Source organism: Homo sapiens, chromosome 2 (genome assembly GCF_000001405.40).
Source record: "Homo sapiens chromosome 2, GRCh38.p14 Primary Assembly".
NCBI lineage: Eukaryota > Metazoa > Chordata > Mammalia > Primates > Hominidae > Homo > Homo sapiens.
Window position 1 is genome coordinate 6,776,673 of NC_000002.12, and position 121,896 is coordinate 6,898,568.

Sequence of the window (121,896 nt, forward strand, 5' to 3'; positions counted from 1 at the left end):
AGGTGAGTGGCAGGCGAGTGAGTATTACTACCCGAGGTCTGCCTTCTGTCAGATCAGCAGCACCACTGGATCCTCATAGTAGCACAAACCCTATTGTGAACTGCATATGCAAGGGATCTAGGCTGCACACTCCTTATGAGAATCTAATGCCTGATGATCTGAGGAGGAACAGTTTCATCCCAAAACCACTACCACCCCAACCCTGTCCTTGGAAAAATTGTCTTCCACGAAACCAGTCCCTGGTGCCAAAAAGGATCACTGCTTTACAAAACAAAAGGGAAAAACAAACGAACAAAAACAAAAAAACAAAAAGAAAAAAACACCTTAAAGGATGAGTTAAGGGAAAATGAATAAGGTTTTAAATCAATTTTTAATTTTTGCTTATCACTAAAAATACAAACCTCTGTGCTTTAATGAAGAAATATTTTATCAATAATAATTTTAATGAGAAAATATGATTTTTTATGTTGCTTTGACACTTTGGGATATAATAAAGGTGAAGCTGTAAATTCAGTTCATTTTTTGTACTAAATCATAGTTGAAAAGTGCATATGACAAAAGTACATAAATCCAAACAGAAGGGCATTATCAACTGTGCCTTTTACATTTTGGTATCACATTTCAATTCCATTCAACAATTATACCTAGACCTGTTGCTGTTACTAAAATACACCTACTGAATTTTCTTTTTCATCAATGTAAGTGAGTTGTTCTTGCAAGTGAATTAAGAAATTAGTGCACTTTTTAAATTTTATCAAATGGATTCAAAACACTATAACTCATTTTAGAAAATTTAAAATAGGTTAAAGATGTTTTTGTACATTTTCACAATGTACAGATTTGAGAGTTTCGTTGTCATTGCTGAGATATGTTTTGATGATAAATTCACATTATCATAGAATCACTTCCAGACATCTAATTTCGAATTGCCCATTTACTCTCCACAGCGTACGTTTATCTCAAAAAAGCAGTCACTTTCTCATTTGTTGTTTATAAATCACCTATGAGTTGACGTTATATACTTTAGGTAATTATTTTTGTATGTGTGAATTTATTTATATTTAATTTAGTAATTTAAAAAATACCTGGTTGGTAGCATCTGCGGTTAACTAGCACTCAGCACCTGTGTCCCCCATGGATCACTTGCATTCAAATAATAATAATTTTCATAACTCTTTTCTAAATTTGACAGCTCTTCTGAGTACTTTGCCATGTGATCTGCAGCAAACGTATGTGTGCTATGAAATATTTTCATATGTATTTCCCTTGTCTTTAAAAGATATTGCAACATTTTAATTGACACTTTATCAGGAATAACCCTGTGAATGACTGATACCTGACCGGATCTTGTTGTATTATAACTGTTGTTGTTAATTGCACAAAGCATCACCGATTACCCTTCTATAATTTTTTCCATGCAATATTATTTCATTAAATGAATGCTTTGCTGTTCAGAATGGAGCTTGTTTCTGACAGGTCTTTCTTTTGTAGATCACAAAGAAGTTGTTCTTTGTGTATTTCATTATTGAAACTGAACTTTGCAAGTATCAGAATGTTGGGCATGTTAGAAACATCTGTACTTTAACTCAGCTGTGTAGAAAACCCCTCAAACTGAATAATTTATTCACACATTGGTGCCCTTCAATCTTCAGTAATATTTTTGTTCATCTTCCAAAAGTGTTTGAAGGCGAAGGGCACGATTTTGTACGTGCCACCTTGTTTTGTGAATTATTTCAGCAAAGTAGGAAGGAAAGGTGTTTTAAATTGATATTGCTCCTTGTTCTTTTCTATTAAGAAAGAAAACTCAAAGGGGGCATCTAGAGAATTCCCATTGAGTGAGCGGAATTTTGCAACGTATAGGACTGAATCATGTAAAAATTTTAGCATTTCCAAAAATATGATACATGTTTGTCTTCATATTCGGATACTGGGGTTTTAAAGGTCTTACTAATTGTGTTGGATTTGTACTTTCTTAGCTAATACCTCAAGGTCCTATGCACAAACAGAGTAAATTAATAATAGTGGATGAAAATATTGTTTCAAATAATTTCACATAATGTTAAACTTTGTTTGTGCTCTTGTCAAATCTTATGAGATGACTTTTGTTTTAACCCGGTTATAACTAGTTGATAACTTGCTTCAGAAGGAAAACGTACACCAGCTGTTTTATTTGTGTTCACTTATGTTTGCAATATTATTGTTTATTGTTATTATTATTAACCTCAATCCATTGCTTACTGCAAGGATACTTCTAAGGTATCTATCCATTTTGGAGGGCTGACAGAGTTAAAAATAAAGTAATGTATAAATGCACCTTGCCAGAGACAAGTAAACTGCAGTAGCTCATGACACTGAACACACAGAAGTGCATGGGCCACCACCATCAACCACCTGCCCCAGGGTCAGTTCTGTCTTCCCCGGGAAGATCATCTGCCCCAGTGGAGGGAGAGCACCAGGGCACACCGGTGCAGGTGGTTCTGCTCCAATGTTGATTTCACATTCACATTTGTTGCAACGAGGTTGATATTAGGGAACAATTTGACAATAAGGCAAATTTTGTGTTTGTGTATGTGTGATTTCATTTGCAAGAAATGCCAGGTGAACACAGAACTGCACGCAGCTGATCTGAGACTAGGAACGCACAAGTGCATGCACACACACCCCAGCATTTTCCAACCTCCAGTTCACCTCACGTGTTAGAAGCCTCACCACCCACCTCTGGGGCTACAACTTTCCCTCCCAATCCAGATCACCCACTGTTTAAATCCATTTAGGCTGTTGTAACAAAATATCTTAGACTGGGTAATTTATAAACAAGATTAATTTATTGCTCACAGTTCTGGAGACTGGGAAGTCCAAGATCAAAGCACCAGCAGATTTGATGTCTGGAAGGGTCTGTTCCTCATAGATGCCACCCTCCTATGTGACCTCACATAGGGGGAGGAGCAGACAAACTCCCTCAGGCCTCTTTTATAAATGCAACCATCCCATTCATGAGGGTGGCATCTTCATGAAATCTTCATGACCTAATCACCTCCCAAAGACCTCACCCCCTAATACCACGACATTGGGGGTTAGGGTTTTAATATATGAAGTTTGGAGGGACACACATTCAGATCATAGCCTCCTACTCCCCCCATTTCACCACAGTGCACAAGCTGCAACCCCAGTACCCACACTCTCAAGCAAGCTTCAGGCCTTTTTCAAGGTTAAGCACCATAGTTTCTGTAGTATTTATGCATATGTTAATCATTTAGCCTGTGTAAAACTATACTACTGTTTTTATTAGGTCACTATTCTTTATGTCATGGACAAAAATTTAGAATGATGTGTCGCTAGTCCCATTTATCCCCAACAACCCTGTGGTTTCTATTATCCAGTGTTGCATAGGATGGGGATTTTTAGACGCATTTGCATCCTGTTACAGTGGAACTGACTGTAAAATATAACTTTCTTCTTTCTCATCAATATAACTTTCTTCTTTCTCATCTCTTCCATCACTTGTAACCAAAAGCATTCCAAACTCTCCAGGAACCTAAATTAGACTTGGGAGCCAGGAAAAGTTTATTGGAGAAGGATGGGAAGGAAAACGACTTCTGGCCAAGAAGGCAGTAAATCTCTCAATGTTGCATCAGGTGCTTTGGATGCATTATTTCAAATACTCCTCACAACAATCCCATGAGCAAGGCATTAGGGCCTTTATTTTATACACATGAAATGGAGGTCTGGCGGCATCGAGGACTTCACTGAAGGTCAGGCAGCTTTTGCAGCCATTGAAACACCAACACTGAGAATCTTTCCACTCCATCATGTGTGGCTGGAAGGGCTCACTACCAGAGTGTCCTGGTCTGCACTCCACCAGAGGCCCTAATAAAAATCCAGGGTCCCACTCCTCAGAAAGACATACATTGAAAGACTAGTGAGCTCTTGCCTCCTCTAAGGAGAGAAACATCCACTAGCAAAGCCCAACAAGATGGTGGGATAGAGGCCTCTGAGCCATGGGTCTAAGCACTCCATCCCCTACCTTGAAGTGACACATGGTGGCTCTAAGGGGCACATTTTATCCAAAGTTCATGGAAGGGGCAGCTCCTGTGGAATCCACTCCTAAGTGGCGCTCACTCGGTGGTTCCACTGGCAGTGCTCCAAGTACCAGTTCCTCCTGCTGCATGCACCACGGGGCCATTGCCAAGGGTGGCTTCCATCAGAAGCAGCTGTGTGCATTGCTCCAAGGAAGGCAACAACGCCTGGAAACAGCTGCTTCCAGTACCTGGCTCTTACGGGGGCTCTCACGGCATCCCAGCATTTCCTGTCTATTAAAACAGATGTTCTCTCTCTGGCTGCCAGCCAGATTGGCATCATCTTTCCACATGGTAGCAGGCACCGGCTGTGTATATGTGAGGAAGTTACTTTGACTTTCTTAGTTTCAGTTTCCTCTTACATAAAATAGAATGAATGCCTCTCAACATTGTCATAGAGATTAATTGTGATAAAATATGTACAGAGTATGACTGTAAAAAGCAATCAATACATCCCCCATCCTGTGTGCGTGTGTGTGTGTGTTTCCTCTCTCCTTTGGACAACAGTTTCATGAGAAGGTTCCAGACGAGTTACTTTGCTATGACACAGCTCACTCAGTATTAGCCGCTTTTTAGAACGGAGAAACAAAGGCTGCTAAAGAAGGGATACTAGAAGAAAGAAAAAGAGTATGATGAAAAGAGTGTAAAATGTGAAATCTAAGTGACTGAGTGTGCATCCTCACTCCATCGTGCACTCGACTTATGATAGCAGGCATTGCCTCGGGAGCCGCAGGGTCCTCTCTAGCCCAGTGGGGAGAGCCCGGCCCTGTGGGCCCAGATTACTTAGCAGTGGCTGAGCAGGATGGGTGCATTGTCTGGAGGGCTGCCCTGAGCTCAGACCCCCATAGCAAGGGGAGAGGCGAGGGAGGAGCAGGTTCTGGAGCAGCCTGAACCCCTTTTCACCAAAGGTCGCCAGTTACAGAATACTCCAGCAAAGCTGGGCTCCCTACCCACAGACACCCTGGGTCAGACCCTTCCCTGTTAACTCCAAGCATCTCAGTCCTCCTTATACTTGCACCTGGGGATAGGGCAGTGGAGAGCGGCCCCTTCCTTGGCAAGCACACATGTGCACACCAACATATACACACAATACACACACACACTCTCTACACAACAATATACACACATACCCAATATACACACTATACACACATACACAATTTATACACTATATATATGCACATGCACACATATACACACATATATGTACATCCGTACACACACATATGCAATACATACACACCACACACATATGCACACATATACCACATATACGTACATACAACACATGCACACAATACACACACAAACACACAATACACACATACCACACACGCTGCACATGCCGTAGAGTCCGGGCCAGCATACTGCTGTAAGGTGGGAGCCCAGGGGGTGTCACACCCCCTCTTCTTGCTAACCCTTGGGTTACCCATTTCCCCAGTTAACACACGCCTGTCAAACACGTGCTGTATGGAAACTGATCTGAGTCCGGTTGACCAACAGCACAGCAGGGATAACAATTCTTAACTTGTGGGATTGGAGTTAGTGCTGAATAAATTACCACGTGTCAGTACCAAGCCCACAGTCGGCCCCTAGGAGACCCATATAAAGGACTGATTTTACTTCCCACAGCACTGAGACCGGGCGAGAACCCAGGCCTGGTAACCCCGTCCGTCCTTATTCCTTCCACTTACTTGTCTAGAATCAATGGAAATGTGGACCTCGGGAAATGTGGTCTTTCCCAGCTCCTCCCTGGGAGACAAGCATCAGCATCACATTTAGGACTGGGAAGCAGGGCTGTCTCCTGGAGATGCATCCAGTTCCCTGATAGGGTGGCTTTACGATTCATGTTTGCGGAGTATTTCAGGAGATTTTAGGGAAGAAAGAACAATTTTTTCTGGGACCTTTGTGCTTTTTCTGTTTTCTCAAAGTGGCACGTGAATAAATTCAGCTTCATCCAAAAAGAGGAACAGGTTGTCCTAAATTCTGTGCCCGCGAGTTACCATCAAATTTCACAACAACCACTTAGCAAAGTGGGTGCAGCAAAGGCCACTTTAGCCCTCCGGGCCGGATGCCCAGGTAAGCAGCCCGAGAATGCTGGCCAACCCCGTCCCTCGTGCTGTTGTACCAGGCTCTCACGCGGGCCTTGCTTCCTCCTCTCGGGGGCCAAGGTTGTTCTTTGGTTGTTAGTAGACCTGGCTTCTCTGACTGGATAGCGGGTATGTGCCAGCGTGCACCTGAGCACCTCCCCTCCTCCTTCCCATCAGGCTCCATCTGCACTCAGGCACTGCACCTCCTGCTCAGAAACCTCCGGAAATTAGCCTAGTTGGCCTATGACCCAGCCAGGAGCTCCAGTCACTCTCCAGGGAACTCTGGACAGAGAGAAATAGTAACCTTGCTGGTCTATTGCATTTTTTAGTCAAAATGTTCACTATAAATGCATTTTCCTGTGCACTTAGTTTGGCATACCTCTTAGAACATAATTAATGTCTTCCCATTTGAAAAAGAAAACAGAACAATTTATGGTACCTTCTCCTGCATACCAGAAGGAATCCCCATGGGGTTAAACATTTTACAAATATCATTCAGGAGGTGGCAGGTTTTTAGAATGAAAATCCCACTGTAAATCATTCCAATGAAAAGAGGATTCCTTGGGAGGCACACAGGCTTTTTATAGGGCACTTAGCTTCCCCTGGTTCCCTGACCAATGTGCTCTCTGACGCTAACTGAGATTCACTAAGCCTGTAGGAGATGAAAGAGCACCGCACCAAGAGTCAGAAGAGCCGACCTCACGTCCTGCGTGACCTTGAGGCATCCCTCATCTGGGCATCCACACTTGCAAAGGGAACGTCCTCACTCTGGCACTTCAGAAGGTGTTGCCAGGTACCGTAAGGAAGCAGATGCCAGGCACAGTGCAAACATAAACCCTCTGTTGAATGAAGAGTTCAATGAATAAGCAAAGAAATGAGTGCATTTGCAAATTATAAAATATTTAACAAATGTAATAAATCAGCATATCAATATAAGGAACTGGTATATCAGTGTAAGAACAGATTTTCTGGCTTTACACTTGAGTGAAATGGTAGATTAGTGCTTTATCATTATTCCTCAGCTATACAGAAACAAACTGATAAAAACCAGAGAGAAAAAGAGAGTGAGAAAGAGGAAGCATGAGGGCACACCAGTGAAGATGCAGGAGAAGGGAAGGGACCACGGTGTGCAGTGCTGGCTCAGTGTGTGTCAACCTGCGTGCATGGTTTCCATGTAGCCTCTCACTTGCTCTGCACTGCAATGCAAGGTGGTAAAATTGCTTTTGTTTTAATTTGACATACAAGGAAAGTGAAATTAAATCACCTATGTAAAGTCACACAGGAAAAAGCAGGGAAACAGATAAGCTTGGCCACGGATCTGTGGACCACCTTTTATACCTCCTTAAAATGTTGTGCTCCACTGCCTCATGCATCTTCCCAAGGGAAGATGTTAACACACTTGAAAAATTTAGAGTGCTATAGGAAGAAGAGGTGGTTTTCTCACAGGCTAAGTTACAAATATGACCCCAGGAGAGATAAAGAGAAGGGAGGAACCTCTCCTCCCTGTAAAAGCTCACAGTATAAACTCTAAAATGTCAAGAAGAGTTAGCTAAAATGGTGGCAAACAGCAGAAAAGGGACAATACAGCATTTGAGAAGAAAATTCAGGCAGTAAGGCTAAAACTTCCCGCCAAGGATTACCTCATTTACCAACAAAGATTATGAAATCATTGCTTGAGGCAATCTGGGCAAACATGATGAAGGCAATTAAGAGGACTTAATCCATACAGCTTGAACTTTGCATGTCAGTCAGGGTTCTCCAGAGAAACAGAAGCAATAAGAAAGATAGAGGATGATATGGTTTGGCTCTGTTTCCCCGCTCAAATCTCACCTTGAATTGTAATATTTCTCATGGGTTGTGGGAGAGACCCAGTGGAAGGTAACTGAATCATGGGGGTGGGTTTTTCCCAGGCTGTTCTCATGATAGTGAATAAGTCCCACGAGATCTGATGGTTTTATAAAAGGGAGCTCCCCTGCACATGCCCTCTTTCCTGCCACCACGTAAGATGAGATTTTTCTCCTCTTTGCCTTCCACCATGATTGTGAGACCTCCCCAGCTAATTAAAGTGTGAGTCAATTAAGCCTCTTTCCTTTATAAATTACCCAGTCTCAGGTATGTCTTTATAAGCAGCATGAGAACAGACTAATACAGATGATAGCTATATAGAGATAGATAGATAGATAGATAGATAGATAGATAGATAGATAGATAGATATAGATGGATGGATAGATAAATGTAGACAGACTGATTGATTATTAGAATGGACTCATGAGATCATGAGGTAATTCAGTCTGAGTTCAAAGGCCTGAGTACTGATAAATGGGTAGATGGTTGGGGGATGGGGCAATGGTGTAACTCTCAGTCGAGTCTGAAGGCCTGAGAATTGGGGGGACACTGGTGTAAGACTCTGAGTTCGAAGGCCCATGAACCAGGAGCTCCAATGCATAAGGACGACAGAGGATGGATGACTCAACTTAAGCAGAGAGAGGGAACTCACCCTACCTCTTCCTTTTTGCTCTAGCCAGGCCCTCAATGGATTGCCTGATGCCCATCCGCTTTGGTGAGGCTGGGTCTTCTTTACACAGTTCACCAATCTGAAGGTGAATCTCTTCTGGAAACACCCTCACAGACACACCCAGAAATACAGTTTTACCAGCTCTCTGGGCATCTCTTAGCCCCGTCAAGTTGATACACAAACTTAGCCATTATACTTGGCCAATACCCAGATAGACAGCATCTGTTCATGACTGTTCCTAGGGTTCTGTTTGGGATGAACATCTGCAGTGTATACGCAGCCCTGACGCATAGCCCTCCCCACAGTCCTGTGTGAAAGCACAGTGAGGAGGAAGCAGGGAGGCAGGATATGGGCCAAGTGGGAAGGGAAGGCCCAAGGAAAGGGCCAGGGACAGGGAGTTTGCATCTGCTGCAGCTGGCTCCACACAGGGGCCTTCTGAGCTCACATGGTGATATAGTTTGAATACATGTTCCCGCCAAATCTCATGTTGAATTTTAATCCCCAGTATTGGAGGTGGGGCCTGGTGGGAGGTGATTGGACCATGGAGATAGATTTATTGTAAATAGTTTAGCAGTATCCCCTTGGTCCTGTCCTCACAATAAGTCAGTGAGTTCTTGCGAGTGTGTGGCACCTCCCCCGTGCTCTCTTGCTCCTGCTATCGCCCTGTGATGCACCTGCTCCCCATTCAACTCCCTTCATGATTTTAAGCTTCTTGAGGCCTCCCCAGAAGCAATGCCAGTGCTATGTTTTCTATATACAGCCTATAGAATCATGAGCCAATTAAATCTCTTTTCTTTATAAATTACCCAGCCTCAGGTATTTCTATATAGCAGTGCAAAAGTGACCTAATACACACCGGCTGAGGACTAGACCTCCAAAGCCCATGTGTGAACATGACTGGTCCAGATGGCAGCAGCCCAGCCAGGGGAGGGCCAGCCCCTCCCTAGGAGCACAAGGCCACATGTTGAGGGGCCCTGACACCCTGACCATGCCAAGACTTATTTTTCGGAAAAATACGTACACAGCAGAAGCCCGGGAGCCTTGTCCCAGTGCCTCCTTCCATTGCAACTTGAACTTGGAATAAATTATCAAGTCCCATTGCTCTCTCAGTTTCCCATCACACATAAACACCCCTCACTCCCTTCATAATCTAAAGCCAAAGACCTAGGAGGATGGGTTATGTTTGCAGGAGATATGAAATCACGACACTGAGAGAGAAGCAAAGTAGAAAATAAGAAGGAAAAGAAAAGGTGCCTGCTCCCCTACTCTCTCCTCTCTCTTGCATCCCAAACCAGCACAGATGACTCCCACATCTTTGAAGGTCACTTTCACATCTCTGGGTTTTGCTAAAGGACCACCCTCAGCAAATCCCTGCAATCCCTGTCTCCTATTATCCCACTCCCTTTCTGCATCCCATATCTCCCCTTTTCCAAATCTGAAGGATCCTTCAAGGCCCTTTTCAAACACTGCCCCTACCCTGAAGTTGACTCAGCCTCTCTGATGAGAAACAGAAAGATGACATGGGCTTTGATTCCAACAGTTGCACTCATGGCTTGGAAACTCCTCAGACTGAAACTGCCTCTGCATAAGAAGATGATGACAGGACAGAGGTCTAGCATGGCTTACTCCCTCTCGCTTCTAGCCTTACAGGCTGGCTATCCGCACTCACTCCTGGGTATAGACCAAGCTAACCATGGGAGGAATTTAGTTGATCGTTTAACTTGGATGCAAGGAAAATAGTCCCTCCCTAAAACTAACCCCCTCCTTGCTCAGTGAGTGAAAACTAACAAAAGGCCATGAGATTAGGATTATGGGAGAGGCTTGAGTTCTTCTCAAGTGTAGGCATAGTTTCTACAATCCCTTACTGCTCAGGAGTCATATGGCCAGAGGTCACGAGATCTGTGACTTCCCCAATTGCTTCTACAGATAACATCACCATTGTAGAACCTAAGATTGGTATTTTGAGATATTGTTTAGATTTCTACATTCTAGCAATCAACTCCATGATTTTTGGTTCTAGTAATCAACTATGAACCTGTGACTCATGACTCAACCAGTCCTGTGGTCTCCACCCAGAAGCTGAGGACCTCAGCACATGAGGACCACTTTCCACGCCCCTATGACTGACTCCCAGCCAATCAGCAGCACTCCTGTCTACCAAATTGGCTATAAAAACCCAACCTCTGAGCTCTTGGAAAGGCTGATTTGAATAATGGACTCCAGTTCTTCCATGTGGCTGCCCTAGCATTAAACTCTTTCTTCACTTCAGTACCATGGTCTCAGTGAACTGGTTTTGTCTGTGCAGTGGGCAGGAAGAATGCATTGAGCAATGAGAACAACTCATGCAGGGATTACTATGTGCCTTAGTATTAAGTCAGTTAATTATTGTTGGAGCTCAGAAAGTGGTACCTCAGAAATGGCGCTTTCCCATGCTGAGAGGCCTGATATGCTGCTTCAGAATCAAGGTCCTTCTAACATTGCCTTATTCACCCACGACCCTAGCAAGCACATGGAGGGATGGAGAGACTCCTGGAATGTCCTTATCTGATCAAGAAAGCTTCTTTCCAAAAGAAACACAATTGCTTTTTTCTCCTTCCTGAAATCTCATTGTCTATCTGGGAAAAGAAGACTGAGGAACGCAAAAGCACCTGCTTTCCGTGTCTCTGGCTCATTGAAATTCCAAAAAAAAGAATCATTTACAAGTTAATTTCTGTCCATTTATTCTCCATAATAATTATTTGCTGCCCCTCAGAAAAAAGCCCCCAGTCCCCATCTCCTCCTCCCCTTATGCAAAGGGGAATATAAGCTTCTGTACCCGTTGGGTTGTTGGGCAACCATTCTGTTGTGATTCTCCATGCTATGCAATGAAAATTAAGTTTTGTATGCTTTTCTCCTATGAATCTGTCTTTTTAAAGTTGATGTTCAATGAACCTTTATAGGGCAAACCGGAAGTTTCCCCTTGGCCCTACATTATCTAAACAACACTAGGAGGAATTATCATAATAAGTATTATTTAGATTCTAGTTTTAAAGATGGGGATCCTGAGCCAGGGAGGTTAAGTAACTTGCCCAAGATCACACAGCTAGCACAACTGAGCCAGGATGCGCATGGCCCAGCCTCAAACTCCAGGCTCCTAATGCCTACACAACACCACCTTGAAGGCTGCTTGGAGTTTCAAGATATTTTTGGATCCCATGTTAAGAACCATTGGTCTAGCTTATTTGACCTAAGGTGCTATACCTATAATTTATGGCGTTTTGTAAGAATTGCAGGAAATCATGTAGGTGAAAATACTTTGTAAATTATAAAATATAAATTATTACTCTTGTGGATCATCACTCTTCCCATTGTACCTGGCCCTCATGGGACTCCTTTACATCAAGTACTCCTAAGGGAAGCTGCAGGGTTCCTCCATATCCTTGGTCATGAATCATAATCCCAGACTAGTTAAGGCATGTCAGACTGACATGGTTTGGCTCTGTGTCCTCACCCAAACCTCATCTGAAATTGCAATCCCCATGTGTTGAGGAAGGGAGGTGATTGAATTATGGGAGCAGTTTCCCCCATGCTTTTCTTGTGATAGTGAATTCTCACGAGACCAGATGACTTTATAAGGCAGTTTCCCCTTCTCGCTCACACACTCTCTCTCTCACCTGCCACCACGTAAGAGGTGTCTCTTCCCCTTTTCCCATGATTGTAAGTTTCCTGAGGCCTCCCCAGCTATGCAGAACTGTGAGTAATTAAACTTCTTTTCTTTATAAATTACCCAGTCTTGGGCAGTTCTCTGTAACAGTGTGAGAATGGACTAATACATAGTCCATCCTTATTCCAACCCTCTCATCTTCTATCCTTGATCCTTTTTCTTGCATATCCGTTCCTAGCTCTCCACCAAACCTTTCATGCAGCTCTAGCTCGCATGTTGGCTCCTCTTGACACCAGCTCTGGCTCTACCACCCAACAACACTGCTCCAGCCCCCACAGATCTACATACCCAGGTTCACGTACCCTCAAAACATTCACAGTGGGGCTCCCTTTGAGACACTTGTACAGGGGACACCTAGATGACCACCACAGCTTAGCACGGTGATTCACATGAAGTCATTTAGTATTGGTTGGATACAACTGTGGCCAAAAATGAGAGCCCTTAATAATTAGAGCAAGATGTTCTGCTGGAGTATGAATGCCTAGCTCATAATTTCTACTCACTAATAAAAATCTTGACAAATATCTCATATTGAATAGAGCACTGTGTTGTTATGATTTGGAAATGTCAATCTCCATTGAATGCATTTTACACCAGGAAGATCCCTGGAGTCTTATTCTTTGTAGCAGGATGAGCGTAATGAAGCCAGCCAGACTATGTCAGGAACAGGACATCCTAATGCATCATGAAGAGTGGATGGCCTCGCTGTAGCCTCTACTTCCCCTTCAGCATTGCTCTCTAGAGGGGCTGCATTGGTAGTAGCATCCTGCAGAAAAGTCAGCTCATCTAGCTGCACACGAACCAACCCGATACTCTTGCACATTAACTCAAGCCTGTAATTCCACGTTGAATTTCTCATGGCATTAGGAAAGCACTCAGGCATCTCTCCACGGAATTACAACCCTATTATGTACAATTGAGTATACATTACTCCTTATTTTCATGTCAATAGCTTGGATAAGGCTATTACTAAAGCACTGGAGTATATAAGAGTTACATACTTAGGGGCAGAAAAAGCTGAACTGGGAAATTAAGATGCAAAATATGAGTGAGTAAAAGCTATATTTTTGTGACACATTTATATCTCAACTGGAGTAATTAGACAAATATGAAATGAGACAAATTGTCATTTTATTTATTTCCATTTTTACTATCATCTAGTCAGCTTTTAATCTGTATTCACCTGCACAAAGTATGCATTTCAGTGGTCTTATCTCTGGGAAAGGCAGGCAAACTGATGCTGCCTCCTACAATATCTAGTTTCCTTTCAAGAAAGCAGAGGGGTTATTGTTTGCCAATTAAAAATAAAAGAACAAGCCTTAGGGGCCAGACTGGGAATAAAGTGGAGTTTTTCCCCAAAATTTTAACACTTTTTTAAAAGTGACAATAATAATAACTGCCAGTTACTGAACTATTTGGGATAATATTTCAGAAAATGAAATATGGAGCAAGGCTGGCAGTTAAAATAGAGTCAATAAGGTTCAAATCCCGCTCTGTCATTAATTATATCTCTCTTAGACTCACTTCTTCATCTGTCAAATGGGGTTTGACATGGGGTTTTTAAAGAATTAAATGAGACGATCTATATGAAAAACTTAACCCACTATATGGCACATAAGCACTTAAAGCTTGTTATTTTCAATTATTACCGAATTATTAATTTAGGCAAATCATAGTCTTTTTGAACCTCTATTTTCTTACCCACAAAATGGGAATAATAATACCTATGCCACAGTATTATTATGAGGACAGCAAATGGCAATGGTGGCAGTTGCTACTGTTAAGTGGGTTGAGAAGCCGGGCAGGGTGGCTCATACCTGTAATCCCAGCACTTTGGGATGCTGAAGCAGGAGGAATGCTTGAGTCTAGAAGTTTAAGACCAGCCGGGGAAACATGATGAGACCTCCATTTCTACAAAAAAATATAGAAATTAGCCAGGTGTGGTGGTGCGTTCCTATAGTCCCAGCTACTTGGGAGGCTGAGGCACGAGAATCACTTGAGCCTGGGAGGCAGAGGCTGCAGTGACTTGAGGTCACACCACTGCACTCCAGCCTGGGTGACAGAGAGAGATCCTGTCAAAAAAGAAAGAGACCCTGTCAAAAAAGAAAGAAAGAAACCATCCTGGCCAACATGGTGAAACCCCGTCTCTACTAAAAATACAAAAGTTAGCTGGTTGTGGTGGCGGGCACATGTAGTCCTGGCTACTCAGGAGGCTGAGGCAGGAGAATCACTTGAACCTGGGAGGCGGATGTTGCAGTGAGCTGAGATTGTGCCACTGCACTCCACCCTGGGCAACACAGTGAGGCTCTGAGGAAGAAAAAAAAAAAAAGCAAGAAAGCAAGCAAGAAAGAAAGAAAGAAAAAAGAAAGAAAGGGAGATAAGCGAAGGGAAGGGAAGAGAAAGAGAGGGGAGGTGAAGGAAGGAAAGAAAGAAAGGAAGGAAAGAAAGAAAGAGAGAGCGAAGAGAAAAAAAAAACTGAAGAAGAAAAAAAGTGGGTGGAGAGCTTAAGGCAAGCTTCCAGGAGGATGGAAGACTCTGGCGACTTCTTGAAGAAAGAGAAAGATACTGGGGTTCACCAAACAAGAGAGTGTGCATCCTGAAGAGTGCTCCAGATGCCTTCTCCAGCTATGATGACAGCACCTGAGGGTGGAAGGGAGGCCCTAGAAAGGGACCAGAGAGAACCGGGATGCCAAAATCATGGGACAGAGGGTGTGTCTGCAGCACAGCTTGGCAGGAGCAAAGAGATACAGTCAGAGAGGACTTGACCCACACTGGCCCACAGGTGGCAGCCTAGGGAGACCCGCTGCCCATGGAGAGGGAGCCGTCAGATGATCAAGTTTAAGTTGATGGCTGAAGGAAGGCAATTACTGGAAGCAAAGTGAGCCAGTCAGCTATCCTGGAGATTCTGCAAATAAAGTGCAGGGTGAGATGAGGACAACTGCCTCTGCGATTTGTCACAGCTGCCCTGGAAGCTCCTTCTGCTACATCATCCCAGTGCTTCTCATTTGGTGGCATTGGTGACACTTTAGTCCATAACCACCATTGTCCATGGAGTCATTGATCCATAGGTTATCCACAGAGCTATGTCCTCCTTGCTGGATAAATGCACAAACTGAAGAAACACATTGAGTCACTGCTAAGGGAATGCCTCAGCTGAGGTCACCAACACAGCATGGTGTGGTGAGAAGGACCAGCCGGCAGTGCCAGGCCAAGCATGTAGGCCAGGAGTGTTGCATGAGGTCAGGAGCCAGGGCAGTGGTGTGGATGGTCCTGCTATGGTTTCCAGAATAAAATGAGATTTTGTTCTTTGATTTTCCACAGTCTGAAATCAATTCTTCAGAACTTTTAGGGCCGAGGCCAAAATGAAAGATGAGATAAAATTACCATAGGCTTCAATTCTGAGTCACAGCTTCACCACCAAACTGGAAAACTGGTGGCTACGAGCATCACTGGAGATATCTCTGAAAGCCAAGAGCACACTTCCAGCTCTGCTGGTCAGTTGCTGCCTACCAAGGGCTGCACTGGGCTCATTAACATCCTGCTCAGAAATGCCACTTGGCTGCAAAGGGAGAAATTGCATCCTCAGAAAATACCTTATGAAAGAGAAGGTTTCTGCTTCTCTCCATTTCTCTGCTAACAGAGACAGTCTTGAAAGGCTACAGGGAGGAGGAAGGAGGAAAGACGGAAACACAGACAGGAAGAGAGACCGTGTTGTATTGACACACGTTTCCAGCAAAATTACCTGGTAATTTACCCTGGCAGTTAAAGAAAAGCATCTGTTTACTGTTGCCACATCAAAATTTCCCCATAAGATTTGTCCGAATAATTGTGGGAGATGAAAACAAGGATATACAGTGGAGGCCTCCATCAGCCGTCAGTGCTGTGCCATGTCTCACCCACTTTTACATCCTGTAATTAAATCAGCGAGCCATTCAGACTGTCTCTGTTTCTAAATTACACGAAATGAGGATCCTTCCAATCACGCCTCACATTCAATTTGTGCTGTCACTCTCTGACTTGAGGAATGGTGAAAGAAAAAATAAAGTCCATCTGGGAATTTTATTTAACCAGGGAATGCCAACCAATACAAGAGATACGGAGCTATAAACAAGTGTTTTAAATAGGGTCTCCCTAGTCTCAAGTCTTGCATAGATGAATGCAGGAAGAAAAGATTGAGGATCTGCACTTTGGAGCACATATTTTTAAAGAATGGACTCCTATTTCATTTTCCACATGGCAAGTATGTTATCCTCAGTAACAGACTAAGGTCTTTGCATGAATTATTAAAAATCCAGGGCAGAAAACTCTAGATAACTGCTTCAATTTGTCGATAGAGATGCAACTTGTGACCAGACCAAGAAGATTAGAGACAAAAATCAAGCAAAAAGAGATTCTATAGCACAGCTCTTAAAAACAACAGGCCCGTTGGCTACTTCAAACACTAACTCTCCCACCTATTAATTGCATCACCTTAAGCAAGCTTCTAAACTCTGCTCTGTGACGCAATTCCCTAGCCTGTGAAGTAGCACTGGTGTGGTCACTTATAAACCCTCCCTCCTGAGAGCATGACAAACTCCAGTATATACAGTAAGCACACAAGGCAAGGACTCTATAAATATTCTTTATTGTTAAAGCTCAATTACTTGTGAGGTAAGTAGGAGAGTTGTGTAGGATTGTGAAAGGGCTTTGATTTTTGGTGCAGACAGTCCAGAGTTTAAAAGTTGTTTCTCCCACTATCTGATCAGAGGCTCCGGAAAAATTAAAGCTTCTATACTTTAGTTTTCTAAATTAGTAAAAAGGTAAAATGCTGAGGATGAAGTCAACCTCCAAGGAGCAGTTTTAGTCGTTAAACAGACTGGTCAAAAGTTAAAGGATTAGTGCCTATTAGTGCCTTTCTCCTTTTCTCCTTCATCAAATAGTAAACTGGGAAGAGCTAAAGCAGAGATCCATAGATCTCAGAAGACGTGAGTGCATGCAGGAACGGTCTGCTTCTCATTCTTCATGTCAAATGAGAGACCAAGAACAGAGGAGGAGCTCATGCAGGCCCAGGCATGTTGCCCGGCACTACGCAGATATAATAACTCACCTTATTACAGGAGCCCTACAACACAACCCTCGTGAGATCACACAGAAGGTCTAAGTCATTTTGTTTGTCTCCTGCATGGTTCTGATGCCACAAATTATTAGGCAGTTCAACTGTAGATTTGCCAGCACTCCCCAGTCACACTCGTTGATGTGCCATGAACCTGCATGGAGAAGAGACATTCCTGAACTGTGATACAGAAGAACACAGGGCTGATTTGCAAGATCTTTTCTATCCACCGTATGCTTTCTTCGAGTCATATTTCTGTGGATTTGAACAAAGAGCTATGCACTGCCCTTGAACCCTTGATGGTGATCATCATCCGTGTCTTATTTATGTCTCTATTTCCAGGAAGAAACCCAGGGCCTGGCACATCACGGGTTTGCAATAGCTGCATGTCTGCCTGTCATTTTCCCTGAGCCTCCTCGGTTCTATATATATTTTTGCTGATTTTGTGCATATGTTGGAAAAACCCTAGAGAAGCAACAGAAAAGCACTGTTCAGCTTCTCGCTGATGTTCTGACCACGTGATCATGATCCTACACTGGGCCATGTGACTGAACTGGTTCTTTTACCTCAGCAAGTCTAATGGCAGCTGTTTGTTAAGTGCCTCCTCTCTGTCTAACGCACTTTACATGGGTTGCTCCATTTAACTGTCGCAGCCTTCTGAAGGAAGCGGTGATATAATCATCCCCATTTTACACATGAGCAAACCGTGGCTTGGGGCAGTGCATTTGCCCAAACTCACACAGTTAGCAAGTACCTGAGGCACCTGGACGAAGGAGCTGCCTTGTTTCCACTTTATTGCACAGGTTCCGTCATCTTATTTAATCTTCACAACAGCCCTATCAAGTCGCTGTTATTATCCTAGTCATAGATGGGGCAGTGAGGGAGGCTTATACACGATAGGCTGGAATTGGTACCCAGATCTTTTCACCTGAAAGCTTAGAATCTTCCATGCACCCCTCGTGGGCTGCTGTGATGAACTCCTGGCCAGGACACACGTGCCTCATGGCCTGAGAAGAGCTCACCACAGCCATCTCCACAAAATAGAATGAGAGAAGTTCAGCGCTGGAGGGAGCATAGGCGATCATACATTCAATCCCTTTGCATTAAAGATAAGGAAACAAATTTTTAAAAATGCCCAGTCTCCTGAAACCCACTTTCCATAAGGAGAAGAAAATAGAACTATATGAAGAAAGGCCAAAGATGGAACTTGTTGGTCTAAAATAGCAGTCAGAAAAGCCCAAAGCCTATCTTTGCTATGGCCCAAGTTAAAAATGGTTTTTATATTTGTAAAGGAATTAAAAACAAGCAATCAAAAAAGACGAAGAAGAAGAATAATCTATGACGGAGACCTGATGTGGCCCACAGAGTCGAAAATCTTCACTCTCTGGCCTTTCACGGAGAAAGGATGCCGACTCCCGATCTGAGCTATGGCTGCGTGTTAGAATGTCCTGGGGAATGTTTTCCAACAAGCCCATCCCCTTTTTAAAAAAATTAATAAAAAAATAAAAACAAAAGCAGAACAAACAAAATATATGCCTGTGCCCAAGTCCAGCTGGAACCAAGCAAATCAGCATCGCTAGAGATGGCAGCCCAGGTGGTGATGCCACTAAAAGTTCCCGGGTGACAGTAATGCACATCCAGGATGGAGAACAGTGGTCTAAGAAGAAAGACAAATGCCTCTTTAGGAAAAAGTTGCTGTTTTATTTAAGAAAAAGACCTCAGTGGGCCTGTGTGGCTGTGAATGTCAAGGTCCACTGGTTCAAAATGAGAAACGTTTAGAAAAAAAAAATGAACTCTTCTGATCGTAAACAACAGAAACTGTTGCCTGCTCTTGGTGGAGATATTAGACAAAGGAGAAAACACAGAGTGAGAGAAGAGAGGTTTTGAGAGAGAGAGTCGGCCAGGATGTGATGGGGTCAGGCAGGCTCAGGAGAGAGCAGCTCAGGCAGGATGGCCTGTGGTGGATTGGACTGGATTTCTAGTGGTCATTCATAAGTTGTTGCCTGTTCTCTGATGGGGCCACTGTATGGCTCCCAAATGTCAGCAAAGTCTGTTTCTCCAAAGCCTGCGTTGGTGGAGTTTAAAGAATGAGGGGAGCGAGGAGTAAAATGCTGGCTGTGGGCAGGGAACCAATGACGTGGGTGGGCAAGAATCCAGGGGCCCGAGCACCGGCCATGAGAATAAGGGCCTCCTCGGACAGAAGGGGACGCTCCCCTTAGGAAGTGGCTTCACGCTTCGGTCACTGCATGTAGATCTTAAAGAAAGGAAATCTCCAGAAGATCGGGGAATGTGGGAGTGGCAGACTCTGGGTTCATGCACAGTAAGCAAACAACTTTCCTTTTTCCTGCAGCTCCCTGTTCCACTTTCCCAACACGTTTCAGCTTCTAGAATCCCTGTCTTTGCTCATATCATTCCCCTGCCCAGGATAGCACCCTTCTCTCAAATGATCAAAAAGACCACTTTGCTTTAAAACCAGCTCAGGCTTCATCCTATGTGCAAGAGCCTTTCTAAGGCCATCTCTGTATTTTCTCAGAAACAAAGGATATATCACTGTTTTTAAGATGTGTTATGTTTATACTTTTATTGGTCTTAACTTACCTATCAATGACACAGGGGCCTTCTCTTATGCCTGGGTTCAAAAAGAGATGCTGAGACAACAAAGGAAGATGCTCGCACCCTCAGCATCCTCACCTGCCCCCTCCTGCAGGCAGGATTCTGCCTGATGGAATCCCAGGTTTGTGAGCCAACACACAATGTTTATGATCAAATCACCAAGAAAGAGGCAGAAGGAGAGAATGAAAGCGCAACCCAATGAGAGCAGCAAGTGCAGAAGGAAGAGAAAGTGTCCAGCCTCATCTGTCTGGGGAAGCTAGGTGTGCATGCAGGGTCAGTGCAAGCATATTTGTTAGTCCCCTGCCACTGAGATGGAGGCCAACAGTTTCTACTTCTCAGAGATTGGCTCCAAATTTCCTATGCAAGATGGCCTTGGAAGAGGCAAACTGGTTGGAAGAGGGGGTTTGACATTATCATGGGGCTCTCTGCAGAAGATGAGAAAATGTCTACAATTTATATCAGAGAAAAATAGAAACAGGTGAAGACTGCTGTGGCTCTCTGAGCCTTTCAAGCAAGGTGATGAGCAGCTGACTTCGTGTAGGGGTGAAGGCCAAAGACTGAGCTAAACAAGTACATGCAAATGTGTTATCAAAACAGGGTGCAGGAGAGACTCTCTTAAGCAGAGGGGCAGAACTGATAGGGTCCGAAAATCTCATCGCAGGGCAGGAACTGCAGATCAGAAGAGGGACAGGAATCCGACGGCAGCATTCTGAGCTGGTTTCTTACAGGCTTCTTCCATGTGTTTTTGTGGACAGCATATGCCCTTTTAAAGACACTAAGCACCAAGAAAGAAGAGCCACAAATACCCGACCTGGGATGGGGCCTTTCTGCACTTTAGCACCAAAATTTTTAAAAATGAGAAACCTGGGGAGAGCAGCTGACACTTGTCAAGGTCTTACACTGCCAGTCCCTCCAGAAGTGCTTTACCCATAATGTCCTTTAATTCTCACCACAGTCAAGTGCTGTGAGTCTTAGATGATCGACAAGACGTGAAAAGAAAGCAAAACAGAGGCCTGGCCTCGGTGGAGCCCAACATCAAAGGCCAGAGCAGAAAGAGTGGTCAAGGGTGCAGGTCAGAAACAGAGGTTGGGCCACAGCTGGCCAGACGTGGTGGGGAAGGCATAGCTTCCTCAGCCTGGAAGAGCACATTCACCCACAGAGTATCCTGAGGTTATCGAAATTCCACAGGAGGCCCAGCGTCCTCTCTCCAAAGACCAACCTCCACTGCTCTTATGATTCTGCACCTATACATCCTATAGGTCCAGAATTCTGAATTAAATGTTTTGCAGCTTCATGAGAAGAGCAGTGGAAAGAATGTGTTTCCTGCTCCCTCTAGCCAGCTTCAGCCTAATCCCGATTGTATTGCCATTCTCCCACGACGGTTCTCACGTCGTTGCGAGGTTGTATCAGCTGAATGACATTCAAACTGTTTGACATGTCATACTAAGGGAAAAAACCATGCCCATGATCCATTTTCCTGTCTGTTCTCACTCCCCAGGAAAAGCAAAATGAGGAGGGGAGGAAGGAGATTGATTAGGCTCACACAGCATCACCGTGGGAAAGAATCCGAGTGTGCGGCACATGCAGGCACATCGAGCTTTGCCAATCACGTTGCCATGCCGGGCCCTGCATTAGAACACTAATTAGAATCCTCAGTAAATATTAGCACTTGACTAGCTTTAGCTTACCGATGCCAAGACTAGTTTCCTAGTAAGGAGTCTTTAGACTTGTGTAATAATAGGACTCTAAGGAGGTGACTTCTGTAAAAACAGGAGTCTATAGGTGGAGAGGGGCACACGAATTACCCAATTGCCTATTAGTCAGCTCCTCATAGTCTCTTAGTTCTCAATTCGATTCTTAGACTTTAATTTTTCTCCTACCAGCAACCAATTTTGTTCATAGGGGATGAGATGAATTCAGCAAGGCAAAACATTTGCAATCGCACACCTGTGTGTGTGTAAGATGTTAACAGAGAATGTACAATTGAACAACCAGCCATTGCTTTCTCCCAATCAAGGCTACTCTGATTTTTCTTGTCCTCTCTCACACAACCTTACTACCAGTGTGCATGTGTGTACATGCACATGCACACACCCCCACACATAAACACACAACCACCAATCACAGTGAGCTTATTTTGTGTTTAGGTTTGGCTTAGACCTCATTTGTTTTTCTAAGGTTGTAGTTTATATGCCAGCCATCTGCAGGCACAAGTCCTCACTGTTAAACTTCTGTTTTTCCCTTCCTGAATTCCTCAGGGAATGCTGGTCAAGCCTGGATCAAGGGTACATGTAGAAGATATGTCAACTGTTTCTGCCAGATAAAGAAATGGAAATGTTTTGTAAATGCCAGAGCTAAAGCATGGTCCCAAACAATGGATACCATCAACATGAATCAAAGAGTAATGATTAAATTATATTTTATTCTCAAAAAAGGCATGATAATGAGCTTTGAATACTACAAACCAATGGGATGTATCTGAACAAATGCTAAATCGAAAGTTAATTGAGGATGTACAAAAATCATGCAAAATAACACACATCAAATTATTAAATGATTGAGCAAATAGTCTTCATGAAACTTTAAAATAGCCATGTGGAGTGGTCAGGAGATGCAATGTGGCTTGGACTCTCGAAGGTAAGAAGGCTTTCCAATTGCCCTCCATTTGCCCTTCGTCATTTTACAAAGGTAGAGGTAGGCTCTGCTGATTGTGCTGAATAACGGGTAGGGAAAGGGGATGTACATTTCAGTAAAAACACTTAGAGGATGGTGACCATGACCATCTAGTTAGATCCTTTCTCTCTTCCACAAATATGGATTAAGCAACTATAGTCCCTAAGGCACTACAGTAGCTGTGGAAACAGCTCCCTGGTAGAATAAGACTCCACCCAAGCCATGTCCCCATGGATAAGTGCTGTCTCATAGGCAGCAGAGGATGGACCTCTGTTGAAGGAAGCTGAGGATGGTATCCCCAAAGAGAAAGCATTTTTACCAGGCTAGGGGAATCATTTGTTAAAACTCTGAAACATGCCTTTTGTGAAAATCATAACCTTTTGGGGGAACAGAGAGAATTTTTTTAAAGCTACAAAGGAGCCAGAACGAAGGAAGAGGAGATGAGAAATGAGAAACAGATTACAGCAATGAGCACAGTGTGTGTGCACGTGCCTGTGCAGAGGTGTGGAGGTGTTGAATACATTACCTAAGAAGTTTGGGCTTCATTCTGGGTGCAATAGTGCATAAGAGATTAGGGGTCATAGCCTCTTTTGAGAAACTGATAAAACACTGATCTTTCTCCCAGGGGAAAAAATAGCATACAGACAACCTTGCAAAAATTCATAGACAAATTCACATTTTTCACAGTGTCTCTGAAGCCCATGTATGGACCACATATTTATAAAAATATGCAGTGCAGAGCATTAAGCAAAAAAGATTGCTAGCAGGAAATGGACACATCTTAAGATTAACACGATTTATTCATAACTGTGTGTGCAAAATTTCATTATTTATATACATTTACTAGAAAGCACTATAATATTTGGTATTATTATTCTACCCACTTAAAGTGAGATCTAAGGAATGATTCTATTCCCGATTACCTGAATTCAAGTTTAAAAAGTTTGATTCTCACCAAACCTTCTCTGCGACACGATTACAATTGCACAAAAATCAAGCATCCTGAAAATTGTAAGTTTTATATGAATATAAAGAACTTAAAATAGTTGTTATGTGAGGATAGTAAGATTACGGGGGATTAAAACATTTTCTTCATGGGGTTATGAATGTATTAATTACGTATATATTTTAAGAATTCTTCGGTGGCTCTGCTCTTCTTGATTAAAAAACGTGGAAGAAAAAACAGAGCACATCTCTTCATGTCTTGCTCATCATTGTCCTCTCATCTATGGAATGTGACTAGAAAAAAAAAATAGAGCATCTTAAAGATCAAAGTGACATTTGAGGTCATCTTATCCAAACGCACAGCCCACAATAGACTCATCTTAGAAACATCCAGCATAGAGATCTCTGCTGATAGGTCACCCAGTTCAAAAGCAAACTCTCCCTCGCTGAATGGAGACTGTGTTGAGCTGAAACTTTTGACCCTCAACTGTTGCATAAATTTGGCTTTATTCTTCCCATTGGAGCCACAGAGAACATGAGTATTTTCTGTATTGTTTTTTAAATAGTAATCTATCAGTTGTTTACAAATAGCTATTAAAATCACCTCTACCTAGGCATCTAAGGGCCTCCTATGCAATATGTATGCCAAAGTTAAATCAGAGGACTAGCCACCCTATTTCTCATTCTTGTCAGGCCCTCAGTTTCCACCATATTGATTTTACTATACTAATTATCAAAATGGGTGTATGGAGGCAGGTATATTCCCTAGGCAAAGGAGGCCATCTTATTTACAGCATGAAATTTCAAGAGAACCTCAGTACATTTGACAAACAGCAGTGTATGCTGATATAAATCAAAAGGACCAGTGGTTCTTTCAGTCCATGAGCAATTTTATTGGCATATTCTGAAATAGTTGGTCTTCTCTCCTTCTACTAGGCAGACTGCAAAAGCTAAAAGTCAGCATTTAAGGGGTCAGATTCAACGTGAGCCATTCATAACATCACAGGTTATGCTGGGGCAGTACATCTACAGGGGCATAGCGAGGACATCATTGTCTCAGCCACCTCCTAGGACACATGGAATACATGTGAGCCACATGGAATACAAGTGACTGATGAAACTGAAAACTGCAGCCAAGGTGGTTCACACTGTTTCCCAGTCACTGTCACCTCTGTCCTTCTCAGAGGGCTCCCCATGCTGACTGAGGTCCAGGAACAGAGACGTGCTTGGGCGATCAGCCCTTTCTCCTCTCACTTCATCGCCAAGTGCATCACTTCAGTGCTTCCAAGCATAGCTCTGGCTGCTTTCTATGTTTTTTTGTTTTCTAGATGCTTCTGGGAGGGATCCAACTTCACATTCAATGCCTCCTGAGACTGCAGGAGCCTCTCAGGGTGAGAATGCAAGTCGGCCTGGAGGCCACGATGGCTAATGACAGGTGGGCCTGGAGGCCACGATGGCTAATGACAGGTGGGCCTGGAGGCCACCATGGCTAATGACAGGCTTGGTTCCTGGAACCCAGGGCTGTGGCAACGGGAGCCAGAGGCATCCAGTGTGAGCCAGAACCTTCTTGCAGGTGGATAGGTGGATCTTTGAGACTTTGAGAGAGACCAGAAAAGGCGAATGTGTCCTCAGGTAAAAGGGTAAGACAGAGTTGAGGGAGAGGGTAAAGTACAAAACCCAAAACAGGGGACATCTGGACATCAAGATGAGAACCAAAGTTAAGAAAGAGGCACAAGGAGTCAGTAATGTTGCTGGGAGGAGGGCTGAGATATCTAAATGTTGTCCTTATTGGGTACAGACCACATGGTCCTGGGACAATGACCTGGACCATGAAAGGGATCCAGGCGGCCAGGACATGTCCTTCGCATGTGGCTATGTGACAAGCACCCCAGCTTTGTAACTTATCAAAACAGATCACATCAACACCCTATGTTGGCAGTGTGTCTTTGGGCAAATCACTTCACTGAGCTTCATATGAAGATGGTCCTAGCTCTGTGACAGTTTTACCAAGGTTGGTGTTAACATACACACAGTGCCTCCTACAGTATCTGGCATGTAGCTGATGACCATATGTTGTCAGCATGTCAACATCATTGGTGTTGTCTTAAGGCTCGCTGTGTCCAAACTCAGCCCATTCTCCAAGCATGCCTTAGCCTAGTTCCTTCCCTGGAGTAGTCAAGATTTTCAGCTGCATGAATCCAGTATTCAGAATTTTCTGGGAAACTCCTAATTACAAATACTCTACCTCATTGTCCCATAAATCAACTTATCTGTGCAGGTTTTCTGATTGCTTGTTCAGAAAACAACTTCTTCCTATTCAAGGAACTTTAAGGACTACCAATTTTTTGACTTTGTTTGCTAGAAGTCTACAGAGCCTCCCTGGATGCTGCCAGTGTAGACAGTGCAATCCCACTGGGGTTATGTGTCTGAATTGATGCAGATGGAGCTTTTATCTAGACTCGAGAGGTAGAAAGAAGAGGTAGGAGTTTGGGTTTAACTGAGAACTGGGAGTACAGAGAGGTGGTTGAGGGGGACTCTTGGTGGTTAGTGGGAAAGCCAGAGAAAGACAGATCTTTGCTAGAAATGCTATGAGTCTGGAAACAAGAAACACAGTTAGGGGCCAACCAATGGAGACTGGCACTGGGTCAGGGGAGACTGGCACTGGGTCATTCTTTTGCCTTAGCCCAGATCCCAACACCTCTCTGGCACCCCTTCCACCTGGCTGGTGGCCTCGGGAGCACTTGGCTCATCTGCACAGACACGGGACTTCTTTCCATGGGTACTTGAGGCCAAGGCAGCAATAAGCCTCCTGCAAGGAGCTCCATGGGTGGCAGGCATAGGCAGTGATGCGGGCCAGGAGACATGACAAATGCTCTTCAGAGCAACCCAAGGGGGTTGCTTCGCAAGGTACAGGCAATGCTGGGGAGTCATGGCTGTGGCCACAGACCATGGAGCTGAAGATGCCAGGAATGATGACCATGATGAGGAGGAGGGGGAGGATCGGTGAAGAAGAGGATAGGATATCTCAGTGTAGCAAAAGGAGTGCTCTTTTCTAGCCCTCAGTCATAGGTTCTGGAAAATTTAAGGAGAAATTGTTCTCACACTAAATTTGAGCCAGTACTCACAGTTTCTCATTGCCAGAAGGAGGCTTAAATTCATTCAGTTAATGATACATAAGCAGGATTTTCTACTCAAGTCCCCAGAGAACTATGCATCTGTCCCTTTACAAAGCAAGGAAACTGAGGCAAGAGGAGCTGAGGCATGTGCTGCAAGCTAAAATCCCCATCCTGCATTCCTCAGTGGACCTCCCTTCCCCAGGGAGGGCTTGAGCCTGCACATTTAATCAATAGCTTGATAGATTTTCTTTCTCTGCTTTCAAAAGATATTATTTCTAGGCTGTGAAAAAGCACGGGAAATTTGCATTTCAATATAGAATGTTTTTTAACAACAATAAGAACCCTGCTCTTTTCAGACTAAGATAGCAGCCTGTTTTCCCCTTTCTGAATCAAAGGGGCCACTGGATACTCATTGAAGACCTAGAGGAAAGCATCCCTCCCTCTCTAGTCCTGGGTAAAACAGTGAGGGTCTGCTCTAGGATACAAGTGGCCCCTATTGACAGCCAGTAGCCCACAGCAAGGAAATTACCAAAAATTTAACTAATTTTGAGTTAAGTGTTTGAAAGACAATTCAGGATAAATTAATAAAGTGATCAAGTAGCCTAGATTTTAAAATAGGATAAACATAAAGCCTAACATCAATTTTCTCTGCATAAAGATTATCTGTTTCCTTCTCTCTTCTCTCAATAGGAGGTATGTGTCTTGCTGCTTAGCCTAACCTCTCCTTCCAGCCTTCTGGACCCTACCTGATATGGTCTGGCTCTGTGTCCCCACCCAAATCTCATCTTGAATTGTAATCTGAATTGTAATCCCCACATGTTAGGGAAGGGACGTCGTGGGAGGTGATTAGATCACGGGGGCAGTCCCCCCATGCTGTTCTCATGATAGTGAGTGAGTTCTCATGAGACCTGATGGTTTTATAAGGAGCCTTTCCCCCGCTTCACTCAGCACTTCTCCTTCTTGCCGCCATGTGAAGAAAGATGTGTTTGCTTTTCCTTCCACCATGATTGTTAAGTTTCCTGAAACCTCCCCAGCCCTGTGGAACTGTGAGTCAATTAAACCTCTTTCTTAATAAACTACCCAGTCTCGGGTATTTCCACATAGCAGCGTGAAAACAGACTAACATACAACCCCTCTCCACTGCTCCTCAAGACCGGGCTTCAACTCTGCTCTTTCTGTTGCTCTTCAGGCTTTTTCCCTCTCTTAGCTCCTTTCCTCTCACTTTGCAAACTATATGCAAATTTTCCCAATCCACTGTTTAATTTAAAACATAAAGAATGAAGATCAACCACCTTTTATTTTGTGTTGGTCTTCTTCCCTCTCCTTCTTTCTGATTCTAGGAAAGCAGTCAGAAAATAGAAAACCCACCCTCAGTCCCCTAACTCCAAGCACTCTCTACCACCCTCCTCTTCCCTCTCTAGATTTCATTATTCCACTTCTGAAAGTGCTACACTTTCCTCCCTGCTATGTTGAGTATTCATTACAGCTTAATCATCTCAAAGCCTTGGGTTAAACTGACTCTAACACAGAAAGAAAAGGTTAATAATCACAGACATGATAATTGCTCTTATATCTATCCACATGTGCAATAAGTCATGCTGCAGCAACCAAAACTGACAGAGAGAGGTGTTCTGCTGAGGCTGCCAGAACACACCTAAAGGGAAGCCCAGTGTCAAGGAAACCTATTAGAATGATTGTATTAGTGGTAAATGGAATGCAAATGACAAGGTCTTAAAAAAAGATGAAGTCAAGCGCTCTCTGATGAACACAAGCCACTTTTGAAAGAAGGATGAAAGATCTTGAAGTGAAAAATAATAATAACAATAATGCATCTTTAGGAATCAGTCAATGTAAGGGCAAGGTATGGGGTATCTCACTAACCATCAGGTTGGTCAAGATTCAAAAAGGAAAGAAAAACATTGTTAGAGTCTAGAATTTGATGGGTGCCAAGATACAATCTAAGGCTATCAACACAGGCAAGAATCTGATGAATTTCACCAATGTAACCAAGCGTGGAATAATATATTTCCCAAACCACCTAATCATTTGCCCAAAAATATAAGAAGTATCATTGTCATTATCAGTTTACCTTAAACATTATATTGATTAATAGAATAAACGGGGATTCCTCGGCCAACAAGATGTCCTGTATTTCTGAGCAATATTTTCATGTATTGCAAATCTAATTAACTTCAAATCCATTGTCTGGTCTCTTGTGTTCAAAATTAATGAGATTTTTATGCAGTCTATCGGAGAAACAGCTTCATGTCCTCCTATCATTTCCTCAGATGCTCAGAGCCACAAGGACTTCCAACTAGAAAATTAAATAGACAACAATCTTTACGTTTGATCAAATGTTACATCCACACATCTAAATTTCAAAGCTAAGGGCAAAGTATGGAGTCGACATATGAGCCCTTTTTTAGTTAAGACATTTTGAATATGCCTGCCTTTATCTGCACCATACCTCCTTTAGGGGGCCGAGCCCCACCTGCCATTCTTAGACTGTGACTGGCTCCTCGCTGGGCTCTCAGGTCCTCTGCCCACCCTGTAAATGGCCACTCTTTAGCCAGAGCACTCAGTGCTCAATGGGAAATTGTATTTATTCCTCTGTGTCTCTTGTTAAAGTATTCCTTTGGGAGCAAAGAACAACCTCCTCAGCATGGTTCACAAAGGTTTCCAGAATCTGACCCTGCCGTGCGTCTCTCATCTACCTCTCCAGCAGGGCTGCACCCTTGGCCCAGGTGGGAACCACCCAGTGATTTGAAACTCCCTACATTGTCCAGCCTGCCTTCCTGCTTCTGCCTTCACCCTGATCTCCTTCAGAGGCAGTTTACCCCTCTTCTGTGAAGTCTTCCCATTCCTCCCTAGACAGTCACAGCTCCATTGCCTGTTTTTCAAAGTAGCACAAAATTCCACTTTTAGATTGATTTCTGAGGGTTTATTTGCCTTTCTGCCTTCTCCAGTTGAGTGTAAGTTCCTGGGGTCACAGGCTCTGTTTTATTTATTTTGCTCACTTATTTCTAGGTGCTGTCACAATGAGTGTTTGGAAAATATCTGTTAAGGAAAGGAAATGGATGAAATGAAATGAATAAATGAATGAGTCTCTGTATCCCGAGACTGGAGCCGGCTCACTCACTGGACAAAGCCAGTGAGGCTGCCAGCGTCATGTTCAGGCCCCAGCAAGTTGTTTGGTCCCTGCTGTCTTGTGTTTGCATTTAAAAGGGCTTGCCCCAAGCCTCCCAGTGGGGACAGAGGATGGGAGGGACGCAGATCACATCTCTTTTCCATAGATTACAGAGTACTCACTCCCTAAGCCTCGCGTTCCACTGCTAGTATCTTTGGCCTAACAGGCTCTCCCAGATTTCATGAATGCCTCCTTACAAAGAAGGGGCAAGAGGCATGCAGAGAGGAGCTGGTGCTGGGCTGGCTCAGCCACCCTGGGTCACATTTCCTGTCCCAGACCCAGAGGGACACCCTTTGCCTCTCCCTCCTCCCCAGATAGCCAGGCTGTGATGGACAAGGACCTCCCTCTCTTGCCACTGGCGGATTCCCAGTTCCCTTCAAGGGTCTGGAGGCATAGGATGTGCAGGGACTGGATGCACCAGGAAATTCAATGAGGAGAAATCAGTCCAATGGGGCCGTCTTCCAAAGGCAAATGACCTGAAAGCTCAGTGGCTAGTAGGTAACCAGCTCCTCTTCCAGTAAGCCCCGGAGTAAGAAATGTGTCTTCTGGACTCAGAATCCCAATATCTCTTTAAATAATTACTTGTCCCTGTGTAGGCAAGTTTGGAAAGAAGCAAAAATTTTATAATGTAGACTGTTTTGAACTTCCTGATCTCAAATCCGTAATTCCGAATATTCTCAGAGCAGGTATCTAATCATATTAAACAGATCATGTGTTTCCTGAGGTCGGATCCGTATGCACTACCTGGGACCTCCCTGTAACACTGTTCACAGGTATGACCGGGAGGAAAAGTGTATTTTTGCCTACTTTGGGCCAGACACATCCCCTAACTCATTTCATTTGAGCTTTTCTGGAATACAGGTGTTATTCTCCCAACTTTACGGATGAGAAAATGGGGCCTCAGGGAAATAAAACGACTCACCCAGAGTAGCCAGCTGGGGTCCCTGGAACCTCACTCTGCAGGTCCCAAAGCCTCTGTTTTGTCCACAGGACTTCAATGTTCCTGCCTGGTGAGGGTCGCTCAGACTATTCTGAATGGGCTTAGGGGTCTTGGTATCAAGAAGTCCCCGTGGGTTAACAATCTTACTTGGGAATAAGGGACCCAAATTTTCTGAACCCCAAAGCACAGCATAGTCTGCCTTCTGTAAGGTAAAATACAAGAAGTGAGGACTGACCCCCTTTACCTCCACACCCCCAGCCCTCACCCCCATCCCAACCTTGTTACCAAGATGAGGGCGCCTTTTGCCCTTTTCAGTGTGAAACTTCTATCTGGTAAGGGGTGGTCAAAGTGAGTCACAATATTTGATTAGCTGTGAAAAGTGCTCTTAATGTCAATGATGGAACTCTTCTATCAGGTTAGGGTGAATAGGAAGGGGAGGACAGAGAAAAGATCAGGCCTAGCAGGATGCGGGGGAGCAGAGACTCAACTTCAGAGCCATGGTCTCCAGTTCTCACTTCCCCACTTATTATACGCAACAACTGACCTCCACTGCTGAGCACTCCTGTGTCCAGTTTCCACATCCATAAAACAAAAATAAAGCCCTCTTAGCATTATCACTATGGGGTTAAATGAGAAAGTGTACATGAACATAGGAAGCACATAAATGGAGTTCTTACCTTGGCCCAAAAGAAATGCTCCCATCCAGGATTTGTCCTGAATGTGATAACTGGCCTCCCCATGAGATCCACAGCAGAAGGGCCAAACTTGCTCTGCACATGCTCGGTCCAGGAACCCCACCCTGGGCCATTTCAGTAGTCAAAGAGGCCACAGTGAAGACAGATATAGAAATTTAATTCTTGTCAAAGTTTTTCTAGTGATGTCATCACATATGACAACCAAAAAACTGTCATCTAGAAAGGAGCCAGAACATATTATGGTTAAAAACAGAGAACTGGGAGGTTAGCGTAAGGAGCTGTAGTGATCTATGTGTACAATGGACCATGACATAAAAGCTTAATGAGCAGCTTCAAAGTGCTACTTAGAACATCTCTGTTACTCAGGAAGTCTTCTGTCATGCTCTGTGACACTCATTTGTAAACTGTAGGGATGCTATTTTTTTATTTAGTTAGACCATTAGACCAAAAATATGTTTTGGCAAAAGAGAAAGGGGAGGAGGAGGGAGGAGAGAGGGAGGGAGAAGTGAGGAGCGAGGAGGAAGGGAAGAGGTGCAAGGAGAAAGAGTGAGGAAGGGAGAGAAATAAGAATAAGAGGGAGGAGGAAGAGAGAAAGGAGGAAGAGGAGAAAACTTGCAGCGGAAGCTGGAAAAAATCAGATCCAGATGGGGCTGCTGTGCTTGGCTGGGGAGAAGGGCCAGAGACCTGACTTTCTGCCTGACTGAAGGCTCTTCTTTGCTAAACACCTCTTGCATTCCCTCCTTAGGAGCCCCAGGAGAGATTAGATAGTAGTGCACCCAGAAAAGCCCGACCAACAGAATACCTGGGAATGACCTCGCGTGGCTCTGGAAGGCGTCCAGGACATAGCAGTATTTCCATGTCCACCTCTCCCCTCTCCAGCCACACCAGGCACCACCAGCACCCACTCGCACCATGAGCTCCCATGACTCCACCCACTGGCATCCCCTAAGTCCATTTTCCAGGCTGTCTTCCTAAATCTATCTTCTTGTCTAAAACTCAAGAGCTACTCATTTTCTGGGTGTGTCCTCCATCTTTCGTGAAAGTTGTCTCCTCTTCCCTCTTAGCATGCATTAGTTATTCCTGATTCCACGGGAGCAATATCGCCATGGCACTGTCAGTGCCTTGTAGGTCTGTCTCCCAGCTAGGTTATGACCTCCTGAAGGAAAGGACGATCTCTTAGCTTCTTTTATCCCCATAACAGGCTTAGCACATAAGAAATGATCAATAAATTTTAAGTGAAGAGTAAAGAAATTACCCTGGAGAATGAAAATTCAGTGGGTGTTCTACTAGCACATATAATAAAATAGCTATTTCATTCAATGAGAGTAACACAGCAAGAATTTGAAGGAACATTACGGAAAGAGCACAATTCTTGGAAGCAGTCAAGCTTTGGTTCAAATTTTTAAAGTTGGGTGACTTTGTGCCTCACCTTCCTCATCTGTGAAATGGGGCTGAGGATGTACTCAACTTGCAGGTGCGTTCTGGTGGTCAGGTGACTTTGTGAGTGAGAAAGGACCTGGCTCAGGGCAGCCCGCAGTATGTCAGTTACCTGGGATGGCTGTAAGAAAGTCCCACAAACTGGATGGCTTAAGCAACAGAAATCTTTTCCTTTCATGGTTCCGGAGGCCAGAAGCCTGAAATCAGCCGGGCCATGCTCCTTCTCAAACCCATGGAAGAGAATCATTCCTTGCCTTGTCCTAGCCTCTGATGTTTGCTGGAAATCCTTGGCATGAGATATCTGAGGTATGGAGAGGTCACGTCACTTGCCAACGGCAGCACAGCTGGGAGTGGCCACACACCGGCTTGGAACCCGGGCTGTCTGGCCTCAGAATCTGGGTTCTTCACATCACATTTGTATTGTCATTCGACTGGCAGTGCGCTCACAGCTGCCTCTCCCTGTCTGACAGTGAACTCACAGCTGCCTCCCCCTGATTTCCTGCCTTTGCTGTCCAATGGCCCCTCTTCTCCTTATATGCTTCTGTCTTCTCTTCTTGTAAGGACACAGTCCTACTGGATTAGGGCCCACACTAATTACTTCATGCTAACTAATTACATCTACAAAGTCCCTATTTCCAAATAAGGCCACATGCACAGGTCCTAGGGGCTAGGGCTTCTACATCTGTTTGAGGGACACAATCAGCTGGGACACTCCGTGAATGACGATAGAAATGTGACATGAAGAACAGAAACTCTGAGGCCACACAGCCCGGGTTCCAAGCCAGCGCAGCCTCTCCCGGCTGTGCTGCCCTTTGGCGAGTGACTTGACCTCTCCACACCTCGGGGGCCTTATCTGTGACGTGGGAATCAGAATGCTACTAGCTCGTAGAGGTGCTGGAAGAATCTGTGAGTATATAGAGGTAAAGGGCTTACAAAATGCCTGACTTATGGAAAGTGCTACACAAATGTTAGCTATCGTCATATTCCCAGTTGAAATACACTCTCCCTGTATTCATAGGTAGCCCTGTGTGGGGAAGATCAGATACACATGTGCATCGGAGAGGGTCTGTGTGTGCAGGGGGCCGTGAAGACTGGTTATGGGCACTCATGAGTGAGAAAGATGCAGAGAAAGATTATGACAACAGAGTTTATAGAAAATGATTTAAAACATGAGGCAAACACCAATGCCTCTTCTGGAGACCCCCAAAAAGGTCCGCTTTGTTCCTCCAGCAAAGGCACCCCACATGTTGTAGTCACCTGCACACAGGTGAGTGCCATGTCTCTCAAGGGACAACTGGTTCCAATGGCTTCACACTCTATTCCAGAGCCGTGGCAGCAGGTGGCCTTGTCCTGGGGCCCTGGCCATCTGCTGCTGTACAGGGCATCTCATAAGCAGCACAGGGGCAGAGCAGCACAGTGAGCATGGTAACACGGCTGTGTGAGAGGCAGGCCATCTGGGAAGCCCTGCTAGGCAGAGACCCAGAAAAGCGAGGTCAGCAGCAAGTTGCTTTCCATGTATTTCTTTCCATTCAGAGCTAATATTCAGTTTTCACGTTACAAATAACTATCCCTAGCAATGTTTTACTTCAAAATCTGAATGGAGCGTTTAGGGAGAAGAACAGTGGTCAATGCACCTTGGACCAAGGCTCCTGCTCCCCACCACATCTGGAGATGGTTTGTCACTGCTTATCCAACCCGTCTCCCCATGACCACCATTCTCAGGGGGCTCAGCCTCTGTGTGAGAGCAGGGGCTGCACGGCCACCTCTCCCATGTCTTTGCCCTGGCTGGTGTCACTCTGCAAAGGCTGCAGGGGACAACGGGGGCCCCAGAGGGAGAGCCTGCAGAGAGGGACTTGGCCAAGCTGGCTAGCATAGACCGCACACTGGACAGAAGTTCGCAGACTAGGAAATCAGTGCCAACTGCCCAAAGGCTGTGCTGTTGGGGACCAGCTGGGATGGGGCAGTCAGCAAGACTGGGGATGCATGGGCTCCCCTGAGCCTTCTAGGCATCTCCTGGGAAAAAGCCGACCTCAATGCCTGGGCTACCCCAGGGCAAGGTGGGCCCTCCTTCTGTATTTGCCGCTTGATCCATGGGACCATTGTGTGCTCACTTCTTCCTTTAATCGACCCCTAGCACTGTTGAGAAACAGGATCCCTGCCAAGTACTGGGAACACAAGTGCCATAGGAAGCTTAGGATCCAAGAGAGAGCCACAAGATTCCAGAATACAGGGCCTCGGAGAGAGGCGAGCAGAGCCTACACAGAGGAGAGACCCATACTCTGCCTGAAAATGACAAGGAGGGTCCCTGAAGAAAAAGATCCCCGAGCCAGGCCCTAACAACGCAGAGAAACCTGCCAGGTCAGTGCAAGCCCAGGCACTGGCTGGAAACAGACAGAGGAGGACCGGAGGCGTCCTCAGAGGTGTGAATGATGAGGGCCTATGTGGCCAGAAAGCCCACATCAATTAAAGCAGAAGTCATCAAGAAAGATCATGCTCACGGACTTACACTCAAGCCCTATAAGCGGTGTATGCATGCGAGTGTGTGTGTGTGTATCTGTTTACACATTACATGCAGTGATGTGTTGGTGAACGTTTAACAGCTGGCTGGGGATGGAAGAACCCTCCTTTGTCACATTTGTTCACTGCCGTGAGGTAAATGCTCCAGGTGCCAGGTCAGGAGCCAGGAAGTGCTCAGTGGCCTTGCACCAGCACCAGCCAGCCCTAACACGCCTTGCGAGGTGGATATATGTATGCAGCATTTGAATTCTTTTTTAAAGGTATATTCCTATGTAGGACCTATCAATTTTCAGACCTATCAATTTTCTTCAAGTGTGAGTCTATTTTTTCTGCCTTGTATCGTTTTCCACTCCCTGCTTCTCTTTCCTAAGTGGGATGAGAATTCCAAGATGCTTGTGAAGCAATCATAATGCCGGATGCTTTTGATTTTTGCCATTTCCCCTCCTGTACAGTTATCGTTCCCATATCAAATTCAACATTTATTTTAGCTACTTCCTTTTATTCAGTTCAAAGCATTCAAATTAGCTTTTATAAAAAGACCTCAGGACTTTGGGTTAAAGGGCAGATTGAACATCCTTACCCTCCTAAAATCCCATTAAAATGACAACAAAGAGATAAAACTAAAAGGCATAAACTTTAAAGGACAAAGGGAACCGGAGAGAAGACAACATCAGAAAGAGAGAAAAGTTTAGAGGCTGAGAAACATCAACAAGCAGCACCTGACTCAGCAAAGCAGGAAACCTGAGACCCCAGCTCAGAGCCAGCAGGCCCTCACTCACCCCCTGAGGAGGCTCATGGACTTGAAGCCCCATTGGGCAGTTACAGCGAGAGGCAGTTGGGCTGGGAATTTATAGAAGCGGCAACGCGGCTCCCAGTGCCTTCCTCCAACATCAGCTACAGGGGAGCTGCCCTGCCCCACCCTTGTGAAAACACGGGGGTCACTAGAGATGCTGAACCAAAGGATCCTGGAGCCAGGACAGCAGCCCCACCGAGCAGAAGGCATCACACACAAAATGGGAGGAGCCCATGACAGTCTGCCCACAGAGCAAGGGGCCCCGCCTTCCGTGCCCTGACCAGAGATCAGGCAACAGATGGAGGACGCGTCAGTGGACAAAACAGCTAGGTTCCTGCCCAGTCCCCAGCAGCAGCACAAAACAACCCCACTGCATCCACACAGGAGCACACACAGCCATCCTGAGAGCTGCTGTCTGCTTGCTTTACCCAACACTTACATGTGATTAGATGTGTACGGGAGGCAGAAAGGGAGGGAGGGAGGAAGGAAGTGGAGGAGAGAAGGAGGGAGGAAAAGAGAGAAGGAGAAAGGGAGGGAGGGAGAGAAGAAGAGAGGGAGGGAGAGGGAGAGAAGGAGGGAGGGAGGAAGGGAAGAAGGGAGGAAGGGAGGAGAGAGGGAGGGAAAGAGGGAGAGGAAAAAGGGAGGGAGCGGGGAGGAAGAAGGAAGAAAGGGAGGGAGAGAGGGAGGGAGGAAGAAAGGGAGGGAGGAAGGAAGGAAAGAAGGAAGGAAGGAAGGAAGGAAGGAAGGAAGGGTTAGTATCCTATGCCTATCTTAACAAATGACTACTAACTTGGTCACTTAAAGCAACAGAAATATATTCTCTTGCTGTTTTGTAGCCCAGAATCCTAAATCAGGGTGTCAGTCTGGAGGCCAGAATCCTACTCCCCCGTAAGGTTCTAAGGGAGAATCTGTTTCTTGATTCTTCCAGCTGTGGTGGTTCTGGATGTTCCATGGCTTCCAGTCCTTGCCTCTGTCTCCACGTGACCTCCTCCTTGCTCTCCATGCATCCTCTGAGGGCATTGCCATTGGATTTAGCACCCACCCTAATAATCCAGGATGATCTTCTGTTGAGATCCCTAGCTTAATGTCTGCAAATTCCCCTTTTCCAAATACGGTAACAGGTTCTGGGGGTTAGGACTTGAATTTATCTTTATGAAAGCCACCATTCAACCCACACAGAAGAAACAAGGAAAGACAAAAAGAAGAAAAAAAGTGAAAAAAAAGGAACCTTAAAAAATGAGAGAATGAGGACAAGAAAAATATCTTCTTTGAAAGGACAGAAAGGTGGTCACGAAATCCCCTGTTTGAGAAGAGATGGCAAGGCAGACGCTGCATCCACAGAGGAAGAGCAGGGTGGGGAGCAGAGCAGGTGCACACCACGTTCAAGCAGCACCCCCCACAGTGGCAGGAACCGGCCACAACCCAAGCTTTCGTCCTTGAACAAAACATGCAACATGCATGCAATGGCATAGTATTCAGCCTCAAAAAGAGGAAATTCTCACACGTGTTACAGTATGAATGAACCTGGACCATATTATGCTAAGTGAAGCAGGCCGCTCACAAAAAGACAAATGCTGTGTGATTCCACTGATACGATGTAAATTCTCAGAGACAGAAAGTATAATGGCGGTCACCTCGGACTGGGGATAGAGAGAGGGTAGGGTGTTGGTGCTTAATGGGTACAGAGTTTCAGTTTTGCAAGATGAAAAGAGGTCCAGGGGTTGGTTGCACAGCACTGTGAAATGTACTTAACACGACTGAATTTAACAACTACGAAGTCTTAAGATGGTAATTTTTTCATGTGTGTTTTCCCACAATTAAAGTTCATTTAAAAATGACAGGGGGCATTCTGAGAGCAACTTAATCTTTGGATACTAAGTGTATGATAGCTGAAACTGAAAATTTCGCGGAAACATTTTCTCAGTCTTAAATGAGTTTGTTTTCATAGAAAATGGTGACATCTTGAACAGAGCCCCAGTACCTGTCTCCAGAGCCAGCCTGACAGCACCACGTGTCAGCACTACATGACACACACGTCACTGGGGCTGCGTCACACACTGCCCAAAGAAAGAGTATTTGGAAAATTAGAAGTATAGAATTTCCAACACAGAAAATACAAACTGGCTAGGGTGAGATAAATATCTCACTGTGGTTTTGATTTGCATTTCTCTGATGATCTGTGATTATTAAAAAGTCAAAAACTAACAGCCTGCTGGTGAGGTTGTAGGGAAAAAGGAACACTTATACACTGCTGGTGGGAGTGTAAATTAGTTCAACCATTGTGAGAGACAGTGTGGCGATTCCTCAAAGACCTAAAAACAGAAATACCATTAGGCCCAGCAATCCCATTACTGGATATATACCCAAAGGAATATAAATCATGTGTCATAAAGACACATGCATCTGTATGTTCACTGCAGCACTAGTCACACTAGCAAAGACATAGAATCAACCTAAATGCCCAGCAGTGGTAGACTGGATAAAGAAAATGTGGTACATACACACAATGGAATACTACGCAGCCATAAAAAAAGAACAAGATCACGTCCTCTGCAGGAACATGGATGCAGCTGGAGACCATGATCGTTAGCAAACTAACACAAGAACATAAGACCAAACACTGCATGTTTTCACTTGTAAGTGGGAGCTAAATGATGAGAACACATGGACACATAGAGGGGAACAACACATACTGGAACCTGTCAGAGGGTGGAGGGTGGATGGTGGGAGGAGGGAGAGGATCAGCAAAAATAACCAATGGGTATTGGGCTTAATTCCTGAGTGATGAAATAATCTATACAACAAACCCCCATTACACAAGTTTACCTGTATAACAAACCTGCACATGTACCCCTGAACTTAAAATAAAAGTTAAAAAAAAATACAAACTGGCATGTAGGGAATTACAATAGGCTGAGCAATAAACTCAAGTCATCAGAAAGATCCTGAGAAAGGTCCCAACTGTAGACCACTTCAACTTCAAATATCTCTTCCCATTTTCTCCATCATAAGCTTGGACTCGTCAAACCATGTCTCTTAATTTTCATGTAGAAACTATGGACTCAGGATGCAGATAGAAGAGAATCAAAGAACTTACTTTGGAAACGAATGAACTTCAGAATCATTACATCGAAAAGGTGGACCTCTCAGGAGAGGAAATGACCCACAGGAAGTGACATTTCTAAAGAAATGAGTGGTAGAGCCCAAGCTCTCACTCTGGTGCCCACACATACTTCTGAATTCTGACGTGGAAAAGTTTCCTTTAAACGCTGGATAGTTCATGGAAAAGGCAGTGAGGAAAGATAAGACTTTGAAGGTAGACTTCAATTTCTGCCCTTTGGGACTTAAATAGTTATTTTAACTTTTTCTCCAAAATTGTATTCTTTGACCTTTTCATGAGTCTACGGAAATTACATGCTGACACACTCCGTGTGCGCATGGTGGGTTCTGTCTGCCGAGGGGAAGTAGAATACAATATTAAATAATAACAATGGCAACACACATGTATAAAGCCATTAGAGGGTATGTTAACCTGGGCAAAATAATTGCTTTCATCTAATGAACAAATATTTCAGATGTGTTAGCTAAGACAAGTAGTTTTCTAACAATTCTTAGAACAAATTTAGAAGGTAGACACTAGTATTAGCATTAGGGATCCAAAGCTAATCTACATCACCTTTGCACAAATATGGAAAATGACAATTAGACAGGTGAAGTAATTTGCCTGTAAATTACTTCAGCTTGTAACTTCCCACCAGCTTGTAAAGGCAGAGATGAGGTTCCTTGCAGATCTTTCTGAATTCATTTTCTTCTCACTCTCTCACTTCCAAGTGTGCTTCTCCTCCAAAGTCTGGCTCTTTCAAGCTTGAGGGTTTCAGCCTGGCCCCAAGGCAGTGAGAATTAATCCCAACACAAATACTATGTGTGCCATTTTACCACATTGGTGTGCAAACCTTCAGACCCTTGGAGCACTTAAATCACAGCTCAGGAGAATAGAGATGAGACAGACAGAGACAGAGACAGAGAGAGAGAGAAAGATGATTTCATTGACATTCTGGTTTGTTTAACAAAAAGAAAGCAAAGATCCCCTCCATCTAAAAGTGTCATGTGTCATCTCAATTTCTCAGTATGTTTGCTCCCCTCACTCACCCTGCCTGGATATGTCCAACCCAGGACAGCAACCCATGGTCCACCAGCTGGGGCAGGCAGGTGCTGCATGTGTCCTCAGCCTCTGCCAGGCCTGGAAACTCTGCACAGGGACACAGGTGCCCCCATCACCCTCTGCTACATGAGTTCCTTTCACAGGGGATGGGCTGGCTGCCCCATTAGGGTGTGTTGACCTGCTCCTGAGGGTGCCAAGACTAACCAAGGCTGCTCCCACTGGCTTGTCTTGGCTTTGATACCTCTCCCGCACCTCTGTTTTATCTCCTGGCTGGCAGGGAGGGTCTGGAAACCAGGAGGCAGGGCACAAGCTGGGTCTGTCCTGCTCACTGTTCATCAGGGCAGGAGCACAGTGAGGCTTGGTGCTGTGGCTGGAGCACAAGCATTTGTTCAGGGAGATCTCAGATGTCAGAGCTGGAGGCACCAGGGAGAGCCCCAATTTTGGTGTTTAAGATATTGTTATCCATGCAGCCCTAAGATATAAAAGAAGTAAAGCAGAGAGCTGTGCAGGTGGGTCGGAGCAGAGGACTCGCTCTCTGCCAGCGTGGGGTCCTTCTTCTTTACAGTGACCCCAAGTGACCTCTGCAGAGCAGAGTTTGAAACCATAGATTTAATGGAGCCTCTTCATTTTTCTTATGAGGAAATAGACCCACGAAGAGGAAAGGCAAATGCAGGAGACCACACTGACTTTTAGCACTGGCTTGCCTCTCCAGCAGTCTCTGGATTCCCAACTCCAGGCTTTTTCTGCTGTCCTCTCTCACCCAGAAGAGATTTAGCAGGAAGCAGCCTGCTCACCAGGTCAACTACTGCCCACTCGGGCAGATCCTTCAGGTCCCCTTTTTCTTCTCAATCCCACTTGCCTCTTGCTGAGCTGTGTTTTAGTGTGTGTCAATTTATAATTAGATGGAGAACACGGTCCATTTGCTAAGGTACATTTCGGTCAGTGACAAATTTCAGAATGGCAGTGCATTAGTTACAACCAATTAGGAGGAAATGATCACTGTGAAGTGTCCATATCTACTGCACCGGGACAGAAGCCAACATGTAACATTTATGAGTCTTACCTCATCAGGCTCAGTAGATGGTGAAGAGGTTTAAATCCAATTCAGAAAAATATTTAATGTAAAGACTGAATCTTTAGGACTATAAATTCCAGTTAGTGGAACGAAAAGAGGTTACTCCATGTATCCATGCATCATCCAACCCCTGCTTCCACCCTTACTGGCAGGAACAGAGACTGGAAAACCTCAGCATTCCGAAGACACACAACTTATGTTCAGGTCTTGTTTCTGTGAGACCAGTTTTAACATGTGTGACCTCAGGATCTTCCTTTCTCTTATATATTAAATAGAGATAAAAATACACACCTTGCAGGGTTGTGGGATTTTAAATGGGTAAAATTTCCAGAGAGTTTGCTCAGCACATGGTAAGTTTTCAGTGAATAGCAACAGTTATCTCTATGCTAGCAGTGCCTACATGTAGGGGTACTGCTTAATACGAATTAAAGCGAACATGTGTCGTTGCAGCAAGTAAGCATGTAGTGCCATGTACTCGCCAAACACGTTGCTGCATCTTCAGTAGATTTCAAATGCAAAATGCAGCTCTTGCCATCAAAATAACTCATGAGAGATAGGTGAAGAGAAAAATTAGCATATATTTTAACACTAAAATAATTTTGGATGGATTACAAAATAGAAGTAAAAAGTGAAATCATGAACTGGAAGAAAATTAAGACTAAAAAGTATCTTGGAATTGGGAAAACTTTCTAAACAAAGCATCAAAGTCAGATGCCATTAAGGAAAAGGTGAATACGTTTCAATTCTACATAAAAAACGTTAACACTTCTTCAGGAAAAAAAATAACATAAAGCCACGCTTGGAAAATTTGTACAATGCAAAAGACACAGGACCTGTATGTAAATATATAAAGGTACGTAAATATATAAAGGAATCTCTACCAATCGATATTCTAGAAGGACAGTGACCCAGTAGGGTAATCAGCAGAGTATGTGAAGAGACAGAGGACATACAAAAGGCTTAGAAACAGAAGCTAATGTACAGACTCATTTATATTAAAAAATACAAATTAAAACAGTGCTATGGGATTGTTTGCTTATATAACTCACGAAAATTAAAACAGGAGGATATTTTCCACTGTTGGTGTGACTAAATTAATGTAACTTTTTTTGGATGCCAAGGTGATCAATTGTGAACAAATGAAAAATAAAATGAATGCATTCTTTGACTCAGTGGTTACTTTATAATGCATTTATCCTACAGATATTCTCATAGGGATACACAAATACATGTATGCACACATATAGGCACACATACACACATGCTGGTGTTCATTGGAGGCACTGATGATTCTAGCTAATAACTGGAAACAACAGTCAATAATCCACTCAATAAATTCAGATTGATCTATACAATGAAATGCTGCACAGATGTGAAAACAGGTGAAGTAGCTATATGTTCATGTGAAAATAATTCCAAAGTATGTATATTTTCCAAGCAATATTTTAATATTCTAGAGAGAAAAACAAGGTATAGAAAAAAATTGCATTGTAAGCTGCTGTGTGCTTTAGTAACAAACTAAAAATAGAATATGCATAGTGACTTCACACATGGCCATTTTCTGTAAGGGCACATAAGGAACAGTGCATGTCAGCCCCGGGAATGGGCACTGGATGTTCAGGCAGAGGGAGACTCACTTTTCACCGCATATTTTTTACACTGTCTTTTAATTTTTAGCCTGTAGATGCATTATTTCACACGACAACACAACATTTCTAAAATAATGAATAGATGTGAAACAAAGGCCAACAAAAGGTTAAACTGTGGCTAATTCAGTCCCCTGAACACCGGGAGGAAGGAAGGCTGAGTGGGCCCAGGGGACTGAAGAAGGGTCCATTTCAGAAGCCAAACTTGATCAGGGATTTGAAAGAACACGAGGCAGGAGTGGGAGAAGCTGGGCAGCCCAGGTGGGGATGAGCAGGGACAATGAGAGGCACGGGCTTAAGGGGTGAGACCCTGAGTGTCCCTGGGGTAGCACAGGAGCCCCGGTAGTGGGAAGCCTGCTTGGCCCAGTGGGGAGAGTGCAAGTCAAAGAGGGAAGTAAAGAAAAGTCTCCCAGGGGGAGTGGTGAGGCAGTGAGGCTATTTCCAGGATTGCTCTGTGTACTAGTCAGGGTTCTCTAGAGGGACAGAACTAATAGGATAGATTTATGTATAAAGGGGAGTTTATTAAGGAGAATTGACTCACACGATCACAAGATGAGGTCCCACAGCAGGTCATCTGCAAGCTGAGGAGCACGGAAGCCACGGGAGAAAGATGGAGGCCAAAAGACTAAGCCAGTCTAGTCTTTCCATGTTCTTCTGCCTGCTTTTATTCCAGCCATGCTGGCAGCTGATTAGATGGTGCCCACCCAGATTGAGGGTGGGTCTGCCTCTCCCAGCCCACTGACTCAAATGTGAATCTCCTTTGGCAACACCCTCACAGTCACACCAGGAACAATACTTTGCATCCTTCAATTTCATCAAGCTGACAGTCAATATTAACCATCACACTCCGGGAGCTGAGAAGAGAATGGAGTGGCTTGGTGGGTCCTGGCTACAGCTACAAGACTGATGCCTGATTAAAGCACCGGGAAGGTGGCAGAACGGAGAGAGAGCGAAAGACAAACCCAAGGGTCATTCCAGAGGCAGATGATGGGAAGGCGAGGACTCGGATTCCCAATGGACTCCAGGGAGCCCAGGAACAGAGGGACCATGGACACAGGGACTGAGGCCTTGGGAGAACCAGGTCCAGAGACAAGACGAGGAAATGACGTCAGATGCGTCGGAGCGGGGCTGGAAGCGGACAGCAGTACTGAGGAAACGCAGCTCTGCGGCAGGAGTTGGAGGAAGCGTGGGTGCTCTCATCTAGAGAGAAAAAAGAAAGTCTCAGCACCCCAGGAGTTGCCCCCAGAAGTCACCCAGGGGAGAGAAATCATAATTTTCCCCATGCCCCTCCAGAGAGGTGACTGGAACCAGGGGGTGGAGAGAGGCCGGAGCGCACGCTCACCCCAGCGTTGAGCTCCAGGCTCCTGGGTAAACTGGGACGGACTGCTGCAAAGGAAATGTCAGCTCCCAGGGGACGGAAGGGGCAGGGGAGGAAGTACGTCTGTGGTTCCTTCTTGACCTGGGCTCCTGTGAGCCTGAGGGAAGGCGGGGCTGACAGAACAGTTTGGAGTCACTCAGCAGAGGTGACGAGAAGCACCTGGAGAGTAGCTGGGTCCCTCAGGTGTGGGGAGCCCAGAGCCAGCCTGTCACCCCCTCAGCTCCTGCAGGCCTCGAGGAGCTAAAATATATCTTTCATGAGCTCTGTGTATAGCTAGAACCCGACTTTTCCCTTCCGCGTGCAGACCCATATCCACCGTAACTAATACAATGGGATTTCAGATGGGAAATCTGTCCTAAGAGAAGGAAGAACAAGAGACGAGTGAAATCAAAATGCAGTTTAAGGGATTGGAACAAGACTCTTATATACTGGCTGAAAACTCACCTCCTAAAATTATAGTCATTGGATATGAGAGCTGAGAGGGAACTTACAAATCTTTTATTGAGAGGCAGTGGAGTGTAGAGTTTAAAAGCGTGGCTTCGAACCCCATCAGCAAGCTACTTAACCTCCTTCCGTCTTTGTTTCCTGATCAGTTAGGTGGGGAGAAGAGCATTACCTACCTCGAAGGATTGTCCTGATGATTTAACAAGCTGCTATTTGTAATGTGCTTAGAACTATGACTAGCAGAAATTAGGAGCTGTAGAAATATTGCTTACATTAACACTCTTTTCCATCAGTCCTTTCACAGATGAGAAAATGGCAGAGGTGTGCGGTAAACTAGTTTCTTCACATTTATTCAGCGAGCTAATGACCTGCCTGGTCCTGGAACCCTGGGCTCCAGATTCTTCCCTTGTAGGGAAAAACAAGCCTCCATGAAGCAGGACCCCCACCCCATCCCGCCTGGAGCCATCACTGCCTGGCCTCGTGCTAACATCTCTTTCTTCAGAAATTCCACCAGACTAAACAGAGGAAGCTGCCCTGTCTCTAAGTCTAGCCTGCTGTGGCTGCTGAGAGTACTTGCAGCCTACATGCATCTCCAAACTGGCCCCCACTGCTGGGATTTGGAGACTGTTTTGGCAAAAAGTAAGAGGCCAGAAAGTCAAGTTATCTCTAACCTCTCCTCCAGAGAGTAGAATACCCCCAGTGTAGTCCCCAGTGACTGCATCCTATTCCATCAAAGCCGGGTATCACAGCTCACTTAACCTTTCCCTATTGTTAAGCAATTTGCTTTATTCCAAGTTTTGCTCTCATAAGTAATGCTGGGATAAATATTTTTGGTTTATTGACTTTTATTGCAGTTCTAATGATGTCTTTGGGGAGTACAATTTTGATGTCAAAAGGTAAACACATTTTTTAAATTCCTGGTGCATTTTCCCACGTGGCCTTCCATAAGATTTGTATCTTTTTACATTCCCATGGCAGGGGATGCTGTCTCACAGACTCTTCTCAGCAAGCAAACATTATATTTTCTACAAACGTTTGTTAATTTTGATGATTGGAAAGTATATCCTGTTATTTTTAAGTCAGTAGAATTCCAGCAGTTTTCTTCCCATCAAATACCATTTAACTTTCCATTTTGGAAGGAAGGAAGGGAGGGAGGGAGGGAGGAAGGGAAGGAAGGAAGGAAGGAAGGGAGGGAGGGAGGGAGGAGGGAGGGAGGGAGGGAGGGAAGGAAGGAAGGAAGAAAAGGAAAGGAAGGAGAGAGGTAGAAGAAACAGATAATATATCTCCTATTCAACTCCTTCATGGGCTTGTTGCGACAATAAAATGAGATAATATATTTCAAATGTTAAAGAGTGCTACATAAATGTCAAGTAGGAAAAAAATGAATTCCACAGTACTGACTTCCAGTGAGCACTTATGAATCCTATTAATTAAAAAGGCTTAGACAACTTCATGACATTTAACTGCACTATAGATAATTCACGTATATGGTCCTTGAGAATCTGAGCTGTTCTGGGAAATATGATAAAAATGCATGATATCTGCCAGGAAGATTGCAGTCTTTTGAGAGAAACTACTTTAAACCAAAAGCATGCTTTGTCCGGGTCTTAGAGAGCAGGCAGGGTGAGATGCGCTTTGCAGATCACACACCAGCTCGGCCATTTCCTGATGCTCAGACGAGGACTTTTCTTCAAGGAATGGGGCTGACTTTCATTACATTGCACTTCCCTGTTCTCAGGGAACACAACTGGATCTGCAGCAGATAGCTCCTCACATTTAGGAAACAGAATCGGCTTTTTAAATGTTTTGTTGATGCTGTAAATAATCGTGCTGATGTTGCTGCTTTAACCCTGCCAATCCCCTGGCTGGCTTTGTCACTCCCATCAGGTGCCCAAACATCTCCAGCAAAGCAGCTTTCTCCCATCACCCAACTTAAAACCTCAACCTGTCCCTGTTGTACTCCTATCCCCTCACGAACTTGACTTGTCTGTGGTATTTACACCACCTGATATCTTATGCATTTTTTTTCAGCTAATTGCAACTTTACTGATTTTAAAAGCATGTAGATATCTTTGAATTAAAAGAAACAAAACAATTTTTACAATTTTGAAATTCTAAGCACATTATGTACTTTTTTTTTTTTTTTTTTTTTTGAGACGGAGTCTCCATTGCCCAGGCTGGAGTGGTGTGACCTCGGCTCACTGCAACCTCCACCTTCCAGGTTCAAGCAATTTTTCTGTCTCAGCCTTCTGAGTAGCTGGGATTACAAGCACCCACTATCACAACCGGCTAATTTTTGTATTTTTAGTAGAGATGGGGTTTCACCTTGTTGGCCAGTCTGGCCTCAAACTCCTGACCTCAAATTCAAATGATCCACCTGCCTTGGCCTCCCAAAGTGCTAGGATTACAGGCATAAGCCACCATGCCCAACCTAAGATATGCTGTTATTATAGCATTGCAACTTCTTAGTGTTACAAAATCTGTACATTTAAACACATTAAATGAACCATTTATGCAGCCAACAAACATATTTTAAAAAGCTCATCATCACTGGTCATTAGAGAAATGCAAATCAAAACCACAAAGAGATACCATTTCATACCAGTCAGAATGGCAATTATTAAAAAGTCAGGAAACAACAGATGCTGGTGAAGCTGTGGAGAAACAGGAACACTTTTACACTGTTGGGAGTGTATATTAGTTCAACCATTGTGGAAGACAGTGTGGCAATTCCTCAAGGATCTAGAACCAGAAATACCATTTGGCCCAGCAATGCCCTTACTGGGTATATACCCAAAGGATTATAAATCATTCTACTATAAAGACACATTTATTTGTTTATTGCCTGTCTCTGTCCTTCAGAACGAAAGCTGTGCGAGGACAGAGACTTTGTCCACATTAGTTTAGGTTCTGTGTGTTCCCAGCAGTTGCTAGACTGACTGTCTATTAGAAAATGCTCAGCAAAAGCATAAGTAAGACTGTAACTACGGGATGAAAGTTCTTCTAAAAGTCCACAGAGAATGGCGGAAAGAGTAAGGGTCTACCATCAGAAGGAGGAATTCCGGTCTCTGCTCCTTATTAACTGGGACCTTCAGTAGAGTCATACAACTTCTGCTTTCTCTGAAAAGTGATATAAAATCTTGTGACTTTATAGCTGGGAAAAACTGAAATGATTTATAAAGGAGCCATTAGTGAACAACAAAGAGCTCCACAAATGTAACACTATACACACTTGGGATTCTGTCTCTCAGTTTTTGGTTTTTTTTGTTTTTTGATAGAACCATCAGTAGAGACTGGCTCTGCATCACCTGAGGCATCACAGAGCACTGGTGGAGCCCTTTCCTGGCTCCAGAGTCAGACAGACATGAGATGGATTCCAGGACCCACGGGTAATTAGCCACATGACCTGGGGCTGGTTACGCAACATCAGTGTAGCAGCTGATGCTTGGTTTGATGTGAACAATATGCACAATGAGGTGTATGAAACTCGTAGCAGATGCTTAGTGGTCATCTTTTCCTTGACTAGAATGTTTACTATTTCCAAGGGAGATGCATTCTCCATTGGAAAAGTATTTGGTTTTTAACCACAAAAAGAAAGAGGCCTCTTTCAAAGTTTTAATTCATAAGACAGTGTCACTTATGTCAGGTGATGGGGAAAATGCTTAAGGTGATGCTCTCTAGTGGCAAAAATACAGTCCTTAACTGCCCATTTTTGTCTACTAATAAAATTAAATAATAAACCACCATTGCTCTTGACCTTGGGGGAGAACATTTACCATCAGCATGCTTAAAGTCGAGTAAATCTGCTCTGCATTGGGACAGTCCCTCCTGTGGAAAGTCATGTTTATGTTTATCTAATGTCGTCTCCTGCAGCTGGGAAGTCTTGGTTTTCCAACTTTCAAGATAACCAGCAGTGAATATTAATAGGTGTGCTTCTCTTTGAAGCCAGAAAATGCATAAAATTCTGGATGTTCTCAACAAGACAGCAGAAAGGAGAAGGAGATTGACCTCAACTTGGAGCTTTTCCTGGCCAGGGCTGAGATGGCTCTTTTTCATTATAATATCTAATTTTATCCTCACAAAAGACCTTTGAGAAAAATGATGACATTTCTGATTTATAAATGAGAAAATGAAGTCTCATGGAAATTAAATAACTTGTCCACAATCACACAGCTAAAAGGGCCCCAATCCGAATCTCAGTCAAGTCTGATTGACACTTCAAGTCAATGTTCCACATTTGTACCTCAATAAATATTTGAGAAATATTTATTGAGCTCCTTTGCAAAAGTCATTGTGGTGTTTAGCCATTACTTTTAATAGCAAAACCACCACAATGACTTTTGCACCAACCTGGTATATACCAGGCATTGTTCCAAACACTGAAATGACAGTAATGAGCAAAACAAAGTCCATGCCTTCATGGAGTGCAGACTCCAGTTCAGGAGTAGAAATCAACACAGGCATATTACAGATATAGATAAGGTTGTTGATATGCACGTGGGTACAGGCAGAGCTATGCATATAGATAGAGATACAAGTGTAATCAGAGACACAGATGCAGTTATGATGATGGATGTGATACAGACATAGACATGGCCATGGACATAGACATAGACAGAGGTAGGTATTAATAGTAAGGAGGTAGAGCCAAGGGGAGGAGAACGATGCAAGGCACTATCTGGGACTGAGTAGTAGAGAAGGCCCCTTGTAAGAGCAATGCTGAATAGAGACCTGAACCAAGGCCTGAATGAAGCCCTAAGCATGATGAACAGGTGGGTGAGTTGATTTTAATTAAGTTTAGTAGGGATGGTATTGGGTGCTGCTCAAAGAATAGACTGTAGGGGGCGGTAGAGCATTGTGTCAGCAGGAAGATCAGGGAGGAAATGACTCAGTTGATTCTCATGGGAGATGAAGGACTGGACTAAGGAAGTGATAGAAATGGTCACTCCTTAGTCATCATAGAAGTCACTTCGATTTCCCTAGGGAACATAAAGTGAAGTCTTTTTACAAAAGACTGATTTACTTGAAGGTTTTGAGGGAACCAATGCATTATGGAACACATTATATACCAATACCATGCTTTCCCAAGTTATTAGAATAGTAACAGAATGGCATAAAACAGCATATCTTGTGTTATGATCCTGTTAAAAATTATAAGGCATTTAAGACTATAAGTGACTTCCACTCATCATGGCAAATTAAAGTCATGGCCCACTAGAAATGGGCTCTTGGTCCTCCTCATGTCTGACCTTCTTATTTTGCAAATAAAAAACTAAAGTCCAGAGATGAATAACTTGTCAGAGGTCACAAACTCAGTTAGAAGTGGTACCTACATCTGCTTGTAGCCAGAAGTTCCTTCATTCATTACTTTGCATGTATGCACATAGAAGAGGAAGAATTAATAATTTTTAAAATTAATAAAATGACCACAGTTCCACCCAAAGTTCACCTTATAAATGTATCTCCAAATTCCCTAACCCTAACCCTTATTTTTAATGCAAGCTCTCTTCAGGTAGAAATAGTCTAGAGACACTAGTGAGGACATTTGGAGGCATGAGGAAAACTCTTCAATCGTTAGTTATTACAACAGGACCTACTGAAAAAAAATTATGGCTTAAAATAATTACACATTTATTGATGGATATTTTCTTAATTACAGCTTCAGAATGGAGAACTTGAGTGTTTGGATTTTTTTTTCTTCAATTAAAACACAGAAAATAATGTTTTCAATCTCAAAGATGAGCATAAATGCATTAGGTTTGGAAAAGCTTACAGACCAGGTTCAGCCAAAAGTGAAATTTGATAGCTCCCTTGAATGCCTTCTTATTTGAGAGAAATGGGACACACCCTCAATTATGGCAAAATAAGCACAACCATTAATGTCATGCATGTTAATAAAAATTTTGGAGACTCCACAGAAAAGTTTATGATGTGTTTTCTAAACCACAGTATTTTGGCGATTGCTCAATAATTACAAGAGCCTGGGCCTTGCAGGACCCATTAGCTGTATCCAACATAAGCAGTGCATCCAGAGTTCTACAATGACGAGGGGGTAGGGAGGTTTTAAGAGCAAATAAACAAGGACACATAAAATCCCCAGAATGTCTCTTAAAGCCAAATTTCAAATCATTACCTCACATGGAAGAAAACATATGCATCCATATATATGTACCTAAAAAAATGTGTGTGTATGTACATATCATTTACTGCATCAGATATGCTGAGACCATACTGCATTATAAAGAGCACTAGAAAAAGAACTGCAGAACTTCTATTCTCGCGTGCATCTGCTACTAACAAATTACATGACCCTAGGCAGGGCAGGCCTCTCTGTGGGCCTCATTTTTCACCACTATTAAAGAAAGAGATTGCGTTCCATGATCACTAAGGTTTTCCTTTGAATATTTTTCTGACCCTGGGGGCTGTATTTAGAATTCTTGAAGCAAGAAATTAGCCACTTTTAAAGATTTGCTACTTTGACCTAGAAGTGTTCCCTGTTTTGTCCTTTGTTTTCCCATTAGAGAAGAGATTTAAATAAAAATGAAAGGAACTACTGTTGTTTTTCCAGACACAGTTTGTGTGTAATGAGGGAAGTGATTATCTCGGCAAAAGCACAGTTCCCTCATAAAGGTTCAAAATTAGCGCTTTTCCTCCCTCTAGTGGAAATGTAATGTATTTGATCTAAATTGAATTGGTTTCAGTATTTATCAAATTTTTAAAAAAAGAGAGAAAAAGAGTTGGCATATCTAAAACATAATCAGGGATTGAACCAAATGCAATTTGTTACAGGTTTTCCACACAAATGTCTTAAATATTTTACTTGTTTAAATAAATTCAAAATTAACAATGAAAAGCTGCAAAGTAGATTTAGATCAATTGAAGTTCTCCAAATGAAATAGACAAGTCCAGGCTGGGTGCGGTGGCTAACGCCTGAAATCCCAGCACTTTGGGAGGCCGAGGAGGGCGGATCACGAAGTCAAGAGATCAAAACCATCTTGGCCAACATAGTGATAATCCCATCTCTACTAAAAATACAAAAATTAGTCTGGCATGGTACCATGTGCCTGTAGTCCCAGCTACTCAAAAGGCTGAGGCAGGATAATCGCTTGAACCCGAGAGGCGGAGGTTGCAGTGAGCCAATATCGCACCACTGCACTCCAGCCTGGCGACAGAGCAAGATTCAGTCTAAAAAAAAAAAAGAAATACACAAGTCCACATTAGATGCTTGGTATTTAATTTATGCCCACATGCATCTGAAAATCAGTCCACGTATAAAAATTACTAGGTCAAAGCATGTCACTGAATAGGACAAGAAACACAGCACTAACAACATTAATAAGAAAGAAATGTTTACTCCATTGTAATTCGATCTAACATGTATGGTATCTGTTTTACATGAGGGTTTTCTGATTCCCTCTCTCTGAAACCTTTGTTAACTCCCTCAGGCAAAGTAAATCAGAATCAGACCAGGTTTGTCTGACCCACCTGTGCCAGGGTGGGCAGGACCACAGTGATGATCACCAGGTGTGTATGTCTGCCTCTCTATTGAGGGAGACTCTTCTTCTAATTATTTTTCTCTCCTTACAGTTGTAGAGCAACAGAGAGACATGGCGAATTGGAGAAATTGTGACTCCAAAGGTATTCCCATTCCATTGTCTAATAATCTGAACAGTTGTTTGTTTGTTGTAAGTAAAATCAAATAGCACCATGCTGGCTGAATTCAGTCTGCAAGCCACACCAAGGACAGCCTTGCTTAGCCCTGGAAGGCAGAGATTTTCCATGGAAGAGTTGTAACAAGATGTGTGCTTTAAAGCATGAAAAGAGTGAAAATGCAAAACCACACCTAAAAGGTTCTTAAAAATATCAAACATTCGACTGGGCACAGTGGCTCACACCCGTAATCCCAGCACTTTGGGAGGCCGAGGTGGGTGGATCACAAGGTCGGGAGTTTGAGACCAGCCTGACCAACATGGTGAAACCCCATCTCTACTGAAAATACACAAAAAATTAGCCAGGCATGGTGGCGTATGCCTGTAATCTCAGCTACTCGGGAGGCTGAGGCAGGAGAATGGCTTGAACCCGGGAGGCAGAGGTGGTTGCAGTGAGCCGAGATCATGCTACTGCACTCCAGCCTGGATGACAGAGTGAGACTCTGTCTCAAAAAAAAAAAAAAAAAAAGAGTGATTAGGTTACATACACAGATTAAGGAGGTTAGAGGTGTCTGCTGCAATAATCCAGAGGAAGTCTTCACTGGATGAGACAGAATGCTGTACACAAAGTGTTTAGTCTTCCCATGCATCGTGAGCAGTTGCCAAGGCACCAGAAAACCATGTCACCTGGAAGATGCAAATAAAATAAATAAACAAAGCCCCACCTTAGAGAAGATTGAAAGTTTGCAGGAATCACTGTAAGTGAAGCAATAATTAATAGTGGCAGAAAAATACGTACAGATATTGCATCCAAGAAAAAAATATTTTCAAAGAACCTTAAATAATGAGAAAAGAAAGATGAAAAAAAGGAAGGAGGAAAAGAAGAAATGCAGGGAGAGAATGCAGAGGAGGAGTAAATGGAGGAGGGAAGAAAAGAAAGAGTAAAGAAGGGAGGAAGGAAGAGAGGAAAAAAGAAAAGGAAGACAGAAAGGAAAGAAGAAAAGGGGGGAAAGGAGGGGCTTTGGAATTTAGAAACTTGATAGCAGAAATGAAAATCTTAGTAGAAGATTTAAACACAAAGTTAAAGAAATCTTACAAAATAAAGATATAAAAAGTCACATATGAGGGAAAGATAGGGTGGTTTTGCTTGTTTAAAATACTACACTAGGGACTTTTGTGTCTTGACAAGATGGAGTAATAGAAAGCTTTATCCCCCAACATGAAGAAACCAAATAATCAGACAAGGTTATGAAACAATAGTAACAACTGAAAATGTCCCTGTGACCAGAGAGAAATGAGGTGAGCCCTACAAGTGCCTGAGCACACTGACTTCTGGGAGTTTGCAGACTGAAAGATTAAACAGGAAGAATCCAACAGTCTCCCTGAGTAGAGGGATAGAGCTGGGAGTCCCAGGAGACCAAGGCAGTTGGAGCTAGAGATGCACAGAGAGAATGTTTGAGTTCTATAGAGAGTCTTCCTTGATCATTGAACCGTGAGAGTGAGAAATGCTACCTAAGGCCAGGTGAAGAAAATTCCAAAAAGATTAGAGGAACTAGAACCCAGGGTCAGGGTCAGACACTGCCTGGTGTCTGTTCTTACTAGCCAGACTATACAACTTTATAGTCCATTAGGTTGATCCATTGCAATTGAGCACTACAAAAGATTAGTGAACTTGAACACACAGCAATAGAAACTACCCAGAAAAAAACACAGGGCAAAAAAGACTGCAAAAAAATAAATAAAAGACCATCGGTGAGTTGTGGGGCAGCTTCAGTCAACTAATACATATGTAATTAGAATCCCCAGGGAGAAAAGAGAGAAGTGACAGAAAAACTATTTGAGCTTTTTTCTTTTTCAAAATTTAATGTAAACTATAAATCCACAGATCAAACACAGATTCAAGCACATGAATAACTGTACACCAAAGCACATCATAATCAAATGATTCAAACCAGAGGAAAAGAAAAAAAGCAGCCCAGAAATGATACAGGTTACATAGAGAGTAACAACCAGAAGGGGACAGCAGATTTCCCATCAGAGATAATGCAAGTGGGAAGACATTGGAGCAACATTGTTAAAGTACTAAAAGAAATAAACAAACAAACTCTGCAACCTAGAATGCTACACGAAGGGAAAATCTCTCTCAAAAACTAAGGTAAAATATAGACTTTTCTACATATACAAGAGCTGAAAGAATTCATCACCCACCAGCAGACTCACCGTAAGAAATGTTAAAGAAAGTCATTCAGAAGAAGAAAAAATATTAGACGGAAATAGAGATTTACACAAAAACATGAAAAACAACAGAAAGTGTTGCACACGGTGCCCAGAGCAGTTTATTTGCAACAGGTAAAATCTGGGACCAACCCAGGTTAAGGACAACATGTCCAGAAGATGAAATACTACTCAACAAAATTAAAAAAGAAATATAGAGGATGGAATAAATCATTGATCCACAAACCAACATGTATGAATCTCAAAATAATTTTGCTGCTAATTGAAGAAAGTCTAATAAAAATGGCACAAACTGTATGATTCCATTTATCTAAAATTCTAGAAAATAAAAACTAATTTTCTGTACAGTTAGACCTGTGTTTTCCTGGGAATAAAAAGGTCAGGGAGGAGGGCAGAAGGGTGGGATTGCAAAAAGACCCAAGGACATTTCTAGAGGTAATATTACAGTTTGCTGTCTCTACTGTGGTGATGGTTTCATGAGATTATACATATGTCAAAATTAATTAACTTGTACATTTTAAATGTGTGTACTTTTCTGCAAGCTATTCATACCTCGATAAAGCTGCTAAAGATGGCATTTCTAATTTTCCATGCTGTTGTAGAAAATAGGGAAAATTTTTAAGATGTTAAAAAAGTCACAGATTATCACTGAGAAAAAATGTATTTTTGATAATTTACATCTTCTTAGGTGCTCAGCATTCTGCTTAGCATTATATTAAAAGGATTTATCTCAATGTATTTAACCAGTGTGTATTACAAATAAACACATTATACACATACATAAATATATTCTGATTATTTAAAGATAATAGTTATAATAAAACCTTTTTATGTGTACCACTGATTATTTTCTTGGTGTATGTTCCAAAATGATCCACGTGTCCAAACACTTTTAAGATACTATATAATTGCTCCTAGAAAAGAGATTTTACAGAGAGAAGGATCAGCACAAAAGGAGATTAGTCTAGTCTAAGAAAAAAATAAACAAAACCAGGCATGTACCACTGAGGAAGGAAGACAATGGAGAAGTGCTATGTCTGCTTCACAGCTGTTTCCCTGAGTGGGTAGACTGTTTGAGATAGAACACCAGGCACTTTCATTCCCAGGCCTATTCTATTAATACTTTTGCATACGTGAAGACTGACTGAGCCTCCTACTTACTAATAGAAGTGCTTGCTGTGCTTAGGGAAAATTTATTTTAACTTAAAGGACATTGCAGTAATCTGCTCAGGCTGCCATAAGAAAATACCACAGGCTAGTGGCTTAAACAGAAATTTCTCACGAGGTGGGCATGGTGGCTCACAACTGCCATCCCAGCAACTCAGGATCCTGAGGTGGGAGGATTGCTTAAGCCCAGGAGTTTGAGGCTGCAGTGAGCTATTTCAGCCTGGGAAATAGAGAACCATCCCAATAAGAAGAAAGAAAAGAAAAAGAGAGAGAAAGAAAGAGAGGGAGGGAGAAAGAAACAGAAAGAAAGAGAAAGGAAGAAAGAGAAAAGAAGGAAAGGAAAGGGGAAAGGAAAACAGAAAGGGAAGGGAAAGGGAAAGGGAAAGAGAAAGAGAAAGAGAAAGAGAAAGAGAAAGAGAAAGAGAAAGAGAGAAAGGGAAAGAGAAAGAGAAAGAGAAAGAGAAAGAGAAAGAGAAAGAATTTATTTCTCACATTTCTGGATGCTAGGAAGTCCAAGATCAAGGTGCCAGCCAGGTAGGATTCATTTTAAGCCCTCTTTTCTTGGCTCATGGGAGGCCACCATCTCACAATGTGCCCATATAACCTCTTCTTTATGCAGACGCAAGGAGGCAAGGGCAGGGAGGGGAAGAGAGAGAGTGCACGCATGGAAGGGAGAGAACACTTTTGTGTCTGTTCTTATAAAGACACAAATCCTATTGGATCAGGACCCAACCCTTGTGACCTCAGTAATCTTAATTACTTCCTTAGAGGTCCATCTCCAAATGCAGCCACTCTAGGGGATAGGAATTCAACATAAGAATTTGGAGGTGGGGGGACACAAACATTCAGTCCATAACAAACATTCAACTGTTTGAGTAATTCAGAGTGGGGCTCAAAATGTAAAACATTTTGATGAATCACGTTAATTGTCATGTTGATAATGTGCCACATCATACATTTTAATGTAGCATTATTTGTGATTAATTCTCTTACCTTTGTTTTTTTTTTAAATGTCAGTACTTCACCTTATTTCGCACATTTTTACTGTACATAGAATTCTATGTTGGTATATTTTTCTTTCAGTACTTTAAAGATCTTGTTGCACTCTCTTGCCCATAGTTTCTAATATAAAGTCAGCAATAACTTACATCTTTGTTTTCATATAAATATTTATAATGTATTTTTTCTTCAGCTGCTTTCAAGATTTTATCTTTGGTTTAAGTGTTTAGATGAGTGCATTAATTTTCTAGTTATGCTGTGACAGAATACTCAAAACTGGGCCGCTTTAAACAACAGAGATTTATTTTTTCACAGTTCCAAAAACTAGAAGTCCAAAATCAAGGTGTCTTCCCTCTGAGACTCTGAATAGAATCCTTCCTTACCTCTTCCATCTTTTGGTAGTGATGATCATATTTTGGTGTTCCTGGCTTTCAGCTGCATCAGTCCAATCTCTACCTCTATCATCACATGACATTGTGTCTCATGTCTCTGTCTCATCTTCCCTTCTTATTATGAAGACACTAGTCATAATGGATTAAGGTTCACTCTAATCCAATATGATGTCATCTTAACTTGATTACATCTGCAGCAACCATATTTCCAAATAATGTCACATTCTGAAGTTCCAGAAAGGACATCAGTTTTAGAAGGTCACTGTCCAATACAACTATGATATGCCTAGGCATTGTTTTCTTTGGATTTACAATGATGGGGGTTCACTGAGATGTTTTGAATCTGTAAATTTATGTTTCACTATATTGGAGAAACATTTTGTGAAAACATTTACCCATAAAAGGGGAAATATGGTTCCTTCACATTTAAAAAACATTTCATTCTCATTCTCTTTTCATTCTAGAATTCCAATTAGACGTATGTTAGATCTTTTCATATTGTATCACAAATCTCCAATGCTTTGTTTATATTTTGGAGCAGATAATTTCCACTAATCTATCCTCAAGTATATGGACTCTTCCCTTTGTCAATTCTATTACACCGCTAAAGCCATCCAGTGATGGCTTTTAATTTCAGCTGTTGTAATTTTCAGTTCTATAATTTCCATTTGATACCTTTTTAGAGTTTCCACTTCTCCACGAGCTTTCCTATCTTTTCATTTATGACATGCATATCCTTTACATCCTTGAGCATAATTATAATAGCTGCTTTAAATTTCTTATCTGCTAACTCCAACAACAGGGTCACCTTGGGGTTATTCTCAATTGATCAATTTCCTTCTCTTGATAATGCTTTATATTTTCTTGGTTCCTTGTATGTTTCATAATATTGGATTGTATATTGGATATTGTGTATATTACATGGTGGAGACTCTGGATTCTGTTATAGTCCTCTAAAAAGAATTGAGTTCTAGAGGGCAATTAGCTTCATTTGACAAGAACTGCACACCTTCTTTTGGATGTCAGCTCAAATCTCATACAAATATTTTAACTTTTGGTGAAGTCTATCCTGCACATCTATGATTTGTGAATTAGCCAGAGATTTGGGCAGAGTATATACTCAAAATTTAGGGTTTCCCCCTTTTGGCTATCTTTTTTGCAAGATTGTCCTTCATTTCCCAGTGGTCTCATTTCATAACAGAAAGACCCTTATGTCTTTTCTATCAGGGTTTAGTCACCAAGGTGGAGCTGACATGGGCCTATCATTAGAATAAAAACCTAAGACATTCCTTTCTTCCAAGTTTCAAGTCCACTCTAAAATCTTCCTCTCTTCTTTACATTGCCTGCAGAACATTTTTTTCTCCAGAGTTGACAGTTGTTTTCCACAGGAAGTACAGCTATGATAAGAGCTTACTTAGTCATACCAGGTGCAGAAACAACATGGCATTGAGCAGAAGACACTGTAGCTGAGGAATTACATCTGTTTCTAAATTATATAATGACATATTTGAACCCAGATAAAAGGAGGGAAAAATATGACTCAGAGAACAAATTGCCATGAAGTCAACTTTTCAATCTGAGTTTGTTCATATCTTTTCTGCTTCTGTACAAGTGATTAATGCACTCTATATCTCAAAATTCAGTGGTGAAAATGAATACTGACTTAACATTGGCAAGAATCAAGAAACTCCATTTGGGATCCCATCAGAAAAAGAAAGACATATATTTCAGGGCCTTCTGAAGACCTGGTCTGTTTTCTAAGATAATTTAAACTGTCACTTACAAAGTTGTATATAACAAAAATAAATTTGAAGGATGTCTGCCCATTTCTCAAAGCCAAGCTCCATTCCCTTCCCTATAAATTTTTTTCTAATGTGTGCTTATATCAATATTAACTCATTTCACAACTGCCTATGCCATACCCAATAGTCCTTTGTTATATATTTACTTTTCTATTTGAGAATAATAAAGTTAGAAAGTAAGAGATCAGTTATACAAACTCACCATAAATGAGCACATTAAGTATATGTTAAGATATAACATTATTTTCTCTGAGAGAGAGAGAGAGAGGGACTACCAAATCACCATACCTTGAACAAGATAGAGATGAATGTTCCTTTCCCGTAACAGTTCAAGGTAAGCAGCAAGGGCAGGTGAGCTGACTCTACCATCTCAACCTATAACTTCCCTCTCACAGTCAAAGTGACTTCTTCAATTCTTATTATCTTCCAATGAGCAGAAAGGCAGAAAAGGACTATGGGATCTGAGCACAACCCTCTGTGAGAGCAAAAACAGTCCTGAAGAGGTACATATTTATCTGCTCACACCCCATTGGCTAGACCATACTTCAGTGGCACATATGGTTGCAAGACAGTCCAAGAAATGCAGTCATAATCTAGAAAGTCATGCATCCAGCTAAAATTCTGTCACCAAGAATAAGTGGTAAGTAGATACTGTGGGACAAACAGCATTATGTCACTCTCTAAATACATGAAATTTATGAGGACTAAATCCTGACATATTCTTGACTCCTTAAATTTGCAAATACCTCTCTCCCATATAATATATACCTTAAAATGCACATTGAACAAGAGATAATCACAGAATTGCACTGACATTGTGGTGCTAGGCTCAGCTGGCCCAGCCCTTTCCACAAAGGAGTGGTTAGCTATTTTCCATGTCTGCCTCACAGACTGTGATTTAACTTCATGCTTTGGAAAATGGTGTGTTAGTAGCTGGCCATGTGCCTTCAACTTGCTTAGGAATATTTGAAACTATGTAAGTGGATCAGTGCCTGATCCCAACTGTTCATTGGATCAAATGGAAAACACACACACACACACACACACACACACACATCATTCCTGAACAGTCTGACTTAATGGATCTGTAGCAGGGTCATGGCATCCCTTGTTGTAAAACTTGCACAGGTGATTCTAATGTATAACCAGAGTTGGGAACCACTGAGCTAAGACATTCAAACTCCACGTTGGCTGTGGGAGACATCAAAAAGCATTGGGCATGTCTCCTGGCTTCAAAAATATTTTAAACTGATTCATTGTCCATATCACATAATTCGTACTTTATTATATATTCTAATCCTCTAGTGTAACTTATGTCTAGACTATAACTTTGAGAATTAAACAAGAAACATGAATTGACTGTCATCTTTGTACCTGGCACTTTCAGGGTATGACAACTTTTACATAGGAAAGCGTCAAGGTTCCTTCTCTCAAGGCACCCTAGTCTAGCAGATAGAAAGAAAACTCCACAGGATCTAGTCTGTTAAGCTCTAAGCAATCAATCAATAATTGCATATAATTGATTTCAGTATTTTCTTTAATATGCTTAGTATTTGATATCTCATGGGTTCTTTTTATTTTTTATCTTATTTTATTTGAGATGGAATCTTGCTCTGTTGCCCACGCTGGAGTGCAGTGGCACCATCTCAGCTCACTGCAACCTCCACCTTCCGGGTTCAGGCAATTCTCCTGCCTCAGCCTCCCAAGTATTTGGGACTACAGGTCGAACTCCTGACCTCAAGTGATCCACCCACCTCGGCCCCCCAAAGTGCTGGGATTACAGACGTGAGCCACTACACCCAGCCTCATGGGTTCCTTTTAAATAGTTTTAGTACTGGCTGGGCACAATGGCTCACACCTGTAATCCCAGCACTTTGGGAGGCTGAGGTGGAAGGATTGCTTGAGCCAAGGAGTTCAAGACCAGCCTGGGCAATAAGGTGAAACTCCATCTCTATAGAAAACATAAAAATTAGCCGGGCATGGTGGTGCATGCCTGTAATCCCAGCTAATTGGGAGGCTGAGGCACGAGAATTGCTTGAGCCTGGGAGGTAGAGGTTGCAGTGAGCCGAGATCAGGCTACTGCACTCCAGCCTGGGTGACAGTGAAACTCTGTCTCAAACAACAACAACAACAACAACATTTTAGTCCCATATGTTAGTGAAGGTGTCCTAGGTTCTTGGTGCAAAAAGTAAAAGAATATACATTCAACTCTGTGTGGATCAGAAACCCAAATCAAGAATGGCTTAAACCAGGTAGAAATGTGCTCATCACATGTACAAGGAGGCAGGGCCCAGGGCTGTGGTGGCACTCCACATGGGAGTACCATTCATCTTTTTCTCCATCTCTCTGGTTATAGCATTGAGTATGCAAGGTCCAAACATTATCACAAGGCACACGGGAAAAAGAGGTCCTAGTAGAGAGCTAACCAGGTCCAAAACAAAGACTAGAATCCATTAAAAAGGGATTGTAGCCAACTGAGTTTGCATTTTCACCTAATTTGTCAATGATTCTAATTGAGTCTTTAAGCACTCATAAATTCTCCTCTACCTAACTGGAGGTGTTGATCCAGAAACAGCATGTTTCATTTACAAATGCACAAGCGCCCCTTACTTCAGCCATAAGGACATCAAGAGTTTGTCTATTTTGCATGGCCACTGAGGCCAGAGAATTTATGGACTGCTCTTGGGCTTTTATGGCTCCTACAGTTACCTTTCACCCTTGTTACATCATGATAGAAATATTAAGCACTGATCTTTCAAGAAGGGGAACACCGCCAAGCCAAAATAGGCCTCTGGCTATTGCATATTTTATTCCGTTTTTCTAATATAGGATTGCCATGTGCATATTCTTGCCAGTTCTCTCTCTTTCATTTTAATCTCCATATGATGGCATAGAGATAAGTGATCTCCTGTTTTGGTATGTGTGATGGAATGCACTTTCTGTAAAAGAGCCCAAATTGGCGATGTCACCCAACAATGCTACCCTGTCAGTGGGGTTTAAAAATAACAAATTGGGGACCATTGCCACTATAGTGCATGTTCCTCTCCAGCGCCTGGGGAGGAATAAGCATAGCCTGGAGCCACAGAGAAAGTAAAGCCCTGTTCCCTGAAGGGATGGTTCTATGTTGTGATTTATGAGGGTTCCAGCTAAGTTTAGTCCAGGCCTTATAAGGTTGCCTTCCCTACATCTAATTCAAGCATCTTTAGAATAAGGATATCCATACTTAGTATAGTCATCCACAGTATTGTTTGGAACTTTACATGCTGGGAGGGAAGAATCTGTTTGGCAAATATAGTTTTGAAAGATCAGAGACGCAATATGTTCCAGCCAGTATCTTAGACAACCCTCCTTACAGCGGCTATTGGCCCAGACATCCCCTGTTCATTCACAAATCTGCAGATCACTGTCATTATCAAATATCATACAAGGGTCCAGGATTCCATGTGTGGGCATGTTTGGGAAGGACCATGTGCTATTTATTACCTGATAATAAGGTTGGCGAGGGGTGGCATTTCTGCCCGGGGTAGACATTCCCATTGGGAACTCCACCTGGGAGGTCTGGCTAGATTGTTAAAATTTTTCCACAGTCTCTCCCAATGTTTGGTGTCACCCTTGTTCCTTCTTAGTCTCCAGATCTCTGTGCTCTCAGCAATTACAAGCATACTGTTGCAATTATTTAAGGTTTCCCGAGTATGGTCCTTTTCCTTTACTCTTAAAGCAGAGACAGGCATTGGCTATCATTCTATCAACTTCACCTAGTCTAAGGGTGTGAGTTTTACCATCAGGAGGTGTGTCTTTCTGGGTGGAGTTAAAAATGCTCCCATACCATGTTCCCTTTATACCTATTAGGTCCTTAATGATTTAAGGTAAAGCCATCAGAGGGAAACCCTAAGATAGTGAGTTCTGAATCATCAAAGAGTCCATTGGTGTTATTAAACTGAGTAAATTGTTCAGGGCAAACCCAGTAATCAGTCTTGTTGTAGAGATCGGTAATATCTGATATTGTAGGAGCCAAAGAATGTGAGGCATTGCTACATCTAACAGTGAATGCTAGTAAACTTGATAGTAACAAAATCTTCATGTTTATCTCTTGCCTGTGACTACTATCCCTGCTATATGAATAATAACTAAGCAAAAGATTATGGCAATTGAGACTCTTTTCCCAATATTCCACTTAGAAGGTGCCACAGTATGCAGTCCTACTGCAAAGAGCAAGGTGAGTACAACAATTCCCATATGTGTGAAGTAATAAAGTTCCACTTTAAATCTTACTCACCGAGATATATAATTTCTTCGTGGGGGTGGTTTATGAGGTTATGAATGGAATCCCATGGATAATCAAAATCTCCCTGTAAGTATGTGACAAAGAGAAGTTCTAATATCTAACAGCAAATCTCAAGAGGAAAGGTAGAAATGACTTTAGTATCTGGTAAGGAAGGGTGGGATTGAACTGAACAGAGAGTTCCCACTCATTTACTTATCTTTTGGATTTTCAGTTTGAAATCCCCAGACTTTTCACACTGATATCTGAGATGTTCTTCTGGGATGTCAGGGGTCATTCCAGGCCTTGACTCGAGTGTGATGAATCCAAGATTCCAGTCCCACAAACTTCACTGCCGAGCAGGTGGAGAGAAGGATGGTATAAGGTTCCTCCCAGCTGGGACCTAGAGAGGGGAAAAGAGAGGAAAAATCCTTCACCAGTACCAAGTCTCCTTGGTAGAACAGAGGTGGCCCTAGTTCTTGGGGTTGGAATTCTGATAACTGTTTTAATTCCTGCTAGAACTGGGCCAGGGAGGTTACATGTTTAACCAATTCAGAAGTTCTCTGATGTAATATAAAATCATTGGTAAGGAAAGGCCGTCCATATACCATTTCAAAAGGGTGAAGGAACACCCCTTCAACCCCAAATTTGAAGGGGTGCTCCTCACCTGCACTAAGGCTATAGGAAGATAAGCAGTTTAGAGGAGGTGAGTTTCTTGAGACCACTTCCTGAGGTGTCTCTTAATGATATCATTTGTTTTCTCCACCTTCCCTGAAGACTGCAGTCTTCAAGCACAATGAAGATGGTATTGTATGCTCAGTGCTTTTGAGACCCCTTGGGTAACAGCTGCCTTAAATGAGGGGCCATTGTCACTTTGGAGGTATTTAGGGAGTCCAAAACGAGGAATTATTTCATTGACTAATGCTTTTATCACCTTAGAGGACTTTCTGTTTGACATAGAAATGCCTCTACCCAGCTAGTGAAGGCATCCACCCACAACAAGAGGTGCTGAATTCCCCTTATCTTTGGAAAATGGGTAAAATCCATTTGCCAGTCCTCCCCTGGGCAGTTTCCCATTCTTTGTGTTGCTGGGGATGGGGAGATGCCATTTGTTGAGGGGATTGTTTTTGAGGCAGATCTTATAAGCATTAACAATTTGTTTGACTGTTTTTGGTAGATATTTACCTGAGAACAACCTCTGGGCTATTTGATGAGTTTTATTCTTTCCCAAGTGAAAAGTTTGGTGAAGGATCTTAAGAACTTTCCACTGACTGGAGACTGACAAATAACATTTGCCATCCTCTGATTGTAACCATCCTGAGGGCTGAAAAGTGTATCCTCGAGAGGTGGCCCATTCTATCTCTGCAGGAGAATACTGAGGCTTTATTTCCCTTATGGAGCCCTCCCAAATTAGACAGCCTTCAAGTGTGCTGGGACTTTGGGGTCTTCTTACTGCTGACTTAGCTGTTTGGTCTGCTAGCCTATTTCCTTCAGCTATTTCATCCATCCCCTTCTGGTGTCCTTTGCAATGTATCATTGCCACTTCCTGCAGAAGGAAAACTGAGGACAACAATCTATTTCCTAATGGTATTTAATAAAAGAGCCATTAGCAGTCAGGGAGTGTCTTTCTTTCCAAATAGCGGCATGAGCATGAAGAACCAGGAAAGCATACTTAGAATCCATATATATGTTAACTGCCTTAGCTTTGCTTAGTTCAAGCACCCTCATGACAGCAATTAACTCAGCTAATTGAGCACTGTACCTGGTGAAAGAGGTGTGCTTTTAATGATGTCATCCAGGGTGACTATTGCATACCCTGCCCTACAGGTTCCTTGTTCTATAATAGAACTTTACTTGTAAAGACAGCCCAGTCTCAGTTTTCTAGAGGAGTTTCCTGGATGTCCTCTCTGGCTGCATAGGTTTGCATCACTATTTTTTCACAATCATGTTCAGGTTCTCCAATTTCATCTGGAAGGAAAGTGGCTGAGTTCAGGAAAGGACAGGCCTTTAACTGAACTGCAGATCCCTCCAGCAGCAAAACTTAATATTTGAGGAGGCGATTATCTGTTAGCCAGAGACTTCCTTTAGAGGATAACAGTCCCTTTACATTATAGGGGGTGTAAACAATCAGGTCATTCCTCATGCTCAACTTAGTCACTTCTGGCACCAGCAAAGCCACCACTGCAACTGTTCAGAGGCAAGCTGGCCATCCTTTAGCCATCAAGTCAAGTTCCTTGCTTAGGTTACTGGATGGCTGCTGGGCTGGGCCTCAGGCCTGAGTTAAGACTCCCAAAGCTATCCCCTTCCTTTCTGAGATGTGCAGATTAAATGCCCTCCCTATGGAAAGACTGAGGGTTGATGCTTTAAGTAAAGCTTGCTTTAGCTGTTTAAATGCCTTCTGAGCCTTAGGTTCCCAGATCAGGGAGTGAGTTTCAGCTATTGAGTTTCTTTTATAAGGTGATATGAAGGGTGAACTATTTCACTGTACCCAGGTATCCACAATCTGCAAAAAACCCCAAAATCCTCTTAGCTGTTTGAGGGTTTTGGGAAGGGGGAAGGAGGAAAGAGGCTGAATCCTCTTCTCATCTAATGTGCTGGTTCCTTCTGATAAGACTAGACCTAGGTACCTTACCGAAGTTTGACAGAGCTGAACTTTAGATTTGGAAATTTTATATCCACTACCTGCTAGAAAATTAAGAAGAGCCTCAGTGCATTTTTGAGAAAGTCCCTCAGTTGGGACACAGAGGGGAATATCATCTACTTATTGTAAAACTTTAATCTGAGGATGAGAGAATTCAGAGAGGTGTTTTGATAATGCTTGCCCAAACAAGTGGGGGCTGTCTCTGAATCCCTGAGGCAGTACTGTCCAAGTCAACTTGGTAGCCTGATTGGAGGGATCCTCTAAAGCAAACAAGTATTGGGAGGTGCAATAGCATGCAGAAAAAGACTTCCTTTAGGTCCCACACTGTGAACCATTTATTTCCCTCAGGCATTTGAGTTAGCAAAGTATTAGGATTACAAACCACTGGATGGATTGGAATTACAGCTTCATTAATGAGATGGAGGTCCTGAACTAGTATCCATTCCCCACTGGGTTTCTGTACCCCTAATAGTGGAGTGTTACAAGGGTTGTTGCAAGGTCCAAGAAGGTCCTATGCCTTTAAATTATTAATGATGGCTTAAAGTCCTTGAGGGGGTACTGCATTAGGGGGTACTGCTTCTAGTTAGGGAAGGAGGTGGGATCCTTAAGGTGAATCTGGACCAGGATAGCAGTTGCAGCCTGACCAATTTTCCTGTGACTTGCCCACACCTCTGGGCTAATATTGATTTCTACTAAGGGGAGACAAAGAATCTGTCCTGGAACCGTAAGGATGGTGGCTCCCATATGGGCTAGAATATCTCTAGTAAAAGACTGGGATGCTCAGGCATGATTAAAAAGGCATGAGTAAATAGCAATTCCCCCCTACTACAACCGAGGGGCTATGAAAAATATTGGGTTAAAGACTTTCCTTAGACATTCACCATGGTTGTGATATGGGAGGAGAGAAGGTCAGGACTGGAGAGGAGAACAGAGAGGCTGGCTCTGGTGTCCAGAAGGAAGTCTACCTTTCTCCTTTCTACGTCCAGAATCAACCAGGGATCCTGGATAGTAATGGCAGTTCGAGTTGCTGGAGCCAAGAAATTGAGCCCTAGGACCCATTAGTCCTGCTGGACCATCTGGGAGACTGGCTCTGGACCTAGCAACCTATATCTCCAGGGACAGTTTGACTTCCAGTTGTCTCCACCACAGGGTGGACAGGGTTGAGGTGGCTTCTTCTTGCTGTCTGGGCAACCCCTTTTAAGTGCCCCAGTTTGCCACAGTGGTAGTGATTAGCAAATGCACCTGGGGGATTCTGGATTTTATAGGCCTCTAATGTGACCAGTAGAGCCTCTGTTTTTTCTCATATTTCCTCTTCTTCTCCTGGGCTTCCTCCTGGACTCTATTGTAAAAGACCAAAGTAGCCACTTTCAAGAGGTTCTCTAGAGTACTATCTGGACCTATGGCCAGTTTCTGCAACTTCCTTTTGATATCGGGGCTGCCTGGGTAATAAACTTGTCTTTTAAGATTAGCTTTCCGTCAACTGAATCAGGAGATAGGGAGATATGTTTCACTAATGCCTCTCTCAGCCTTTCTATAAACGCTGAGAAATTTTCATCTGGTTTTTGATCTATCATGGACAACTTACAATAATTAAGAGGTTTGGTACTTGTCCTTCTCAAGCCTTCCAGTATGCACATCCAAAAGTGTTTTCTATTCAACTCATCTATGGGATCATTGGCATTCCAACTGGGATTTTCAAGGAATACTGCCTCCCTCCCTATTGGTAATAGAGATTCTGCCACTTGTTCACCTTCTTTTTCTCTTTTGCTCTCCCTTCTTTTAGACTTCTTATCTTCCAGACTTTTAGACTGGCTATAGGAGATACATTGTTCATCTCTGAATGTTTCTGCTTCCTGTTAGGTTTTGGCTTAAAAGTAGCATAGCATCTCTCCATGTAAGATAAAACACTTACGTTAAATTTTGGAAAGACTCTATACATCTATTAGGGTCATCAGAGAACCTGTCCAAAGTTGGGAATTCCTTAAGTGGCACAACCAGAGGAACTAATGATTTGGCTATTGGGAGCCCTGAATAAGTGAGGCAGGTAGGGCACCCAGAAGTTGCATTTGAGGATTCCCCAAAGGGTTTGACTCTCTGATTTTGGGGAAGTATCTTTTGTAGGCTTGTCTGACATGGCTGCCAAGAGTGTGGGGTCAACTGTACAATGCTTACAAAGATTTGGGTTGTCTCGCAGGGCAAAGAAAGCTTGTATATAGTAAACCTTGGACCATTTACCCTCCTGCCTACAGAAAATATCTAGTTGTTGAATAGTATATAAAAAAAGACTTCCCTCAGAAAGCCAGGTTTTTTCATCTCCAAGATGGTAAAAAGGCCATGTCCTTGTACAATAGAATATGAGCCATTTTATCATCAGAACCTCAGCATCAAAGGAGTTCCAGTGATTCAGAATGCACTCGAGGAGATTACAGACTGCAGATGGTTTGTTACCCATCTAATAAGAGATGGGAGACAAGGCATCCCTCAGTCCCCTTCCTCCTCTCTGCGTTACCCAGGGTGGAGGGAAAGAGAGAAAAGGCATTCCTCTTCTCCTTCCTTCTCTCCTCTGGGTCCCTGCAGCCATCATAGGTGCCGCCCCATGGATGCAAGCATATCCTTCACCCATGGATCCAGAGGAGCCAGTAGGGCAGGACTAGTCATGCTCACCTGCATAAGGCTCTAGCTTTCTGCCCTGCTGGATTCCTAGACCCACTCAACCCAAAAGGCTCCCAAAGTACCCTAAGAGGCCTAGGAGAGATTCTGTAGTAGTTGGGTTTGGGCAAGACTCTTTAATGCAGGGAATGTCCTAATACCATCTGTGGCTTCCCTTGCTATAGCCCCAGTGAAAAATCAGAATTCCACAGAATGGGACTGATTAACTTCCAAACATAAAATTCCTTTTTTAAAAAATCCCATTGTAGTTGAATGCAGAACAGGTGCCTCAAATGAGCATAAGAATTGAATGGCTGCCATTCCTTTGATGGGGAGAGTATTGAAGCTAAGATTTGTCTTATCAGGATGGCTACCTCCCAGCTGTTGAAAGTGGAGATTTTTTTTGTTGTTTGGTCTACAAATAGGACATGGGCTCTGATCACTGATAGAGGAACGTAAAAGGGAAAAGAATTGGGAAACAAGGAGTTTGGGGCAGAGGGATGATAAGGCTCCCCAGGGAGAAAAATTCCTTTCCACTAGGTGGCATTGTAGGGTTAGAAATGTTAGGTAAAAACTCTGACTCCAAATTCTTTTCAGGCAAAAGTTAGAAAGAGAGATTTGGGGTTTGATAGGTTGCCCCCATAGCAAGCCCAGACCGTAAGAAAATTAACTTCTCTCATAAAAGAACTGTTTAAATTCACTGGACAATGCTGAGCTATTATATGGAGGAAAAAAACAACCCAAAAGGAGACGAGGATATTCACTCGGGGTGAAAGATCCTCCCATATGGTGCCATGAATGTCTATTATTGAGGGATAGAAAGGCCCTTACTAGGTGAAAATTTAGACTGAAGTCTTGAATTCCCTGTTTCCAGGAAATCACAAAAACAACAACTCTTTGAATTACATTCTTGATTATTAAGATACCAACTAACTCTACTCCGCAAGATTATATCCCTAGGTTACAAAAACACCCACAACATTGCATAGAAAGAAGAGGTTGGAGACATGATAGCCACAAGAAGAAAGAAGGAAAATGCAATAGGAAAAGATTGCAAGTCTTTGTGCTGACTCCCTGATGGGCTGTAGGGGACTGGAGTTAGTCCAAGGGCCTTCAGATAACACTGAGGGGGTAGCCCCAGCCAGAAACCTTCAGTTGCCCTGGGACCTTCCAATCCCACATGATGGCTAGGCCCTCTGTGAAAGCAAACTAGACTGGAATAGACAAGAAGCCTCAGAAATGCAAGTAAAGGTGAAAGTTAAAGGTCAACTCTTAATCATCCTTCTGATGAATTCCCTTCTTCCCAGCCAATGCACCAAAATGTGTTGTAATCTTACCAATGCACCAAGATGTAACAGTCTCCCGTTGTCTGAGATAATATCCAGAGTTCTTTGTCCTAATTCCAAGAAGATTAAGGAGTGCAGACAACAAGGGTGAAGTTGGAGTGAAACTTTAATAAGCGAAAAAAGAAAGCTCTCTGCCAGCAGAAGGGGGAGCTCTAATGGGGTGCCCACTATGAGGCCAGTTGTGGGGGTTTTACGGGCTGGAAAGGGGAATGAATGTGCTTAGTCTACCGGCTGTCTTGGAGAAGGCATGACTCAGCTTGGCCAGGCACCCTGGCCCAGGACCAATCAGAAAGCCTGGCCTAGGACCTTTGCCTGGGACCAATCAGGGGCTGAAGTTATGATTCACAGAGGCCAGACTCACAGTCCAAAAACTGGCAAGGAAAGTGCCCACTGGAACTAACTGGAGCCCACTGTGCCCACGCCCACAAAAGGAGAAAAAAACTTTTTCCTGGGAGCCTGCTGACTATACAAAGGACAAAGGTGTTTTTATGCCAGGACTTGTTCCCTCATCTGAGTGAGCCAGAGGTTTGTGCAAGCTTTTATCTGAATGGGCCAGAGGCTCTCCTATCTGTGCAGCCGTAGGCATGTCTCCAGGCACAACACCCTGTGCTAGTTCCCTTATCAGTGCCTGCAGCTTGATTTTTTCCCCAGGCTGCTTTTTACATTATGTGGGGTGAGGCACTGACTGGTGGGCCGAGGGCTCTCTGGGGACCCTTCCCTTGCTATTTACCTAAGGCAAGCTAATTCCTTTTAGTGTCATCCTCATCTCTTGGTCCTTAGATGGCTATCACCTCTGAATACAGCCGATATGAAGAGTTAAAGGGGAAAGTGATAATATCCCCTTGACATTTCAGGTATTCCTTCTGCTCACATACTATTGGCAAGAAACTAGCCAGTCGCCCACCTCCAGCTGTTAAGGGAGCCTTGGAAATGCACTAGGAATTATTGGCACCCATGTACCAAGCTAAATATTACATTACCATGGAAGAAAGGAAGAATAAATTTTGGGGTAACTAATGGTCTATCACAGGAACAAAACCAAAGCTCGTCTTGCAATGAGCAGAGCCAAGCAAAGGGTTACTTGCCATCAGTTTTAGGGTAGGAGGTGCTATTTTACAAAATACTCGTAAGTCATATATACCTATCAGTATATAAAAAGTCCAGGTGTAAAAAGAATGAATTACAAAATGTCTTTAATATTTGTAATGAGGAAATGATATGTAAAATAAAACAATAGCCCTCCCCTTTCTCTGAAAGCACTCTGACCACAAATTCCACTTAGCCTGCCAGCTCACACCTTTCAACTTCCTTTACCAAAATTTCCCTCCTTTACATCACAATATTAAAAGGGGAATCTGAGAAAGCACTTTTCAGACAAATCAATATGTACCCAGGATGACAGCATAGATTAGTAAACCACAGCAAAGTTTATTCATGTGCCAGGGACATAAAGATACATTAATTGTTTGTTTTTCTAGGCTGCCAGTATAAGCTTTTCAAAATGTTTAAAGTAAATAAAACCAATAATACAGCTAGATACCACATTGCAAAGAACCCTAATGCTATTTATCAGCTTTAAAATACTTTCAACTGAAATCAATTACATTTTAATATACACATATTATATAGAAATTACCTATAGCTCTTTTAAAAATCCTATGACATTAACATGAAACTTTATTAGAATTTAAGATTCTATATGCAGACCTGATAAAGCCTTAAATTTAATTATTTTGGAGTAATGTCTTCTTAAGAAATGGTAGATAGGATAAAATAATTTACAGATTTATCTGCCTTTGAACTGGAAGGAATTTTAGGTAATCACCTGGTTCAACCTACTCCCTAAAGTCACACAGCTCTATAATTTCCCCCTCACTCAGCTACTTTTTTCTGTCTAAAGATATGTCAAAGCGATTTCATATGTAATCATGAGACATTCAAGTGCAAGATAATTTACCAAGAAATCCCACTCCAAGATCCACTGTACTTATTTAACAAGACAAATTAAGTTTGTGTAATGAAAATACACAACAAACATTGCATTTAGCGTTTTGACTCCACTTTTAATTAATGAATCATAGCTCCTATGCTGAGGAAACATATTATGTATAGATTAATATAAATAAATTACTGGATTGGCTAAATGAAATGCATCCAGTTCAATGGAAAATGTGCATTCTATTCAGAGCCATACTTTAGAAAAAAAGAAAAGAAATATAAATAAGCAAAATATAATTCAGAGAAGGTTGGTATATTTGCAGTTGGAGCATCTTGGCTTGAATGTCTTTATATATGACTCAGAAGCCTATCAAAAGGGCTCTGAGCCTCAGACACAAGATCAATGCCTTCTTTGTAAGTGTTCCTTACCCAAAAATGGCTCTGCAGGAGTGTCCTTGGGCAGCCAGGACACATAGACAGCCTCTGCAGGAACACTTGGCTCTAGAATTTGGGACTGAGGGAGATGCAGCGAGCCCATCATGACGAGTGCAACCAGATGTGGAAGAAGCCAATGTGGGCATGTCACGATCTCATCAGCATGCCAGTGTAGGAGAAGCAGAGGCTCCGGGGTCTCCCTGCTGATCTGGAAGATCTTGTCTGCTGCTTCTGTACACCTGGTGCTGTCTGAGTAAGACAGGTCTTCCAGATATTTGGTAGTGATTAAGTGAAACATATGTTCCAAGAAAATGTTTACTATGCCAGGAAGAAAGCAATCGCTGGCCTCTCACTGGAACATGATGAGAGGGACCTTTGTGATGACGGGTCCATCAGTCAGAAGAGGGTACGATGGCTGAAGTAAAATTAAGATGCCTGGTCTCCAGTTTTCTGCCACACAACATGCTTGTAGAACAGAAATTTGGGAACACTGCATAACAAATGGTGGATGTAGATGTTTCAAACAACATCTAATCTAGTTAGACGTGGCACCTGGCCAGAGTAACTACGGTTCACTAAAACTATTCTGGATTAGGCTTAATACCGTCTGCAGGACCTTTTCTCTGGAGGGGCTGGCATCAACCACATGGCAGCCAGGATTCTCCATCCGCTGGTAGGACATTTCTACCCTGGGGACAGGCAAAACACAAAGAGTTGGTCTACTTTTTCACACAGCTATTTGCATTAATGTTCTTTTCCTACCATAGTATAAATAGCTTGAAGCAAGCTTCCCATGTCATTTATCTCACTGTAACTAGCTTTGCCCACAGAAGACGTTCATGCATTTTGTTTAACAAATAATAAATGAATAATAATGTTTAATAGCTAGCACTTGTTGAATACCTGTTTTCTGCCAAGCATTAGCATTTTGCATGATTTTTCTCATTTAATTCTCAAAGTAACCTTAGGAGGGAAGACTATTGTCATCCCTGTTTTGCAGAGAAGGCAACTGAAGCTCAAAGAATTTAGGTAATTTGTTCAGTGGCAAATTTCCCCCAAGTCTGTGCCCTGAATAATTTTCATACAAGCCACAGTCCTTAATATATGCATGGGACTCTTCTAATATTTTGCCAGAAATCTACATATCCTTTCCATGCTAGCTAGCCTTCATGTGTATACAGAGTGACTAGTGCCTGTTTCTTTATGGAATCCTTATAGCACTGTGGTTAAAATAGGGGTGTCGAGGTGGATCGTCTGCATTCACAACTCTGCCTGACCACTTCCTAGCCAAGTGAATTGGTCAAATCTCTTCTCCTCTCTGTGTCTCAGTTTCCTGTTCTGCAAAATGAAGACTGAAACCGTACCTTCCTTGCAAATGTTCACTGAAGTTTAATGGAATTAATACAAGTAAATTGCTTAACATAATATCTTTACCCACAGCAGCTACCATTATTTATAACATTACTATGTTATGATAACAGGGCTATCATTGTTCAGTTAGAGAAAATATTTCTGCTTCAGTTTTTAAAGGCAGTGGTGTAGAACTGATTCATACTCAGTCATGAGGCAGGAGGCCTGGCCAGACTCTCTTCTGCAGTCGTGTTTATAACTTTCTAATTAAAACAAAAACACTGGCTGCAAAATCAGAAAGATTTTAATCCCGGTTTTACTAGTGAATAGTTATGTACATTTAGACAAATCACTTAATCCTTTGAGCCTTAAAGTTGTAAACTGTAAAATACGGCTAATGTTTTCCTCACAAGGATGACATAACATCAGTAAAATGCCTGACACACGGGAAGCATCTAATAGGTAGATGTTACTATGAGCTCGTTATCTAGTGCTCTGTGTGATTATACTATGACTGGGGAAACTGAGGCACAGAGACACTTACTGTCTTACCCAGGTGCAGCTGCTCCTAGCACAGCCAGGATCAGTGGCAGGGTCTGATCCCTAGTCCGATGACCTTTGCTTTAAGATAACAATGCTGCAGCCCTGTGGTGACAAGCCCATTGGAAGGGGCTGAAGTAACTTAGAGGATGTTGTCTCTTGTGTTTGAAAACTGGAAACAATATCACTTCCTCACAATCCTAAAGCCAGTGCCAGTGGTTCATCTCCCTTCAGGAATGCCTGCCGCTCACATTGCATTGCACTGGGACACCTACTTTTGACGAAACACACTGTTGGCCTCAAGTTCTGCTTCTTCCCTGGTCTTCTCCATGCCCCGGCCCTGCAGCCTCTGCAACCTCTCCTCAGGACTCACAGTGAGCAGCAGGATAAGGTCAGGTTTGAGCAGGTCCTCTGGCCACTGGTACACAGGGTGATGGGCTGGGGGCAGGTGCTGGAGACCCCCACTCACCTCAGTGGCTATGGCATAGGTGGCCGTGCTGTGCCAGTACCTGAGAAGGAATGGGGTAGTGAGTTCTCTGTCTGCAGAAGAAGTCAAAGTAGCATCTGAAAATCAGCAGCCAGGAATGATGAAACCAGGGTTGGCTCTACAGAAGTTTTTCTAGTATTGCATAAGTTAAATAAAATTAAATTTTATAAACTAAAAAAAGTTATACAATATTGTTTAAAAAATAAAATTGACAACAGTAATAATGCAGTGTGTTCTTCACACAGCTCCATTGACCCATCTCAAACTACCATTTAGTGTGGCCTCCCCTCTGTCATCACATCTTTTTGGTCCTGCTGTCCGCATTCCTCTATGAAAGAATGGAGGGTGACAGGGGACAATGAACCTGTTTGGCAGTTCATTTGTATTTAAGGGCTGTGTCTTGGCAGACTAAAATCCTGGAAAGGCCATGTCAGTTCCTACACTGTTTTCACTTGAACTTGCCAATGAAATTCACATTCTGGGACCCCTGAGGTAGAAGCCTCTTTGTTTCTCCCAACTATCCAGTCTGCTGATGGTGCCTCAGTATGAGACAGGGAGACAAATATGCCCTGCCCAGCTCCATGAAAGTCCTCCCTAAGCAAGTCAGTCGCTCCTTCTGCTGGCTGTTTTAAAAAGTGATTTTGGGGGAGGAAAACAAAGTTATTACCATACACAAAAGTCAAATCAGTCTCTATTTAAAAATGCCTAGTGGCTTCCTACAACCTACAGGAAATGCTTGGTCTTCTGGTAAGACACAGAACATCCCTCCTAGTCTGCACCTGCTTACCTTTTCCTCTGGTGAGAGTGAGGTTCTCAGCCAGCAAAACTCTCCTCTCCCTTCAGACTCCTAGGAAGCCCCCAAACAGAATTGACTGTTTTCTCCTCTGTGCTCTCAAAACCCTTTCTACGTGACTCTACTGAAAAACTCCTCATTGCAAATCAGAACTACTTGTTATAAGTGTAATATCTATTGTCTCCTCCATTAGGTAATTTCTTGAGTGGGAAATCTTTTTTAGTAATGCATGTCTGGCACATAATAGATATGCAATGAAAGAATGTTATTTGGGTGTATAAATGAATAAATGAATTAGAACGATTTCATTTATCAGCATAGTTTATTATACTCTTGCCCTGTTCATGCCATCTTCCAATTTTAAAGGACTAAATGGACAATTCAGATCCAATATAAAAGGACCATCACTCACAATAAATATTTATGATATAAACATTCCAACGTAGAGATACCCAGGGGCCCCTCCTCATTTGTACTTTCAAATTACCACCTTCAATCCTTTATTTTTGTTTTGAGGTGGAGTCTCACTCTGTTGCCCAGGCTGGAGTGCAGTGGCACGATCTCAGCTCACTGCAACCTTTGCTTCCCAGGTTCAAGCATTTCTCCTGCCCCACCCTCCCAAGTAGCTGGGATTACAGGCATGCACCACCACGCCCGGCTAATTTTTGTATTTTTAATAGAGATGGGGTTTCATCATGCTGGCCAGGCTGGTCTCAAACTCCTGACCTCAGGTGATCCACCCGCCTTGGCCTCTCAAAGTGCTGGAATTACAGGCGTGAGGTACCATGCCCGGCCCAATTCTTTAAAATCCTAAAATTTTGATCATTTTAGAATTGAACTCCTCTCCACAGTGAAAAGTACACAGTGGTATCCACATAATAAATTCCCTGTGTTACCTGAACTGTACATTATTCTGCCTGTGTCCCCCGCCCCACCTGTTTTGTACATGTAGGTAAAAGTCATCTAAGCTAATATAGCCTCCATCTCCTCATCTGGAAAACACAGATCATGCAAGGTTTGTTTTCCTTCCATAGTTGTTACAAATACAGACAAGTGCTTAAAAAAAACTGTATCACACTGTTACTATAAGATAAATATCTAATTCTTATCAGACACTGGTTATAACTAAAGCCGGATCATTGCAAATTATGATAACAGAACACAGGACAGCACTGAAAAGGAAACAAGTAAAAAATTCACTTGGTTGGGAGGCTGAGGTGGGTGGATCACGAGGTCAGGAGATCGAGACCATCCTGGCTAACATGGTGAAACCCCGTCTTTACTAAATATACAAAAAATTAGCCGGGCGTGGTGGCGGGCACCTGTAGTCCCAGCTACTCGGGAGGCTGAGGCAGGAGAATGGCGTGAACCCGGAAGGCAGAGCTTGCAGTGAGCCGAGATCGCGCCACTGCACTCCAGCCTGGGCAACAGAGCGAGACTTCATCTAAAAAAAAAAAAGAAAAATTCACTTGGGAGTTGATAATCTCAACACCATCCATCCTTCAAAGCCCTTGTTCACCTCCAAAAGTGTGCTCTGAGAGCTTCAGGCCACTGCCAGCTCCTGTGAATTCTGCCTGGACACCTTCCTATGTGTTACTTACCCAACTCCTGTTACTCACAAACTTGTACTTTCACTCTCTCTGCCAGATGAATTTTGTCCCTCAAGCTCAAAAAAAGCCAATTAGGGTCTCAGTTTTCTTTTTCTGGTACTTAAACTATAATTTACACCATGGTCAGCACATGCTCCAGATTCATTGAATTAAATACCTACCTATGAATATAGAGTCTGATATTATCTTATTTTTAAAGTCTTCTTTATTGTAGAAAAGTCACCAGCAAGAATAGATTTTTAAAGGTAATGGGGTGATTAAGACTCCAACCTTAACCACAGTCCCCGTTAAAAATTACTGTCTCTCATATTTTTCAGCTAGATAATGGTACTGTCTAAAATGGATTTTATTAAAATCTTTAAACATGAATAAAATCCACAAAGACAACAAATAACTGCTCTTTTCTTTTCATCTGACAAGGTGATACAGCATTTCTTTAAAGAACTAAATTGCAGGCAATTCACACACACAAAGAAGACAAATCAAGGGAAGAATTAAGGACCTGTTTCCTATAGAGTTCTCCCATTGAAAATACGGCTGCTTGTTTTAAATAATTGCACCCTTAGCCCATCAATTTCAGACGCTTCCCACTATTTAGTATTCTCCACTCCTGCTATCAGGGAAGCCACATTAGTTCAAATCAAAAGCAATTTGCCAACACATTATACACTGCTCATATAATAATGCTTTATATTTTAATAGCAATTTCCTATTTTCAGGGTACTTCCACACACATCCACTCACTGAATCATCATCACAACTCTTGACAGTAGGCAGGGAAGGGGGCATGAGTATCCCCACTTAACAGATCAGAAAACTGGGGGACAGAGTGCAGAAATCCCTGCCTGCACACAGTGGCCAGTGCTGCTTCAGGATCCGCAGGCATCCTAGGACATAATGGACCTCGAAAGTCATACCCTACTAGGAAAACCTTAGTCTTTCTCTTGGAAATAAAGGGGACTGTATCAAAAAAGATGTCAATATGGTTTGGTTCTTTGTCCCCACCAAAATCTCATGCCAAAGGGTATTAGGTTGGTGCAAAAGTCATTGCGGTTTTTGCCATTAATAATAATATCAAAAACCACAATGACTTTTGCACCAACCTAATAATTCCCATTGTTGGAGATGAGGCCCTGTGGGAGTTGACTGGATCATGGGGGCAGACACCCCCCTTGCTGTTCTCGTGATGGTGAGTTGTCATGAGATCTGGGTGTTTAAAATGTGTAGCACTTCCCCCTGCTCTCTCGCCTCTGCCTCTGCCCCTGCCCCTGCCCCTGCCTCTCTCTCTCTCTCTCCTGTTGCCATTGTTTCCTCTTCAATTTCCACCATGATTGCAAGTTTCCTGAGGCCTCCCCAGCCATGCCTCCCATATAGCCATGCAGAATTGTCAGTCAACTAAACCTCTTTTCTTTATAGATTACCCAGTATCAGGTACGTCTTTATAGCAGTGTGAGAAAGAACTAATACAGATATCACATATGATAACATCGGGCATGTTAACAATAGGGCAAAAACATTTTCCAGGCAAAGCCTTCCCATAAAGGAACAAGATTTCGTATCCTTCTCAGTTCATCCTAAGATTCCATGTAACTTGCCAACCTTGAAATTATTATTGTTATCCCCATTGCCATCCCTATTGTCATCCCAGGATTAAAACTACTCAAGGGCCATCACAGCCTAGACTGCAGCCACAGCCTTCTAGCTGATTCTTTTTCCTTTCTTGCCCCTCCCCCACCACACACTTTATTCTCCACATACAGTCAGGGTGGTCTCTTGATGGAATATTTCAGACATACAGAAAAGTGTACAGAAAAAGATATACTTTCAAGAAAGGAGTAGTAGTTCTGTGTCCAGATAGGACAAATCAGCTTTTCAGTGACCAGCTTACCCACCAGGAACAAGTGGAAAAACTAGAGGAGTCAAAATTAAAGCCTGGTAATACTAATGTCAACAGGGCTGTTAGTCACAGGGAATTGGCAAATACTGCTGTGGGGAGGGGAGGAGACTCAACATTCTTTCAACCTCTTTAGAATACTTTTTGCAACATCTACCAAACCTGAACAGCCACAAACCCCATGCCCCTGCAGTTCTGCTCCTGGGAACCTATGTAACAGAACTGCATCCATATGTGCACCAAAAATGCATAAAATTTAGTTCACAACAACACAGGCAAATCTTCAAAACACATGTGGTATGAAAGAAGTCAGGTGCAAATAAAACTCCATACCTAACAAATAGTTGCATCTGTAGGCAGTTTAAGAACAGGCAGAACTAATATATGGCTATGGCAGTTGGGACAGTTGCTACCCCTGGGGAGGAAATGGGCAGTGACTGGGTGGGGGCAGAACAGGGGTGTAGGGGCTGTGGCAGGCTCTCATTCTTGATCTGGGTACAGGTGACTTGACTGTGTTCACTTCTTGAAATTCCTTGAGATTTACATTTATGATTAATGTTCTTTACCAACTATGCCATACTTAAATGCAATTGCTTATGTTTACAAAAATAAGTAAATCTTTGGAGAAAATGAACATTCAAGAAATGTTAAGAAATAATCCAATCACAATCAAAGTCCTTCTGATCTCCTTATCAACCACATTTATCTCTACTTCCCAGAGAACAACTTTCTTAAATCTGCTGTTCAACATCCTTTCATCTCTCTACTCTTTGCAGTATGGATAACTGCATGTATTCTACTGAATAAACATCTTTTGGCAACTTGACATTTTCATTCAACATTACGGTTTTGTAATGTGTGTGCCCTCATGCATTGCACAACATATTTACACTGCTGCTGTATGGTTTTCCACCTTATACATATGCTGGTATTTATTTATGCTTTCTCCTGTTGATGGGCTTTAGGTTTTTCAAATTTTGCAACAGTATGAAGGAAGCTGAAAGAAACTTTTGTGAGTGTTTCTTCAGTAGGCAGGAGCAATCTTCCACTTTGCTACATCTTTTCAAACTGCTCTCTAAGTGATTATGCTACTATCATATGATATGTTCTGACTAGCATCATATGAGAGTTTCTATTGATCCATATCATATGAAGAAACCTTTAGTTATAGTAGTTTCACCAACTGGAGGGGAGTAAAATGAAATCCAGATGGGAGTAAAATGGAATCTCATGGTGATTATAATCTTCTCATCCATTTGTCATCGTGATGTAAGTTCAGTATGACCTGCTTGTCATATCCTTTCCTCTTTCTTATAGTATTTTTAAAGCTATTTTTTTCTTCTTTTTTGTTTTTTGTTTTATTGTTTTTGGGATTTTTTTTTTTTTTTTGAGACAAGGCCCCTCTTGCTGTGTCATCCTCTTGCTTTGTCATTGCAGCCTCGACCTCCTGGGCTTAAGGGATTCTCCTTCCTGAGTCTCCTAAGTAGCTGGGACTACAAGTGGGTGCCACCATACCCAGCTATTTTTTTAAATATTTTTTGTAGAGACAAGGTCTCACTATGTTATCAAGGCTGGTCTTGAACTCTTGGGCTCAAGCACTCTTCCCACCTCAGCCTTCCAAAGTGCTTGGATTACAGGTGTGAGCCACTGCACCTGACCTAAAGCTATTTCTTTTCTTTTCTTTTTTTTTTTTTTTGAGACGGAGTCTCGCTGTCGCCCAGGCTGGAGTGCAGTGGCATGATCTCAGCTCACTGCAGGCTCCACCCCCTGGGGTTCATGCCATTCTCCTGCCTCAGCCTCCCGAGTAGCTGGGACTACAAGTGCCCACCACCTCGCCCGGCTAATTTTTTGTATTTTTAGTAGAGACGGGGTTTCACCGTGTTAGCCAGGATGGTCTCGATCTCCTGACCTCATGATCCGCCCACCTCAGCCTCCCAAAGTGAAGCTATTTCTTACAGGTGAATTTTTAAAGTATAAATCAGTTTATGTCTCTCCTTTATCAGAAACATTCCAATGGCTCCCCAGTGCACTCAGAATAAAATCCATTCTATGAATGGCCTACAAGCCCTACAGACCTGCCCCAACCTTCCTCTTCCCATTCATCCACAAAGCACCTCCACATTTACTATGTTCTCAGAACATATAACATTTTCTAGTTGTCAGATATGTTAGCTTATTTCAGTCTTAGCTTCATTCTTGCAGATTTCTTTCTCCACAGTGCTTTCTGTTAACCCGGGAATTTTCACATTTGCCTTTTTTTTTTTTAAATCAGGGCTCTGACTAATGGTGCTTTCTCAGACAGGCCTTCCTAAACCATATCTAGTGGAGGGTTAGCCGTTTTTTAGCACATTACTTTGATTTTTCCTCTTCCCTGCATTTATCATGCTTTGATATTATCTTACCTCATCTTATGTATTATTTTATGTATTTGTTCACCTGATACTTTTCTTCTCCTATAATGTTAAGTTTGCTCCATGAAAATAGGGACTTATCTATCTCATTGATATGGTTTGGCTGTGATCCCACTCAAATCTCATCTTGAATTCCCACATGTTGTTGGAGGGACCCAGTGGGAGGTAATTGAATCACAGGGGCAGGTCTTTCCCATGCTGTTCTCATGATAGTGACTAAGTCTCACAAGATCTGATGGTTTTAAAAAGGGGAGTTTCCCTACACAAGCTCTCTACTCTTGTCTGCTGCCATGTGAGATGTGCCGTAACTTCCACCATGACTGTGAGACCTCCTCAGCGACATGGAACTGTAAATCCATTAAACCTCTTTCTTTTGTAAATTGCCCAGTCTCGTGTACGTCTTTATCAGCAGTGTGAAAATGAACCAGTACAGTAAATTGGTACCAGAAGTGGGGTGCTGCTGAAAAGATACCCAAAAATGTGGAAGCAACTTTGGAACTGGGTAATAGACAGAGGTTGAAGCAGTCTGGAGGGCTTAGAAGAAGACAGGAAAATGTGGGAAAGGTTGAACTCCCTAGAGATTTGTTCAATGGCTTTGACCAAAATGCTGATAATGATATGGACAATGAAATCCAGGCTGAGGTGGTCTCAGATGGAAATGAGGAACTTGGTGAGAACTGGAGCAAAGGTAACTCTTGTTATGCTTTAGCAAAGAGACTGGCGGCATTTAGCCCTTGCCCTAGAGATTTGTGGAACTTTGAACTTGAGAGAATAATTTAGGGTAACTGGTGGAAGAAATTTCTAAGCAGCAAAGCATTCAAGAGGTGACTTGGATGCTGTTAAAGGTATTCGGTTTTAAAATGGAAACAGAGCATAAAAGTTTGGAAGATTTGCAGCCTGACAATGTGATAGAAAAGAAAATCCCATTTTCTGAGGAGAAATTCAAGCTGGCTGCAGAAGTTTGCATAAGCAATGAGAAGCCAAATGTTAATCACCAAGACAATGGGGAAAATGTCTCGAGGGCATGTCAGAGACCTCTGCTGCTGCCCCTCCCATCACAGACCCCGAGGTTTAGAAGGAAAAAAATGGTTTTGTGGACCCAGGGTCCCTCTGCTCTGTGCAGCCTAGAGACTTGGTGCCCTGTGTCCCAGCCACTCTAGCCTTGAGTAAGAGGCCAAGGTACAGCTCAGGCTCTTGATTCAGAGGGGGAAAGCCCCAAGCCTCGGCAGCTTCCATGTGGTGTTGAGCCTACAGGTACACAGAAGTCAAGAATGGAGGTTTGGGAACCTCCGCCTAGATTTCAGAGGATGTATGGAAATGCCTGGATGTCCAGGCAGAAGTTTGCTACAGGAGTGGGGCTCTCATGGAGAACCTCTGCTAGGGCAGTGTGGAAGGGAAATGTGGGGTTGGAGCCCCAACACAGAGTCCCTACTGGGGCACTACCTAGCGGAGCTGTTTGAAGAGAGCCACTGTCCACTAGACCCCAGAATGGTAGATCCACTGACAGCTTGCACCATGCACCTGGAAAAGCTGCAGACAACACCAGCCTGTGAAAGCAGCAAGGAGGGGGGCTATACCCTGCAAAGCCACAGGGATGGAGCTGTCCAAGACCATGAGGACCCACCTCTTGCATCAGCACGATCTGGACATGAGAAATAGAGTCAAAGGAGATAATTTTGGAGCTTTAAGATTTGACTGCCCAGCTGAATTTCAGACTTGCATGGAGCCTGTAGCCCCTTTGTTTTGGTCAATTTCTCTCATTTGTAATGGCTGTATTTACCCAATGCCTGTAGCCTCACTGTATCTAGGAAATAACTAACTTGCTTTTGATTTTACAGGCTCATAGGTGGAAGAGACTTACCTTGTCTCAGATGAGACTTTGGCTGTGGACTTTTGAGTTAATGCTGAAATGAGTTAAGAGTTGTGGGACTGTTGGTAAGGCATGATTGGTTTTGAAATGTGAGGACATGAGATTTGGGAGAGGCCAGGAGTGGAGTTATATGGTTTGGCTGTGTCCCCACCCAAATCTCATCTTGAATTCCCATGTGTTGTGGGAAGGACCCAGTGGGAGGTAATTGCATCATGGGGACAGGTCTTTACCATGCTGTTCTCATGATTGTGAATAAGTCTCACAAGGTCTGATGATTTTAAAAAGGGGAGTTTCCCTGCACATGCTCTCTACTCTTGTCTGCCGCCATGTGAGACATGCTTTGTACCTTCCACCATGATTGTGAGGCCTCCCCAGCCCCATGGAACTGTAAGTCCATTAAACTGCTCTCTTTTGTAAATTGCCGAATCTCGGGTATGTCTTTATCAGCAGCATGAAAATGGACTAATACACTGGTTTATCATTGAATCCTCTAAATTGAGACTAGTCTTTGGCACACAGGAGGTGTCCAGTAAGTATTTGTTGAATAAGCCAATGAACAAATAAATGACTGAAAGTATAGACTCATTAATGTCCCCGGTATGCTATTTCCAGCTTACCTTGGCAAGTTATTTTACCTTTCTGAGATCTATAGTTCTCATCAGTAAACTGGGAATAACATGTAACATTCACCTACCCAAGTTATAGTTCCAGATACTAGTATTATATATGTAATTCTCTAGCAAATGCCGTGCCTGGTATAGGTAATTAACAATTCATAAGGAGAATTCCTATTATTATCATAATAACAGTTTGACTTAAACACAATTTTTTTCCTGGCATATACATGTACGTATACACACACACGCACACACACACACACACACACACCCACACACTTATATATTAGGGAGAAAATGCCTAATTCAAGGCATCTTTATACCTACCTGTCTACAATCACAGGAGATTTGGCAGATTCTTTAGCTATTTCGGAGGCCACAATATAATTGCCCAAAGAGTAAAAAGCTCTTCTAATGATAGTTGGTTCATCATCAAAGATCTTCCTCCACTGGCCAATGCAAGAGGGTGGTGACTTTAAGAGGACAGCCTTAAGTGAATCTGCCACTGACTGGGTCACCGTGGTTTTACCTGCAGGTCATACACAAAATATATACATCTTAACCACAGCCCCAAAGTTAACATTGACGTAGAAAGAGCACAGACGTTCTCTCAAACTGCAAATGAAATGAGTAGACTAAATAACAGGATTCTTTATAAAAAGCTGTAGACCCATAGGAAGTTAGGATTTCTCCGTGTGGTATTAGGAAACCCGGAGGAAAAATTCTGGTTAGTGATCAAATCTGATATTGGGAGTCTAGACACAAGAGCCCCTTTTACGTGTGACTTTTATTCCCGGCAGCCCAGCTACTGCTCACCCTCTTACCATGTCCCCCACCCAGAAGACTTTCTCTCCTCTTATTGTCTATAGTTGATGAACCCACACCTGGCATCCACAGCAACTCTTCTCGCCCCTCCTCTCTTTCTACCTTCTTCATACCCTGCTTCCACTTCTGTGCAATCCCTTTCCAATTTCCAGCCCTGGTTCTACCACTCACTCCTGTGCTTGCCCCTTTGGGCTTGGCCTTGGCCTTTAGAGCTTTTGTATCTGCTTTAGGCTTCAGCTTTCTCCTCAAAGGCACTGCTTAGGCCTCATTGACTTTCTGACTCCCCCTTGCACAGCCTCGGGTGACAGATTAGTCCCTTCCCAGAGCCCATCTCACAATTCTCAGCTGCTGCCTGGAGCTCAGGACAGGTGGTGATGAGAAGATCTACTCCAGCACACTGTGCACTAGTTTCTCTGAGCTCCTACTGTTTCGATTTATTTTTAAGTTTCTCTATCACACACTTAACACTTTATTGCCAACTATCTATTTTCTTTTTTTCTTAGGTTGTCAGGACGGACCCTAACAGTAGCTACCATTTCTCAGTGTCTGCTAGGAGCCAAGTACTCAGCACGTTATACTCCTAATTCTCCCAGTGACCCTGCAAAACAGTTATTATTTAATCATCTGACAGAAGAAGAAATTGAGCACTGGAGAAGTTAATAAATTTACCCAAACTCACCCTCCTGATAGGCCTTGGTGCAGGATGCAAATGCAGGGCAGACGGAACCACTAGCCTGTGTTCTTTCTGCCACTCTATGCTAACTCCTTGTAACATTTGTATGTGTGGATGCTTGTGTTGAGGCTGAATTTTTATGTCTCCTGTAATCCCACCAAATCTAAATTAGCTGTGGGTACAAAATAAATGATCAACAAAACACATCAGCTGAAGGATTGATGGTGTTACAATTCCCTCTGCAGCTGAAAGAAACTGTGATGGGTCCTGGACACGGCCAGTACATTTGAGTGATGACAGCTGGTCTCCCTGAAGGCCAGGACATGGCCCGCTCCTTCACATGGAGCCAGGATGGTCAACATGGGCCATCACCTGTGCCACATCTCCCTAGCTGGGTTCACAAGTACCTCTATATGGAAATTGCCTTTTATATTATTAAAAGTCTGTACCCCTCAAGTTTACACAGGAGGAGAAACTCCTACGCTGAACCACTCGGATGCTAGTTCTCCAACATCAACCCTCTCCTCAGTGTGTCCTGGGCCACAGGAGCAGCATGTCTGCCCCTTTTGTACTTTGGTCTCATGTGAGCACACATTATATTTTGACCTCAGTTTGACAGCTCAGAAGGCTTTTTTTTCTTCCATTTCCTAGTTCTTCCACATTTTGCTCCAGAAGAATCTCTGAATTGCCTGTGGTTCCTGGACACACCACCCTGGTTCAAGCCCCTGCACCTTTGCCCAGGCTATTTCTTCTGTCTGGAGGATGTTACCTGCTTTCATCACCTGACCAACTCCTATCTGTACTTAAAATACAATCCAGGTATCACCCTTGACCATGCACTCCACCCGACAAAGCCCCACAGAGGCCAGATTCAGTGCCCTTCCTGTGTTCCGCCAGAGCACTGAGGATCCGCGCCCACACATCATGCTGCTTCATATTGAAGGTCTTATTCATCTCTGCATCCCAGGGCCTGCCTAGCACAGGGCCTGCCACACAGTAGGGGCACACATAAGGCTCCATATAAAGTTTGGTTTTGCAGGAAGTATTTCTGTTTCTGCAACTAATCAGTTAGTGTCATTGCCTATAACTAAAAGGTAATATTATCTTACCCGTGGCATCCAGTCCTTCGATGGCAACAACCTGGAACTTTCCTTTCTGGATCTGTTTTGGGCACTGGTCGACCAGGTCAAGCACTGCCCGGGCTTCAGGAATAAAGGAGGTACACTGTAAAACAACGTCTATCCATCAGCAATGAAGCCAGGGGGCTTTTGCAGAAATCACACCTAAATTGCTGAGCACAATATTGCCGCATGCTAATAAGGCCTAAGTTATACTGAGCACTGTGCCAGGCCATGGGAATTCAGAGTATTTCGATGCTAGGATGGACTGGAGTGTTTTATTTTATATTGAGCAGCCGAGGCTCGAAACAGCTGTCCCTGTCTGGATCGCTTGGTGGCCTGCAGCCTTCACTGAGCAGCTTTGAGAAAGGCCAGGCAAGGCACATCATCACAATGTCCTGTGACACCGCAACCATGGAACTACAGGCCCGCTGGGAACACTGTCTCACAAGAATGGGAAATCAGCTGCACAGTGGGCTGGAGAGAGCAGTCTTCATCTGCAGCATGTCCTCTCCTAGCCATTCAGGGGGCTGAGATAAACAGCCAAGCACTGCAATCATGAAGCTGGCAGAGCAGCGTCCCCCTGGGAATTCCCAGTTCCTCAATGTGCATTATCTCACTGCACGCTCACAGCATCTCAGAGCGAGGCTCAGACACTTATGTGCTTGCTCTGAGCATGGCAATCTTCTAAGTGCTTTACAAGTATTCAGTTGCCAATCTCTGTGAACTGGGGTGGGGGGGTGCTATTATTATTCCCACCATATGAATTAAGGAAACTGAGGCAGAGAGTTGAAGAAACTTGCTCAAAGTGACACAGCTAATAAATGCCAGAGTTTAAATTTAAATACACGTGGTTGACCTTGCGCTCTTAACTGCTCCACAACGCTGTCCCGTAAGCTTGGAAAATATTCCCAAGATCCATGGGGGCATCCTCAGGGCTCATCTGTGTCACAGGAGGACATCTGCCTAGCCTGCGATCAGAAAGAATTTTCAGTCTCTTTCTGTGGGTACCTGCTGTGAGTCAGATGTTTCCTTAATCAGGACAACATCGCAAGATGGGAATTGTACATGTCAAAGGGCAAAACTTAGAGTAGTTGAGTAACCTGCACAAGGTTCATGGCCAGTCGGTAGGTAAACACTATTTAAGTCTAAATTTCTTAAACCCCCTAAACTCATGCATTTTCTTTTTCACCCCAAGATCCTTGAATGGTGATCATCAGCAAATAAAATTACTTCCCAGCTGACATTATTTTCCCTCACTCCCGGCAGCCCCTTTACTCCCTCTGTACTGCTGTTGGGATGCTTTTACAGCAAGCATCGCGTGGCTTGGTGTAGGTCTATGTTCCACGTCAGGTTGGAAGATCCTTGCAAACAAGAATCTTAAAAGAGTTGCCTGGCATACAGGACACCTTCCCTACCTGATTTGTGAACGGAAATAAACAAACCACCCAGGCAAGAACCGGCTCTACAGACCAGCCTCTTGGTCCAGTTCTCTGGTCTGAAGGGTTCAGATGCCACGCTGGGAGCTGGAAGCGGACAGAACTCTTACCTCCTCCAAAACGGCCCGGGCGGCTTCCCGGTCCGGGAAGACCACGGAACTGGGCAAGTCTGGCACCACCGGGTGCAGCGGGGGCTCCGGGACGGGCACGACCTGTGCGCAGCCCACCTGCAGCCGCCTGCCGTCTTGCACCTCCCAGAGGCGCTGCCACAGCTGGCCGCGCGGGTCGGCCTCGAACTCGCCCAAGTGCGGGCGTGGTGCCTCCTGACAGGCGCCCAGCAGCTCGAGCAGCGCTTGCCGGGTGTCAGGGTCATCCAGGGGGTCGCGCAGCAGGAAGCCTTGCTGTGCGCCGCCGGCCTGGCCGCCCGGGCAGTAGCAGAGCAGCCTGAGCAGCTGGCACCGCTGGAAGGGGCCGCGGCGCAGCTGGTGCAGCAGGCGCTGGTGCAGCCGCGCCGCCCGGACCCGGGCCCCGCAGCCGGCGTCCGGGGTCACGGGCACGCACAGCGAGTAGCTGCGCTCCGGGGGCCCCAGCAGCGCCGCCAGGCGGGGGTCGGGGGCGTCTGCGTCGCCGGGGGCGTCGGCGCCTAGGGCGAAGTGAGCCAGGGTGCAGTCGGGAAGCTCCAGGACGAAGCGGCGCGGCGGAGCCATGGCCCCAGCGCAGACCCCGCGCCGCCCGAGCAGCGGCCCCGACAGTGGCCCGCGCAGGAGCCGGCGGGCGAAGGCCATGGGCGCCTCAGCGACGCCGCCCTCGGCCCCGCCTCGGAAACGAAACCTGGCGGGAGCCAGGCGCCGGCGGGAAACGAAACCCGGAGGGAGCCAGGCGCCAGCGGGAAACGAAAGCGAAGCGTTGCGGGGAAACGAAAGCCGGAGGCCCAGGCGGGGCAGGAGCCCTGGGGCTGGGGCGCCCTTCCGGCCTCTCCTCCTCGCCGCGAGATGTGCGCGATAAACGGCCGGCGCTCGGGAGCAGACGCTTGGCCCCGGGGCCCCAGGTGCGCGGCTCCGCGGGCCTGCGCGGTCCCCAGGCGCCGGCTCCCGGGGCTGACACCGAATGAGGCCCCGCGCCGTCGGCCCCAAGGTAGCTCCGTGTGCGTTCTGCGGGTGGCTGGCGGCCCCGACCCTGGTTTGAGTTCCTCCTCTGCGGCTTATGCCGGGTGCATGGAGGGGGGCGGGGGTGCACGCGCGAGGGACAGAGAAGTCCCTTCCCGGTGTAACGGGCTCTTCAACGCCCACTTGCAGGCGCACTACTGCCCTTGGATGACTGACCAGGCCCTGCAGACCATGGGCTCCCTCCCCGACCTCAACTCCTAGCTCTGACCACGCGTCCCCGCCCCTCTAATCCTGCAGAGCTGCTTTCCTGCGGGAACAGGGCGCAGTTCTGGCTCTTCCCTCTCCTGTATCTTATCTCACCTGTGCACTCACTCACCTGTGCACACACTCACCTTTGCACACACTCACCTGTGCACAAGCTTTTCCCTCTTCTTGGAATTGCCCTCTCCCTTTTGCTGACTCTCCAACTGGGAAGTGTCGCCCAGATTGGCACCTCGAAATCGCCTTTCTTCCACCAAATTGAAGTTTCCTGCACTAAGGTGAAGTGTGTCAGGATAGCACCCTCTGCCTGCCACAGTCCAGCATCAGCACTGTTGCTGCCTAACAGTGTAACTGCCTAACAGTGTAACAGTGTTTGCGCAGTTATTTGGATATTTTATTCTGTGTTTACTCATTAACTGATGCCTTTTAAAAATGATGTCAAGCAAACCAAAAACAAACAAAAAGATAATATTCTCCAGGGAAACTCTCTCAAAAAAATAGAATTGAGACGAAGATTGAAAACATTAGATGAGCTGAAAGCAGTTTTTTTTTTATGTCTTAATAGTATTGGACTTAAACTTGGGATTATATTTAATTCTGAAAAAAAAAGTCTTAACAAACGTGAAATATAGATAGGTGGTTGGAGTGTGGGTTAATAGGCTAAGAAGAAAGAAGAATTAGGAGTTTAAAATTTTTTAGCTCTTTGAGAATAGAATAGTTTTTATTCTTTCTCAGGAATTTCACTTTTGGACATTTAGCATGTACCGGTGGTTTCACGTGTATGTAGTATATGGAAGTAAGAGTCTTCTAGTTACTCCCTTTTCTTCTCTAAGACAGTACTGCATCCTCAAGCCTGCTTGACCTTTTCCCTATGCCATCCACCTCTCTGGATGTATTAGTCTATCCTGGCTGCCATAACAAAATACCACGGACTGGGCCGCCTAAACAATAGAAAATTTGTTTTCTCAAAGTTCAGGTGGCCAGAGAAGCTGGAGATCAAGTTGCCAGCAGGGTTTGCTTTTTCTGAGGCCTCTCTTTCTAGCGTGCAGACCGCCTCCTTCTCTCTGTGTTCTCACGGGACCTTTCCTTTGTGCTTGCATCCTTGGCGTCTCCTTGAAGTTCCAAATTTCCTCTTCTGGGAAGGACACCAGTCAGATTGGGTTAGGGCCCATCATAATGTTCTCATTTTAATGTAATCACCTATTGAAAGCCTTATTTTGAAATACAGTCATACTGTGAGGCACTGGGGGCTAGGCCTGAGCATGAATTTTGGGGGACATGATATAGCCTATAACCCCCCACATATCTGGGTTAGTAGCCTCTCCTGTGTCCCCCACCAAGGCTATTTGTATCCTCGGACCTTGACACTCCACAGTCACGTGCCAGTCTATTTCCCACCACTGAGCACCTTGAGGGTAAGTAGGAAGACCAGCTTCTTCCTAACTTTTCTCTGAGCCTCCAACTGAAAGAAAACCTGACACACAGTTTGCTAAATGAAGCATCTTACCTTTTTTAATTTAAGTTTTCCTCTCTATTTTTCACCTACCTTCGCCCTACGAAGAGATGTAAAGTTAATAACACTGCAGTATTTGGGCTTAGTCAATATTATATAAGTGTTGAAGATGTTGAAGATATATCTTCATTCATAAATAAAAATTTCTGTTAGATTTTCAAGCCCCTTCAAATTTGTAGGACAGAGACTCTGAGAGCCACAGCTGGATGTTTATATTGACTAAACATGCCTGTAGCCACCCATCGTTGCAGGTGGAAAGGAGAGAAGCTGCAGGCTGGGAAGATACTTCAAAGAGGTGTCTTTAAATGAATGAACAGCACAGCTATATCATAGGAAAAGCCATAATCTTCAACACTTACAGTATTAAACAAGAGAAAATGAAACTTTTCTAGCCATTCTGCTCCTAAGAAAAAAAGAAACAGAATGGGAGAATTAAAAATATAAATAGCAATTAATAAATAATAAAATGAAAAAATAACACTTTGAAAAAGAGCTTAGTTTTTGAAAACATGTTTAAACAGATATGTTTCTAGGTAGTTTAATTCAATTGGAAAAAGAAAGAAAATGCAAATCAGAATAGGAATAAATGAGATGATAGAACCACAAGTTCAAAAGGATACCCAAAAGAGAATATTACAAACAATTCCACATTCATAAAAGTGAATATTATAAAATAAATGATGAGCTCAGAAAATAAGAATTAATAAAATGAGCCCAGGATAGAATGTTGAGTCTATAACTCTGTAACCCAAATCCTAGGCTAGAAGTTAATGAAAGGGCTAAAAAGCACTGAGCAAGTTTCAGAGATCACTTAGTTATCAAGGAACAGATAAGCTCTCTCCCGCATAACCTTCTGTTTCTTTTTTAAATAAAAATTCATTCTAGCAATTTGTGGGCTTACAATTTGAAGAGTATTCTCCTCTCTCTTGGAGTTGGTTTTCTCACAAAGAAATGCTGTTGATACAGCTACCTTTGAGGGAAGAGTTGCCATAACAGGTCCAGCTGCTCACCCCTTGCATATCTCCACAGGAGCCTCAAACCATGATTGCTGTTGGGCCAAACTTTGGAAAGATGACCCTCCAGAGGCTCTTTATATTCATGGTTGGTGATTCTGTTATGTACACCTGGAGCAATACTCCATGACATGCCAGCTTGCGATCATTTTGCACAAACGTCAAGATTAACGATGTGCACCTCATTCATTGTCGGGGTCCTGAGATTTGGTTACTATAGCTGGGCACATGGCAGGATGTGCCTGCATATCTAGCCCTTCATATAATGGCAGACCCTGAGACTCAAACAGGCTTTTCCTGGCCAGTGGTTTCAAACACGTCCTGGTAGTTCACTGCTGGAGGGAGCACACCCTGTGCAACTCAGGTGGTGAAGGACTCAAAAGCTTATGGCTACCCTCTCCAGACTGCTTGACTTACACCTTTTTCCTATTGTTCTTGCTCTACAGCCTTTTAGAGGAATAAAGCCCAGTTGGGAGTCTAACATGCTCCTGAGTCTTATGAGTCCTGTTTGTGAATTATCAAGCATAAAGGTGGTCTTGAGACATCCACACATGCACACACACACATACACACTCATGAAAAGAAAAAAAAAATTTCCAAGATTAGAGCCCACTCTTATTTCAGAGCATGTTGATATTCCATTTTATGCATGTAAATACACAGACACGTAAACCCAAATACAATTTTGGGCCCATGAAGGAGTGAAAGGGAAAGCCAAAGAGGTTAAAGAAGATGTCTGCAACCAACATTTGTGTACAATCACTAACAAAGTGTACAATATACAATGAATTTCTACAAATTAATGATAAAATGCAGGAAACCTAATAGGCAAAGGATTGGAACATGCATATCACACACAAAAAATATTCAAATGGCTAACAGAGGAAAAGATACTTAATATCATTGGTCATAAGGGAACTGGAAATTACAACTACAATGATAGGAACAGCACGCCTACAAATCTGTGATGTGAACAAATGTGGAACAGAAATAGTCCTTCAAGACGGAGCTCAAGTGGCCAACTAGGTCTGAATTTAAAATAAAACCCAGTAGCCATTTGCTGACTAGAGGTCACACGAGTACTGTGACTTCCTGGAAAGCCCACCCTTTCTAACTTTGGGGCTTGAAGAGCTCTCCTGGGTCAACCAATCAAAACACAATGGGATTGATTCATCAGAGCTCAGTTGTATAAAACAATCAGGATGCAGCCATGTCACCCAATCAGAACTAAGTGAGTTTCAATCCTTCATTTGCATAAATATACCTGATTGGGACCCTAGGTGGGATTTTTGCTGTAAAACCCTAGACTTCCTTTTGTTCTCTGGAAAATACCTTTGTTTCACACTGAAGGCTGGTGCAAATTATTCACTGGAATAAAATCTCTTTCTTCCAGATTCCTTTTCGGAGAACTTTTGTTCACATTTATAGTGTCAGAAGCGGAATAAGAAAAGAATCCTGATTTTTCTCCCAGCACAGTCCTTAACAAACTCATTTGTGCCTCCAAGAAGTCCTTGAGCTCAGTTGTCTTAAATAATTTCAAGGAACAGTACTCACTGTTATTTTAGAGTATTTTGATATTTCATTTCATGCATGTAAATACACAGACACACAAACAGGATTACAACTTTGGGACCATGAGGTGGGGGTAATGAGGGTCGAGAGGTCCTCTGGTAAGTCTTCCCGAATTCATACCTTCCATGCTTTGGATGAGGTCTCAGAGACTATTTTTTCCCCCATAGGTCTCATCTATTGGAACCTCAAAGAGAAACTTCTTTTAGCCATGGGCTTGGGTAAGGGAGCATTCTCAGCCAGTCCCCCCATCTAGACTGCAAAGGGGAAATTTCCTCTTGACCCCAAGTTTAGGAGGAAGCCTTTCCAGCCAGTTCTCTCCATCCAGACGCTGGAGAGGACTTTCCCTGTTGGCCCAGGGTTTAGCAAGGGCTTCTCAGTCAGTCTATGCCAGTCTATAAGGTTTTGTGGGGATGCTCACAGTAAGGGCACTGAAAGGAGCAAGTTTGTCAGGTCACTGCAATGAGTAGGCCATGCTTTCAGTTCTTCCTATCTGGTCAGCTGCCTTCTGGCACTCCAGCTGGATTTACGAGCCAAAATTATGGTTTGAGGTGTTGTAATTGGCTAAGTCTCTGGACAAAAATTACCCAAAATAATCTGAAACTTTACTGGCCAAAGTGGGACTCCTTTAAAATTCCAAAACTTGCCAGTCTACACACACAACTGGAAAAAAGAAAATACCAAACCTCCCAGAGACAATGGGAAGCCTTTTTCAGTTGGTACTTTGAAAGTCCTCAATGGAATCAAGGCAGTCATCATCTCTCTTCGGGAAAATAACTACAAAGTGAGTGAGCACATTAGTGAAATAGAAAGATTAGCGCTTGCAGGACCAACACCAAAGCTGTAGAAACAACATTGAAACCATTCTTCCACTAGCTGCCTTGCCTGTTGCTCTACCTGTCTTCTGCACCTTTCTTCACCAGCTTTATCCTTCATTCCCTCCTTCCTCTTTCAGGTTTTCACCTAGTTATTTTAAGAAAAGGTTCTAAACTATTTCTCTAGACTCATCTGTGTGTTTTCTTGTCCTGTGATGAATTCCTGTGATTTATGTTACTTTGGCATTAATTTTAATCCTCCTCTAGCACACGCAGACTCCTTGTTGAGAAAGCTTAAATTCTTTCTGTATTTGAGATGTAAATTTGCCACCCTCTTTTCTCTAAAATTTGGTAAGGGATTTTGCTATGTGGGACAGATACATTTCAACTTACTTTATTTACAGAAACGCTGGTTGAATCTAACTGTCTTCTAAACAAGGGGGTTTTACCCGACTCATGGCTCAAGTTTTAAAATAAAAGCTAAAAGATCATTACTTGTGCCTACCTGTATTTTTTTGTGTGTGTGCATATACATGTCTGTTAGTATATTGTCTACCAGATTGGCTTCTAAAAATGAGTACTCATAAATTAAGCAAATAAGTCAAAATGCTTTTCAAGTTCATATCACTTAGTAATTTTTAGGTGGATAAGACTAGTCTAATATTGTTTGTTTGATGAGAATGGCTATGTCTTTGAGTTATCAGAAAAATATGCATATATTTAACATTAAGGTTTTTAATTTTATTATACTTGCCTGCCATTCAGTAATATAAAGTTGGTTGATAGAAAACAGCTTGAGATTATGCTAGATTTGCCTGAAGTATCATGAAATTTTCCAGGCATAATTATTAAAAATGAATAGATGGGGTGGATGCAGATGGGATAAAAATTTTTAAATTAACTTTCGGTAATGGTTATGTTTTGTAATATGTTTACTTAGGAGGGCTTCTCCAAATCTTTTTAGTAACTATAGCTATAGAATTTTTCTGAGCTAAATTAAATGGTTAATATTCATTGCATGTCTAGATCATTTAGAAATAAGATAATACTAAGACACTATTGCTAAATATGAGTTTAGGCTTACATACTTTTGGCTTCTTAATTCAGAAGAACAAGAGTTCTTTGGATCTGTTAGTAAAAATGAACTTTTTCATATTAAAAAGATGTTCTGTTAGAAAGCTTGTGTCTGTTGAAATTGTAAAACGTGTATTCTTGGATTGTCGGTATGGCAGATTTTCACTGAAAATTAGAGTTGCTAAGAAATAGTATGGTGATTAAAGTGTGTGATTAAGCTATTTAGGGCAGAGGGCATTCTGTTTGCAAGTGTATGAGGAGGGTAGAATGTGTTTTTTGATAAGGAAGGTTGAAAAGAAAAGAGAAATGAGAAAGAACCTTGTGTGACACATTTTTGTCTTACAGTAAAATGACTGGTTATTTAAGAAAGAGGAAGTATGGAACAGAGAAGAAAGTCTAAGCATGTCATCAAAGGTCTAAGTAAATCATAAGCTGCATGAAAAGAAAGTTGATAAAAGCAATTTTCTGTGCACTCAGGTTGGCTACAATTGAAAAGAAATCGTATATGAGTCTTTCTCAGGATTAAACTTTGATGTTAAAAATACACTGATACAGAACTTTAAAATTTGATCTCCAGTATTAAAACAAGATTTTCTTAAAATACTGATTTGCTCTTAGTAAAATTGCAAGAGGTTTTAATTTTTAATTTGCAAATCTGTTCCCTTAATAGTAATCCTCTAAACTACAAACAGTTTCTGTTTCTGGCATATTTCCTCCTGAGATCTATATAATTTTCCTGTTTTCAGGTTGTAAATGCAGCTCTCTTTCTCTTGGTCCTTGAAAAGGTAAATTCTTTTTGCGTGGCCACAATGATAACCATCTCCTTCAACCTTTTTGTCATCTCCTGTAACTTTTTCTCTTGTTCTGACACTGCTGTCATGGCCTGATGCTAAGATGTTTATTTTGAAGATCTAGAAAACCAAAGTTTTCCTTCATTGTAACTTGATTTTACACTCTTGGCTTTTCTTGATGTGTCTGAATTGTTCCATGTAACCAGGAAGCTTCCTATGCTATTCCTAAGAACCAAGGATTTCCATGTTCAACGTACTAGTTTTCTTGTTTACATTTCTCTATAATAGCATATGCTTAGAATTCTGGATACATTCTTTCTGTGCCTGATTAAATTCAAATACCCTTCACACCAGGTTTAACTTTCAGGTTATGCAAATGGGCTTTCCATAAGGAGAGGCAATCATACTAAAGGAGGTTTGTTTCCCCTTTACCTATTAGGTAACTGGCCTAGTAAACTAAGAGTCTGTGTTTTGCTGAGATCATTCCTTTGCTTCATGTTGTTTTTATTAGGCTTTTGATTACTTGGGGAAACTGAACTTTAAAAAGTTCAGGGTTTTCACATCCATGTAAATCTGTATTCTTTTCGAAGTCTTCTGATTATCACTTTGCTTATTTAGGAGTGACATATGATTCTGCTTAATCAAGTATTTTGAACCTTTTGACATCTTTGGCAGGTTTCCTCAATATCAAAACCCTAAATTAAGCCTTTTTGATCTTGAAGAGATACTAAATGATTAGGCTTATTTGGCAAATCATATGGGAAGCATATCAAATAAGAAATGATGCTTAACTCCCTTTAAGTTATATTTATATAAATATGTTACTAATATGTGTTCCAAATTGCATGAGATCTTAAAATTCCAAGATGTTATATGATATGGTTTAGATTTGTGTCCCCAACCAAATCTCATGTTGAAATTGTAAACCTCAATGTTGGAGGTGCAACCTGGTGGGAAGTGATTGGATCACGGGAGCAGGTCCTCATGAATGGCTTAGTACTGTCAACTTGGTACTGTCCCCAGGATAGTGAGTTCTTGTGAGATCTGATCGTTTAAAAGTGTGTAGCGCCTCCTCCTGCCCCAGCATCTTTCTCTCTTGCTCCTGCTCTGGACATGCGAGACATCTTCTCCCCCTTTTCCTTCTGTCATGATTTTAAGTTTCCTGAGGCCTCCCCAGAAGCCAAGCAGATGCCAGCATGATGCTTCCTGTACAGCCTGCATAAGAATGAGCCAATTCAACCTATTTTCCTTATAAATGACCCAATCTTGGGTATTTCTTTACAGCAATGCAAGAATTGACTAATATATCATAATATGTGTTATCAGTCTTGAGTATGATTATTTAGTTTAATGATTGTATGCCACAAAAATACCTAAATTTTCTTTTAAATTTTCTTGCAATTATTTCTACATTATTTCTTACAATTTCCTTGTAAACTCTCATCAGAGTTTTGATCATAGCTGTTCTGGATTTTTCTCATCCACGATTATTGTTTTAAATTCTTCTCTAGAAGCATTTGCAATCAGCTATAGCCCAAAATTACTAATTAAGGAAAGCAAAATTAATTAACCGAAAGTAAGTAGTTGATAAGGATAACTTTATGACTTTTATTTAAAATGTTGGTTCTACACTTAAATTTTTTTTCAGATTCAAGGAATTTTTCTTTCATTAGTTATAGTTTGCAATAATTTGGGGAAGTATACTTTTATGAACAAAAGTGGAAGCATTTGCCTTTCTCCCTACTTGAGTCCTCCAAAATTCAGACACTATTTGTGAGCATTCTTATTTTATTTCTGTAAGTTCAGTAAAAATCTGCTCTCCCTTTGTAAGCAGGATACTATTGGAAATACTGATTATATTACTAGGCTTTGATTGAAAAGTCATATTTAAGAAGGGTCATCACATGCCTGGCTTCAAGAGTTCCCAGCCTTACAGTGAATACATAAAACTTGTCACTTCCTGGTAGGCCCAAGAACCTTAAGACCCTAAGTAAAATCTAAAGCCTGCCTTGATTTGGCTTCCTAGCCTCTAGAGGTTCTAAAACCTGAAAGTTCCTGTATGATTAATGTGGAGAGAAAAAGTCATGTTCTTAAGAAAAACTAACGTGCACCTACTTTAGGTTAAAGCCCTATGCACTGTTTTCAAGTTCTGGTTTTCTACCTGTAGACTGGACTGGATCCTGAGTTCTCCTAATTTCCTACAATATCTGGATACAGTTAAATCCTGATAAAGTTTACCAGCCCTCTTCCCTCAAGCAAAACTATAGAGCCTCTTGGGACATTTCCCCTACTCGAATTATTCAACTAGGGGAATTAGGTATTAAGATTGGAGAAAACTCATCAGAGCTCTGGTCAACACTGGGGCTACTCTGTCCATCCTTAACCCCAGCATGCTTTCCATGGACCCTCCCTGGAGTTCTGAATTCATCCAGATGGTTGGGGTAGCCAACCAACCTATGATGGTTCCTAATCTTCACCTATTCTTTTCCAACTAGTACCCCTCACGGGCAGTTGTTTTTCCTTTGGGCTTCCATACACTTCCTAGGCAGGGACTTCTTAGAAACATTCCAGGCCCATATTTTATTCTCCCAGAAAGGAGAAATAATGCTTGAGTTATCCTCACCAGGAGATTTGGCCATGGAAATACCTTTTACCCAAATTCCCATCTATTCAGTTATCCCCAACACTACCTGCCCTGTTCTCTAACAGCTATAATCCAACACTCATGATAATCCCTCAGATTATGAAGATAATAGTTGTGGATACTCTCAAGGATATAATTCATCTAGAAGGGTTAACCCTAGAAGGAGCTAGATTAGGAAGGTTTTTCCGGTCCCAATTTAAACTAGATTCTGCTTGGAATTCATAAATGATCAGAAACCCTTCCTGAACTGTTCGCAGGATTGCCTGCTCTACCACCCAGGCCATCAGGGTGCAACAGAGGTCCATAGACTCCCTTGCTCGTGTGGTCCTAGACAAACACATTGCTTTAGACTATCTCCTCCCTGCACAGAGTGATGTTTGTGCTGTTGCTGCCACTTTCCACAGGGTAAATACTTCCAGGCAGGTTGAATTTGAAACATCTAAGATCTTAAGGCTAGCCAAATCTCTGAAAAACAGCTTCAAAAAGCCTCCTGGCTGGACCTTCTAGGTTAAGTTTCTGATCTCCAGATATTTCCAGCCGGCTTCCCCTGCAGTAGGGTTCCTTCTGCATGCCACCCTACAAGTCTTGATCCTCCTTATGTTTGGGCTAAGCATTTGGAGCCTCTTTAAGATTTTCCTAGCCTATTTTAACAGATGCCTGCAAGAGACCCCCACTAGGATCGTGCTGACCTAACCTTTGAGACTTCAAAGGTTGCTCCAGCCAGAAAGGGGAACCAAGTTAACCCAAAAGAATTTGATTCAAATTTAACAGGTGCCTGTATGCCTCTCATGATCACATGTTTATGAAGAAGTGAGATCTATCCAAAAGTGGTTTTCAATTGTGCAAGACCATGGCATGAGAGTTTAAGAAACTTTGGGCTGAGATTTCAAGGACCTGAGACATATCTACTGTTGAATATTTGGTAATCATTAAGCATACAATTTTGCAGATGTTAAATGTTAAGTTAAACATGTTTAATTTTTTTTAAGTAAAATAAATCATTTCTGTTTCTATTCAGAATATGACAGTATCAGAATAACAGGAGCTAACCCTAACTGAACACTTAAAGTTTGCCAGGCACTATTCTGAATTCTTCACAAAAATTAGCAGTTTTACTCTGCACAAAAATCGCCTGAGATACGTTGCTTTGCTGATGAAGAAATGGAAATCCAGAGAAATAAAGTCGCTTACTCAGTCACCCAGCTACATGATTTGTGGCTCTGGAAGTTCAGCTACTAGGACTCTTCCAACTTCCTACAGGTGTCACGAAAGCACAAGACCACACACTTACACACAGTTCTGATGAAAGAGGGCTAAAAGGAAGATTTCAGTAAAAAGGTCAACAAGGCTTTCTAAAAAAACTGTAAAGGTAAATAAATGATGTGTCGCAGTAATTCTCACCAATTAGGAAGCATCTTAGAAAAGCATTGGATTTCCTCTAGTTAAAAACATCTATAAAAAGTGATATCAAAATATAGGAAGATGTAAATATCTAAATTTTAACACTGTCACCTTGCATAAATTAGGCTGAATAGCTGATGGAATAAGACCTAAATTCAATTTTGTTCCATGCCTTTTTACTGTGATCTGAAAGGGGTCTTGAGGTGAATGATCCTGTACTCATCCTCCACCAGCCAATCAGTCTGTTTATTATTTGGCTTTAAAAAGAAACCCCTTCACCATGATGGAGCAAAAACTGTTACTTGGCTATGTCAAGAGAAAGCAATGCAACAAGTACAAAGCGTGCTGATTAATGCACCTTGTCTATCTCTATCAGACAGAGAGCTAGATATTGATAGAGACTGCTATCCTCATGTGTAACTACATCAAGCTAGAGAGACTGTTATAATACAAGTGGACTGAGGCAGCCGTGAGCAGAGAAACCAGGAATGCTCGCCCCGATCTCTAGTCTTCAGTCTTGGCCCTGTTTCAACTTTCAGTTTCACATGTGGAAAAATCGAAACTCTAACTCAGCTGAGTGTTAGTCAAAGAAGGTGTGTCCTGCTCCCCAATGACAGGTTGCTCAGAGACTGCTGATTTCCATCCCTATATAAAGAGAGTCCCTGGCATACAGAGACTGCTCTGCTCCAGGCATCTGCCACAATGTGGGTGCTTACACCTGCTGCTTTTGCTGGGAAGCTCTTGAGTGTGTTCAGGCAACCTCTGAGCTCTCTGTGGAGGAGCCTGGTCCCGCTGTTCTGCTGGCTGAGGGCAACCTTCTGGCTGCTAGCTACCAAGAGGAGAAAGCAGCAGCTGGTCCTGAGAGGGCCAGATGAGACCAAAGAGGAGGAAGAGGACCCTCCTCTGCCCACCACCCCAACCAGCGTCAACTATCACTTCACTCGCCAGTGCAACTACAAATGCGGCTTCTGTTTCCACACAGCCAAAACATCCTTTGTGCTGCCCCTTGAGGAAGCAAAGAGAGGATTGCTTTTGCTTAAGGAAGCTGGTGAGTACATGGTCCTAGACAGAAATCAGGATTCTCAACCACTGGGCAGTGGGGTAAGGCGAGAAGGGGCTGGGGGTATGCACAAGCTGGAGAGCTTCTCCAAAGCTTGAGGTCACCATTTACCCTTGCATGGTGAGCATGTTGTCCTATGAGAAAATAATTCAGTGAATTTTGGAGTGGGCACCTAGTCCTTCCTAAATCACAGAATTGGGCTGGAACAGGGGATTTGTGGAGCAAACCTGTCCCTCCTGCCATTTGGAAGCAAGAAGGGGTCTATGCAAAGGGCAGGTCCCTATTACACTTGGTGTTTGGAAAGAGGCGGTTTGGGAAGTTTGTACTACTTTCTGAGTTTGCCCACAACACTAACGAATTTGGGTTTTCCAGAAACAGTTATTAATAATTAGAAAAGTTGGAAACAAAAACAAAAACTTTGACATAAAAATAGCAGTAGTTGAATCTTATATTTGAGTTTGTGTATATTCTTTTAATAGGAAACCTTAAAATTTTTTTAACAAATATGTCAAGGACTTAGCCTTCAAGAATGCTTACTGAGCATCACCACATTAGTAACTGGCAGCGTCTTGGAGAGAACTCAGCACGTGACCTTCGAATGCAATATCTTCCACTCCAGATCTGTTCTGCCTTCCGTCCTTGTCTTCCTGTCTTTCCTAGAGTACCTTCTCAACTAGTAACTTCAGCAACATCTCTAGCTTCTTTCCCTCCTTGTTTAACTTTTTAACAAAAGCATAGCATACATGCACCAGATTACACATATTCTGGATGTGCACCCTGATGAATTTCACAAAGCAATCACAGCCAGGTAAATAGCCTGCAGATTCAGAGAGAAAGCATCACCAGCGCCAGAAGTGCATGCTGCACTCCAGCCACTACCCTGGTAAGCACTTGCTGGACTTCTAACACACAGATTCATTTTGCCTGATCCTGTACTTTATATAAATGAAATCATACAGTGGGTCCTATATTGGATCTGACTTCTTTGCTCCACGTTACATTGGCTTAGTTACCCAAAGCTGATTGCTCAAATGAGAACCTGACTTCCCATTCCCAGTGTGGCTTAACTCAAATTCCTATCATTTCTCACCAGGATTACTGTAATTCAACTCACTGTCTCTGCTTGCCCCATTGAAAACTCCTGATCTTTTTTTAAAATGTACTTTTGGTGATTTAACTCCTAACTCTCCTTCTTATGAGCATCGTTGTCAAGGCCCCTGGCAAGCTCAATGTTGCTCTCAGCCTCTGCTACCCTGATGGCTTGGGTCCCCTCTGCTGTAGACACAGCCTGTCACACTCATTTTCTCCAAACATCAAAATTGTTAAAATGATGGTCATATTGTTGTCTCTTCCTAGAATGTCTGTCCTCAAATCTTGTTGGTGAACTTTCAAAGTTCCTTTGAATTCTCCTTGATCCTCTGCAGCCATAATTATGCCCTTTACTTTTCACTTATGAGCTTATAGCAGTTGGTACAAATATGTCTTGCAGCTTTTTAAAATGTACTATTTTGTTCAGTTTTTTTTTTTAATGTCTGGTTCCTCAAAGAAATTGCATTCCAAGGTTGAATTTTACCCTCCTGTGTGTCTTCATGCCTGACAGGATGTCTAGAAAGTAATAGAGGCTTAAGAAATGTTTTAGATAAATGAATGAATGCATGAGTGAGTGAATAAGGAGATATGTCGAGGGAAATTACGACTTTCATTCAGAAAGCCAGGGTTTGAGTTTCTGCTCTAACATTTACTAGATTTGTCAAGACATTTAGCTTTTCTGAGTATCAGTTCCATGATCTTTAAAATTATCTTTAGATAATAATGATAACTGATAAACCAATCTCAAAAGTTGGTACAAGGCACAAACAAGTGAATGTTCATGTATTTTTGTCATAAAAGATAAATTATTATTAATAGTTATAATTAATACTTTTATATAATAACCTCTCAGTTTAAGTAAGTAAAACAAAAGTTAATTGAAATGCTTACATGATAGTGTAGGTTGTATTTTCCTGTAAGAGAGATTTCTAGATAATGGAGGAAAACTATTTTTTTGGTTGTAAGAATTAAAGAAAGAGGAAAGAAACACAAAAGGTGGCTCCACAGTCAAGGACAGGTTTATTTTAGAGAAAAAAAACCTGAGAGGGGCTTCTGGCTGAGTTAAGTCAGAGCCCACTCTCTTACAGACTAAGAGTTTTAAGGATTTGGCGTGGGAGGGTTTATTAGAGACTTGGACTGCTTCTGTTTCTCTTTGTTGTGCTTATCTGGGAGGGAGAGTTGTGTGTCTGTTCCCGTACATCTTCCTGCAGCTGCAGGCATACCCACCCTGAATCTGCTTTTAGCTTCCCTATCTTAGAACACTAAAGAGAAACTAATGTGCTTATTTAGGCCCACTGTTTTACTGGGACCCATTGTATGACAGTGAAGTTTGGCAGTTACCTAAAAGACTTCCCCTCAACCTCCCTCTGTGCTCAAGCTGTCTTGTCTGTGTTTTACTGTCTGCTCTTTCTGGCTGCTTGTGGTTAGAAGATAAGTGATTTCCTTGAAATGCATGAGGCTAGAAAGGGAGCTGGAACTTAAAGTGGTGGTGTTTGTCTGAGATGATGGTGTTCTTGATCTGTCAGTGGTAATTAAAGGTTTAAATTCACATTGAAATTTAAATTTTAATATATATTTTTATATATTATATTTAAAATTAAAATTTACTATTCTGGCTAAAGATGCTCCTAAAATATATTATTTACTTTCCTGGCTTTTAAACTGTTTTGAAATTCTATTCAGAAAGACTGAATAGAATTAAAAATAATGAGCATCAGATCTGGGCTGTAATATGATCACTCATGTATGTTAACACTATTGTAAATAAATTACTCCTTGTCTAAGATATTAATTATGCCTCTAAATTCTATTCCTTCCCTTTTGTTATTCTTCCATCCCTTCTAAATATACTCCTCAAAATTGTTAGCAGTTTTGTGCCACTGGCCAGGACCCTGTCTTACTTTCTCCAGTTTATCTGCCACTATATCACATCACCACACTTCTTAGGTAATTATGTTTTGTTTTGTTTTCGGGTTATAATGAGTGTCACTCAAACTGCCTCCCAGCATGATGGATTATAAATAGGGAGGTGATATAATGCCTCACTGTCCAATCATAGAGACATCTGAGAGTGAAAGGGGGCACTAAAACTCACTCACAGATACTGTTTCATCTACCATAAACCAAAACTGTTCCAGGCACACCAGCCTGGAGGCTTCTCTACTTATAAAGACTCTAGGCTTTGGAGTCTAGGCATGTACCCTAGCTCTACTTTTCTCTAGCCTTATGATCTTCAGCAAGTGTTTAACCTTTCTTGGCTTCAATTCTTCCACTAAAAACCAGATAATAATTCCTTCCCCATGGGTTATTTAAGGGTTGAAAGCTTTAACCATATTACCTTGGGTGATGTATGGTGAGGCCAGATACAGATTAATAGAGACAAGAAAGAGGTTTGCACGGGTTCATTCTCCTAGAATGCAGGCAGGCAGGTGTATGACGCACAGGCCCATCCTTCTAGAATGCAGACTGGCAGGTGTATGTTGCAAAGGTCCATCTTCCTAGAATGCAGGCAGGCAAGTGTGTAACGCATAGATCCATCCTTCTAGAATGCAGGCAGGTGGGTGTATAACGCACAAGCCCATCCTCCTAGAACGCAGGCAGGCAGGTGTGTAATGCATAGACCCCATCCTCCTAAAATGCAGGCAGGTGGTTGTGTAATGCATAGACCCCATCCTCCTAAAATGCAGGCAGGTGGGTGTGTAACGCATAGACCCCATCCTCCTAAAATGCAGGCAGGCAGGTATGTAACACATGCAAGAGACATGTTTTCTTCTCTGAGAAAACAAAATGACCCCAGAGTAAAGACCAAGGATATTAGCAATTGGAGGTTTTCCTATGAATAAACCAGTTTACCTCTCTGTCTCTCTGTAGTGAAACCCTCTTTTGGACCAGCCCCTCCCTTCATCACAGAAATTCCATTCTGCTATTTTGTGCCATACTGAAATTTGAATGAACAAATAAAAACATCAAAAGAAGAGGCAGACACCAAAACAAATACACAGAGAGTATGTAGGAAGAAGAAAACGTCCAAAAAAATCTATAACTAGTAATTGCAGAGAGATAAGAGAAAGAATTGCATACATGAAACAAGAATAGAATGCCTGGAAAGGAATAGTCAGAATATGGAAGCATCTGGGGAATGAAAAATGGGGTTTCTAAAATTAAAATCTTAATAGAAAGACGAAAAGTTAAAGTCTTAACCAAAATGAGACCAAAAAATCAGGATAGACGTAGGAAGGAAGATGATGATAAGAAAATAGTGGTTAAATTTAGAAACTCCAATGTTCCAGTAATAGAAGTTCCAGAAAGATGAAAAAGTAAAAATTGAGACAAGGGGTGAATAAGCAAATAGTAAAAGAAGATTTTTCTTTATAACATAAAGAGCTATGATTTGAGATTGAGGCCTTCCAGGTGGCCAGACAGTGAATAGAGAGAGATTCCTAGGACACCCGGTCTTGAAATTCCAAAACATTAGGAAGAAAGGTTCTGGAGAGAGAAAAAGCCATGCACTTACAAAGGAGTACAAACGAGGGTGTTATCAGGCCTCTGAACAACAGCATTTAAAACTGAGTGAAAATGACTTCACCTAGAATGTGATACCTGGACAAACAATTGATCACCAATGCATTTTGAGGCATACAAGTCATCACTTTAATTCCTGCTTTACGTTTTTTTCAGGAAGCTTGTAAAGGGATTCTCCAAAATAAGGGAGTAGCCCAAGAGGGTGGGCGATGCGGAATCCAGGACAAGGAGTGGGGATGGGAAACGCAGAGTCAGGAGGAGTGTCATTCTCAGGCTGGCAGCTGGCCCGTGGACAGTCACGCCACATGGCAGGCATGTGGCTTTATGCTTTGCAAATCCTGGTGCTGCCTCATTGTACCCTTTGGTGTCTGAGCAAGTCTATTCATCTGTGTAACCAGTTCCCTGCATCCCTGTTTAGATCCCGAATTAAACATATGCTATTCCCATTGGGTGGGATTGGTGTTGGGAACTAGGGTTAGGGGAGGGGAAATTAATGAGAAAGTTTTATTTCTTTTTTTTACATTGAGAAAATACTACTTTTGCTATTAAAATAATAATGTATATTTGTGAAGTGGTAAAATTCATGTATCACCTTGCACAGGTATGGAGAAGATCAACTTTTCAGGTGGAGAGCCATTTCTTCAAGACCGGGGAGAATACCTGGGCAAGTTGGTGAGGTTCTGCAAAGTAGAGTTGCGGCTGCCCAGCGTGAGCATCGTGAGCAATGGAAGCCTGATCCGGGAGAGGTGGTTCCAGAATTATGGTGTGCTCCATGGGATGGCATTCTTCTTATTGCTATTGCTATTTTTATTGTTGGTTCTTATATTTCCTTCCCTCCTGGGCCTTCAGCCAGGCCTGCTGAGGAACTGGAAGGGAGGAAAAACTAATCTTGCTTACTCTAATTGCTTTTCAAGCTGTGCACGGCATTATGGCAGTTTTAGTTCCTTAGGGCTCTCAGTAAACAAGTTTGGCAAGTTAGATAATAGACCTTTTACTGAGATGACTATCTTGTACATTGCAATTTAGCAAATACAAGATCTATGGCCTTAGTTTAGACACTAGGTAGGAAAATTAACACATTTGACAGCTTTGTAATAAAATATCTCTGTTGGGACTGGACTGGATCCATGACTAATTTTATCAGAACCTCGTGGTGTGTGGATTAGCCAAGGTGGAGGGCTCCAAGGGATTCCACCATGTAGCCAGGATTAAGAACTGCTGAATTCTAAGGCTGCTGAGATTCCTCGCAGTTCAGTTTTCTGCAGGTGTCATGTCCATATAGCAGTTCTTAAAACTTAGCAAGAGCTTGGAAAACATTAGCTCTTCTTATATGGACTGTCATGTTGGGAAACAGGTATAATCTGTTACAGTACAATTCTCTGTTCTTGTTTATATGAGCTGTTGGAGCCTTGAAGTCTTTCAAAGGGAAACTGCATTTATAATCTGTTGAGGATGTTGCTGAGACATCTCTGATACCCCATCTGTGATGGTGCGGACATGGACTGTGGGGGAGGGACGCTGTGGATGTGGGTTGGAGGGTCCATCTGATAAGGGTTAAGCAGGTAGAGAAGAGTCAAGGTGTCAGATGCAGGTGAATTAGGAAGGGCCTACAAGCGTGTAAAACCAAAATGGTAGTGAAGGGAGGCACTTTGTCACTCACACAGGGAGTCTGAGGTTCAAAAGTGAACTTTGGGAACCATACTCAGAGAGAGAAAAAAGAAACTGAGGAAGCAGTGTGATGGAGACCAACTGGCGGGGTTTTCTGGGTGGGTACCCAGCCAATGCCCTTCCTCCAAGATCAGCCGTCCAGGATGTCCTCATGGTGTGCAGAGTAGGGACAGTACTGCATGTCCAGGTCAAATCTCTCAGGCTTGTGGGAGAAAGTGGTATAAATTAGTGAATTTAGAAGCATATAAGAAAAGACACTGTCAGCAGCATGGAGACAATAGGAAAGCATGAAGACTGTGGAGAACGGGAAGCATCGCGCCATATTCCTATAGTGCATGAGTGGAGCGCCAACTAGGAGGTTTCATTGATTTTTGTGCAGCAAGAGAATTTGGATGATCCTCAAATTATTAAACATAGATCAAAAATCTACAATTATAAATATTTGAAAATAATTAGAAATATTTTTAGGCATTGTGAGGAACAAATGTTTATAGATGCCTATCTGGCCCATAAGCTGCTGATTTTCCACCTCTGGCTTAATGGGTCAGGGATGGGTCTATGTGTTGAGTGGATGAAGAGAGCTGTTTTAGGGCCTCACTACCTCTCCAAGTTTGGTAATTTGCTAGAAGGACTTCCAACACTCAATAGCCAGCTATGCTCACGTCTAGGGTTTATTAGAATAAAGGATACAGAACAGAAACAGCAGGGTAAAGACATATATCACCAGAGTCCAGAGAGTCCAGACACAGGCTCTGAGTCCTTCTCCATCCCAGGCCTCATAGGTTGTACTTTCTCTCTAGCAGTGAACTATAGGGACATATTTGGAATGTCTTTGCACAGGAAGGTCCATTTGAGTCTTAGGGTCTGAGGCTTTATACAGGGCTAGTCATTTATGCACATGCTGCTATGTAACCAGCTATTGGAACTGAAACTCAGGACCCCAACAACGCAACCAAGGAAATCATGGATCTTGTTAAACAATCCTGAGAAGTCTTGACAAGTTGATTCAACATGCCCCATTGCTCCAGGTTTATACACCTCACCAATGATATATAGAATATTGTAGCTACCATATGTGCAGGGATTGGCCAAGATTCCACCATGGTTCCAGGTTTTCCTGGAAAGATGTAGGGACTGAGCAAACAGATCTGCTCCATTAAATCTCTCTTCCCAAGAGCTTTGGCAAGGAAAAGCTGAGGACAGGAGGATAGTTATCATGGACACATAGCAAAAGTTGGAAAGGCGGCAGAATATAGCAATTGACTTACAGATCCTCAGATGACTTGGAAATCAACTAGGTCTGTCTTTAGTATAACTGATAAGGCTGTATGTTTTTGGTTTTGAACTTAATTTCTGGTCTGTTTGGAGATCAGGTGCTCAGTTACTTGCCTTTTCACAATGTGATATGCCATTAGGAATTTATTTGAGATCAATTTTTAGAACGTTTTGAGTTGTTTTAAATTATGGACAGTTGCCTTATTCTGGCTCCAGTTTATGCTAGATATTTTGAGGGCGTATGTTACATACGGATAAAATAAAATTAGCCCAAAATAGGAGTTAAAATGACTCTTTTTATAATATTAGAGGATAGTTGCTTAAAGAGTTTTTGGAATTTCCAGCTTCTATAATTTGAAAGTAATTTTAAGAAAAAGAGTCGACTCTTAAAAAGTCACAAAACTAGGAAAACTCAGACTTAATCAACTGCAAGGAGTGACTCAGCCATTGAGAATATCTGTACTTAAGAGATAAGTGGATAGCATGAAGGAGCAGAGGAAATTGGAGGGATAATAAGATAGGTGGAGTAGAAACTAGTGTGACAGAAACCAAAGCAAAGGTAATTGTGAACACTTGCTGTGCTCCCAAAACGACACGCTGTCACAGCTCTTCACATACCATGTTGCAAGGAGGGGTCTGTTTACACTTTATTCCCACACCAGGCTTCCCTTTCTCTTGGTTTTCTTGGCATCTAACACAGTTGTCTCTGACATCACATAGAATGTCTCTAGATATTTAGATGATGAGACAACTGTCAAGAAGATGTCCAGAAGAAGCGGATGAACTTAGCAAAAATACTAGGGATCTTCAACAGAGCAATTTTATCTGTGTGATGGAAAGAAAAAGAAGTAAATTTATAATTGTTCATAAATAAGTCTAGAGGCATCCAAATATATCTACCTGCCTCAGAAATTACATAATTTGTATGCAGGAATAAATGAAAAACCTCATTTAAATATATCAGTAAGTGCTCACACACATACATGTGTAGAGTTTTCAAATAATCAACTAAGTATTTGCATCATTATTTTACATATATATTTAGTTTTTCAGGTTTGACACAAGAAGAAAGTAAAATTCATATCTCAATGAGTTTTGTGGGTATAAGGAAAAGTGTCTTTTTAAAAATTTAAACAAGATATATTTTATCACAAGAGATCTAAATAGCCCAAGGGGCTTGGTCCTTGGATAGAAAAGTTTAAACATGATCATTTTCCCTCAGGTGAGTATTTGGACATTCTCGCTATCTCCTGTGACAGCTTTGACGAGGAAGTCAATGTCCTTATTGGCCGTGGCCAAGGAAAGAAGAACCATGTGGAAAACCTTCAAAAGCTGAGGAGGTGGTGTAGGGATTATAGAGTCGCTTTCAAGATAAATTCTGTCATTAATCGTTTCAACGTGGAAGAGGACATGACGGAACAGATCAAAGCACTAAACCCTGTCCGCTGGAAAGTAAGTACACAAGGTCGCTTTTGCTGATTTCCTTCAAGAAAACTTTCAGGAATGACTTTTTTCAATGAAACTGAAAACAATACTGATACAAGAGAACTCTGGACCTCGCAAGCCAGTCCAGAAGTCAGGTCCTTGGTCTTTCAGCTCTGTTAGACTTAAAACTATACTTTTCTTTGTCTTAGACATAAAACTAGACTTTTCTTTGCCTTACTTCCCTTTTCTGAAAACATGATATGATTTCCTTTGGAAATATTGTGAGGATAAACATAAAAAAATATGCTCAGTGCTTTGAAATGTTTGGAAGAATATGTTCATAGAAAGCCTAAATTTATTTTTAAAACTCTTGGCTTATGGATGGACAGATACCGGTTCCTCATAAATTCTGATGCAGTGAATTTCTAGAAGACATTAGGGTTAAAGTCTTCCCCAAGTTGTAGCAAAATGGGACCTTTATTCCCAGATTCATGCTTTAGGGCTGGCCCCACTACCAGCTACTAAAAGCCAACTCCACATATGCAGCTCCCACTCTGTGCAGACATCATGACTAAAATCCCAGTTTTCTACCTTTGACTGCTCGTCAGAAGCAAATCAGGAGGCTGTTTAAAAAGCAGCTTCTTGGGCCTCATATCTGCTGCCCTGAAACAGGGCCTGTGGTGAAGGTAAGCATAGCAGGGAGGGCTTGCACAAACGTGTATTTCTAACAAGCAGTCCAGGTGCAATGAAAGATAAGATGCAGAGCTCAGTGCTAGCACAAACACACAAAAAGAGATGTGGGAAAAGTCACATGATAGAAAGCTATGTGTGCTACCATATCGTGAAATGGCAAAACAGGCTGAGCTTAAGTGGAAGGCTTCATATAGGAGGAAGCATTTGGCTATGCTCTGAAAAATGGAAAGAATTTTCGTAGGTGGCAAAGACCTGAAGAAGAAAGGCACATCCAGACTAGAGGGCTTTGCCTGCACAAAAAACAGCTTTTCCTTCAAAGCTGCCTTGGCTGTTTTTTTAAATCCCATGTCAGCATTCCAAATAGAGTTAGGGAAGAGGGAAAGGGATATTCTATCATTTTCCTGAAGCTGTCCTGTAATATGTGGAAATGGGTTAGGGGAAGCTGGAGATGCTACTTTCAAAAATTGCTAATAGGTATGTTGAACTTGAACTTTTGGTTACATATATAAGGATATGAATTATCAGCCACATTCCCAGGTCTAGAAGGAACTGGAGAAAAGCTAAAGAGAGAGGTCTGATAGGAAAAACAGGGACATGATCCACCAGGAAGGCAGAGGCTCCAGCTGGAGGGCTAAGCTGCCTTAGACATGTTGACTTTCCTGCCTGCCCCTCTCCTGTACCCACCTCTCTCGTCTTCCCTATGTTTCCTGTTACTGTCTTCCTCATTGTTCTCTTTTGGTGTCCTTTTTTCAGATGTGTAAATATTTTTTCCCCACAGCTTGGTTTTCTCCTATCTCATGGCCTTTCTCTCAGATATTTTGACTCCCACACTGGCTTCCATTCATCTGATTCACTGTAGATTTGCCATCAAGATCCTGACTCTTTTGGTGGAAGGCTAGTTTCTGCCTGTTTGGAAAACCAGATTATTGATGTATGCAGGCTTCCAATTGATGTAAATTGATGCTTCTGGAACAGGTGCCTGTTCTTAGTCCAATCTTACATTGCACTCAGAACCTAGTTTCCTGAGGCTGCCTCCTCCACTGTGAGGCTGTGGGCTGGAAGGTGTCACCAGCCGTGTCCCCGGGACAACAGCAATGAGCATGCGTGATTACTCACTGGGAGGCTTTGTTGTGACCTGTAGGCTTGCTCCAGCAGCATGGGAGGAGAGGGCTCCTTCTACTCCCCCATGCCCAATCCCACACCCTCAATATTGTTCCCCTTCCAGCTCCTACGGCTTGCTTTTCTCCTGCAGAAGCCCTTCCAGTCTAGCTGGCTGATTCTGGAGTCAAAGTCCCTGGAAAAAAATGCCTGTGCTGTATGTCTTCTTTGATAGTCAAGTCTGCTCATGATTCAAACCTACATGGAAGGGCACTCCCTCCCTGCCAGGCCTCTCCTTACCCTGAGCCTGGATGGGGCATGAGGATGGGTGACAACCCCTCCCAAGATGCTCACAGTCTATTAAGGAAGACACCATGAAAGCAAATAGCAAAATTATCCTATGACCAGGGGCCAGTGGAGGCAGATATCAAAAGACCGAGAAGCAAAAAAGAAGAGGAAAAATAAAGAGTGAGCAAAAAAGGCAACATGAAGTGTTGACAATTTCTTCTCATCTGACTATAGTGGCATCTGAGTGGTTCAGACGATGATATTAGTGAAATTCTGTGTAGAATCATCCTTTCCATGGAAACCCTTTAGATCTGGGTTTGTCCTGCCTCTGTGTTGGGTTGGCTGTCACCCTTTGTCACCTTGGGCAAGTCTCTTCACTTCTTGCCTTTTCTAGGACTGACTTTTATTTTCAAATGATGGTAGTATGTATAGAATAATACACTGTCCACACTCTTACACACACATTTGTTTACTTAAAAGACTGTTGAAAGAGAATATTAATGATTTTGAAAAACTGTTCTTAGGTCTTACATGAAAAACAGACATATGCTAGAGGCCTTCATAAGAATATATTAAAAATCAGCAGAGAAAACAATGTTTTTAAAATGTGTTTTTCTGGGTTATGGGATTACACATGATTTATTTTTATGCTCTTTTATAGTTTATATTTTTTCAATAAGTACCTATTATTTTGTTGTCTGAAAATTTATGACTCAATCAAACATAATCTAGACAAGTTTTTGAAAGTTTATATTTTAATAATGTTTGTGCTTCTGACACCATATTCCTAAATTTCAGGGCTAGCTTTCATTTCCCCAAAGTAATATCTTTCTAGAATGTTCCTCAGCTCGTAGAGTCTCTTTGCTCAGAAGAGATGAAGCTTGAAAAGGGGGAGTGAGGTTTGGGGGAAAACACGATGGAAAGCTCTCTGCAAAGCAAACACTACCATTGCCTTTCAGGTGTTCCAGTGCCTCTTAATTGAGGGTGAGAATTGTGGAGAAGATGCTCTAAGAGAAGCAGAAAGATTTGTTATTGGTGATGAAGAATTTGAAAGATTCTTGGAGCGCCACAAAGAAGTGTCCTGCTTGGTGCCTGAATCTAACCAGAAGGTTGTATAAAGCAAAAGTTGTTTTCTTTGTCATCATACATTCAGATTGATTCCCAAAAGGGAAGTCTCTCAGCCAAGGACCCCACACATTGTTATTTTAGAGGGTTCGGTGGTGAGAAATGGGAGGAATGCCATGTCAGGGCAGATAGGGCTGAGGGCTGCCATTGACTCTGCCACCTCCCAGCTGCAGGGTCTTTAGAGAGCTTCAGTTTCTCTATCCACGATGGATAGAGTGGTACTTTGCAGATGATACAACTGTATATAGATTCATGTAGATATTCTTGCTATATGATTCATATAAGTATAATGTCCCTATGTGTCATACATGCATGACATAACCCCTAAACATAGAAAGAACTAACGAACGCCACTCTGTTGATATCAACATTATCACTTTATTTAGTTGAATAATCTCTATGTATAATTTTGTTATGTTGCACAGAATGTAGAAGAAATGTTTCCCATTTAGTTTTCTAATGTAATGACAATTGGATCCATCCTATTAGCACAAATTTCATACACCGATAAAACAAGGTTGGCCAAAACATGTCTACACTGTGGAGCTTCAGGTATAACTAGAAGCCGGGTATCTAAAAATGTGTTCTCAGAAGCTACAGGAAAAAAAATCCATTAATAAGGAACCTCCTTATTAATGAAAGATACAAACTTTAAAAAAATTATGATAGTATAATTGAATCCATAAAATTAAAAATATGTCACACATATCATAAAATTAAAAGTGAAATATGTTAACATGATATACTGAATTGTATAAAATAAAGTATTATATATAAAGTTATTTAAATCAATAAGAATCTATGAACACCAAAAAAAGCAAAACATCCAATGGGCATAAATAGATAATTTACAGAAAAAAAACAAATGGTGAATAAACATTTTAAGAGTATTTGATATTGTCTATATTCAAGGAAATACAAAATAAAATATGAAGCATAAAGTTGCAGTAAGAGAGGCAAGTTCATATTGTTAGCAAGAGTATAAATTATTGCAACTTTCCTAGAAAACGAATTGCTAACTTTATAACCTTTAAAATAGCCCATATTTGAATTTAGAAATTCTACCTTAAAACAAGAGAAATATTCACAGAACTAGAGAAGTACTTATGTAAAGATATGTTACTGCAGTATTAAGAATAATACCGGCCGGGCGCGGTGGCTCACGCCTGTAATCCCAGCACTTTGGGGGGCTGAGATGGGCGGATCACGAGGTCAGGAAATCGAGACCATCCTGGCTAACACAGTGAAACCCCATCTCTACTGAAAATACAAAAAATTAGCCGGGCGTGGTTGCGGGCGCCTGTAGTCCCAGCTACTCGAGAGGCTGAGGCAGGAGAATGGTGTGAACCCGGGAGGCGGAGCTTGCAATGAGCGGAGATCGCTCACTGCAGTCCAGCCTGGGCGACAGAGCGAGACTCTGTCTCAAACAAACAAACAAACAAAAAGAATAATACCAAAAAAAAATAAAGATAGCCTGTCATTCAGCATACAGAGAATGAGTAAGTCTGTAGGTTCACAGAATGAAATGTTACACTGACTAACAAGCATATTCCAAAAATTTTTAAGTGACAAGGAGAAATTCTGATAATATAATAGTAGGTACAGATAAAAAACAGTATGCAAAATTAATTTGAAGTTTAATCCTGATGTGTAAAAAAAAGTATCTCTACATATTCCTTTGGTTATCTTGGAGTAGTGGAATTATAAGTAGTTTTATTCACCTTTATAACTTTTTGAACTTTAAAATTTTGTAACTTAAGTATTAGTTTTATTATTTTAAAAACAGCTTCTCCATCTGCCATCCAAAAATACATATACAGGAAAATCTCTACCCCATATGTTTAAGTAATGCTAGGAACTCAAAGAGCAGACATTCATTCCTTATGCTTTAGACTTCTGAGGCTCTAGGTAAATGGTTCAAGTTTAAAAGGTAATGTTGAAGTGAACATGAACAAGAAAATCTCAGAATGAAGGACAGGATGACCATCAAAAAGAAGAGAAAGGGGGTAGAGGAGGTTTTCCTCTATGCACTATTTTATTTAATTTTTTAAAACTCCATCTTAATAGTTAATATGACATCAAAGAAAATTTGGTTGAGTACCTCCTTTGTAAGAGGGACTGTTAACCCTTTGACTCATTGCCATTTTCACTAATGCTTCATGAGCCAGGTTGTATCATCCCCATTGTATACATCAAGAGGCCGAGTGGTAGGTACTCATTTACCTGACTTGTATCAGGGGCAAAATCTGAATTTTGATGACCCCAAAGCCCACAAACCTTTTAGCCAGTTTGTTTCAAACTTCATCAAATCACCTGGGATCTTGTGAAAGGGCAGACCTCTACTCAGTGGGTCTGAGGTTGGCCCACCACTCTGCACCTTGAACTAGTTCCCAGATGATGCTGATGCTACTGGTACCCCACTAGACATTCAATAGCAGGTCTGCTCCCATCCCTTCCTAGGAGTTGGCAAATGCTGGCCCCAGGGATGGGTCTGGCCTGCCACCTGTTGTAGTACAGGATGCAAGTTAAGACTTGATGAGGGAAAACATCAAAACAAGAATCGTATTTGTGCCCTGTGAACATTATATAAAAGCTGGTTTTCTGGGTCCATAAATTAAGTTTCAGTGGAGCTCAGCCAAGCTATTTTTCTTATGTATCATCTGTGGTGGATTTTGGGCTGCAAAGCACAGTTGATTAGTTGTGACAGACTGTGTGGCCTGCTAAGCAGAAAATATTTGCTATCTGGCCCTTTACAGAAAACATTTTACAGACCCCTATCTACAAGAATAGGTATAGAAGGAATACCTTCCCATCAACAGTGCAGGTACAGCTTCTATATACCTATAGAAGTCATAACTGTTTGTAAGTAATGTTAGGGTAATAATAAAATCCTCAGGTAAATCGACCCTTTAGCTCCAAAAAAATAGCATTCAAGAGAGTTCTGCTTTATACATTGAAAAGGGAGAAATTAGATACATGGTGGACACAGTCATCAGAAATATCATGTAAAGAAGAAAAGGGCTCTCCCAAAGTGTGAAGGGTTGGGGAAATTGCCTTGGGGTTCAATGTCAGGGAAGCCTTCAGGATGAAGGTTCTGATGTGTGACCTTTTCAGCAAAGAGCAGAGAATCCAGGCCTGCTGTGATCTGTTGAAAACCGAATGCACACAAACAGAGCCTTGTCTTGTGAGGGCCATGCCAAAGGCAACTCAAGGGAAATGAGAAATGCTGGATCCAAAACAATACAATGCAAACACTACAGGTGGACAATTGAGCTCACATACTGAGAAATGCACCTGAAACTAAATTTGTATTAACTTCTCCTTTGCAGATGAAAGACTCCTACCTTATTCTGGATGAATATGTGAGTATTTCCAATGAGTTATAAAATTAAAACTTAATTAATTAATTAGCAGTAATGGCAGAGTTGAGTTCCATGAGCATAACTATCTAGTACCTATTTGTCCTTCTTAATTAGCACTTCACAGTTTGATAGTCAGTGATTATGATTATGCCAGAGCCCTCACTTCACAGGGTCAAATGTGGAGCTAAACACTGGAACAGAATAAGCTTCAACCCAGGTCCCAGCACTGATTTGCACTGAGCACCATATGATATTGTCTGCCATGTAACTATGCATCCGTGGATGTCACATTGAACCCGTTATCACACACAACAGAGTCATCTGTTATGTAGTCCTGGGCTGGAGGCTCTCCTGAGATAGGGCATCCAGCCTACTTTGAAGGAAGGCCATATCACTCTTCTCATTATCTTGGACAAACCAGGCACAGCCAGCTTGTCTTCTGATTGATAAACCTTGGCTTTCCTAAGGAGAGGCTTATGTTTCTGCTCCAAACACCACTGATATTATTCCTACCCCCACTGCCTTCCAAAGGAAGAGGGAAACCTACCCTTCTCAAAACTGAAAAACAAATCACTTTCCCCTTTCCTCTGTCTTTTTTTTTCTAGATCTATAACCATTGCCACTCTTCCTAGCAAAGGACAAATAATTCCATTTGAAGACATATTTTAAAGAAATGAGCTCCAACAACCTTGAATTCCATATTTAAATTGGATTTGTTTTTTGGAGAAATACTTACTGTCACTTTTGATGTTTGCTTTTCTTTCTTTCTTTTCTTTTTTTTTCTGAGATAGGTTTTCCTGTCACCCAGGCTAGAGGGCAATGGCACAATCTTGGCTCACTGCAGCCTCAGCCACCTGGGCTCAGGTGATCCTTCTGCCTCAGCCTCCCAGGTAGCTGGTACTACAGATGTGCACTACCACACCCAGCTAGATTTTTATGTATTTTTTGTAGAGATTGGATTTTGCCATGTTGCCCATGCTGGCCTCTAACACTTGGGCCTCCCCAGATGCTGGGATTCCAGGTGTGGGCCCCCATGTCCAGCTGGTATTTTGTTATTTTCAAGTTAACCAATCATTGTTTATACCCATTTCATTTCTTAACAATATAAGCTTTCTTAATAGAGCATAAGGGAAAAGGTGATAAGGAAAACATTTAGTTTCTGGGTCCAAGGTAGAGAGGAAAATTCAAACAATTTATTTTTGGAGTGGAAATTATTATGATTGTCTAGTGATTTTGACCAGCATCCCTCAACAAACTCACTGGTCTCCACATATTTGGAAAACACATCGTTGAACCAAAATTTGCTTTTACCAATTGAATAACATTTTGCTTCAATAAGTATTACTTGAGCTCCTATGAAACACTCAGTGTAGGTCGTAAGGAGTGTGAAGAAATCGTTTCTGCCTACAGAGTAGAATAGGACAGACTAAAACAAATGAAAATGGATGGAATAAGATTAAAACAAAGAGCCTTCGCAGGTCATGGAAGACTCTTCTTGATCTGGCACCTGCCATGGAAGACTCCTCTTGATCTGGCACCTGCCTGCCTCAGCAGCACCTTTCTTTTCATCCTCTCTCCGTTTCTCAAAACAAGCCTTTATTAATATTTACATATATGCATGCATGCACGGATGCATGCACATCATTACTATTCCAGAAACACCGTCTACCTCCATTTCCCCAGTACATCATGCTATATCACACTTCTGTGCTTTTATGATACCATTCCCTCCAATTTAAAATCTCAACACATAATTCAGATGTTAGCATTTGGGGCAAGCCTCTCCTGATTACCCCTTCCCCCAGTGGAACTACATCTGCCCATGCGGGGCGCATATCATTCTGTTTATTGTGCGCTTAGGTGTCTACTGTACTTAGCCCAGCCTCTTCCACCAGACCATGAGCTGGTTGAGTAGAGAGATGGGGTCCAAGGGGTTCAATATCAGCCACAGATTTCAAAAGATACCTGTCGACATGACTGGAATATCAAAAGCTATTTGGGATTAATAGTCTAGATTGAGTTTTACAGGATTCATCACATGGAAATATACCAGTTTCTGTTATGAATTTTCTAGATGCGCTTTCTGAACTGTAGAAAGGGACGGAAGGACCCTTCCAAGTCCATCCTGGATGTTGGTGTAGAAGAAGCTATAAAATTCAGTGGATTTGATGAAAAGATGTTTCTGAAGCGAGGAGGAAAATACATATGGAGTAAGGCTGATCTGAAGCTGGATTGGTAGAGCGGAAAGTGGAACGAGACTTCAACACACCAGTGGGAAAACTCCTAGAGTAACTGCCATTGTCTGCAATACTATCCCGTTGGTATTTCCCAGTGGCTGAAAACCTGATTTTCTGCTGCACGTGGCATCTGATTACCTGTGGTCACTGAACACACGAATAACTTGGATAGCAAATCCTGAGACAATGGAAAACCATTAACTTTACTTCATTGGCTTATAACCTTGTTGTTATTGAAACAGCACTTCTGTTTTTGAGTTTGTTTTAGCTAAAAAGAAGGAATACACACAGGAATAATGACCCCAAAAATGCTTAGATAAGGCCCCTATACACAGGACCTGACATTTAGCTCAATGATGCGTTTGTAAGAAATAAGCTCTAGTGATATCTGTGGGGGCAAAATTTAATTTGGATTTGATTTTTTAAAACAATGTTTACTGCGATTTCTATATTTCCATTTTGAAACTATTTCTTGTTCCAGGTTTGTTCATTTGACAGAGTCAGTATTTTTTGCCAAATATCCAGATAACCAGTTTTCACATCTGAGACATTACAAAGTATCTGCCTCAATTATTTCTGCTGGTTATAATGCTTTTTTTTTTTTGCCTTTATGCCATTGCAGTCTTGTACTTTTTACTGTGATGTACAGAAATAGTCAACAGATGTTTCCAAGAACATATGATATGATAATCCTACCAATTTTCAAGAAGTCTCTAGAAAGAGATAACACATGGAAAGACGGTGTGGTGCAGCCCAGCCCACGGTGGCTGTTCCATGAATGCTGGCTACCTATGTGTGTGGTACCTGTTGTGTCCCTTTCTCTTCAAAGATCCTGAGCAAAACAAAGATACGCTTTCCATTTGATGATGGAGTTGACATGGAGGCAGTGCTTGCATTGCTTTGTTCGCCTATCATCTGGCCACATGAGGCTGTCAAGCAAAAGAATAGGAGTGTAGTTGAGTAGCTGGTTGGCCCTACATCTCTGAGAAGTGACGGCACACTGGGTTGGCATAAGATATCCTAAAATCACGCTGGAACCTTGGGCAAGGAAGAATGTGAGCAAGAGTAGAGAGAGTGCCTGGATTTCATGTCAGTGAAGCCAAGTCACCATATCATATTTTTGAATGAACTCTGAGTCAGTTGAAATAGGGTACCATCTAGGTCAGTTTAAGAAGAGTCAGCTCAGAGAAAGCAAGCATAAGGGAAAATGTCACGTAAACTAGATCAGGGAACAAAATCCTCTCCTTGTGGAAATATCCCATGCAGTTTGTTGATACAACTTAGTATCTTATTGCCTAAAAAAAAATTTCTTATCATTGTTTCAAAAAAGCAAAATCATGGAAAATTTTTGTTGTCCAGGCAAATAAAAGGTCATTTTAATTTAGCTGCAATTTCAGTGTTCCTCACTAGGTGGCATTTAAATGTCGCCTGATGTCATTAAGCACCATCCAAAAAGTCTGCTTCATAATCTATTTTCAAGACTTGGTGATTCTGAAAGTTTTGGTTTTTGTGACTTTGTTTCTCAGGAAAAAAAATATTCCTACTTAAATTTTAAGTCTATAATTCAATTTAAATATGTGTGTGTCTCATCCAGGATAGGATAGGTTGTCTTCTATTTTCCATTTTACCTATTTACTTTTTTTGTAAGAAAAGAGAAAAATGAATTCTAAAGATGTTCCCCATGGGTTTTGATTGTGTCTAAGCTATGATGACCTTCATATAATCAGCATAAACATAAAACAAATTTTTTACTTAACATGAGTGCACTTTACTAATCCTCATGGCACAGTGGCTCACGCCTGTAATCCCAGCACTTGGGAGGACAATGTGGGTGGATCACGAGGTCAGGAGTTCGAGAACAGCCTGGCCAACATGGTGAAACCCCGTCTCCACTAAAAATACAAAAATTAGCCAGGCATGGTGGCGTACACTTGTAATTCCAGCTACTCAAGAGGCTGAGGCAGGAGGATTGCTTGAACCCTGAAGGCAGAGGTTACAGAGCCAAGATAGCGCCACTGCACTCCAGCCTGGATGACAGAGCAAGACTCCGTCTCAAAAAAAAAAAAAAAAAAAAGCAAGAGAGTTCAACTAAGAAAGGTCACATATGTGAAAGCCCAAGGACACTGTTTGATATACAGCAGGTATTCAATCAGTGTTATTTGAAACCAAATCTGAATTTGAAGTTTGAATCTTCTGAGTTGGAATGAATTTTTTTCTAGCTGAGGGAAACTGTATTTTTCTTTCCCCAAAGAGGAATGTAATGTAAAGTGAAATAAAACTATAAGCTATGTTAAATACATTTTCAGCTGTTTTATCCACCATTATTCACAGGCCACGCCCACACCACCCCCACCCCCACCACCACCACCTAATGCACTGTCAGGATTTGCAAGGCCTTAATGTTTAAAATATTCAAATGTTAATTTCTCTTAAAGGGGAGAAATAAGGACTTCTAACATTAGAGTAAATTCAAATTCAGCCTATATAGTGTTTTGCTTTATGTTTTCAGTTTTAAATGTGAGTGTTAGTTTTGTAAAACACATTTAATTGGGAAAGCAAGGAACAATTTCACGGAGGTATCTTATGTGTTAAGGGAAGATATTTTATGTTGCATTTAATTCTTTCTTT

The 121,896-nt window shown here is 42.4% G+C and overlaps 2 protein-coding genes and 2 long non-coding RNA genes across 8 annotated transcripts in view, besides 5 other annotated features; 1 reads left to right on the top strand and 3 right to left on the bottom strand.

The window, feature by feature from the left end:
- LOC105373404 (uncharacterized) overlaps positions 1–20,262 on the bottom strand; it is a 24,112-nt gene extending 3,850 nt beyond the window's left edge. Inside the window, exons 1-3 of the long non-coding RNA XR_922745.3 lie at positions 20,076–20,262; positions 17,472–17,631; positions 14,203–14,296 (exon numbers count right to left, since the gene is read on the bottom strand). This is a non-coding gene — a long non-coding RNA (uncharacterized LOC105373404). The remainder of the gene's footprint in view (positions 1–14,202; positions 14,297–17,471; positions 17,632–20,075) is intronic.
- Positions 29,802–30,364: an enhancer, noted in NCBI's record as "OCT4-NANOG hESC enhancer chr2:6946605-6947167 (GRCh37/hg19 assembly coordinates)". NCBI's record gives its function as "activates a minimal SCP1, AML or CMV promoter by ChIP-STARR-seq in naive H9 embryonic stem cells {active_cell/tissue: H9 hESC(naive)}" and the evidence as "EXISTENCE:reporter gene assay evidence [ECO:0000049][PMID:30033119]".
- Positions 49,726–50,020: an enhancer, noted in NCBI's record as "tiled region #11536; K562 Activating non-DNase unmatched - State 5:Enh". NCBI's record gives its function as "activates a minimal TATA promoter and a strong SV40 promoter by Sharpr-MPRA in K562 cells {active_cell/tissue: K562}" and the evidence as "EXISTENCE:reporter gene assay evidence [ECO:0000049][PMID:27701403]".
- NRIR (negative regulator of interferon response) lies at positions 51,882–63,792 on the bottom strand. The gene is made up of 4 exons (NR_126359.1): positions 63,619–63,792; positions 56,642–56,758; positions 53,296–53,434; positions 51,882–52,283 (listed from the first exon to the last, which is right to left on the bottom strand). It is a non-coding gene; the product is annotated as a negative regulator of interferon response (long non-coding RNA).
- An 88-nt stretch (positions 63,793–63,880) lies between these two features.
- On the bottom strand, positions 63,881–89,963 carry CMPK2 (cytidine/uridine monophosphate kinase 2). 4 transcript variants are annotated; one of them, NR_046236.2, is made up of 5 exons: positions 89,754–89,963; positions 86,792–86,906; positions 84,512–84,713; positions 74,778–75,011; positions 71,644–73,301 (listed from the first exon to the last, which is right to left on the bottom strand). NR_046236.2 is itself a non-coding variant. In NM_207315.4 (5 exons), exons 1-5 carry the CDS (start codon positions 89,022–89,024, stop codon positions 73,178–73,180), a joined length of 1,350 nt encoding a protein of 449 aa, NP_997198.2. In that variant the 5' UTR covers positions 89,025–89,235; the 3' UTR covers positions 71,644–73,177. The 4 variants fall into 4 exon arrangements, 3 of the variants coding, with proteins under 3 accessions (NP_001243407.1, NP_997198.2, NP_001243406.1); NM_207315.4 differs by lacking the exon at positions 89,754–89,963 and adding an exon at positions 88,350–89,235; NM_001256478.1 differs by lacking the exons at positions 71,644–73,301; positions 74,778–75,011; positions 89,754–89,963 and adding exons at positions 63,881–64,006; positions 88,350–89,147.
- Positions 88,546–88,985: a silencer, noted in NCBI's record as "silent region_11120". NCBI's record gives its function as "represses an Ori minimal core promoter by ATAC-STARR-seq in GM12878 lymphoblastoid cells {active_cell/tissue: GM12878}" and the evidence as "EXISTENCE:reporter gene assay evidence [ECO:0000049][PMID:35858748]".
- Positions 89,006–89,225: an enhancer, noted in NCBI's record as "active region_15245". NCBI's record gives its function as "activates an Ori minimal core promoter by ATAC-STARR-seq in GM12878 lymphoblastoid cells {active_cell/tissue: GM12878}" and the evidence as "EXISTENCE:reporter gene assay evidence [ECO:0000049][PMID:35858748]".
- On the top strand, positions 89,213–121,567 carry RSAD2 (radical S-adenosyl methionine domain containing 2). Of its 2 annotated transcripts, none has more exons than NM_001410702.1 (6): positions 89,213–89,373; positions 106,699–106,860; positions 110,263–110,492; positions 113,504–113,653; positions 116,999–117,031; positions 119,106–121,567. In NM_001410702.1, the coding sequence occupies exons 1-6, from the start codon at positions 89,232–89,234 to the stop codon at positions 119,268–119,270; spliced, it is 882 nt and encodes a 293-aa protein (NP_001397631.1). In that variant the 5' UTR covers positions 89,213–89,231; the 3' UTR covers positions 119,271–121,567. The 2 variants fall into 2 exon arrangements, with proteins under 2 accessions (NP_001397631.1, NP_542388.2); NM_080657.5 differs by lacking the exon at positions 89,213–89,373 and adding an exon at positions 101,105–101,474.
- Positions 89,226–89,495: a silencer, noted in NCBI's record as "silent region_11121". NCBI's record gives its function as "represses an Ori minimal core promoter by ATAC-STARR-seq in GM12878 lymphoblastoid cells {active_cell/tissue: GM12878}" and the evidence as "EXISTENCE:reporter gene assay evidence [ECO:0000049][PMID:35858748]".
- Positions 121,568–121,896: the final 329 nt, after the last annotated feature.

Coding starts and splice junctions, on each gene's coding strand:
- CMPK2 (NM_207315.4), bottom strand. CDS start 89,024: ATGGCCTTCGCCCGCCGGCTCCTGCGCGGGCCACTGTCGGGGCCGCTG. Junction 86,907..88,349: donor CCCGGGCCGTTTTGGAGGAG/GTAAGAGTTCTG, acceptor GTTGTTTTACAG/TGTACCTCCTTTATTCCTGA. Junction 73,302..74,777: donor AACAGTGTGTTTCGTCAAAA/GTAGGTGTCCCA, acceptor GCCTGTCCCCAG/GGTAGAAATGTCCTACCAGC.
- RSAD2 (NM_080657.5), top strand. CDS start 101,129: ATGTGGGTGCTTACACCTGCTGCTTTTGCTGGGAAGCTCTTGAGTGTG. Junction 101,475..106,698: donor GCTTTTGCTTAAGGAAGCTG/GTGAGTACATGG, acceptor CACCTTGCACAG/GTATGGAGAAGATCAACTTT. Junction 113,654..116,998: donor TGCCTGAATCTAACCAGAAG/GTTGTATAAAGC, acceptor TCTCCTTTGCAG/ATGAAAGACTCCTACCTTAT.